Genomic DNA, 121,896 nt, shown 5'->3' with positions numbered 1-121,896 from the left:
GAAGTACAACCTTTGTCATAAAAGTGGACTGAGCTCGTAAAAAATAATTTATTCAACTTATGAACTAATGGTCCTAGGTCTTGTCAAAATAGTCCCCTCGGGTATCTGTACACAGCTGCCACCGTTTCTGGAGGTCATGGAAGCAAGCAGAGAAAGATTCATCTGGATTGCTTCTCAGCACGTCTGTCACAAAACCGTTTGGATTGCTACAATATCTTCATGACTCTTTCCTTTCAGTGGCGTTTTCTCACAGGAAAACAAAACAAAAAAAAAAAATCACATGGTGACAGGTCGGGTGAATATGGGGGATGTGGTAGAACAGAGATACGATGTTTGTCCAGATATTCCTTGACTCAGAGCGGTATGGGGCCTTGCATTGTCGTGCAATAAGAACCACTGCCCAGATGCCCACAAATCAGGATGCCGCCGCAGAATTGCTTGATGCAAATGTTTCAGGACACAATATAAACGTTTTAGTTTATCGTTTGTCCTTAAGGCAGATATTCATGGTGCACCAAACCTTTAGCATTAAAAAATGCGATCAACATTGTCTTTGGATCGTCTAGCACTGAATCTCTGCCCTCCCGAAACCTTTTGTGCCATTCAAAGACAAAGACATGGCTTCTCGATAATACCTTGTCACCAAATGCTTGCTATATCATATTCCATGTTTCACTAGGGGTTTCCCAGCTTAATGCAGAACTTAACGTTAACACTGCTCGGAATCCACGTCCATCACATCACTCGTGTAACTTCCAACTAAATGCACCAACAAGCCGAACAGTGGGTTGCTAAGCACAGCCCTGCCACCTAGTGTGTTTACATAGAAACACTTGCAAGGCCATGTCTATTCAGAACACATATCAGGTGACTGAATAACACCCATTTATTGTGTTTGAATATCGCAGGTAAATAAAATGCAATGAAGACTAATCTTCAAGTAACACTTATTAAAAAAAACAAGATTCTTGAAGCTTTCCAATGAGGTATATTTAATTATTTTTTTCCTCCCACGGAGTACAATTTTACAAGCACACACACCTTGGGTTGAATATTTTTCATGTGCATAATACTTTCAATTGTTGCAATTTGCAGAGTATAGGGATTCGTATTGGCTCAGCCCTAAGTAAATCTTTTTTGCTTTGATATTTTCTAGAGTAAGTCCAACACAAGGTGGAGCATAGGCCACAGAAATATTCCTCACAGGCTGTCTCAAATAAAATAATACAGAAACCACTTTCTCATTCATTGAAAGCTCCACTGGATTTGGTAACAAGAAATATTCAAGAAAAAAACATTAAATTTGTTAACATCGCTTCTTTATTCGACAATCACAACAATGTAACACAGTAACAAAACTTTCATATAAAGTTATTTATGGCATAGATTTGTTAACACAGTAATTAATGAATTACAAAACTACTCCCACTAACAGGCAATAATATAATTTTATTCGGACAAATGTTATTACATACAACTATGGTAAAAAAAAAAATCCTTTTCTTTTCTCTGCTAGTAAAATTACAAATGTCTTAACATCAGCATACACTCCGAGAAATTCACACTAGATATTTCTATTTGTAAATGCTTTCACGCAATAGTGTTGCATATCAGGTACTTTCCCCTCAACTCTTAAATACAGACATCCTGCCACAAAACTATGGGCAGATATTGGAATCAGTTTTTGCCAATTTAGTATTTTCTTTAAGCAATCTTGCTGTTTTAAATATACATTCAAATTTCAATAGTATTTCTGATGCTGTACCACACTGACAAACTTTCACAGCATTTCGAGAACATAAGTAAAGCTTTCTTTAGTAAGGTTTTGTTCGTTAAGGGCTATTTTTTGATGCTATGATTACATGACAGGAATTTTAATATTTTGATATCTCTGACATGACTTTTCTCAAGTCAACTTATGAATATTTTAAAATAAAACTATTAGATTGATATGGAATAGTTCCAAATGAACTATATGTATTAAATTTATAAATATTCTCGAGCCTGCCTGGTAAATGTAATCAGCTTGTAATCAAGGGGTGCAAGTTTCAATTCACTGGTGGTTCACATAGCACTTTAAATTGTGGATTGTCTCAGTCTAGCTGGGCAGGACTTAAAATAATAAGCATATATTTTATATGGTTGGTAAGCCCATCTACAAAATCTTAGAACTTTGTAATCTTTATACCTATTAACGGCACCAGGAAAAATGAGTGGGAATGCCTGGGGATAGAGGCAGTCGCATCTAATATACTTCATAAATACCACACAACCATGACCAATTAAATCTGCCCACAGTAAATCTGAAGTTAATACTGAAGTACTACTTACTCTACCTAGGCACTATGCAACACCATGCACACACACATACACACACTACTAAAACACATACATATGAAAAAGGAATTCATCACTTCCAATATACTAAAAAGGCATTAAGAATCAACAGTTCCAATCTTTTCCATTCTACGAGAATGTTTCTTCAACCATTTCACAACACGTAAGTCGTGAACACACAATAATGCAATGCTACTCATACATAATACATAACCTTTTTTATCTAAGATTAAAAACATGTTGAGCTCCCTCCACACACACAACTGTTAAATATACAGTGAAACCTCAATTTAACATTTTTTACGAGACCAAGGTGAAAAAAAATAACATCTAGGAAAATTTTATAAAATTTGGGACAATGTGTAAAATCAGGGTTCCACTGTAATAAACTAATCCTTACAAATTTGTTCATTTTGGACTTTGTGATGCACTAAAATCAAATTACCAATTTTTATTTATCAAATCTTTCATTTATAGTATTTGAAGTTAATTAGGAGAGAAAAAAAGTAACACAGAGACCTTACGGTGGAAAGTAGGGTAAGGTACGAACTAAGCAGACCACAGATGTTACCAAAAGGATGTGTAATGAATTAGGAGTATGCTGGTATTCATCAACATATTCATATTAGCAGATTGCTTTTTATGAATTTGATATGGTATGATTCACGTATCCTTGTTTTGTAATTTAAATTCCTAAATGCTCAATTCATTCTTCCACAAAAAAATAATTGTGAATCGAGAGGTTATTTTCGTACCACCTCTGGCCATTGTCAATTTGCAACTTGGAAGGGAGTTATAACTCTCGAAGCCTCAAATCAACAAAAAAATTATTGTCATCATCTTAACCCACCACCTATGCTCATGCTCTACACAGTTTGTAGGGTCACTAGCTGGACTGGAGCAATCTGATGGAGATGTTCCAAAAATAATCTGACTATACCCAATAGATAGAGGAAAATAAAAAAAGCAAAATTTCAGTACAAAAACTGAGTCAATTTCGGGTTCAATAAATAAAATAAAATTTCGGTGTTATAGCAGTGAAAAATCGGATCAAAAGTGGTATATAAAATGACATTTTGGTTCTAAATTGTGAATATAATCCTAAATTTGATTTAAAAAGTATACTTAGTACACAAAATTAACATTTATGTCTAACTAATAGCACATTTATGTAGTTACCAGAGTATTAAGTTTATTTCTGTGTAAAGGAGTCCATTTTTGCTTCTCCAATATTAACAGCAGAATTAGTCAATTTTCCGTGAATTGCATAACTCTCAGGATAATTCAGACCTCAGAAGGTGTCGCGTCGGTAAATAAACCCTAGATTTCGTGTTTTTGGACATTTGGTTTTTTTTTTGGTTTTTTTTTTGTCAAAAACTGAATATGTATGCCCCTACCAATGGAGTACTGCAACAAGGCTTTTTCGCTCGCTTGATTCACACGGGAGGAGACGCTAGATGGCATACAGAATTGAAAGGTTGGTCTTCTCAAACTCTCTTAAAACTATTAGTACAGGTATTGCCATCATTTATCTGTGGTAGTGGGACCTGAAATATGGATCATGAAGTAAAAGATGCAGTGAAATTGAAACTTAAGTAAACATAGTCATCATCATATGAAAATGCAGTTTTGCATATCTTACCAATACAGTAATATATTTAAATGATTATGGGCTGAAACTGCCTAGGCAGAGATTTTATGATTATTGTCACACTGAAATGATGTTCGATTGAATGCTATAACCGCATCTTAGTATTTCACAAAATTATCCTTTCTGGTAAGTGACCAATGATGGACACGTATTTGTTGCACTGTGATACGATGTTTGTAATTGCTTGGGCATGTGTATCCAAGGGTTCAAATTTAAGTTTCGGTCTGTAGATATTGCATACTTTCACATATATGTATATCATATTTTGGTCTTACGTAGTAATATTACCGTATTTACGCGTGTATAATGCGCGTGCGTGTATAATACGCACCCTCGTTTTTGATGGGGAAAAGAAACAAAAAAAAATATCTCGTATATAATGCGCAGTACAATTCAGATTCCAGAAATGACTTTCTTAGCGTCGGACTAACATTTACGTATTTCATTTAAAATTAATCAGTAGATCATAAAACGATCTTTTCCTTGCTTTCGTACGCATCAAGCGGGAGGGTGAAACGTGCGTCGCTGCCGATTGTTTGTGAATGGGTTCGTGAGGCATGGAACTCAATCTCCCTTGAAATGATGATCAAAAATTTTAAGGTAACGGGAATATCGAACAAGATAGATGGAAGTGAGGACATTTCAGACTGCTTGTATTAGTAAGTGAGAGTGAATGACGAAATTAAGTGTAAACGTTAATTATTTATTTACGTGAGTCAAGCCGCAACAGCGCAGTAAATATACAGTAATTATTTCTATTTGGTAAGTGTTGACGTAATTATTTTACCTTCATATTTGTTACAGTCAACTCTCGATACAACGACCTTTCATAGTTCCCAGGAAAAAGGTAGTTATTTCGAAGGGGTTGTTATTGGTATTTGCACCAAAAACGATTATTAGGAGATAATCGGGCAGAATGAATGTTGGATTTAATACGGGTTACGGGTCTACTAGAGCATTGTCTGTTACAAGATGAACTGGTAAGATACGATCTCTCGGAAGATCTCACCTTTCTAGGCACAAAAAAAAAGGAGCTGTAAATTTCGTTTTGGTTCGGCTGTGTAAAATACGTCGTAAAAATGTCACGTTTTCCTTCCTTCGACCAACTTCTAATTCACCCCCTCCCCCATTCCAGGGAGCAGTCCTTCCCCTTCCTCGACTTGCTTTGTAAGCCAGCCTGAAAAAGGAAACGGGCAACTTGCGATCTATTTGCACCCAATGCGTATTCTAAGACACATTGAACAGTGTCGCACTCGATAATCATTTTGGTTTGGAATTAGATTTCACTAAAGTGAAACTGTATATTTAGTCCCGATTAGCCCAAAAGGATAAAATGAACTCAAAACAAGCTTTATGAAACCTGCGCATTTTCAGATATCAAAATGGGAGATCTTTATTTACTCTCACGTTAATCGACGATAATCGGGTGTCAGCTTATACATTGAACATTTTTTAAAAAATCGTTCGCAGCTTACACATTGAGGTTCTGAAGATCGAATTTCGCTATCGTCAAATGAAAACAGCTTTGCGAGATACAAAACAATGACTTGCCTTCGCGCTGGATGAATCATTGCTGTTATCCACAAGCGACAACTTCGCAGATGCTAGACAAAACACTGGCGCCAGTTGCAGCGTAAAAATAAGGCGACCGGCTGGAAGTTCGAGCAACAGGTGGTCAGGGAAAATCCTCCGTATTTCAAAGATAACGCAACTGTCGAAGGCTGAACTTTTATCAGCTGTGTGAAGAAGAAAGAATAAACACTTTCTTCACGTTTTACCTTGCAACAGACAATAATACGGGCAATATTTCAATACAATAGCATTAAAAAAAGAAAAAAATAGGACCTGAATTCTGCAATTATTACATTGCCGTGCAGACCAGTGGCGGAGAAAGCTGGGTAGGGGGGCATTTTTTTTATACTTGTTCTATGGTTTTTGTTCGTTTTCAAGAATGCATCCAGAACTGGTTGACCATTTTAGAAGTCAAAGGAAAGAAAGAGCGGTCCACTTCCACCCTTGCCTGTAATCAGCCTGTGTGCACACACGAGCAAGAAGACAATCGGCATTGCTTCCCCCCCCCCCCCTAAACGTTTGCTGAGAAGAAAAGAGGGAGAAGTCACTCTGCCAACGGAACACTTTTGGCAAATATTAGGACATCGGCACAGTCATGAAAATTTAGAAAGTGGTAAACGGGAGTTATGATGCAAGTAAGATCGAAGTGAACTTTTGCAGAAACCTGGATGAAAATGCATTAAGAGTGTTGACGATCTTTAGTTCGCCTATGTGGCTTTGATTATCTATAACAGTTTCACTTCTTTATGAAGTGTTACAGGGAACAAAGAATACGTTTTGAATGAAAGAGATTACCGGAAGTTATACGCTACAAAGTCGATTTAAAATAACATCCAAGCATATTCGATCTCTTCTCATGTATCCAAGAGCAAACGAAATCACAATGGCAAAACAAACCTGGCATGTTGGGTAGCAGCCGTCGGCTGCGGGTAATATTAGTACGCTTGGGGGAGGGGAGGGCAGAGGTCAAGTGCTATTGGATATAACTGAAGCGTGGTCTGGTGTCTGGTGAAGGGAATGAGTGCAAAAAACCTATTTTTCGCCCGATCTCTGTTCATGACCGTGTCTAAGGCGAAAACAATTTTTGTGGAAGTATTTCTCCCGCGAAAAATACGCTTGATACGTCTCCCGTGTGACGGGAGGCGCGTGCTTGAATGCCGCCAGAACGGGTGCTGCTTTTCTCGATGTCGCAAAACTTTCCATTACTAAGTGACAACTCATGGAAAACGGCCATTTCGCATTAAAAAGTTAAGTTATTTTTTAAAATTATTATTGCTAAAGAAAGGCAATCTGTAGATATATACATGTTATACGCAGTGACAGTGAAAAAAAATGCGAGATTTCATTTTGGCTGTCCGAATTATTCCGTGCATAATACGCACCACAGTTTTGAAGGGCAAAAATTTTGGAAAAAAGTGCGCATTATACACGCGTAAATACGGTATTATTTAGAATTGTAATTGCATCAAGTTGATTTGATTTGTTGTTTTAAGTCCACTTTCATGCACAGTAAGGCTAATCGGGACTAGACCTAGTTTAAAGTGGGATCCGAACCACTTGTGCCTCCACTGGGTATCGAACCTGGGACCCCTTGATTACAAGGCGCCATCTGGGAGGCTCTTGCATCAAGTTGTTTCCTTCCATGTATGGCTTTTATGTTCACAGTGCTGCTTTTTAAGCTCTGAAATATGAGACGTTTCCAATCATTCCACGAGTCCAGGCTTGAGGGTGGGAGACTCGAACAAGTTTGAGCGAGCGAAAGTGGTCCGATGCAGTACTCTAATACCCGAGTATGTATATTAATTAAGGAGGTGAATGAACTCCGCTGAGAATTACTTCCACACACCCCTTAGTCCAAGCAATTTTCAACTGTTTGGACCCTTAAAGGAGTTCCTCGGAGGTCAGCATTTTAGCAGTGAAGCAAGCAGTCCAATCATAGCTCTGAGAAACTGAGAAATATTTCTACACTGCTGGTATCCAAGTACCAGTGAAATGCTGGAATAAGTGTAGTTGTGTAGAGGGGAATTACATCGAGAAATAAGTCATTTTTAGTCGTTCAAATGTGTTGCGTTATTCTGGAAAAAATCATGAGTCCCAGTGTGACTTGAACACCCCTTTACCAAAATTGGTAACCCATTCAGTGCATCACAAATCCCCTAACACAATAAGAGACAGAGAAGTGGATATTGCTTGAAAACAAACCTAAACCAGTAATTACAACCTTTGCCAATGAAGTAGCATAACAAGTTGCACATACTGCTTGGGTGTCACCTGTATTTGTTTGACATGCATATTCAGAGAATGCTTTTTCCAGATAGAAGGAGAAAGTAGATACTCAGCATAATTGGTATTCCAATAAATTAACTGAAGTTAACCAGCATTAGATAAAAACAAAATGAGTGCAAAATGCAGGAAGTAGGCGAGAACTTCATCTTTCAAATTCTAGATTAAGAAAAAATAAAAATAAGATTTTTATGTGAGGTCACACAATGATTATAATGAACGAGGTGTGTAAAACTTAACAACAAAATACAACTATTCATCCAACGACACCCATACTACTCAGGTTTGTGGAAAAGTGTCACTTGTCACATGGGTGTGAAACCTCATGGAACTAAATGGCTGAACTAGAATGCTTTGATAAATATCAGGCCTCTCCCCTTTTTTTTCAAGTATGTGAATAATTTCATCGAGTACAATAAACTAATTCAATCACTCGTTGATATTGGTTTAGAATATTCATAATTTCTTTCCACATTGCGGATCCTGAAGTGCATTCATTGTGCGCATTTATGAATTTCCATCCTGGACACCACCTTCGAAGGAAGAAAGATATAACAACTTCTCAGAGATAGGCAAGAGAAAAAACAAGCAGTAAACACAGACAAGTTGGGTATTTCAGTGGTCAGAGAAATGTTATGTAAATTACATTCTATTACACATAGTTGTACATTTCGCGAAAGTAATTTGTTAGATCATACTGGCCAATTCTTATATACAATATAATGTTCGCGCCTTTTCAAAATTAGAAAAATAAAAAAGATACTTACAAGTGGATTTTGATCCAAAATTTAGTCATTCCTGCCCTATTTTCAGGTTCTTCCTCAGCTGGGTTAAAAGGCAAAATGTTTAAAAAGCTTGGAGATTGGCAGCAAACTGAATTGAATTGTTGTTTTAAGTCCACTTTGTGCACAGAATGGTTAATTGGGACTGGACCTACAGTTTAAAGTGGGATCCGAACCACTATGTGCCTCCATGGCAAACTGAAGAATGCTCTATCAAAGAGTCTTCAGTTTTCTGCCCATCCCGAATCTTCCAATTTTAATCTTTTTAAATGTTTACCTTATAACCCATTCGTCAATTCTATTTTAACACTTAGAACCCCTGGTGAAACCTACGATGATCCGAACTCCAAGCTGAAATGTAATTTCATAACAAAAAGCACAAGTTAGAAAATTTTTGTTTTCCTTATTTACCTTATATACAATAAGGATATAGACGTGACTAAAACAACCTTACAGGATTAAATGCCCATATTTATGAAACAGTGCATGTTTCATTAAGAAATATTTAACTAAACACAAGTATGATGATGCATATAAAAAAATATCACAAATAAGAATACAATCAACTTACTGATAACAAAATAATATAAAGTGTTAAAATGACTTCATTTTGTTTAAACTGAAAGACACATTAGTAACAGTACAGATATTTACAGTGTTATCCCCCACAAAATACTATTTTCTTTAAAGAACATTGGATTATATGCAAACATTTGGCACCTTCCATAGTGAAGTATTACTTAAAAGTGCCTGATCTAACTTCACATCTTTTTTGAGCAGTTCAACCAGGTATAGTGGCATGAATAGTCAAAACAACAAGCATTATGCAATTCTTACTATGCCCAAGTACTCCTTGAAATCCCTTCAGAAAATCAGGCTTATAATAGGTCCACTGATATGTAATCTTTCACAAATAGTGCAGATGATCGAGAATAAATAAATATTTACTTGCATTTAATTTCAGCTTTTTCAAGTACAAGGAATGCTGTTTTTGTCATCTAAATGGTTAGCACTCTGGCCATTTATGCGAGTGGTACTGGGGTTCGATCCCCGGTGTGACTCCCAGAGATTTCAGTGGTGATCCAGCATCATGAGGACAACTGGGGAGCTACTTGAAGTCTTGCACCATGGCTGTACAGTTCAAGGCATTAAGCGTTGGGCTCCAACTGCGGGACGTGCTGTTTCGAGTCTCGTGGGATGGGGGGGTGTGGATAACAACTATTCTCCTGAGATTTTGGCCAGTGTATCAGAGCCGTGCCACCCACCATCACAAGGGGGATTGCAGAGCTACGAATGAGTACCATAACTTGGGTCATGCAAACCTGCAGTAATGACCACACGTCGCCCTCCTGTAACTGCTTAGACGATCGCCTACATCTGCTGAGCCATGTGGGAGTGGGGCCGGTCGGTAGGTAGACCTTTGCCCTTATGGGCTGTTGCATCACAAAGAAAAAACAATGGAAGAGAAGTCGTGTGTTTCAGTCTTGAAAGTCAGAAAACAGGTACACTTGCCAAATGTTGGTGACAGTTGCAAGGGGAACTTAGAGGGAAGGCAGGTTTCATGACAATGCTGTTTGTTCTGCTCCAAAATGATGTTATAAAAACCGAAAGTGGAAGTATTCGTTAAAAAATAGTAAGGCCCCACACAATCTCGACCCTGGCCATTATTTGGAGGTAATGTGATCAAACCATGCTCCAGCCACCTTTACCTACTAGGGTTACCACCAGGTGCTCATTTATTCCAGGCCAGGTGAAGCCCAGAGATGCTTTAGGCAGGATCAAAACCAGAAAAATTCTGATCCCACCCCAGGAAACGAACCTAGGTCTCCCACATGGCAGTCAGACACCCCACTCACTAGACCACCACAGCTCAAGCAAAAGCATTACACTATAGCAAATTATAAAGGGCTGAAGTGTCCATACCTTCAATAATCTGTTTTACTTATCAGTGGCATTTTAGGTTGAATGCAGTAATATTATCACAGATGTGTACAAATTGTTCATAATAAGCTTATTTGGGTGCAAGAAATAAAATAATTAAGTAGATATTAATAAAGAAAAGATTGTTGTTTTGACATTTCATTACATTCAGTAACTTGTAATAATAATATCTGGCCAACTGCAAATTCTTTTTTAAGCTTTACAATAAATAGGAATCCCTTGTCAGATTGGCACAAAAAAGGACACACTTTCTCAGTTAGCAACTGTCATCATTTACTCCTCATTAATAATCTAAAAACACACTTGAAAGAACAACTCACTGCGTATCGATAAGAAAAATCCAAAGCTGCAAAAGGATCGTAACAAAATCAATTCATCCTCTGTCGCTAAATATTAACATGTACTTACATAATTCATTTCACCTATACCAGTAAAAGAAATCAAAAACTTTTACTCTGATTAATATACAACATAAATAAATATTTTACAAATCAATGGTGAATACATTCATCCCTCTCTCCGAACTTGTATATCAATGTTCCACAACAATAGCATTTCGAAGTTTGCTTCTAACGGCCTGTCATACGGCAGGAAGTCTTGATGCTGACGGGTCGTATAAATTACGTTGTGAATGGCTTGATCGTTGAAGTTCTTTACGGAAATATTCTATTGTTGTTCGTAGACCTTCTTGCAATGGAACCTGTAACGAAAACAAATACCAGATTTAACGTCAATCGCTGTTTTGTCTACATGGTTACTTGCATGCAAAATACAGGGTGCAGCAACTGTACCTGCTGGTTCTTAATTACAAATAAAAACAACTCTTTCATGCAACGAAGTCAATTTAATACATGTTGTTTGTACTACATCTCAAAGCATTTTAGGAAAATAGCATGAGTGTCAGTTTCATGCAATTTCTTGACAAGGACAGATCATTTTTTGTGTCAGTTTCATGCAATTTCTTGACAAGGACTGTTCACTTTTTGAACAGCGGCAACAGAATCTGGCAGTTTTTAAATCAACACTGAACAGAAATTGCGCAAAGTAACAACATTCAGTTGTTAAACTCTCAGGTTACTATTCTTTAGGTCCTTTTCAATGACTACAGATTGTTTCATTTTTCGCAGAAGCGCAAAATGTGAAATAACATGCTATAATGTACATTTTTCAGGTTTTTGAAAAATGTGAGGTTCAAATTACTATAATATTCTAACAGGTGTTCTCGGGTTACCAACCAAGTTAAATTGGAGTTAGCTTCCAACGCTCTCATCATCAGGGAATATAGAAATGAAGACCAGTGTTGGGTTAAATATATGACAATTATGATGCGGAATTTGGATTCTGTCTTCTTATTGGATCGCTCTGGATCCTGTTGTTCTTATTGGTTGTTTTTACAGAGGAGCAAATTCCAGGCGGGACCGAGCTGGAGTCCCACGTCCCTGTTGAGATTGGTGCTTTCCAGTGGCTATGGCTTCTTTTACTAGTCGGTCCCGGTACCCGGTACATTTGGCTATTGTTTTTATGTCAGAAAATAAAACCCTGTCCCCCTTTGTGATGCTGTGTTCTGCAAGCCCTGACTTTTCAGGTTGGAATAATCTGATGTGTGAGAAGCTGCCCCCCCACTCCCTAGTTTAACTCCGGCCCTCTGTATTACTACCCTTGTAAAATCCTTTACAATCTCTCCTTCCACCTCACCCTGGGTGCCAAGTGAGCAGATTATATTAGCGCTGGAACTACGAAAGGGGGATTTCACATAACATTTATATTTTTTAGTCACTGGTTCGTTACTCGTGTACAGAAAGTGAATAAACATTTGGTTTAAAATAGACAGTACTGAAGTTCTTGGAGTTAATTCGTTAAATCAGAACAGTTGTAATAGGATTATATGGGTTTATTATACGTTGCTATTATTTACATATTTACATAATCAAACCAATTTCCTTAATTCAAGCAAAGGCGTACCTATGGCCTAACCATCGGTACTTTCATCGACACAGAGTTAGCCTAACTATCTCTATGGCCTACCCTTGACTTAATTGATATTCTGACCAGTCTTGCATTTCCTTATGCAGCATACTTAATCAGCCCGCTAGGCATTTGCTAATTGGGAAACTTGGGGATTTCAAACAGGGGTTGGCTTTACCAAATGGTACATATATTTTCCATCATCAGTCTAGCCACCGTAAGTGTACTAAACTCTCAAAGAGGGTTCTTTGGCCAAGTATTACATTCAGCTCTCAATCATTCAGTCTAGCCACCCTGAGTGGACAAGACTCGAGGAAAAGTTCGTAGTTGTTTCGAAGGTGGTAAAAAACTGTTTTTTTCTAAAGCCCAACTGGTCTTTTTTATAGTCTGTGGAAGTGAACCCAGTAGCACTGGAATTTTCCACTGCAAGGGTCTTTTGAAAGACAGCTCCCCAACTGGGAAGCTAAAAAACAGGGGAATCTAATATCCAGCAAAAATCAATCCATTTAAGCACATACACTTACTTGCAATAATAACATAAAAGTACACACATGGAAACCTATTAATTAACCCTATACCTTGTAGTTGGCCAGCAATTAATGAACATATTATTACCAAAACCAGCAATGGTCAATTCGACCATTACAGATGTTGCGCTGATGTTCATTGCATCGTTGTTCAATGGTGTGTTCTGTTAGGCCTATGTATGTTGTCCCACATTCGCGAGGAATACAGTATACTCCTGGAATCCGTAGCTCCAGGTTACCCTTGACTGAGCGGAGAAGAGCCTTGGTCTTGAGTGGTGGTCTATGGATGGTCTTTACTCCGTGTCTTGCAAGAATTCTACTTAATTTCCCATTTCCCAGAGGTGTATCCAATAAAAGGTAAAACTGTTGTAGTTGGACGTTCTCCTGTGTTGCTGCTAGCAGGGGGGCTGTGGGGTGAAGGGACCACATCCCCATGTTCGGGTGGTGAAGAATCGGCCCTTCTAAGGACCACACTGTTATCCAGGGTTGGTTTCCGCTGAGATGTCACTGCCTTGTTGATTGCCCTGTTGATGTCTCTGATGTTGTATCCATTCTGTTGTAGCGTGGTTCTAAGATGATTGAGTTCTGAATGTAGGTTATCTTCGTACGAAATGGTTACTGCTCTGTGGGCTAGTGTGTTGAGAACCGCAAGATGTTGAGCCTTGTGGTGGAAACTATTCCACCCTGAAAAGTCAGGGCTTGCAGAACACAGCATCATAAAGGGACACAGGGTTTTATTTTCCGACATAAAAATAATAGCCAAATGTACCAGGTAATGGGACCGACGAGTAAAAGAAGCCATAGCCATATCACGGTAAAGCACCAATCTCAACAGGGACGTGGGACTCCAGCTCAGTCACGTCTGGAATTCACTCCTCCGTAAAAACAAAGCTGCAGCCAATAAGAACAACAGGATCCAGAGAGAGCCAATAAGAAGACAGAATCCAAATTCCGCAACATAATTGTCATATACTTAACCCCACACTGGTCTTTATTTCTATATTCCCTGATGATGAGAGCAATGTATGCGCTTGAAACATTGGAAGCTAACTCCAATTTAACCTGGCTGGTAACCCGAGAACACCTGTTCGAATCACGTCGCCAGGAAAGCTACAATTCCTATAATATTCTGATGGGAAATGAACTCTTAAACAAGAAATGTACAGTTTATTTACCGACACAAACACTTTCCAAAGACTGAATTAATCCATGAGTTATGCATAGAGGCATGCAAATTTCGTTTTTGACGAAAATACGAAATAACATGCTCTAATGTTCATTTTTCATGTTTCTGAAAGGTGTGAGGCACATTTTTCTACTCTGTTTTGTCACGACATAATGCGAAATGAACTGCAAAATGAGAAATTTACTCTTAAACAGGATAAACTTAATACTCTGGTAACTACATAAATGTGCTATTAGAAGGGTTCAGTTTATTTTGTTTGAGACATTCGAAAGTACTGTTGTGCATATTTTTGGTTTTACTGGGGATACTTCTGAATTTTTCTGACATATTCTAGTTATCACCATGCACAAAACAATCAAAGTTTGTTAAGGTCCACTTTATGCACAGTTAGGTTAATTGTGACTGAACTTGTGTTAAAGAAGGCTCTTAATTGGACATTCAACAAAAAACAGTGATGCAGGGACATGGAACTTTACGTACAAAATATGATAAGTAGTTGCTACAGGGAATGAGGAGCGTTACTTCAATTGGAGTTGATAATGGAATAGCCCTTATTTATCAACATTATGTATCGTTTTAATGCTGTACTAGAAAAACACTTTAAATGATTAGGCTCTGAGAAATCAGAAACATTATTCGATACTACAACTGTTTCTAAAATATCATTAGGTATGCATTTTGTTATTAACAGTAGCAACTTCAACATCACATAAACTGTATGACATTTCATTGCAGATAAATTATTATAAATTTAACCTACTGTTGGGCAAAATACTCTGCCATAAAACAATAATTATGCATTCACTAAAGTATTTTAAGCAAGTAGCAATTGTGGTAGTGGAACACACACAATACAAGAACTTGCAATAGAAATTCTATTATCACTAATTTTAGCAAACTTTTTTCATAATTACCCTTGGTGTCCAATTTAAATACATTTTTGCTCTTGTAATATCAGGTTTCCGTCGTTGAGGATCATCTTCCATTGCTGCCACTTGTTCTATTTTACTTCCACCCCCAACCAAATCTTTTATTATCACAGCAAATTCTGAGAAGAAAAAGAAAATCTTTGTTAATTAGCACTTAAAAAAGAAAGGCCAAAACAAGTTGATGAACTATTGCAACTCCACTGAGGACTTAAGTTTAGGGCAGAATTGATTAATGGGGGGGAGGGGGGTCCGGGCATATCTGTAAATGCAGGGTTGCTATGCGTCTGGAAAACAAGGAAATGTCAGGGAAAATCAGGGAAATTTGCAGATCCTCTGGAATTTACGTGCATTTTGGAGTCTGCAAGAGAAAAAGTTGCAAAATGAACAAGCAGTTCACTTCCACTTCTGGATTCGGTTCTTGTGATTCCACTCCCAAAAAAGATTCAGTTTAGAAACTTGTTTGTTTCGTTCTTATGATTCTCAGACTTGTGCAAAATTATGGTTGCTTCGAATTTCTGTTATAAATTTTCACTTTAATAATACTAGATATTAGAAAGAATATCAAAGTAAAACTTGCAGTCCAGGTATCTGATTGGTAACTAAAGTACATTGACAATCATAATTATCGAAAAGGTTGGTGAAGATGAGGTTATCATCTATTATTTTATAGATCTTAGTCTTCTTGGCATTTCCTATAGAATTCCTATATGCAACAAAAATTTCTCCAGATGCTGTGTACTTATAAATGTAAGCAAAAAGGCAGCATTTTCTACGACACTAAATCTGCTTGAAAATGAAAAATTGTGTATAGTTTATGAATTTTTTTCTGTTGTTTTTATCTTGTGGAGATCTGTTATGTTGAAATAATGTACCTCTGTTACCTTAGCTGGAAGGCAACCCAATACATTTGATGCCGTTTGTAATTTTACATTTTACTCTTTGAATTTTCACGTGTTCTTGTATGTGTAGAATGAAATTTGTTAAAAAAAGTTGTGAAAGTGAATATTCATAATAAGTAACAGATTATATACTTAATTGAAAAACATCAGGTTCAAAAGCAAAAATGATGATGATAAACATGTCTGGAAAAATTTCATTTTTGGACTGGAAAACCTGGAAATGTCAGGGAATTTCATAACCATAAAATCGTAGCAACCTTTAAATGGCATGTGACTGACTTCCACTATTCTTTCATATTTTTAGTGTTGCTTAGAATAAAATATGTGAGAAGAAGCAAATTTCCAGTATATAAAACTGAACAAAGCTTGCATATCACAGCTGGAGATGAGGTTTGAATTACCTGAATACAAACCCAGCAGGTTTCAAATCCTAGAACTGATATTTGAATCTTGATATAATGGATCTCATATTAGGATCTTCACTATACAAATACTTACGGATGGGATAGATTAATAGGTACTCTTATCGGTATTGGCTGATATAGGCATATCGGTGTATCAGTAAAATTACCGATTATTTTACAGATCCAATATATCTATAAATATCACATAGTTTAATGCAAAATTCTACCATTTTGTTATAATTTATATGGATAATCTCCATGCCCCACTTTTCAAAAAAGTAGCTAACTTCTTTTGTACTGGCCTCTCCAATGGCGCAGTGCTAGCGTCGTTGCCTTGTAATCAAGGGGTCCCGGGTTCGATACCCGGTGGAGGCACATAGTGGTTTGGATCGCACTTTAAACTGTACGTCCAGTCCCGTTTAGCTTTACTGTGCATAAAGTGGACTTAAAACACCAAATCAATCAATTCTTTTGTACTGCAGTCACCTGAAAACAAACATTTATTAAGTTAAGGAGGTCAAAGAACTATTCAAGTCTTCAAGGATCATTTGGAATTTTATATCAGATAAATTTTATATTGGTACTTTATCAGTATCTGACAAAATTTCATATCGGCCAAATACTGAATCCAATATCAAATTCTGAAAAGTTGATAGCACTGGAAAGCAGCAACTGATAATCAAAATGGCAATTTTTAATAAATAGTTTTCTTTCTTTTTTACCCACACAGATCGTTGTATTATTTTATATGTGATCGTAAAGGAGGTGGTAATATGGAAAATTGTGAACAACTTTTAAATGCTGTATTTTTATTACACTGTCATGAAGGATGGGGGAGCATGGGGAACTTTGAGAATCTCTCCTGATTGACTGACTGATTTAGTTAATTTTGCTTCCCTCTCCTGCCACTTTCGGCTATGGAGATGAGACGGAAGCGATGAAGAAGCTCTCACAAAGAACACCCATTATCAGGCTGGGATTCAAACCTGAGACCTCTTGCATTGTAGCATGCTGTGCTAACCACTCTGCCAACAAGGATCTCTCTTACATGCACAAATAACTGTACCAGTGTAAGTCTGTGAGGATATTCATAACATACATAAACGGAAAGTTTTTATTGTATTTATTTGTGTCATGCTAAAAATAACATATTTTTCTTAAATAACCATAAATATCATCACATCACTATTTAGACCCCAAAAATCAAAGAAAAATATACTATATTATGCAAGATCTGAAGCACATGTCTGCTACTTTACATCTGATTTTATCTTATTATTAATAAAGTTCATATCAGTACTTTATCATGAGACATTGTCTTACTTTGTCATCCACAGAATTTACTAGCCAAAAATAGATGCAAAGAAATTATGATAATGCAAATACCTTCAATAGTATGTTCTGTGGGGTTCCCCAAGTTTATCGGAAGAGAGTAGTTGGAAGCCATTAGTGAAATCAACCCATCCACCAAATCTGAAACATACTGAAATGACCGAGTCTGCCTCCCGTGACCATAAACCTGAGGAAGAAAGATTGAAACCAGAACATTAGATGAATGTTTATAATGATGAAAAAATTAAAATCTAAACAAGCTAATTAAAACATACAGGATACTGAATCGACAGCGTTAAAAAGTTCCAGACACTTCTTGTGGTTATCTCCAAATTCTCAGTACTTTAGTTCTTAAGAGCCTTTAGTTATGTTTATTAAGCTCTCTTGTAATACGTAACTGTTACAAGTTATTTCAATTCACAGATCATTGTTAAAGTAGCATATTACCTAGTCTCGCCATAAATCCTATTACAACGTAAATAATGAAGAACTGAGCAGTGGTTAAAGATATCTTAATGTAACTTTACATGGTACTTATATGGAGTATTGGCCACACTTAGCACCAATCAGTTTTCAAAATGGCCACCATTGGCACACACACACACAGGCTCGAAGTTGTCCAGGCCATTCATCTATTGCAGCACGCATGATGTCCACTGGAAAATCTGCCACTGCTGCTACCAAGGAACGCTTCAAACTGGCAATTGTGGGGTGCCTCTTCTTGCAGACAATGTCCTTAAACACTGACCACAATTTGTAGTCTAATGGGTTGAGGTTGGGGCTGCTAGACGTCCAGTCTGCAGATGAAATGAAATCAGGCACGTGATGCTTGAGCCACTGTTGTGTTGATCGTGCCTTGTGGGCTGCAGCAGAATTTTGCCGGAAACTCCACTGTTGGTTTGCAAACAATGTGGTGCATAAATCTTTGACAATGGGCTCCTGGACTATGTTTGCATATGTCACTGCATTTCACAAAAGTGCAGCTGGTGGCACCAGAATAACTCACCCCCACCAAACTATCACTGAGGAGGGATGATGGCCCCCTCTGAATTCTGGGAACTTGTTGACGGGCCTCCTGCGAGCTAGTGGCATACACCCGATCATTTTGGTGGTTGAAGCTCTCTTCAATCGTGAGGATTTTCTCACTGGTGAAAAGAATCCTCCGATGTTCATTCTGGGCGTAACACTGCAGGGGAGGTTACCAGATTTTACCACCCTCTGGTGTTTCAGCTGTGCGTTAAGGTAATGTCCAGTAGATTGGTGATATGCTTTACGTCCAAGGGCCTCATGAAGTAGACTGGACATCAATCTTTTCGATATGTTCATTTCAAGAGCCTGCTTCCGAACTGGATTTCGGCGAACACGTGCTGCCACTGCCTTCTGCACTGCTGGGGTCTACACCGTGTGAGAACGACCTTGTCCCGGGCGATCCTTAAAAAGACCCGGTTTCAGTGAAGGGCTGGATGGTTCGGTGGACAAACATTCGACAGATTTTCAACTTTTTTAAGGTCTGGAAAATTTCACTGGCTGATTTCCCAACCTTGTGTAATGCTATCACAGTGACACGGTTTTTATAATCTCCCCATTCCATGCTGACAGCTGCACGTATGTGCTTGCTCTTTCACAGCCACACTCACAATGACTCAGGATGGAAGCCAGCAAATAGGTGGCACTCTATTGTTTACACTTGTTGGATGGTATACGTCAGATATTTGTAACAGTATATATGGCAAGACTGGGCATAATTTAGGTTATTATGTGGCAAATATCTATACTGCGAACATGAAAATGCAAACTTCAAGGTCAACCATCTCCCCCACTCACCTCTTCAGCTCTTGCCAGATGGTGTCACATTTGTTGAGACACGAACAGGTGCAGTTCTTTGATGTCAGTGATTTGGTAAAGTGAGCAGTTACTATTACCATCAGTGACACTAATAATGCTGATCACAATGAAAATATCTCTTGTATGCCACAACAACTAGGGAAATGATTCAGCAGACGCAACATCAATAGGCAAAGTAAGAGTATTATTCACGTGTGGTCAGCTTTCTTTCAAAGATTAGCTGTAACTCCAGTAATGGCAAATACTGTTAAATTCAAACAAGTTCAAAAGTTGGCTGGAGATGCATGTGGCGTGGACAGAACAACTATTCAAAGCAATGAAAGGGCCATAGGTAACGAGGAAGCAAATGGAACCCACAAATGGAACCCACATTTGCTGCTGTTCTTCTCAAAGTGATGAAACTTGTAAGAAAACACACACACAGGGCAAGTGTCTCAAGAGTTGAAATTTATTTACTGATGCTGGTTGATACTTTTTCGGTATTTTGGTCTTCATGGGGTCTGCAAAAATTCCACGTGGCACTTTCATGGAGTCTATACGGCCTATGTTTTAAGAAGCGATACCAGGCGGTGCCCCGCAGAGTGTGTCCTTGGCGACCAGCCTATGGCAGGAGTCCAACTTTGTACAGTTATGTAACGGCAGTGCGCAAGTTAAATGCCGTGTCCTGTGTTCCTCTTGCGCGCAAGATGTTTTCATAAAACTCGCCGCCAATTTAAGGTCCATCATAAGATGGGGCACGACATTTTGAACTTGACTGTCCAAGTCCCATGAATTTCCGTCGCCTACAGCCGGAGTTATTGTTTCTTAAAGAAACACGGGAAACAACACGCACACATACAATAAGCCTTTCATTTTTCGTTGCCAACCGTGCTGACGCCTCTGAGTTGTTGTGTCTTGGAAAAGACATGAGTGTTAAATTCGGTTGAATATACACAATGACCCATTGTCGCGAGCATGGCAAGTCCGAGTCAGTTTGGGTTCAGAGTTTTCGTAGCGAGGGCGGTGTAAAATTAATTTACTTGTACGCCACGAAGAACAGTTGTGAGAGGATTCAATACAGCCCTTATTGATTGATTTATTTTACTTCGCTTTTCTGCCACTTTTGGCTAATCGCGAAGATGAAGATGGGTGGTGTGATGAAACTGATGAAGGGAAACTTACAAACACCCATGCCCGGGTAAGGATTCGAACCTGGTAACCCTGGCATCATAGCATGCTGTGCTGTACAGCCCTTATGTTCGACTGTTGTGCAATAGTGTGTGTTCCGTGATACGTTCACAAGACAGATATCTTATTTTTAAAGTGTATTCTTACTTCAAGGAATAGACATCGGAAGAAGTCCATGCTGAAACAGCGTTTTCTCAGAGTCAAGAAGTTACGGCTAAAGTGTATGGTGTAGTGTGCATATGGTGTCGCATATTATAAAACAGGATAAAATATGTACCACAGAAATCGGTGAACCCTTATTCAAATCCTGGGAAACAAGCTACAAAACAGAAATGCGAGCGATGATGATGACTTTGCAGTCCCTCTACCATAAATACCTTCAAACTTCTTTCAGGTACGAGTTTCTCTTATATACTGCAGTGACAAGATATTATAACCCTGTGTAGAAATATTCACTATATTATTTCACTGTACTCAAATATAATGTTCATGCATTATATATAAAAAAGCTGAATATTGGATATAACGAATTCTGTATTTGCCTTCCGCTAGCAGTTGGTTTGGCAACAATGCAACAGCACTGGCTTCGTTCCTGAACTCATGTTTCTTCTAAAAGCATACGCTGTATAATTATCTTGAAAACCATGCAAAATCTGAAGTTTATTTTTATTTTGAGATTACATAACATGTATTTTAATACTCGGATCTAATTCCTGAATATTTTAGAGCAAAACTCTTGCTAAACTGATGCATATATTTGGAGTGGAATACTTATGCACTAATATCAATCAATACTTTGAACAGCTCTTAATTATTAGAATTGTCAAGCATTGGTATCCGTAAGTGTTTCGGTATTGAAAGTGGAATCGGCTCAGCTCTAACTTTTTCTTATATGTCTGATAAAAAGTTTATGCATATAGTGAAAACATTGTTCAAATTTCACTGCAGTATGTGAGAATATCTGTGCCCTTTGAAAATATGTGAACTACAGGCTTCCCCATGGCTTGAACATTCGACACTCGCACCAGTGCTTCCAGGCTTGAACTACAGGCACACTTCAATGCTAAAGGTTCTTGGTTCTTTTTAATTTGCTTCAATTTACTTCGCTTCTTGTGCCACTTTTGGCTAATTTGCAAAGATGGGGATGAGTGATGATATGATGAAAGGACACTCACAAACATCAATCCCTAGACCAGGATTCAAACCCGGGACACCTGGCATCATAGCACAATGTGCTAACCACTCTGCCATAGGGGCCGGCTTTATATTCTGGGAAAGGCAAGGGTGTTTTGTTGTGTTTATTCCTTCATTGCTTCATAAATTCAACTCTCACTCTTATCTCTGTATACCAGCAAAAATTAATATTGCTTGTATTTTCATGTTTAAAATTTTAAGTGTGTTGATTAGGCATGTGAATGTGCTTCATATCCCACTTTACTGTACGTCCAATCCCGATTAGCCTATCTATGCATAAAGTGGACTTAAAACCCAACTCAAACAAACAAATCCCAGGTACCACAAGTAAAAAAAATACCACGTATAAGGAACCAAAACTAGTTTTACAGGTGAATTTGTAATCTTCGTAAGTGCCATTTATTTGTTTCATTCAATAAAAAAAGGTAAAAATCTTACAACATGGATTGTTAACATCACAAAAAATGTACAAGGAACATAGTGTCATGTCCACAACTTTTAAAAGGTACACATGTAGACAATAGTCATTGTACAGTTTTACAAGGTACTCACAGTTAATGTTTCGTTCTGTAAAGCTTGCAGGATGAAGTTAGAAACTACACGGCCATCATTGATGTGCATCCTTGGTCCATACGTGTTAAAGATCCTTGCTACTCTCACTTTAACATTCTCTTGCTTCGCGTATGCATAGCTTAATGTTTCAGCCACCCTCTTTCCTTCATCGTAGCATGCACGGGGACCTAAAAATGGTAGAAGGAAAGGATATTACAAAATATTATAATTGTTCGACGAGTTAGAAAAACATTTGATATATTTCCACAGGATATGTAAATTAGTTGGAAACTGTCTCCTTTATTCTAAGGTGAAGGTAGGTTCCCGCACATCTTTGATCTCAGACATAGTGGATGTGATGCGATCAGCATCATGCTCAACTGCACTCCACTGAATAGAAGCTGTGTGGGTCCCAGAGCTATCTTATGCAAGGACACTTGTTATAAAAGTTCCTGTCTGAGATCACCCATTGCAAGTATGAGTCTTGAATACCTGCATGGAAGTGGCATTATCTACTTGTAATCAAGGGGGTGGAAGCACATAGTGGTTCAGATCCCATTTGAGACTGTAGGTCCAGTCCCAATTAGCATATCTGTGGATAAAGTGGAATTAGAAAAAACCTCAATCCCTATTGACTCGGCTACTGCAACTCATCCTTTGAGAGCATTGTTTAGTAAATTTCACCTAATCACCATTCATTATATTATTGGAACAATTGGCAAATGTAAATATAAAAAATAATATCTAACAATTGAGATAATGCAGCATTAAATAACCAAACAAATCAAGCAATTCTTCTATTACTCACCTATGGGATTAACATGGCCCCAGTAGGTCTCTGGCTGTGGATGTACCTCAGGATCGCCGTACACTTCCGACGTACTTGCTATCAGAACTTTGGCACCAACTCTTTTGGCGAGACCTAGGAAGAAAGAATCAAGTAATCTAGTCTGTTCACATCATCTTCAAAAACAGTAAGGTTTAGCAAATACTATTTTCATTGTCACGTTGTAATCAAGAGGTTCTAAGTTCAATATCTGGTGGAGGCACATTGCATGGTGATTCGGATCCTACTTCAAACTGTAGGTCTCATACCGATTAGCCAATCTGGGTATAATGTGGACTTAAACTATTTGTAAACTATGTTAAAATGCTTTTGAGTTTTTGCTGATGCCAATACGTTTTGAATTTTTTGGTGCGTTAGCACTTAAGGGCTATTTTGCACCCGTCACATTATACGGGGTCTTGCCCCTTACCATAACTAAAACAGCATAATTGCAGTGTCGTGTTACTAAAATTTTCTAACTTTCGTTAAAAGCTGAGACTGTAAAGGGGCACTCAGCACACACGAGGACAAAAAAACAGGACAACACACACAAAATTATACTGGCCATAGTGCCAGAGCCTCCAGGGTTGATGCCAATACGTGTAAAATGTTCAGAATATTGACATATTTTAATTTACAAGGGGGGGTTTTCAATTATTTTTTTGGGGCGGGGGGAAGGGGGAGATTTTACACTTCAATATCAAATGTTGTTATTAATTGGTTATTTTCACATGCCATGTGCCATTTGGCACTTTAGGCACAGGCGAATTCTCCCTAAGGTGTACAAGGTATGAGAACACATTTATTGTAGTAGAAACCTTATTTCTCAAAGCACTCCTTTTCTCCAGTCATGAACTTGTCCCAATCTCAAACTAGTGACAGGTAACCATTTGTATAGAAAGATCTGCAAGTATGCTGGAGCTAGGATTGGACAACCTGCTTCACTTTGTCACAACCACTGAAATTCTAGCTTCCCATGAGCTTCTTCTAGTTCCTGCTCCCCTGGCACGTAGCTTTCTGTGCTACCACTCTGCCATGGAGGCTGCTACCAATTTTTTACCTAATGGTCCTTTAGGTTTGTCTTATATTAAAATTGATTACATTTTTCAACCATGGACATCCAGAGGGGCACCTACAATTATAAAGGGTTGGACACGAAAAACCAGCCTGCCCCATCTCACTTGGTCTGAAACTAAACTTTCTCCTTAATTAATGTCCTTGAAAAATATGAGGTGCAGCTACTGAGGGAAGGGAAGATGGGCGGAATGGCAGAATGTAGAAGAATTAATAGTTTGAGACCAAATGAGAAAGAATTTCTGATAAGAATATATTGCATGCCCCTCCTTGGAAACATTCCTGTGTCTATAGAGGCACAAACAAGTACATTATATGTGAACATACTCAATGGTAATTTTATAGTAGAGTTGCCTCAGTAGCCAAGAACACAGACTGGGGGGGCAAGGACAGTTTACTTTCTCTTCGTAGACAAGACTTGCATTAAGATGCTATAATGGAGGGACAAAACTGGCAAAAAGTAGGGGGCAACTGCCACCTTCCCCAAACACAACCAATCACTGTCACGGCAAGCACATTAGATGGTTGACTTTTGATCCCACCACTGAAGTTTCCAGGTTCGATTCTTTTGTGAGTGTCCCTTCGTCAATTTCATCATATCATCACTCATCCTCATTCTTGCAATTAGCCAAAAGTGATTTGAACAGGTGTTCTTGGGTTATCAGCCAGGTTAAGTTGATACCATCCACTGTTTGAGCACATACATTGCTCTCATCATCACCAAAACTGGCATATAATCAAAGTAAAATAAAACAAATCAATGAACAACCATCCTCATCATTGCAGTTAGACGAAAAGTACTGACGTTAAACAACAAAAATATAAATACTTCACAATGCATTAATTACAGGTGTTCCCTTCATGTAAGTACATACTAACCCAGCATATTAATTGTTCCTACTGTGTTTGTTTTTATAGTTTTCACAGGATTGTACATGTAATGTGGTGGACTTGCTGGGCTTGCCAGGTGATATATCTCATCAACTTCAATGAACAATGGGTTTACGATATCATGATGAATTAGTTCGAAGTTTTCATGACCAATCCAATGCTCCACGTTCCTCTTTCTTCCCGTGAAGAAGTTGTCTGCCACGATTACTTCATGCCCTTGCATCATCAGTTTATCCACCAGGTGGGAACCAACGAAGCCAGCTCCTCCAGTTATCTGTAAGATTAAATAATTATGTACTGTGGAACATTTCTTAGGGAACAAATACAAGAAAACAAAAGAATTCTGAATATGGGAACGTAAAATAAAGGTAAAAGGTAAAGTGCTTCCCTGTGCTTAGCACCACGCCATGAAGGTGTATACGAGTGTGGGGTTAACGCCCCACACTTTCTTGATCCGATCGTGAGTGTGGGTGATGTGATCAGCATCACACCCCTGACTGCCAGGTACCCATGTCATTCTACGATGGGTGGGCGCCGGGGTCGTTTCCAAAGTTAGAAAAGTTCCCGGATTTGAACCGGCCGGGGATCGAACCCGGGACCTTTAGCATGGTAGTCAGACGTGTTACCGACTGAGCCACCGCAGCCACCATGGGAACGTAAAATAGGGGTTCCATTGTATGGATACACAGCGATGAGAAAGCTACAATTTAAAATTAACCAAGTTAAGTGGATTTAACACAAGAACTCAAACACGTAAACCAGAGAAGCAGAAAGAAAACACACAATAACCAAAATACAATCAAGTGTAATACAAAGTGTAAGTGTGTATATTCCCCTGTGCTTTCCACCATACCATGAAGGCATATATGTGGTGTGGAGTTAGGGCCCCACACTTTCTTGATCATGGCCAAAGGTGGGGGTGATGTGATCAGCACCATGCCCCCAGTTTCCTCCAGGTAAGCCCACTTTACATGACGTTGGGCGGAGCTGCTTGAACAGGTTGAATAAATCCCGGTTCTCCCCCATCGAGGATCAAACCCAGGTCTCTCGCATGGTAGTCGGATGCCCTAACGACTGAGCTACCACAGCTACTCTTGACCATAGAAATGTAAATAAAATTGCCAGTTAATAAATATCATTCTGCATCTAAAAGATCACAGATGCGATGCGATTTTATGATCATGTTTGCAGCTCTGTGGTTTCTTAATGTGGTGATCTAATGTATAGTCAAATTTTTCTGGATCAAATTTTGAAACAAGGAGACTAATTTTGAACACTGAAATCTCGATGGGTACAAAATAATCTCCATGATTACACATTCCTAATAATCTGCAAACATTTACTTATAAACTAAATTACTTATATGTCTTACCAAAACTCGTTTTCTATCCTTGTACGTAAGAAACTTAACATCTGCAAACTTCTTTGGTATTCTAGATTCCAACTCTAATACTTTTGCTTCAAGTTCTGTTATCCTATTCCTGGCTTCTTCCAAGCTCAGAATCTCTTGATGGGGAAGATGATTACCGGGGATGTCGTTGGTCTCAACAGGGTGGGGTTTGAAATTAATTTCTTGTGGAGCTCTGTACAGCCTAGCATCATGGTCGTAAATTTCTTCAGTATTTGCCCAATTTCTGTAGTAGCACACAACTGAAATTAAAATCGAATCACTGTAGTTGCAATTAAATACAGAACTAAGGTTGATACCCACAGCAAGAAAAAAAAAATATTGATCTTTACTTCAAAGTGGCTCACACTTTTAGATTTCTAAATTCCCCTTAAATTTTCATTTTCCCAGAATAATCTTTGGTCATGACTAGGGTCCGGGACTGTATGTCCTATAAAACTGTAAAATATGAATGTAATTATGTCATAATTTTTTTAAAAAAAATTCAGAAAAATGCAGAAATAATCCCAGTAAAGTCAAAGATCTGCACAACAGTAATTTTGAATTTCTCGGTATAATTGCACTGGAAAGGTACCCTTCACCCTCTAGAGTGAAATATTTTGCATGGTATATGAAGATTTTGTTGTTTACGAACGTTTTCAGTTGATTGTAGCTCGAGGAAGTGTTACTGTGAAGTAAAGTAGGTCTGTTCCTGAACGACCCCACTTCATTACTGAATGAAACACAAAAATAATTAAAATATAAAATTCGTCATGTTCGAGGCCACTTGTCAACCCAAGATTTTCACTTCTGTTGCTATATCCGAAGTTTTTTTTACAATAATAATTATTAACAAACCCAAGTATGTTCGTCATCATTTATTACTACCACAAACATGTAGAAGAGTAGAAGTTCATGTGTAACGGTACGAAACCCAGTATTAGAACGGAATTACAAACGAAAACAAAACAGTCTCTCTTCGAGGGAAAAGTTGCACAATCCTTTTTCTGGAGCTACCATTCACTATGTTACTCTTGCCAGTGTCTAAATTTGAGGCATAATTGCTTGGATAAATAATTAGAAGATACCAGATACATGAAAAGCGATAATAATTATCTACATAAATATTTGTGGACAGTTCAAAGAATTGTACGAATTGCTGAGAAAAATTTGCATCTTGTAATCACATTAAAAGTAATAGCATTCACAACATTTAACAAGAAAAAATATACCATGTTGCCTACCTATTACAAAACCGAAACATAACACCAAAATAGATCTGCGAATTTTTCTAGCAGAGAAAAACATTGTAAACTTTCTTCAACCCATACTCGGATTGATGAAACGCATCCTGTACTTTATATGTTTATCTTCTTCTTTTTCTTCTATTCGGTAAACATGTCAGGTCATAGAATAGTGACTGCAGTCAGCAATATATACTAGTTGAAACTTCAATACTCGATTTATTTTTATGCTGGGTTACATGTAATGTAATGTATGTGTTCTCTAATCTCTTTTATCTAATATACATTGTTCATATAAATAGCAATGAAAAGTAGGGAGTGAGGGATTCCGACCATGGATATATTATACAACCATTCACGATGGACGTTACTGAAACAAAAACAAATGAGTAACGTGCAGCGCTACATCCACAACGTTTATATTTTGTGTACATGTACTATGTTTATATATTTTCACTCTCTGTATGCCCTTTTTGTAAAATATATAATAATCGTAAAATGGAACATTTGAAATAAACAAATATTTATGTATAATTAAACAATTTTCAAGTTACATTAGTGTTTTAAAGCACCAGCCAATCAGAAGGAGTCCATTTACTTTTTGGAGGGAATCGAATCAGTTGACTTTTTTAATGTGAATTGTGTGAAGTAAACTTCCCTTTCTGGAGATGTGATTGTAATTATTTTCATAAGAGTAGAGACACTATTTTACACGAATGACGTCTTCACGTCATGCGAAGAGGGTAGTGGATTTCTGGTTTATGAAGGTAAGATTCAGTATTGCAAATATAAATGTAAATAAATTTGTTCTTGGGTTAGGTCGTCTTAAGATCATAATTACAATTTTATATTTTTCCCGTCAGTGTGTGTGGTACTAATTTACTATTCATCGGACAGATTTCTTCTTTTATTGTTTTGATTTTCCGAGGATGCTAAATGACAGCAGTGTCGTTTACCCTAAACTACCATGGTGGAGTCTTCTGGAACCCCACACATCAGTAGTTACCAAATATCTTCAAAAGGCGGCTTACGTTCTTTTACTGGTGTGTAAGTAGTATAGCCACTTCCACGTATTACGAACTTGACTGCATTTTGCAGACTAACGAGGCTCTGGCGTCTGGACGTACGGCCAGTATAATCCTCTACGGCTCTATGTTTTGTCCTTATGTGTGCTGAGTGCCCCTTCACAACCTCAGCTGGGTCGGGTACCCTATTCTACACCCTCGAATTTCGAAATTATTTTTTTTTCATTATGAACATTATTTGATCCTATTTGTGAATATAAAAAAATTGGAGCGCGGAAAGAAGTATTTACGACTGTACAGCCGTTTAAAGTTGAAATTTTGTCGTTTGAAATGGTTCGCAATTATTTCCAATTTCTAGATCGTGATACTAACACGACACCAAATTTTAACTATCGATCTCAACCTAACTGAACTAACCTATCCACGCGCCAATGGTTCGTGGGGCTAGCGCCAATGGTTCGTGGGGCTAGCGCCAATGGTTCGTGGGGCTAGCGTCAATGGTTCGTGGGGCTAGCGCCAATGGTTCGTGGGGCTAGCGCCAATGGTTCGTGGGGCTAGCGCCAATGGTTCGTGAGGCTAGCGCCGATGGTTCGTGGGCCTAGCGCCAATGGTTCGTGGGCCTAGCGTCAATGGTTCGTGGGGCTAGCGCCAATGGTTCGTGGGCCTAGCGCCAATGGTTCGTGGGGCTAGGTTCCCTGTAAGTCAATTACAATGTCCCGTATGTCTCGTCGAACAAAATCCTCTATGTCCTTCATCCGTTGAACGTGTGTCAATCTCATATTTAGTCCTTTTGTCTTAATTCAATGTCACACAAATCAATTCCAATGTCTAAAGTGGCACAAAACAGTTGCAATGTCTCAAATATCCAATCCGCCAATAAATTACATAAATAATATATTGAAATCGCAAATTATCCCATTGCACAAGTCATTCATAACAAGAAAAAATTGCAAATTATCCCATTGCACAAGTCAAAGATAAGAAGAAAAAGAAAATGTTCAGACGTGCGCCTGTGACATGAATCCAAGATGCGCCATGATCAAATCCCTGCAAAACCGTTTCGACGTTACATAAGGAATCTAAATATTGAAAAACGTAAGTTTCCTAGCACGTAGATCTAAAAAAAAATACTTTCCGCGCTATTTAGAAACATCGTTTCTTATGAAGAACTAATTTTCGTAACGAGAATATTTGAAATGTGCGAAAAATCGAGGGTGTAGAAAAGGGTACCCGAGCCCCTCAGCTTTTAACCCAGGTAACAATGTTTTATTCCTCCATTACAGTTTTGTTATATTAGTTATATGGTACGGGGCTCGTCTCCGTACCATGTGACTGGTGCAAGAGAGTCTAAGAGCTGACGCATTGTATGTGTTTTTAACCAAAGGACACTTATGTCCTCTGGTACAGAGGTTGTCAGTTGCTCCTTTGGCATTTTGTTCTAATTCTTGAAACTCTCATTGGCTAAAACAAAGACAAAACATATGGTGATGGACAATTTGTTTGGTAATACAGTAAATTTCTCATATGGGACAGACGGCTGAAATTTGCTAGTTCATTTAATTTGAATATTCGTACTTACGTATTCTGCATTGAGAAATATTGCTGAAGGTGGCATGTCGCTTATTTCACAGAAATAAGCTCTATTTGCGACATATCGAGTAAGTTTTCTTCGTTTCTTTATGCCTTCGGTAACACACAAAATGGCGGTCACAGTTTCACTACCGTACTCAGCATGCAGTGTTTCCACCCCACTGCACCCAAAAATTCCTATGTACCCCCACGAACCATTTCCGGTAAGGTTAGGTTAGGTAGGATCACGTATAGGTTACAATAGTTAAAAATTGGTTTCGAAAAAAAATATTCGTAGCCCCACACACCATTCTTGCATAACCCCACAAACCATTTGTCAAAACGTACCTTATTAGTTACAAAAACACATGTTTGGAAACACTGACCGGGATTATGTTATCACACACAGGCTACATCCACCTGGAAGTAAATGGATGCAAGAGCTTTCGTTCATCGGTCACACATTTATATCAAAAATAGATGATTTACCGGCAAAATTTAATGAACGATGCGAGAAAACACTTCCCTGAACTTCCACAAGTATAAAGAAACTGCATTCGGTAAGTAATTTCTCCTGTAAATTTGAAGAAATCCATCTGTCCAATACGAGAAATTTACCAGTAATACTTATACCTCTCACTGTGTCTGGTGTCATTAAAGACCCCACCATAGTATTTGCATAACCCTGTTTTGTTTGCGTGTGTGTGTGGCACTTTTCCATCCTCTTCACATCGTGCTATGACTTATTTCTAGGGACTTGAAATTTTCGTTTTATTTTTCCCTAAATTCCGGGTTACTTTTTACTGCAATTTGGTGTTATTTTTCACTGTTTAATCAAATTTCGGTGTTATGAATTGTAAATCTGTGTTATTTTTATATTAGTTTTTACGGTTTCTTCTATGCATGAGATTTTCACATTGCTTTAGTTATGGAAAATTAAGGCAAATTTTAGATTTAATGGCAATAATAAATAAATCAAAGGCTTACCTTTGTGAGAAACTACAAAATTTCTTGCATTTGGGAAACTATTTCATCTCATCGACCTCTAAATGTGAAATGTTTAATGAAGGATATCACCCAAATCTTTGAACACAATCATATTTCTAAAACTTTCACTCACACAGAATAAAATTTTCAATAATTATTATCTTAATCTTTTGAGACCCAAGGCCTTTCACATGTAAGCCTCTGTCCCGAGCCGATTTTGAGCAAAATGCAGAGTTTCAATTAACTTAGTGTTGATCGGAGACTAATTGCCCTAGAGAGATGAGTGATATACCGTTGTACGCGGAATGAACCAGAGATTCAGACTATATGAAATTTATGCAAATTCGGCGTATATGTGGCGGGGGGGAGGGGGCTAACTCTCAAAATTCCAAAATTTCGGGGAAAAAAATTTGGTTCCCCCACCCTCCCCCCAAGAAAAAAGTACATGACAGTGTCGACATGCACACGGAAATGATCGCTGACATGTAAGGAACACAAAAATATTTGCATTATTATCATATGACCAATGTAACTTGAGTTGTACCCCCAAAAGGAATGATTCAAGCTTCAAAATGCAGTGGTACCTTGAAATCACTATAGCTCAGAAACTAAATGCCTAGAGATATGAAAGATATACCGTTGTACGCAGAATGAATCACATATTTAGTCGATATATAATTTATGCACATTCGGCGTATATATGGAGGGGGAAAGGGGGGAAATCTAAAATATTTTTTTTTAAAAATGGGGTTTCGACCCCCCGCCCCCCCCCCCCCCCGAAAAAAAGGATATGAAAAGTTCAAAATGCACATAGAAATTGTCGCTGGCATGTAAGAAACAGAAAAATATTTGCATCATTGTCGTATGACCAATGTAACTTGAGTTGTACCCCGAAAAGGAATGGCCACTGATTCAAGCTTCAAAATGCAGCGGTACCTTGAAATGACTATAGCTCAGAAACTAAATGCCCTAGAGATATGAAAGATATACCGTTGTATGCAGAATGAATCACAGATTCAGACGATATATAATTTATGCACATTCGGGGTACATATGGAGGTGAAAAGGGGGAAATCCCTTCAAAAATACTTTTCTTAAAAAAAATGGCTCCCCCTGAAAAAAATGTCAAAATGCACAAAATGCAAAATTTATGCAAATTTGGCGTATATATGGAGGGGGAAGGGAGAAAACCCCCAAAAATTATTTTAAAAAATTGTCACCACCCAAAAAATGTCCTCACACTTGGGCACAAAACGACACATACGCACAACATTCACGGACGAAAAGCTAGAACACAGTGAAAAATGAGCACTGATTCTTGCAGCTACTTGAAATTCTATTTTTAGACAATGCAGGGTAACCCCTGTCGCAACGTGTGGACACTTGTGTTAAAAAAAACAAAGGTTTCCTTCAGCATGCTTTGAAATTCCATTCTCACAACGCAGATTCAGCACCCGGTCTTTCCCCTCCCCCTCATGGAAAACTTTCATTTTGACATCGGATACTGATAAACAAGCTTCCTTCAAAAGTACTTCACAGGCGGAGTGAAAAAGCATTGCTTTAGAACAACAAAGCTTGTCGGCAAAAATTTGACCTTGAAAAGAGACACAAAAGAGAAGGCCCTTTTCCCGCCTTCCCCCCTCCATTTTCATGAAGACAAAAAAAAGAAAAAAACATTTCTGTTAAATACATCTGTTAGAAACAATATTAAAAAAAATCGAAATTCTAGCCAAAAATAGAAAAGTTATAACGTAAAAACTACGACCTTGACACAGCATCTCGATCAAGATGCTTGGGACAGTGAGGGTTACATTTGGGTATCTCGTTCGAGACGCTTGGGCGGCAAAATGTTAAATGCACTTTTAAGTTTACTATAATATTGATCATTTTCCACACACAGATGATTCGTAGTAAATGTTCACAGTATTCACTCACCATACTTCCTATATATATATATATATATATATATATATATATATATATATATATATATATATATATATATATATATATATATATATATATTTTGTGGAACGATTCAAGGGAGACTGTAAAAGAGGTAAAATCTCTATCCAGACATCAGTGCTCGGTCAAGTGACAATTTACAAGGAAACATTCCACAAATAGCGGAAACACATGACGTCAGGAGACACGGCATTCGATACTACCGGGTTCAAACCCATCTTTGGGTGGCAAATACAGAAGTGTTGACTATGCAGCTTAAAATAGCTAGGCACTAGAATTCGGTAGTTAGTCGCACCTCAGAATTCAGTAGAAGCTCAAAGAGAATACCAGATACCAGGCAAAGACTTATTCACTCTATCAGGTGTCAAGCCCGGTTCGGGAAACCGAACGGTAGCTAGCGCCAAGGCAATCTCTAACACACATGCAAGTTGGCCATCTTCGGTACCACGGCTTGTAAGTCGCAGCTGTAGGTCAGACCGTCGCTCGTATAGCTTTTTTGAGGGCTACCACCTCTCCAAGACCAGCTTGTGCTTCGTCGCCTGACATCTACACTCAACCACTTGGCTGATAGGTAAGATGTACATTGTCAACATCCCTTGAAAACATTCCACTCTCTGCCAGAAGCCTGTCAGCTAGAGAGTATGTGGACCATAAAATGTAACCTAGCTCTACCATCTGACCCCTAAAGCGTTCACAGTTACGATCCCCGTAGTTTAAGTAAACCAGTGGACGCATCAATATATAAAAGCTTCTAAATAGAAATATAGCAGTTTTTTTTCATTCACTGTAATAGAATTATTGCTGTAACAAATGCTTCCACGTTCGAAGTGTGATGTAAACCTTGTCTTCTTCCTTCTTTTAAACTTCTCAAAGCCTTCGAGGACAGAAAGTTGCCAGTTTGTTACACTCACATTACTTTTGTTCTCGGGGCTCCCCGACAGCGCAGTGGTAGTGTCGGCACCTTGTAATCAAGTGGTCCCGGGATCGATATCCGGTGGAGGCACCACAGTGGTTTGGATTAAACAAACTGTAGGTCCATTACCAATTAGCCTTTATGTGCATAAAGTGAACGTGAAAGAGCCTCTCACTTCCATTGCGCTTAATCAAGGAATCCTTTCGTTCCCACGTTATTTTGATTGATTGATTTGCTTTATTTTTACTTCGCTTGTTCTGCCACTTTTGGCTAATTTGCTAAGATGAGGATGAGTGATGATATGATGAAATTGATAAATGGACACTCACACACATCCATTTCCAGGCCAGGATTCGAACACGGAACCCCTGGCATCGTAGTGCAATATGCTAACCACTCCACCACAGGGGCCGGCCCATGTTATTTTGAAATTCAGTGATTACAAAATAATTTAGTTCTATCTGAAGCATGTAGTATTTTAGAAGCAAACTAATGTGTTCACTTCTGGCTTTGGGATGCTGCGAAGTACACCACAGAAGGAAACTGAAATGGAAGACACTGCACAAACCATGCAGCTTCAGTGATTCTGACTGACTGAAATTTTCATAAGAATGCCAAGGAAATCCCTCTCAAACCTCAAAGTACCATTTTGTGTACACACATACACCTGCACCCCTATGCCCCTCCCCACACAACAGGTGTTTCTCCCTGAATTTTTTTCCGTTCCTGCGAAACTTCCCTTATGAGAAGATCCCCGCAGCGAATTCTATTTCAGGACGAGGTCATAGCACTGTAAATCATTTCTGCGCCAAACTGCAAATACATGAACCATGACAAACTGTTTTGAATATACAAGGGGGTGCTGAGAAGTTCGTAGCCCAACCCAGAAGGACTACATGTGGAATGATGAAATTTTACAGTTATTCTACATACTCCCCCCGAAGTTCAATACACTTCCTTGCACGGTGCTCCAATTTTTGCAGACCAGTGAAAAAATTCTGAAGGCTGTTCCACACACCACTGTTCTGTAGCACTAATCACATCCTTAGCAGATCCGAAATGGCATCCTTTCAAGTGTTGTTTGAGTTTGGGGAATAGGAAATAGTCTGATGGAGCTAGATCTGGGGAATAAGGTGGATGATCTAGACGTTGAAACCCTAGATCATGCAATGTCAGTTGTGTTTGCAGTGCTCGATGGACAGGGGCATTGTCCTGCAGGAACAGAATTCCTTTTTTCATTTTTCAGCAGCGTTGCACTTTCAGTTTATCTTTCAATTTTGTGAGTAATGCAGAGTAATACTCTGCATTAAATGTCTGAGCCTTGGGCAGGTAGTCTATGAGTACGACTTTGGGGACAGTTACTGTTTTTGCTCTTCCTGCACGTGGAGCATCAGCTGTTGAAAAATCGCTGCGTTTAAACTGTGCCATCCACTTCTTCACCACTGCATATGATGGCGGAGAGTCCCGCTGTGTTCCACTGATTTCCTCATGAATTTGCTTTGGCGACTTTCCTTGGTGAAACAAAAATTTGATGACAGCTCTGATCATGTTGTTAGTGAAATTCGCTGTCTGGGCACACATGATCACTTCAGGGGCCTGAAAAGTACAATAACAATTCCATTATTAATATGAAAATTTTGCATGTGTACATACCAAGATATGTTCTTTAAAACTGTAAGGTTTCATCATTCCACGTGCACTCCTGGGTTGGGCTACGAACTTTTCAGCACCCCCTCGTAACTTTCACTAGCTAGACTAGACAAATCTCGTAGTAGCACTTCTCGTAGTCCTTTTTGAACAGAAGAAGTGTTAAGCTCAGTTTATAGTGCATATTTCGCGGCATTTTTCGCGTTAAAGTGCAAATTCGGTGTTATTCTGAAAAATGGCATAATTTGCGTTATTTTGCGATTCTGAAACTCCAAAAACTTGCCTCCTTAACCTACCCAAATACATTTTAAACACTTTATTTTGCTTTCCTCAACTTTTTGGTGTTATCGTTAAAACTAAAACTTTATGTCCCTACTTATTTTCGTAATTTTGCAGGGTTCCTACACACCTGGAAAGCATGGAAATCTTGGAAAATTTGAAGAGAGAAAAATTAAAATCTCAAGGAAAATCATATACTTGATCAACAAGTCCCAATAAAGTACATATGAAGGACTAGAATATGCTCTTGCATATTCAGTAACTCACTTGAGATATATGTTTATTTTTGCATTAGGAATTAATTGATTGTTGAATATATTCTGTTGGGTTATTGACCAGGTCAATTCTGCAAATTGTTCCAAAATTAATTTGGTCAATAGCCCAAGAGAATTTATTCATCATTTGTCGCCTGGACAGCTTCAAGAATTACTTTTAATTGATATTGTGTTCATATGTAAATTTGTTTGCGAAAAGTTTGAAAGTATTTGTTCTAATATAATGTGTTTGAAATTGTATTTTATGCACTATACAGTTTGAAAAATGTTAGCTACCTCAAAATTAATTATACTTTTTTCATATATCATATTATTTTCTAAGAGTAATAAGCAGAACGTATTGATTATTAAAACCAAAAATTATGGGAGGCTAATAAAAGTCTCTAAATTAGTGTTTTTATTTTCGATTTGCCACTGGTGCAATATTCATTATATTTAATTACAAAACTGAGTAGGTTCAGTATCCAGCAAGGTGGTAATTTTTAATCATATCCAATAGCGTTCTTTGTCACAATTCTCTTTCGTTTACATTTTGGCACTCCAGCAGATTTACATTATTTTATGTAAACTATTTTCAATTCATGAATTCATTCGATAATTAAATGAACACTGCATATTAACTATCTTTGTTTGATACATTTGAACATGATTTTTTGCATAGTGCTTTGTTTGGAATATGATTTCAGTAATCTTGGATATTTTAAGTAGGCCTATGTCAAAACAATCCATGACACCAGGAGAAATTATATTAGTTGCTTAATTAGTGTTTAAGCACCAGTATCCTATAAATTCATAATAAAATATTCATAAGCAATGATTTTTTTAAAACTTGGATAATGGGGTCTTGGGCATTTACCCAAGTTGCCATGGCTCTGCATACTATGGACGTAGTATAATTTCAGTTGCAATATGTGTATAAAATGGAATTTCCATATTTCAGTAACACGAGTCTATGCACAAGCCACCATGAAACGTGCAGCCCCCAGAAGCAGTAAGGAGAAAGATGACAAAGGGGACAGGATGGAGCAAGACAAGGATGTGAATGCAGACTTGGATGTATCAGAGATAAGGGAAGAGGAGGACGAAGAAGAAGATGAGGAAGGAGCAATCCGAATAGGGGACATTTACATTGCTCCTCCCCCGGCCCCAGCTTGCACCTTTGAGAGCAGAGGGTCTCGTCTCATCATCACTCATATTGAGAATGAAAACTTCAAGAGTTATGCTGGGAAGCAAACCCTGGGTCCGTTTCACAAGGTGAGTGAAGTTAGACAGATACTATTTTACAGGGTGATTGAGCTGATTTGCTGTGATTTCAATCTTCATTAAAAGATTGCTACGAACTTACACAAGGTATCATTGGCAAGAGGAAAGTTCAAAGTTTTATTAATAGTTTGCGGCACCACTTTGTCAATATTCCAAGTCCTGCAATCATTGTTAGAGACAGGAAAGCAGAAATGATTTGACTTTGCGGATGAATTCTTGGATCTTGTGGAAGACAATGATTCTGTGTTGGAAAATTTATGGGTAAGTGACGAGGCTTATTTTCATCTCACCAGGGAAGTGAATAAACAAAACATTCAATTTTGGGCTACTGGGAACCCACATGAGTTTCAAGAGTCGTCACACTACTCTGAGAAAATTCTTGTCTGGTGTACAGTTTTGAGACTTGGTGTCCTTTTTCTTTTTTTTCCTCCGAGGAGTACATCATGTCTGGTAATTACCTGGAAATGCTTAAACCTTATTCATCTCAGAACTGCGATGCAAACGTATTCCAATACAAAGACAGTGGCCAGGCCACACACCATAGCCGAAGTTCTTGAATTCCTGAACAAGCATTTCTGTCATCGTGTCATGTCCTGAAATGTTCAACCGTGGCATACTGTGGCCTCCCACAAGTCCAGACTTAAATGCATGTGATTTTTACTTGTGGGGATACCTGAAACAAGAAGTTTTTAAATCTGGTCTAAGAACTATCCATGGACTGCAAGATGAAGTCAGGAGGATTAACACAACCAATTCGAAGGTAACGTGCTTTCAACAACATGTGTGTTTGCCTTCGTCATGGTGCCAAACTGCATGGTGGTCATATTGTGAACATACTAAAATAAACTTTGAACCTTTCTCTTTCCAACGGTACCTTGTGTAAGTTTGTATCTGTTGTAGTACTTTTTTTAAATAAAGATTGAAATCAGGACAAATCAGCTGAAACACCTTTTAGTTTTATTAGCCACTTAGGTTAAATCCGTACTACAAGGGGTTGCTGATAGGTCTTTAGCTTTATCTAAAAGAAACTAGATTTAGCAAGTGATAGGTTTTTGGTCAACATATGCTTCAAAACTAACATGCTTGTGTGACCTTTCTCGGAACTTTGAAGACCTTCTAGAATTATGTATTTGGTTTCTCTTGAATCTCCACATTTACAACCTGGATGGCTGCGGTAGTGGTGCCAAAGCAAGTCTCGTTCAGGTGTTTTTTTTTTTAAATTTGGCATGAAGTAGTAATCTGAGAGGGTTAAATCTACAGAATATTGTGGATGCTCCAGCACTTTGAACCCCAGGGCAGCCAATTTCCACATTGTGACAGTCGCCAAGTGTAATTATGCAATATCCTGGAAGAGGATGACTCATCTGGACAACTTTCCCCAGCATGTTGATGCGAATTTCTGCTTCAGCTGAACACCATCCTTGTCTCACAGGTCAACCACAAGAACCTTGGCAGCTGACTTCTGGACCCTGCACTTCTTTGTGCATGGCGAACCAATGTGCCTTCACGCGAGGCTATTCTTATGTTGGGGGGTCATTCAAATAGATCCAATTTCTCATCAACCTTTACCAACTGGGCCATGAAACGATCACCGCCCCACTGAGATCGTTAAAGAACCACTTTGGAAGTGATGATCTGAGCATGCTTTTGGTCTCCATTGAGATGTTTCGGGATCCACTTCACGGAAAGCTTATTCATGACAAGGTAGCCATGAATAATTATGCCAAAGTTTTCATGGGAGATGATCGGGGTCTCAGCTATCATCTTAGCAGAAACTCTCCTATTCTCTGATATCATTTCATGCACTGCATCCACATTCTTGCACAACCATGGATGCAGGTTTTCCAGACATCATCTGTTCTGAAATGGCCTGTCCTAAATTGGGCAATCTAGGTTTTCACAGTGTAGCAAGATTTATTGTGTCATATCCTCAAGAATTTGACTTGCAAGAAGAAATACTTGAACACTGCCCTGTTGTCATTTCCACTGAGATTAGCTGAATTGAGGGGTCTAGTGAGAGAGGGAGCTATGCCACTTTGACAAGAAATGGAAGTAAATTGAGTTTTGTAAAGCATTCCGTTGAGTCATAATTTGTATAACAAAGGGTATTTTTTTTTCTGAACATATTGTTAGGTAAATTATTCAAAAGGAAAAATATGAATTTTAATATAATATAAATACCATTTATTATGAACATGTATGGTATATTGTTGTAGCATACCCATGTGGAAAAATCAATCTAGCACATCAAATACTTTGAACAAGGCTTAAATACTTTTGCCTCAGTGTAAATCATGTTCACAGGGTTACATATGATCTACATAAAGACAACTTCATATGTCTTCTGGAGGATCTTCACTGTCCATTGTTTCTGTGGATTTTAATTTTTGGTAAACACCATGAAGAACTGGAGGAATATAAGGCATTATTGCCATGAGATCTTTTAACTTCAAGGCTGATATTAAATCTAGCACAGGTTACTGCAACACAACCTCTGCCACTCCTATTGCAGACACCATCAGTAAGTGGCATAGCTCCTTCTCTCACTCAAAATGCTGATGAGGACGTATTCAAGAACTCAGAAAATCTGCTGCAGTACAAGCGGGAGCTGTGCCACATGGTTGTAGTTCACATGATAGATGACAGATGTTAGAAGGAGAAGACTGAAAATGGCAAAAAATAAAATTTTCAAGATTTGTGGCATAGCTCCCTCTCTCACTAGACCCCTCAATTGCTGCCATGACCAGTTCACACTTAAAAAATGCAAAGATATAATTATGTAAGAAGGCTTATGTTTTGTCACAAGGAACTAGAAGGACCAAGGTTCATTACAACCTATGCTTTGTTCATATCAAAACAGAAGAAGGCACAAAGGCTTGGAAGAGTTATCAGCACCCCCTCGTAATAACCCATGATAGACACACCTGTAATAATTTTCTACCTCTGGCTTTGTATCACAAAGCATTTTGTTTTTTACTGCTATCCTTCCACTGCTTTATCTTTTTAACTAATGTGTTAAACAAGGGCTTGGAATGTAATCACCTATACCAACAGATACTTTCATGGTGTTGCATTGTGTCTGCAAAAGTGCCTCATGACGCTTTAATGTTGTCTAAATATCCTGGAAATTATGGAAAATGCATAATTTTTGCAACATTGTAGGAAGAAATTAATTTTTTGATTAAATCATTATCTGTAGAAATATATTTATGGTGAATAAAAGATCAAGATTTCGTTACAAAAACTGGGCATATTTTAGGATTAAGAGCGGTATATAAAATGTAATTTCGGTCTTAAAGTAGTGTATAAAAACCTAAATTTGATTTAAAAACTATACTTATTACACAAAATTAATATTTCCCTTCTAATAATACATTTATGTAGTTATCAGAGTATTAAAGTTTATTCCTGTGTAAAGTGCTATGCTACGATGCCAGGGGTCCCAGGTTCAAATCCCAGCCTGGGCATGGATGTTTGCAAGTGTCCATTCATTAATTTCATCATATCATCACTATCCCCATGTTCGCAAATTTGCCAAAAGTGGCACAAGAAGCAAAGTAAAATAAAGCAAATCAATCAATCAATTTTCCGTGATTTGCATAACTCACAGAATAGTTCAGACCTCGGACGGTGTCGTGTCAGTAAATAAACCCTAAAATTTGTGTTTATTTCCCATTTTTCAGTTCATTTTGCATCATTTCGTGACAGAATAGTAGCAAAATATATCTCATGCTTTTGGAAAACATGAAAAATTAACATTGCGATGTGTTATTTCACATTTCATGTTTTCGTCAAAAACGAAATATGCATGCCCCTAAATATCTGATGTTACATTATTAATACTTTAAAGCAAAAGCCAGGTAGTTTGTGCAGTATTTATATATTTAGAAAAGATTATAAATACTTCGAACTATTTTGAATTCTTACAATTTACAAATATTGGTGAAAATCAGTGAGTATCATCACTGGTATTGGTTCAGCCCTATTTCCAACTTCATGGAAAACCTGTTGAAGGAAGGCTTAGGAAGCTGGACCGAAACATTTTGTACTAAAATATGCATTTTGTTGTTTTTCAGAGCTTTACATCTATCGTAGGACCTAATGGAAGTGGCAAGAGCAATGTGATAGACTCCATGCTCTTCGTGTTTGGCTACAGAGCTCAAAAGATCCGTTCCAAAAAGATTGCTGTTCTGTTGCATAATTCAGAAAAGCATCTGAACATCACTAGTTGCACAGTTTCAGTTTATTTCCAGTTGATTATTGATAAGGTAAGGTTGGAGTGTTTTCATAAGATGTATGATGATAAAGTAAAATTAAAATATGCAGTAATTAATCTGGGACAAAGGAAATCATTTTAGAACATATTAAGAAAGGAGTACTTCACCTGAAACAGTGAAGTTTAATGCATGTTCTAATGAAGAATTAGACAGAAGCCATTACAAGTATAAATGCATTTTGGGTTGAACTTGGTATATAAAATGGTGTGTCAGTATGAATAAACTATCAAATTTGATTTTGAAACTTTACCCTTTTGATACAAAGTGAACTTTTTCATTCTAATACTTCTAACTGGAATCATTACCAATGTAAAATATACAGGTTGATTAAAAAAGAAGTGTACACTTTTTGAAAAGCAATATTTCCTCTTGTATTGAACAAAATACATAATGAAAGGTTAACTGTGGAAGTTCTGTTTGTTTTTTTTTACTCATAGGTTTTCTGGGTTTGTGTACCTCTGGCCACATGGCAATACAAGCTTATACTCCAATTTGTCTAATATGTACCTAGTAACACATCCTTATCAGTGTTTGCCACAAAACCCAGATTCGGTGTTTGAGTTTGTCGTGCCCTTGGGATGTGGGGGTTGATACACTGTGTTCTTGACAAACCCAAAGAAGAATATATAACAGGGAGTTAATTCCAGTGATTATGGTGGCCATCGTAGAGAGTTCAGTGTCCATATTATCAAGAACATCGTGATGAAAGTGTAGTGGTGTACTATCGTGTTGATAAATTAAAGCGTCACTGTCTGCTTGCATTTGAGGCATGAGCCAAATCTGGAGCATGTCCAGTGACCCTATGATTCCAAGAAAAAGAAGTGTCCATAAACATGTCATTTGACATAGCAAATAGCAGATGTGTTCAACGAACTGTCGAAGATTGTTTTTCCCCAGATCCACACATTGTGACAGTTCACTTTACTGTTCACGTGAAAAGTGTACATGCAAAATAATCTAACAGTTATTTTTAGTGGTTTTTATTGATTTTACCTGCGACGTTTTGTTCTGTTTCCCAGAACTTTCTCAAACTACACTAAGATATACATACAAAAACACATTACATGGCTATTCACTCTACACTTCTCCCAACTTTTACAGAAGTGTAGAATGTGAGGTTGTGTTTTTGTATGTATATGTTAGTGTAGCTTGAGAAAGTTCTAGGAAACTAGAATGAAACGTCACAGATAAAATCAATAAAAAACACTAAAAATAACTGTGTTAAATTATTTTGCATGTACAAAAAGTGGTTATGCGAACCTTCAAGTAGAACATTGATATTCATGAAAAGTGTTCTCATCATTAGTTAAGCAGAAAATTTTTCATTTTCCATTAGATTAAGCATGCCCATGCAAGACTGTTTCTGCACAGTTTTGTCACTTTCTGCGTTGAATTATAACAACTATAACTTGTATGGCTTAACATGAAGCATTTTCTCATCAACACTCTCCACACTCTGGGTTATGGAATACCAAGCTGGGCACTAATTTGTGTTAATTTCTGGTGTTTGCATTCCCCATGTTCAACAGACGTTGATGGCCTTCCACTGGTCTATCCTTTAAAAAATCATCCAGAATCTCTTCAACCGATCGAAGATTGATTACCTATTAGACGGTGGTTTGTGAAATTGACCCTGAAATTTGTGATGCTGTTTTTGGGAATTACATAACATGCAAAGCTTTTTAATCTGGAAAGTAGCCATTTTGCAAAAACTGGCCTCCTGGTGTTACAACAATCGAACAACAGACTGAAAGAAAGAAAGGAAAAACTGTATAAATGTTTCTATCATGCACTCATACTCACACAAGTTAATTATGATGTGTGAAGCAACAATTAGAAAGTGTCAGTTTCTTTTTGAATCACCCTGTACATGGATTATACATTTTCTTTCTTTCTTAAAGAAGCCTATTTTTCAATCCACATTTTGCCACTGAGTTTAGTAATGTTCCAAAAAAACTTTGCATAACCTATAGGATAATTCAAACTCCTGAAAGGATTGTGTAGCCAATATAAACTATAAATTTTGTTTTTTAATACTGTTTTTTCACAAAATGTGTGTAAATACAATATCCCACCTTTGAAAATTACCTAAAATTAACAGTTCATTGGTAATTTCACATTTTATGTTTCTTGCAACAACAAAATATGCATGTCTCTGATAACATTGTAAGTTTGGAACAGTGTTGTTTCATATATACTACATTATAATAAAATCAGATTAATAATTAACATTCATCATTTCACATGACTGTGGTGAATTCCATTTCAGTTAACCAATCTTTAATGTACTAATAGATGTTCATTGAAACAGACTTTGCAGTTTTCAACATTAATTTTGTGTTCAAATATAAATATGTGGAAGTTGCAGCGATGTGTTAATGTGATACACTTCTTCTAGCCTGATGATGAGTTTGAGGTAGTTCCCGGCTCGAAGTTTGTCATCTCCCGAACAGCATTTAAGGACAACACGTCATTTTACCAACTTAATGGTCGCCGCGTTCAGTTCAAACAGATTGCTCGTCTGTTGCGCAGCCATGGGGTTGATCTCGATCACAATCGGTTCCTGATTCTTCAGGTGAGATTTTTCTATCTGTAATATAACTAGTACAGTGTAATGCATAATTAATACTTGGCAAATTGTCCATGACTATTTTCATTCATTTTCCTCTTGCTTCCTATGTGTTTTTTAACAAATACATTTTTAATTAGCAAATAAAGTTTTAATTTTATGTTTACTGTGTTTATATTGTCCTGCTATCTGGCAGGTAATATGAACATTGTTCAGGGTTGCTACACATCTGGAAAACCTGGTAAACAGGGAAATGTCAGGGAATTTTGCAGATCATCTGGAATTTACGTGCATTTTGGAGTCTTCAAGAGAAAAAGTTGGAAAATGAACAAGCAGTTCACGTCCACTTTTGGATTCGGTTCTTCTGATTCCACTCCCAAAAAAAGATTCAGTTTAGAGACTTGTTTCTTTCATTCTTATGATTCTCAGTCTTGTGCAAAATTATGGTTCCTTCTAATTTCTGTAATAAATTTTCACTTTTATAATACTAGATATTTGGGGGGCGTTGCCCCCACACCCCCTATACACCTTCATGGCGTGCTGCTAAGCACAGGGGAGCACTTTACCTTTTTTTTACCTTTATTAGAAAGAATATCAAAGTAAAACTTGCAATCCAGTATCTAATTGATAATATGATCATAATTATCGGAAAGGTTGGTGAAGATGAGGTTATCGTCTATTATTTTATAGATGAAAGTTTTGTCGGCATATCCTATAGAATTGCTATATGCAACAAAAATTTATCCAGATGCTGTGTACTCTCAGTGATAAATCATAAGCAACAAAATCTAAAAGTTCTAAAATTTGATACAGGAAAGTTTGCTGATGAAAGAATTAAGAAAGATTACCAAATTAAACTGTCAAATAGATTTGATGTTTTGCAGGATTTAAATGATGATGAAAATATAAATGAAACAGACGTAAATAAGAATTGGGAGCACATACGTAATGCAATAGAATCAGCAGCTAAAGAAAGTATAGGATACCATAAACCGAGAAAAAGTAAGCCGTGGTTTGATAATGAATGTCATAATCTAATAGAAATAAGAAATCAGGCTAGGCTTAGGTGGTTAAATAACTCTGATGATACAAATCTAAGCAATTATAATAGAATAAAGCGAGAAGTTAACTGCACGTTTAGAAGTAAAAAAAGAGATTACTTGAAAAGCAAAATTAACGAAATTGAAACAAACAGCAAAAATAAAAGTATCAGAGATTTATATAAAGGTGTAAATTAATTTAGAAAGGGGTGGCAACCTAAAGTAAACTTGATAAAAGATAAATATGGTGATTTTCTAGCTGACCCAAGGGATATTCTAAATAGATGGAAGAACTACTTTAATGACCTTTTAAATGTCCATGTAGGAGATAAATCTGAAGTAAATGAAGTCCACACAGCAGAACCTTTAGTTCCAGAACCTAACTTGACTGAAGTTAAAGATGCTATTAAAAGGCTAAAGAATAACAAAGCACCTGGCATTGATTTAATACCAGCTGAGTTAATTAAATATGGTGGAAATTCATTAATATGTCAAATCCATAAATTAATTTGTTTAATATGGAATAAAGAAGAAATCCCTCAACAGTGGAAAGAATCCATAATTGTTCCTGTGTTTAAAAAAGGTGATAAAATGAACTGCAATAATTACCGTGGAATTTCTCTACTCTCAACAACATATAAAATATTATCTAACATTCTTTTAACAAGACTAACCCCATATGCTAATGAAATTATAGGTGATTATCAATGTGGATTTAAACGTAACAGATCAACTACAGATCAAATTTTTCACATCAGACAGACACTTGAAAAAAAGTGGGAATATAATCAAAATGTCCATCAGCTATTCATTGATTTCAAAAAAGCATATGATTCGGTCAAAAGAGATAAATTATATAATATATTAGTAGAGTTTGGAATACCTAAGAAGCTTGTTAGTATGATAAAAATATGCACCAGTGAAACAGAAAGTAAAATTCGTGTGGGTATTAATATGTCTGACAAATTTACAATTCATGATGGGTTAAAACAAGGAGATGCATTATCTCCATTGCTCTTTAATTTTGCCTTAGAATATGCTGTTAGGAAGGTAAAAGAAACTAAAGAAGGACTAAAATTAAATGGTATGACTCAGTTGTTAGTAGGCTTAATTCAGGAAATGCATGTTACTTCTCTCTTCATAAACTTTTGTCTTCTCGTTTAATATCTAAGAAACTAAAAGTTAAAATATACAAAACAGTAATTTTGCCTGTAGTATTATATGGATGTGAAACTTGGTCCCTTACATTGAAAGAGGAACATAAATTGAGAGTATTTGAAAATAAGATCCTTAGGAAAATCTTTGGACGTAAAAGGGATGAGGAGACAGGTGAGTGGAGAAGGTTACATAATTTAGAACTACATAATTTGTATTCATGTCCATATATTATTAGAATAATTAAATGAAGAAGACTTAGGTGGGCAGGCCATGTGGCACGAATGGGAGAGGAAAGAGGAGTTTACAGGATTCTTGTTGGGAAACCTGATGGTAAGAGACCTGTAGGAAGGCCAAGACGAAGATGGAGGGACAACGTTGAGATGGACCTAAGGGAAATCGGTAGGGATGGAAAAGAGTATATAAAACTTGCTCAAGATAGGGAAAGATGGAAGGCCTGTGTTGCTGCAGCCATGAACCTTCGGGTTTAAGAAGTCTAGGGAGTTAGTTAGTTATGCTGTGTACTTATAAATGTAAGCAAAAAAGCATCATTTTCTACGAAACTCTAAATTCGGCAGAAAATGAAAGATTGTGTATGGTTTATGAACTTTTTCTGTTGTTTTTATATTGTGGAGATCGTTTATGGTGAAATAATGTACCTCTGTTACCTTAGCCTGAAGGCTAGATGCATGTGATTGTAGCACCCAATACATTTGATGCCGATTGTAATTTTACATTTTACTCTTCGAATTTTCATGTGTTCTTGTGTGTGTGTAGAATGAAATTTGCTAAAATAAAGTTGTGAAAGTGAATATTCATAATAATTAATGGATTATATATTTAATTGAAAAACTCGGTTCAAAATCAAAAATCATGATGATAAATGTCTGAAACATTTCATTTTTGCACTGGAAAACCTGGAAATGTCAGGGAATTTCATAATCACAAAATCGTAGCAACCCTGTTGTATGTTCAATGAGCATGTTTCACATTATATATGAACAGCAAAATTTCTCCAATAATAATGAGCAAAGCTCTCATGGAAAGTTATTTTTTGAAAGTAACAGCACAGCAATTCTGTTTCTTTAAAAAAAAATAACTAGGTTACTTCTACAGATCCTCTATTCTAGGTAAGGTAAAACTCATGTAGCATGTTTCATGCATAAATCACAATAGAGCTGTTCTTTTTTTTTTTCTTTTTTTTTTTCATTGATGGCCATACAAATTTAGCATTAATTTTAATTAAAGTAAATTTAACCTTGTGTATTTGTAAATATAAAAAAAATATCGAGGTAATAAAATTGAAAGTAAACCCTTACAATAACTTACTGAAAAGTTACATGAAAATTGTGGCTCAACTCAAGTTTCAACTAGGAAGGGTCAAAAATATATGCAATCCAAATTCCGGATAAGTTAAAAATCTGGATTCAGAAATTTTACTATCTGCATTTCGCAGGGAAACGGGATGTTCATCCATACATTCAATACAATGCAAAATGTGAGTCTTCATAGCAATAAAATTTGCTGGATGTCTGAAATCTGGTACAACTTGGTAACGAGGCCTCTTGCTGATATGCCTCACTCCATTTGTTTGCCAGACATCAGACGATGAATGCGTAACCAAAGCCTAGCATCCTGAATAGGCCTTGGAGTATGATCGTCGAATGAGGAAGATAAAAGTTAAAATAGAAGCACATTAAGAACTTCCTTTGTGAATTCTACCTGACAATGTGGAAAAATAATTATAAAACTCTCCTTCTGAAATCCAGATGCTGCTGTTTTACTGTCCAGATTTAAAAGAATTCAGATTTCGTAGTCTGAACCTTTGTCTTTTGCATTCTGTGCCTTGCCCTTCTACCAAACTACTAAGCCAACCTGCTGCCACTCTCCCGACCCTGGTGGAAGCACATAGTGGTTTGGATTCTACTTAAAACTGTAGGTCCAGTCATGATTAGTCTTAAAGCATGAACTGTACTTAAAACTCAAACCAAGCCGACCTCTGGCTTACCTGCAATTTCAACAAGTTACGTTGTGTGTAAGTTTTACGATGTACATCAAGGTTGAAGAACTGAAAGAAAATATCAGATGTGAAATTGCTGCTATTGACATCATTAAGTGGCAGTGACACTTCCAGCATCTTCTATAAGACATTCCTATTTGTCATGGATTGATGTATGTTTTGCATTAATATTATTTAAAAATGTTACTTTTGCAATCATGAAGGGGTTTAAAAAATAGTGTTCAGTCCTAAATGAATCATCCTGTGTTTTCTCATTTTATGACTAAACCTTTGTATTACTCATTTCTTCTTTCAGGGAAGGATAATTAAAAGGTTTACCCACTACAAGGAAACATTACACTCTTAAATAGCGCCAATATAAATTTATTGAAATTAAACAATGCCAAAAAAATTGTTCATTTCTTTTGTGTACAGCATCAAAATACTGAACAAATTCAGATAGAAATAATCATTTGTTTTGCATTTATAGGGAGAAGTGGAACAGATAGCATTAATGAAACCCAAAGGGCAAACTGAACATGATACAGGAATGTTGGAGTTTTTAGAAGATATCATAGGAACAGTAAGATACAAGGTTTGTACTGTTACATTGTTGTCATTCCCTACAATAATGGAGGTTCTGTATATAGTGTTAACCAGGGATTTGGATTTTTATGTCCTCAGCAGACATCTTTGGCAGGGTGGTTAGCACAGTGCTACAATATTAGGGGTCCTGCTTTCAAATCCCAACCTTGGCAAGTGTGTTCTTTGTCAGTGTACCTTCATCAGTTGTCACTCATCCCCCTTTTCGCAATTAGCCAAAAGTGACAGAAAAGCAAATTGAAATAAACCAAATCAAGCAATCAATTCTCATAAATATACTATAACTAAAATATCTAGTGAATAAATTGTGTTTTCTTCATGGGGTGTAAGATTAATAACAAGAAATAGAAGTGTAAAATTTTAATGTATGGAGAACTTTTAATTTTTCCCGAAAATCGTTCCATATCAGTGTGTGTACCAGTCAAGAAAGTCAAGAAAAAGTAGAGAAATCAACAAGCAGTTCAAGAAGTCAGCAAAAAGTCAAGAAATTATACTTGTGGTCAAGAATTTTTGCTATCACAATGACTGATTGATTTTGTTTATTTTGCTTCACTTTTCTGCTTATTTTGGCCGATTGCGAAGATGAGGATAAATGGTGGTAAGATAAGATGGATGAAGGAACAATCACAAATATATAGGGACAACAACATGAACCCCACATAAGATTATACTGGCTGTGAGTCCAGGATGCATTAATAGATAAAGCAAGTCTGATTCTCTTGTTAAATACAGCTTCAGTTTTCATCTGAACTGGCCTTTTGGTAGGTTTTTCAACAAATGAATATTTATTTTTTAATTGCTAATTTCCAACTTCACCTAAGTAGGTGTCGAATGAAAGTTAAATAAACCGGAAAAAGGTCAAGAAATAGTCGAGAATTTTAGAGTTGTTATTTTGGAATACACACTGATTTAGAACTATTTATTTTTCATGAATATCAGTTGCATATGCTGGGATAACTTCTTAATAGTTCTCTTTATAAGCCCTAAGCCCTGATTTCCAATGTTCTGTGACTGCTCTGAGCAGTGTCAGATATAAATGATAGCCTATTGTCAGCCATGTACGACTACATAGCAGAGCTGCTTTTTACTTTGACTGATACAAGAAAAGCAAACTTAATTCATTTCGGAAATATCTAAGTGCAGATGAAAATTCTTTTATAGATTTAAATATTGAAAATATGCAAAATATGACCAAAAAATGGTTAGCATATGCTCACATGACACGTTACCTAACAATGCACCTCAATTTGAATCATAACTTGAATTTCAATGTTTCAGGAACATATGAATCATAAAAATCCTAGCCTTACCTATTACTTTTATGCACAAAAACACAGCTGTCTTGCTTGGAAAGTAACTTAGCAACATGTACATATATAACAATTTCATGTGTATATTACTCATTACACTCTGTATATTGGGAAAGTGAGGGTTTTGAAAGTGCTCATAGTTGCTAAATTCCATTCTAAAAGAAATCCATAAAAGAAGGCAACATTTCTAAATGTGAATAACTAAAATATCACACATCCAATAATTCTTACCCTAATTATTACTTCTCCATAATTCCAGGAGCCTATCGCAATACTAACCCAGAGAGTGGAGGAGCTAACAGAGGAACGCTCGGAGAAGCTCAACCGAGTGAAAATAGTTGAGAAAGAGAAGGAAGAATTGGCGGGACCCATGAACGAAGCTGTTGGTTACCTGAAGCTGGAGAACGAGATAGCAGAGGCTAAGAATGGCCTGCTTCAGAAATACATGTAAGTTCCAGAGTTCTTACTCATTATACATATATGTTTTACTGTATTTTGAATATGTTTTCTATTTTTAATCATTTAACTTGTAGTGTTGAAAACACAAATCAAAAGTGAACGTAATTTGTTATAAATCAATTGATGTGAGGCTACGCAAAGTAGATATATGTAGATCAGCCACTTTCAACCTGAGATAGGCTCTTAGGTACTGCCATCTAGTGAGCTGCATGATTCACATTTGTATTACTTGTTTATGTGATAAGACAAGTATTGTCCTCTAGTGGGCGCACGATGTAACATGTAACAACCAAAGTGTGAGTAACAGCGGCCCAGATAGCACACTTCTAAGGAAATTAACATGAAAATGAATGAAGTATTATTTCTTGTACACAAATGTAAATGTTGGCAACATTTGTACCTTGTTGGATAGCTGAAGACTCAAGTAAGTAATTTAAGTAATTTTCATGCTTCGTGTCATACCATTTTTGTTATTAATGCGTTGTTAAATAAACTAAAAGTGCATTTTTTATCACCACTTGTAAGTTTAGACCCACCCGTTACTTACATGTGATTGTTATTTGGGACAAACTTTTTTTCAACGAGCCACTTATTTCTTAGCTATCAGAAAATGTTGAAATTAGTGCCATACAATTAGCTGTTTTTTGTCAATTCGTATTTTTTATGTGGAAAATTATAATTTTAAAAGAGAACAATAAAATTCGATTATCTCGAAAACTACTACTTTTCGGACAGGGTATCATATGGTCAAATTTATTGCAAATTGCCTGTACTTTAACCCCTTTCAGGGAATACGTCTAATTACAGGTCATCCTGTATTTCAGGAATTTCCTCGGAGAGTTGTGAAATTGAGAAACTGCCTTTTTTCTCGCGCAGTTTCTTCAATTTGTGGACGAGTTCATCAGTCACAATTGAAGGTCTTCTTTGACCTCTCTCATGCACATCTGAATGCCCAGCCTTAAATTTCCTACACCAGTCTCACACAGCACTATCACTCTTAATGCCATTGTCATAAACACAGCATAATCGATGATGAATTTTGGCTGCGTTGACTCCTGCTTGAATGAATCGATTCACACCACTCCCTTACAACTGGCAGGAGCAGTAACACGAACATTAACACGAACATCCATGTTCGTCAGTTCCTACTGATGCAATGTTGAAGCAAATGGACTGTGGTTGTGTGTGGAGTGTGATTACACATTACTGCTGCTACTGCGCATGCACTATGTCGCTGCGGTTATGTATTACTGTTTATGAGCTAATTGGAAGTTTATTTCTGAATAGCCCTCGTATTTTACCAATCCAATATATCTATGAGTATCATATAATTTAGAGCAAAATTCTGTCATTTTGTTATAATTGTTATGGATAATCAGGGTGGCTACTCACTGGGAATTCCGGGAATTATGCATGAATTATTGCCTCCAGGAATTATGCGTGAATTCTACTTGAATTTTTCTCAGTAGACGTGAAAAATTACAACTTTTTTAATCCAAATCCTATTCACACTTTATGCAAATAAAAATTATTTTCGTAAAATTTTCTTGCTCGCTTAGCTCGCATTTCCTGCTTGTTTAGTCTTATCAAGTTTATAACCATAGCTAGGGGGCGGTGGGTCGGCCCTGGGTGCCAAACTATCTAAATGGAAAAAAAATGTAGTAAAATTGATTGATTGATTGATTGATTCAGTGCACTTTATGCACAGAAAGGTTAATCGGGACTGGACATACAGTTTAAAGTGTGATCCAAACTACTGTGCCATGTGTTGAAAAATAATTGAAATTGTTTGTTCGAACACAAATGCTTTAATATATAATATAATAATAACGTAATTTAAAATACCGATAATGCAATAATTTTAAAAATGAACCCTTTCTTTGACAAACTTCTGTATATGCCACTGGTCTATATAAGAATATTTTCGATCTTGACATCTTCGATTCGACCCCCTCCCCCTAGGAAAATTTCTGGCGACGCCCATGGCCAGCAGTGAATGCATTAATTTTCTTCTGGAAGACTTTATGCTTTGGATAGAACTATATTATTTTGTAATCACTGAATTTCAAAATAACATGGGATGGGAGCGGAAGGATTCCTTGATTCTTCAGTGGAAGTAAAAGGCTTTTTCACATCCACTTTATGCACATAATGGCTAATCGGGACTGGACCTAAAGTTTGTTGAATCCAAACCACTGTGTTAAAGCAATAATTCCATTAGAGTGAATGGAAAAAAACTGCTATCTTTCTATTTAGAAGGTTTTTTTTTTATATAGGAAGTGTGGTGAGTGAATACTGTGAACATTTACTATGTACCTTCTGTGCGTGGAAAATCTTCAATGTTATTGTTAACTGAAAAGTGAATTTAAGAAAACAATTTTTGAAAATTTTATTCTGTAAGAGTGAAAGGTTTGAAATATGATTGTGTTCAAAGATTTGGGTTTTATCCTTCAATAAACATTTCATATTTAGTGGCCGATGAGATGAAATAGTTTTCCAAATGCAAGAAATTTGGCAATTTCTCACAAAGATAAGCCTTCTATTTATTTATTTTTGTCATTAAAACTAAAATTTGCCTTAATTTTTCATAACTAAAGCAATGTGAAAATCTTATGCATAGAAGAAACCGTAAAAACGCATGTAAAAATAACACAGATTTTCAATTAATAACACCGAAATTTGATTTAAACCGCAAAAAATAACACCAAATTGCAGTAAAAAATAACCTCGAAATTTAGGGAAAAATTTAACGAAAACTTCACGTCCCTACATATCACTCATCCCCATCTTCGCAAATTAGCCAAATGTCGCACAAGAAGTGAAGTAAAATGAAACAAATCAATAATAATAATAGTGTTATTATTAATACTATTATTATTAGTATTAGTACGTTTATCCTGGCACTTTCTCCACGCTCGCTCAGACAAAAAATCGTGGTTGCGCCTCTGATTGTAAATAGAAACTCAGCACCTTAAATTAAATATTTCAATTCCATTTAATTGAATTATAATTTTTGGATGTTGGAATCACATAGACCCTTTATATTATTAAGATATTTGTGTGTGGATGTTGAGAGGCGGTAATACATAAGGTTGAAATAGAGAAAACATCTGCTTGAATTTTTGGAAAGTTCGCCTTGAAAACCGGGAATTATACATGAATTTTATCATGACCCTAGAGTAGCCACCCTGATAATCTTCATGCCCATTTTTTTAAAAAAAATTGAATATGCAACTTCTTTTGCACTGCAGTCACCTTGAAACACATTTATAAAGGATGTCAATGAACCATTCAGGTTCTTCATGGACTATTTGTAATTTTATATTGGAACGGTAGAATATCGGTACTTTATCGTTATCGGTTCATCCCTATTATGAATTATAGATAACCACTAACATTATTTTTTTAAAATACTATTATTTTTGTACCCATTATTTGATAAGGACTGAAGAGATAACAGAATTTTCACCCATAAAGTATTGGTGAAAAATTTACAGATACAAATAATGGATATTCTTCCGATCGGATATAAAATTGCAAATGTGCTATGAAGAACATAAATAGTTCATTCACCTCCTTAATTAATGTATATAATGAGGTAATGCAAATTGCTGTTGAAAAAGAGACACTGTGTGTTTTGGCATTTACTTTACAAAACTGTGATATGTATGTGAATTATTTATATTTATAAAAATAAGAACTTAATGACAGAATTGTGCACCAAGTTACAAGCTATTTATAGATACATTGGAAGGGCCAAATTAGCTGTAATTATACTGATTAATAGATACACTGATATGTCTCTATTTGCCAATACCAATAGTGTGTGTGGAAGCATCGTTCCTTTGTAATCAAGGTTCCCGGTGGAGGCACATAGTTGTTCGGATCCCACTTTAAACTATAGGTCCAGTGCCGTTTAGCCTTACTGTGCATAAAGTGGACTTAAAACACCAAATCAATCAATCGATCAGTTTCCTGAAGTGTCTGATAAAACATTGCACCGAATTGTAACGGACAATCTGGGTTATCGCAAACTGTGTGCGAGGTGGGTGCCAAAAATATTGACAAACACTTACAAAGATGAAAGAATGAAATCAGCACTTGTTTTCTCACATAGTAACTGGAGACGAAACCTGGATATCGTACGTCACTGGTGAGTCGAAGCAGCAATCACAAACCGAAGATATTCAAGCAATCACCATCACATCGCAAAATCATGGACCAAAAAGGTGTAATCCTCGTGGAATTTCTGGAACGCGGATGAACCATCACAGCAGACGCGTATTGCTAAACACTGTCTAATCTGCAACATGCCATCCAAAACCAGCGAAGAGGAATGTTAGGGTCTGGAATTCTGCTTATTCATGACAATGGCCGCCCACACACAGCTGACCGTACTGTTGCAACAATTCAAAAATTCCAATGGGAATGTTTTAATCACCCACCATACAGTCCCGATCTTGCCCCAAGTAATTACTTTCTGTTCTTGCACCTCAAAATGGGGCTTGCTTCGCAACGTTTTGATGATAGTGATGTTCTCAAGATATAAGTTCTCGACTGGCTGAGATCCCATGTGGCAGATTTCTACACAGAGTGTCATTGTAAACTTGTTCCATGGTACCAAAAATGCTTGGAGCGTCATGGTGACTATGTAGAAAAATAGCTATGGTATGCACTTGTATAGCATCAAAATAAAAATTTTCTTGCTTGATTTTATTCTCTGTAATAACCAATCGGCCCTTTTATTGACATGCCCCTCGTATTTTTTATGCTGTTGTAAGGAGAGATATGACATTTGCATTTATTTATTTATAATGTCTCTTCCACATGTTTAAAATATTATTTGAATTGGCCAAAAATTCACTATTTTTAGTGTATTATACAGGGTGGCCATAAACACTTGAATCAATGGAAGAATTGAGGAGCAACACATTTCCATAACACAAAATGTGCTCACATATCTGCCAGAAGTCTTAACACATTTTGTAAATTTGCAAAGATGTTTCCTTGAATTCTCTTCAGAATGTGAAAACACAGAGCAAATGTTGCAGTGGTTATCCTTTCCCAGAGGTGATCAGATCCCATGTTAGATCATCAGCATATACCTATACCTGCAATTTTAAAATTCCCCATAGAGCAAAGTCCATGGGGTTTTGAGTGCTGTGCCCATTCCACAGAGGCCATTCTCTCAATGCCACAGGGGAAACATGTCATCCAGCCAGTGATGTATACCATCAATTCCACATTTTATGACCATCCTGTAGTTTACGAATAGACTAACCAGTCCCATCCATAGTGTAAATAAAATTGGCATTATCATCAATAAACATTCACATAATTATATCCGTATTTATAATCTAGGTGCTTCCTGTTACTGTTCTGGTTTAAGCACTATATTTTTATCATTTCAGTCAACAAGTGAATGCTGAGATGGAGACTAAAGAAGAAGAAAAGAAGGCGATAGATGATGGAATGCGCGATCTTAAAGATAAACTAGAACAGTTTAGACTTGCGAGAGATGAAAAAGAGAAGGTGCTTAGAAGTTTTGCAAAGTAAGTTTTCTTGTTTAAATTGATTGAAGATAATGTGTATGTGCGATGAGCAGAACCACATTAAGACAGCCTTTTCAAACACGTGCTTTTCAAACTTGCCGCAAAGTACCAAACAATCATACCCTGAGAGTTAATTGTCAAAGAGATATGTATTTAGTTTTGTTTTCTTTCTCAAACACCCCTTAAACATCAAATAAAATGTGAAGTATATGTACTGAGCCAAAAAAACACAAGCAACTTTATGCATCACAAATTGATTTAAAGTTTTACTAAATTTTATCAGCTACGTTTAGTTTGAGCTTAATGATAATGATATTAATATATATATATAGTTTAATATATTTAGTATTTTGTGTATATTTCTAAACAAAATACGTACTTGCTATATTTGTCTGTAAAAACATGTGCAGAAATTTAGTGTGTTCGCAGTTCAATTTGTATTTTTGTTTTGATTGAGCCATGTTCACCTTTCAGTACATATATTTTGTTCTTGTGCTTTTCCTTTGAAAATGTTCTTTAGTATGTAAGTGCCTAATATACATTAAATTATTACAAGATTAATGTACTTTCACGAAAAGTCATTCTGAGATGTACTATTATTTTTGTACATGAATCTATAAATTATTTTTTTAATCTGAAAGGATTTAAATCATTGATTTGTCCTCCCCAGTGGTGTAGTAGTAGCATTGCCACCTTGTAATCAAGCAGTCCTGGGTTTGATGCCCAATGGAGGCACATAGTGCTTCGGATCCAACTTTAAGCTGTAGTTCCAGTCCCGATTAGTAGAGTTTTTGACGAAAACACGCAATGTGAAATAACACATTGTAATGTTAATTTTTCATGTTTCTGAAAAGGTGTGAGGTGCAATTTACCACCCTATTTTGTCACGAAATAATTCGAAATGAACTGCAAAATGCGAAATAGGCTCTTAAAACACATAATTTAGAGTTTATTTACAGACACGACACTTTCTGATGTCAGAATTATCCTGAGAGTTATGCAATTCACGGAAAATTGATTAATTCTGCTGTAAATATTTGAGAAGCAAAAATGGACCCCTTTATACAGGAATAAACTTATTATTCTGCCAATTGCATAAATGTACTATTAGAAGGGATATATTTATTTTGTGTAATAAGTGCAGTTTTTAAATCAAATTTGGAATTACATTCAAATTTTTAAAACCAAAATGTCATTTTATATACCTCTATAACAGCAAAATTTTATTTTATTTACCGCTTTTGAACCCAACATTGACTTGTTTTTGTACCAAAATTTTACTTTTTTTATTTACCAAAAATATGTGTTTCAACCGATTAGCATATCTGTGCATAAAGTGAACTTAAAACAAAAATTCAACAACAACAAAATAAATCATTGTTTTAGAAAACATCACACGATTTACATTGACCTGATTTAAATCAAGCAACTTTGCCGTGTTGCTGAGCGAGAAGTTCCCCAATTTGCAATTGATTACGATACGAGTTTGAATCCATTTCAAGTACTCAATCCCATGTGCAAGTTCTGAATGCCTAAAAGCTCTGAAAACACGTTCTTAGTTCTTCTGGAAGTTCTGTATCCGCTCTCCGTGTATTAAATTGATTGGAGATTTGCATGTTTTTTTTTTCCTTTCTTTATTAGGGAACTTGAAGAACTTAACAAGAAAAAGGATGAAGTGAATGAATATTTTAAGAACCTAGACAATCAAGATGTTAAACTTAAGGAAACACAAGCATTCACCAACAATAAAAGGAAGAAAAATATCCAGGCATTGAAAGCTGAAAAAGAGAAGGTGAGTGATTTAGTCTGTAAGCTGTGCCTGTTGATCAAAGTGAACATTCTTTATTGATCTGTAACTTTGTAAAAACAAATTTAAAGCCTGGAAGTCTCGGAAATATATTGTTCATGGTGTGTTTGAGTGTTTTTTAAAAAAACAAAAACAGGATAAGATATCCAAAAACACAGTTTCCTTTTCCTTCAACCACATTCTTGCATTGTATTTTTGGTAGTTAATATTCAGCATTATTGAATAAAGGCTATTGGTGTGAATAACATGCGAAATTGCAGACTTGACACTTATTTATTCCTATGTCAGTGCATTGTAGAGTGGTCTGGAAATTAGTTAAAAAGTACCTGGGAAAACAAATTACTGCAAGAACATGAATTAAAGTATTGATTTTGGTTAATATCCATAAAATTTAGACTGCAAAACGAGCATGCAACAATTTGTGATACCCCCAAGGTAATGGCTCATATTTGAGGCGTGTGTGACTTACTCATGTTATGAATATTAAAAGTATAATATAAAAATATATATACTATGAAATACTTACGTTTCGTGAGTATCGGTTTCAAGAAGCAACAACGTTTTGGGATCCTACTGTTCTCTTCTCAGGTTTTCGTCTATGCCAGAATGATCATTACATAGCAGCGTCAATTAAGGCAAGGATTGAGGTGGCAGGTAAAACAGGTTAAAAAGGATAAAAAGTTGACATAATATCAGGTGACCCCAAACACGTAAAACCTTCATACTCTAATCCTAATTTTAAAAACCACAAATCTAAAAGTCCGTAAAAGACCCTTTTACACAAGAAACACGTTAAAAACCCTTTACACTACCTTATTTGAGGCGTGTGCAACTTACTCACGTAGGCAGTGTAAAGGGTTTTTTTTTTTAACAGTAGGATCCCGAAGCGATGTTTTTTCGCAAAACAGATACTCATGAAACGTAAGTATTTCATAGTATATATATTTTTATATTATACTTGTAATACCTAAAATATCGAGTGGTATCAGCCAATACAGATATCAGTGCAGCCCAGTATTTATATTTTTTTGTGTAAAAAAGGGAGTGGCAAAATATGTTTTATTGGAATAAAATTTACTATTCCATAGTCACTATATTCATAATTTATAATTCTTTTTTGAGTTAGAATGGTTAAAATAGAGTTTAAAATCAATCTGCCGCTAAAATTCTGTCACCAGTCATGTCTTTTAATCATTTTTAATAGAGATGGGAAATATTAATTGGTAATCTATTGATATTGGTTTATCTTAAAATTACAGATAATATTACTGATCTGGGGTGTAAGTGGTGGCCCTTCCATGTAGTACACCCAATTTTCAATCTCACTTCCACATAGTACACCCTGGACTGCATTTTGCAGACTATCGAGGCTCTGGCATCTAGACCTACGGCCAGTATAATCCTCTGTAGGCCTGTGTTTGTGTTGTCCACTGTTTTGTCCTGTGTACTGAGTGCCTCTTCACAGACTCAGGTTTCAACCCAAGTAAGAATATTCTAGTCCTTCCGACATAAATATATTATAATTTAGTGGCCTCCCCGATGGCACAGAGGTAGTGTCGCCGTCTTGTAATCAAGGGGTCCTGGGTTCATTACCTGGTGTAGGCACATAGTGGTTCGGATCCCACTTTAAACTGTAGGTCCAGTACTGATTAAAATATATATGTGCATAAAGTGGACTTAAAAATACCAAATGAAATCAGTCTTATAATTTAGTACAATATTCTGCTATTTTGTTATAATTTTTATGGTTATAAAAATACTACTTCCTTTTCCTGCAATTTTAAAAAAGTAAACATCTAAATTTGCGCTTCTTTTGCACTGCAGTCATCTGGTAACATACATATAGTAAGATCTATGAACCTTTTAAGTTCTTGAAGTACCATTTGGAATTTTATATCGGATCTGTACTTGATCGGTATTGACCAAAATCCTAATTTTTAAATACATTTCCTTAATTTGTTTTCTGTCATGTTGTTGACACACTGCCTGAACTATCCCCTTTTTTTTCATCAGCAGTACATGTGATGACTGTTACGTAAGTAAGCTGTGTGTGTTTCTTCTTGCAGCTAGAAGAATTAAAGAAAATCCCTGAGAAGAACTCGTCCGAGATCGATGAGCTGACAGCACTGGAGAGCCGCTTAGCTCAAGATAGAACGAAGGAGGAGGCAGCATTGACTAAAGTCATGTCCAGCCTGCAGACAGAGACACAAGAGCTTCAGGACAGCAAAATACAGCTGGAGACAAAATTGATCTCTTTAAGGAAGACAGAGGATGAAGCAAATTCTGCTGTAAGTTTGCCAGCGGAATACTTTGTGACGTAAGATTGTTTCCAATAATTTAATTTAATAATGTAAGTTTTCAGGCTGTTCGAAACTTCAAGCAAGTTAATACACTTTGGACGTACAATGGGCATATCCTGTTGTACAACTACTGTGTAATAAGGCAGGTGACGGGCATAGCCTTCTCTTCGCTATCCTCTCGTATTGTGAATGAACAACAGGCTATAAATAGAGTATCTGCATCTCTTGTGAACCTGTGTTGTAACCACCTCTTTCAATTTTCAACTGCTAGATGTCAAATTTTACTTTTATTTGTGTTGAATTATGTTGCACTCTTTCTTATACTCTTGAGAATAGCATTTTGTAGGTTTGGTGTGTAAAAAGGTAAAGTGCTCCCCTGTGCATAGCACCACGCCATGAAGGCGTATAGGGGGTGTGGGGGTAACACCCGACACTTTCTTGATCCCGGTCGTGAGTGGGGGTGATGTGATCAGCATCACGCCCCTGACCATCTTTACCCCCCAGGGTTTCCCCCAGGTAGCCATGTTATTCGACGCTGGGTGGGCACCGGGGCCGCTTCCATCCTTAGAAAAGTTCCCGGATTTGAACCGGCCGGGGATCGAACCCGGGACCTTGAGCATGGTAGTCAGACGCGTTACCGACTGAGCCACCGGTTTGGTGTGTATTACTTGCAATTCCAGAATATAAAAGGACGTTAAAAACTGTACTTACGTATGCAAGTATATTGTTCCTATTTTTCTTTCTTTAATGGTAAAAAGCCTGGAAGATTGCACCCAATATCGGTTTTCTCATCACTCCGGAAGTTATCCAAGCTGCTCGAGAAGAACGAGAATTTACGTTGGATTTGTGACGCGATAAGAAAATAAAGGGGAGAGGAAAATGTTCGTGGAGGAGTGACCTTCATGTAGATTAGGAAGCACAGTTGAGTAGGAAAGGCCGAACCTGCAAGTTGTATATAGTGATACACACAGGTTTTTTAGTTTTTTAACGTTTTTAACATGAGAATAGGTTAATTGTGCAAGTTTATAGTGAACGACTAGCTTTTTATATATGTCTGGGGTGGGGATATAATATCTTAAATGTATCCACACCAACCCTTGTCCACAATCCTTTTATTTCGACGTGGTACTACCTAGTACCTAGTTTTTTCATACAAACGTGAAGAAGGAGATAGTTAATCTCCGAAACGTAGTTCTAAAGAAAGAAAAATAGGAACAACATACTTGCATACGTAAGTACAGTTTTTAACGTTAATTTTTAACATCCTTTTATATTGAGAATAGCAATGAACAATTGTGGAAATTCGTTATAAGGACTTCAAAGTTAGTGTCACGAGCCAGAAATAGAAATGCTGTGTAATCAGAAACGCCAGCAGTTTCCGGGTGACGTGAGGTCGCCGGAAGAGTCTTGATCGGAGAGCGAAGCATGAAGTGTGTTTCGAATGACAGTGTTACGAAGGTCCGTTTAAAAGGTTTGGACAAACCCACTGAGGACACCTTCAATCGCTCGATACAGTGCTATGTCGTGACAGCCGAAGAACTACGAAGGAAATCAGGTACAGTGGTGACACTTTGGGTTTATCATTATCAGTGTTAGATATGTTGCTTGCTCGTGCGTGATCGTCCTCCCTCACTTGTGCAGATTCTATTAAATATTGGTAAAGGTCAGTGAGCATAATTTATTCCATTCCCCATACACACATCCTCTCGCAGCCAAGCAGTATAAGCTGGCGAACGGCCTAAACATAACGTTAGTGATGATTTTGATTCCAAAGAAATTTTTTCATTATTTTTCATCAATTATTTCTGTATTGTGTATTGAAAATGTGTTTTCAGTATCTTTTATTACAGTGTTTAATTTTTCCTTTCAAAATATTGTTACAGATAAACATTCATAAATTCGAAAAAATATATATAAAATGTAACACTTTTCTACATCTGTGCAAAGAGGATGTCTTGTAGATTTCAGAAAAAAATGTTAAATAATAACAAACTTTTTCCATGATTTTCAGGAAAATAAAATCTCCATGTGGGAAGAAAAGGTATTTTCAGGCCAGTTCCCAAAGAGTTAAACTTATTCGTCAAAGACCGTTCAATAACAAATTATGTTTATTTTTTTATGGTACACTTTACATTCCTCTTTTTTTCATTTGCAGTATGGCATCGCAAAGTCTGAACTGGATATCTACCTGAGTAATGAGCAGAAGGAGAGGACCAAGTTGGATGAAATCCAGAGCAATCTCGACTCAACACAGAAGACGCTTGGTGAACGAAAAGAGTGAGTGTTCAAGTTCATTCCAGAACCATTGTGCAAGGGGACCCGGGTTCGATACCCGGAGGAGGCACAAGTGGTTCGGATCCCACTTTAAACTAGGTCCAGTCCCGATTAGCCATTCTGTGCATAAAGTGGACTTAAAAGAACAAATGAATCAGTCAGAACCATAGTTTGCTAGTTTCATCTAATGTTATTTGTATTCACTCCGCAGGTAACATTTGTATCTGTTTAAGGTGTTTTTACATGGTTTAACATTCAGGAGAAGGAAACGCCAGATAATGCTAGGTTCCAAAAGTTAAAACTCTCAGTTTTACAAATTATTCTTCAATCTCTTAAATCATATCTGTTAATCTGTTATCTGTAAATCATTACTTTCCATCCCCTATTTAGCAGATGCAAACATACTATTGTTTCTTCTCATTGGGGTTTTCTCTGCATATAAGAATCTGATAGTCTTGGGCACACAGTTACAGCCTATTAAAGAAAAATCTGATTGCTAAAATTATCAGGAATTTTATATTTTAGGATAAGACTCATCAAATAATACGGTAAATGTTACTATTAAAATTGTTTTTATTCATACGGCAATATTTCATTCTGGTTTTCCAGAACCACAACCTTGCATATCTAATCAATTTATGCTAATAAAATATGAAACGTTGCCTTGTCAATTAAAACCATTTAGCGGTAATAATAATAGTTACTTGATAGTAACATTTAGAGTATTATTTTGTTATCCAACAGAGGTTCTGTGAAACCATTTAGAACATTAATATATATGAATGAGCAGATTATATATATATTTTTTTTGGGTAAAATTACAAATAATTGTGTAGGATTATATTTACCATTTGAACACTGAAATGCCATTTTATATACAACTTTTGATCCAGAAATGTGCTCAGTTTTTGCACTGAAATCTTGATCTTTTATTTACCATAAATATGTGGCTCTATTCATTAGGAATGGTGTCTCAGTATTCAGTTTATTTTTCTAAAGGTAAAATCTTTCAGGTTCTTTGCAGAACAATTTGCTGATACCTGTAAGGTACTGATTAGTCTGTTTGTCATCTGTATATATTTTATTTTAAATCACCTTTACAGGCAAGTGGCGGCTTTGAAGAAAAGGATCCCGGAATTGGAGAAGACTCTTCAAAAGGCTCACCTAGAGCATCAGAAGGTTACAGAAGAGGAGGCCCAGGTGTCATCGAGATTGAGGTCCCACAGGATGCAATACGAGGAGACCAAATCTGCGATGCAAGCTACGAGGAGTCGGGGGAGAGTTCTGGATTCACTCATGGCAGAGAAGAGATCTGGGAGAATTCCTGGCATTTTTGGTCGCCTGGTGAGTCTTCAATAGTTAAAGAGAATTGTTAAGAGAATATCAACTTTTTTTAACCTGATGAAGAGCCCAGGTGAGATTGAAAATTGGGATATTATTTGAAGTTTCTTCTCTAGACATTAGTCATTTTTTAATGTATGATATTAACAATACATAACATGAAGTTCCTGTAACTTGTAAAGGTAAAAATCAAGAAGCAGCACAGTGTGGAAAGTTATTCAGGATATAAGTTGTGAGAATATCACCATATTTTTCAATAAGTGAGCAACAGTGGCAATTTTCTCTTGACTCTGCATACAGAATTTAACCACAATTTTGGCTTCGGGACAGGAGTTAATGGTGAATGTAGTACCAAATTGACCATAAATGCAGCCTTGGAGTCAAATGAAAGTTGAGTGTGGGGATCTGTAGAGGCACAAAGTTTTAACCTTCTCAGTGCCGAAGTCTTTTTAGTATGTCCTTACCTTTTTAATGTGATGTGTATGTCTTCTGCAGGTCCCTTTGCAACCTACACACTTAAAAATTTCTCAAGGGGCTTTTTACATCCCCTTTTTAACTCTCAGGTAAGGCCTCCCCGATGGCGCAGTGCTACGTCACCTTGTAAGCAAGGGGTCCCGGGTTCGATTCCCGGTGGAGGCACATAGTGGTTCGGATCCCACTTTAAACTCTAGGTCAGTGGACTTAAAACAACAATTCAATCAATCAATCATTCAATTAACTATCAGATAAGGATTTTAGATTAGGGGATTCCCAATACACAATGAAGGGTGCAAAATGGTCATATGTGCCAATGCACCCAGAACATTTTTAATTCCCATGGAATTTGAAAATATATGACAACTCACCAAGTGTGGACTAAATTTGTCAACAGGATACTTGACTTGTTTACATCACATTATACCTGGACCACGCTAAGAACGGCTTCCATTCACATCACAGAACAGTTACTTTGACAAAATCTTGTTTCCCTGCTGGCTGCTTTGTGATGGAGGGGTTTTAAGGTTGCCACTTGTTGCCCAAATAGGGGGTCAGTGGTAGGCTTAATTGGCTGTTTGACTGCAAGTTTCTTCATAGGTAAATGCGGCAACAGAGGGTCACTGCCATAAAGGTGATCCCTGCGCTGCCTGCTGTCATGGCCTTCGTCTAAAGTTTGATTGATTGGTTTATTTTACTTCCCTTTTCTGCTACTTTTGGCAAATTGCGAAGATGAGAATGAGTGATGATATGATGAAATTGATGAAGGGACACTCATTCTCAATCCGGGGATTCGAACCCAGGACCTCTAGTGTTGTAGCATGCTGCACTAACCACTCTTCTATGTAGGGTTTCTGCATCACGTTAAAGTGGCACATAGAAACGTAATTATAAATTCTTCAAGGACCTGCAGGATAAAGAATGTACGTATAATGTAGAAAATAATGCTAACCTTAATTTCCACTGACTTGAGAGAGGTTAAATGTAGGCCTGAGCCGAAACCAAATATCAATGTATCGGTATGAGTTGATACCAGTGGTATGGGTGGCCCCAAAAAAAAAGTAACCGAACAAATGTACAACGGTTCTACATTTCGGTTCCTTTTTTTTAGCCACCCTGTATCATTATTGATATCAAAAAATATCAAATGGAATTTAAATTCCATGTGACATTTCCAAATTTCCAGGAAATTTTGTAAAATGCATAATTTTATTTATATATTCAACAACATTGTTGGCAGAAATCGGAAATCTCTGATTAAATAGTTACCTAATGTGAATTTATGAATACAGGGTGGCCCAAAAAAGGTAACCGAAATGTAATACAACGGTTCTACATTTTGGTTACCTTTTTTTTGGGCCACCTTGTATTTTAAAGAAAAACTGGTAGATTGATATCATGTTACAGTGGTTAGAATAGAACATTTACAAATATTCTTGACCACTTTGAATTGTTACAATTTTCAAGCATTGATATCTGTAGAAATCCATAAGAGTATCATCGGTAGTAGTTTCTGCATCTGTTCAAAGTTGTATCGGACTTTGTTCCAACCCTAGGTATATTAATAATTGTAAAAATCTGAGAACATGTAATTGGATTCCATTTTTATCTGGTAGTTCTTCACCGTCAGAATTTATGTTATTCTCCAGGGTGATTTGGGTGCCATTGAAGAAAAATATGATGTTGCTGTCTCTACTGCTTGCGGCTCTCTGGATAACATAGTAGTCGACACGGTTTCAACTGGTCAAAAGTGCATAGAGTTTCTCAAGAAAAACAGCGTAGGAATTGCCACATTTATAGCCCTAGAAAAGCAAGAGAGGTGGAGGCAGAATTGCAATACAAGGATTAACACGTAAGCATACAAATTCCTTTTATTTTTATGGTTATTATTAAAACTTTGTTTGATTTTTCTTCTGTATGATCTTATTGCTTACACTGTCGAACCTTTCTTTTATACCCTGTCACAGCTAACTGTAGAGCAGGGCCGCGCATATCGGCAGAGGAGGAGGAGGAAAATTGAGTGGTGGAAGTGCAGCGTTGCCAACTGTACGGTCCTGACCGTACATGTATGGACGTGCAGCCCAGACCTTAGTCCGTACGATAAATGCACGGCTTGTCAAAATTTGCTCTTGCAGTTTTATCCCTAATGTTTCCCTAAGAAATTCTTAAACCAATCGTACAGACATGGAGACAAAAATATGGTCCGTTTGCCATGTGCGCTCGGTATTATCCTTTTCAAAAGTTTGCAACGCTTACAGATTTTCTCGAGAAAATAGGGTAACTCCCTTTGCCCATTACACAATCCCGTTTATCTCACTGTTCATTGATGGAGCCGTCTCATCACTACTTGCGCAGAGACTTGTTCTCGTTAGCCTGGTCTACAGTAAGCTGGTATGGAGTTTAATTTACAACTGTTCCAAGCACTTAAACATTTTTTTGATTTAACATTTTGGGGGAACACACACACTCCCTTCATCAAACATTTATTTGTAATTATCAATAATTTTCGATTTGAATTGTTTCAATAGTTCGATACTGTTTGTACTTGTGAGTGTACTTTATTTTGAGTTTTGTATTCTTTGTAGCGGTTATATCAAGTTACTTTACTGCATCTGAATTTTTTACTGAATGCTGAAAATTGATTATAGTTTTGCTTTCTTCCAGGCCAGAAGAAGTTCCAAGGTTATTTGATTTAATTAGGGTGCAGGATGAGCGTATCCGGCCAGCATTTTATTTCGCTCTGAGAGATACCCTCGTAGCCAACGACTTGGACCAAGCAACCCGGATTGGTTACGGAAGAGTCAGACATCGTGTTGTAACTCTGCGTGGTGAATTGATTGAACCATCAGGTAAAGTTTCACAATTTTAAATATTTTAAATTACACAGGACAGAGTTGGTAGAAGCCTTATTTGCATTGGAAAATACACTTTATTGATTATTTAGTATTATAATATTTCTCGTTACGGACAGCTCTCAATTCTAGAACCTTTGTTATTGGAAATTTGACCAATTGTGATCCACCTCCAACTCCCATATGCACAAATAGCATGAAAATTGAAATTGTACTTTGGCTATTTTTGAGGGGCCCTTGTGGCAAAAATGCACATTAAATAATTGATTTTAACCGGTAGACCTTTAGTGCTTCAAATGAAACCCCATGGGTGCAGATATGCCCAAAGATGACATCAAAATTTTGAAAAATAACAGCAGGAACATGAAAAAGTGCATTAATAATCCTAATGTAGCAGCTGCATTCTTCATAAATGAAACTACTATTTTAATGGCGAACTACTCCTGATTACAATGCAATTTCTCAAGTGCAGTTACAACCACTGATTAGTCTTAATTTTTTTTTAAAAAAACTGGACCTCGCGTCGAGTTAACATCGCACAGTGGCAAGTAACACATGGCCAGTACTGTACGCAGGATTTCACATGGTTTACCCTGCCTCTCTGATACAGTACAGTAAATTTATTTGGACATAGCAAACTTAAATGTCATACCACCTTTAATGCGCATAGGCCAGAACAGTTCATGATGTTGCAACAGTGTGCATGGAGAAACCCAGGGGTGTGCCCAGTCAAGTACTATGGGATGGTACTACCAGTGCCCTGGTATCCAGTTGTAAGTAGTGCAGCACCCACAAAGAGAATCACAATGCAGCAGCCAAAATAAGTGCAACAATTTTTTTTTGGACAAATTTCCTTCAAATTTTTTATATTTTTTTCCTCCAAAATTTTCAACTGTTCCTGGGAAAGAGTAATTACTTCAAAATGTATGCTATTCCCGTAGTTGTAGATAAGATTTGGCTGTATTATGTTAATGTTAGTATCATCAGACCCAATAAAGTTGTTGAATCAGATACAATGTGGTGATTTTTACTTTTGGCTGGCTTGACCAGAGATTGCATCTTACATTCAATTTTATGTATTTTTTTTCCAGACACTCCAGCTAATATAAGGTTCCCACTGAGCTGGGAATCCTGCAAAAGTTATGGAAATGAACTTGGGGATGAAGAGATCGGGGAATTATTATTATTATTATTTGCTAGGATTGGAAACTGGAATCAATCAAATTCTCCAAATTGAGTTCATTTTTTTTTAGTAGGGATCAGCCGGCATGAAATTTTGCCAATACTGATAACCGATATTCCACCAATTGGATGAAAAATTTCCAAATGGTCCTACGTTTTCCTAACTGTGCCGATGTCATAATATTTGCCAAAAAAAGTGTGCCGTTGGCTGAGTCACTTCTCCCTCTTTTTCTGTCAACAAACGTGAAAGGGAGGGGGGTGGCAATGTCGATCGTTTCAGCCACGATTTTCTTGCTCGTGTGTGCACATGGGCTGATTACAGGAGAGGGTGGAAGTGGATCCCTCCTCCTCCTTTTTAACGTCTAAAATGGAGCAACCAGTTCTTACATTCTTGAAAACAATCAAAAACCATAGGACAAATAAAAAAAGTGAGAACAATCTCCCATTTTGATAAATGAAAATGTGCAGGTTTCATAAAGCTTGTTTTGAATTCATTTTATGCTGATGGGCTAATCGGGACTAAATATACAGTTTAAAGTGCGTGTTTCCTTTTCCAGGCTGGATTACAATGCAAGTTAAGGAAGAGTTTTGACTGCTTCCTGGAATAGGGGAGGGGATGAATATGAAGTTGGCTGAAGCAAAGAAAACATGACTTTCGTCACTTTTTTTACGATGTCTTTTACACAGCCAAATCAAAACAAAATTTATGGCTTTTTTTTGTGCCTAGAAAGGTAGTATTGTGTCTCCTGAGAGATCTTATCTTACCAGTTAATCTTGTAACAGACAATGCTCTTGTAGACCCGTATAAAATCCAACATTCATTCTGCCCAATTATCTCCCGATTTTTGCTGGCGCCGGTGTGACTGGTGTCAAGATTCTTCAAGTTTTGTTTGCAATAAACGAGAGATTGTTTTCCTATTCCATAGGTGTCAGTGCAAATGTTTTCATGTTCTATTTTCCTTCTCACAACACGCATCCTGTGATAACAGGTTGTATAAATACACAGGATAAATGCTGTTACCGTCTCCTAGGAATCTTCGTGTCCATTTGAGCTTCGTTTAAGCTCAAAACTGGTGCAAATTCCAATAACAACCCTTTTTCCGGGAACTGTGAAAAGTCGTTGTATCGAGAGTTGACTGTATATAGTAGGGATGGTACCAATAATCAGTACTCTATCGGTATCAGCTGATATAGGCATATATTTTACCGATCTGATATATATCAATAAATATCTGATAAGTTAGTGCAAAATTCTGCCATTTTGTTGTATTTTTTGTGGATAATCTCCATGCTCTACTTTCTAAAAAAGTAAATGTCTAAATATGCAACTTCTTTTGCAGGGCAGTCACCTTGAAACAATTTATTAAGGAGGTCAATGAACCTTTCAGGTTCTTCAAGGACCATTTCTAATTTTATATCGGATTGATAGAAGATTGGTTATCGGTATCGGTGAAAATTTCATATCGGCCCATCCCTAGTATACAAATATATCGGATCGGTAATTTTACCGATACATCAATATGCCTATATTGGCTGATACCAATTAATCTGTCCCATTCCTATTTTTTAGAAGCATTTAATGTAAAAATGTTGTTTTTTTTTTGTTATTTATTTTCAATAAACTTTATTCATTTTATTGAGATGCAAAGTTGAAAGTATGACTTTATTAGTATTTTAAATGATTGTAAAGTGATTTGGAATATTATTTAACAGTACCTGAATAATCTAGAAAAATCTGGGACTGAGTCTGGCTCAAGTGAAAATGTTGACTTGAACCCAGCTTTCTGGCATAACGTACCGTACTCTAGCAACTGAATTCAAAGCTAATAGTATGTTTCTTTCATGATTATACAATTACCACACAGTTAAATAGTGAAAGTGAAAAATAGGGGTACAATCAAGGCTGGACCATCATTTAGCAATGACATGGCAATCCAGGTTTGAATCCTGGTCAAGCCAGCATTTCTGCATTAGATCTCTACATAATGTGAAGTATTCAATCTAATTTTTAAGTCCTGTTCTTTTTGTATATTGACATTCATTGATGTGTTAATGTAATTTCTTTTACACAAAAGGTACCATGAGTGGTGGAGGCAAGCAAGTGAGCAGAGGACGAATGGGTCGCTCAGTTGTGACAACCACTGTTCCTCCTCAGAACGTGGAGAGAATGGAGCAGGAACTGCAGGAACTGAGCCAGAGGTCCCAAGAGTTGAGGGAGCGCCAGTCACAGCTTGAAGAGGAGATCAGGCAGGTCACGAGAGACCTGAAAGACCATACAAATAGCCTGGAGAAGTTCAGCCTCGATATTAAGGTATTTATTAATTTGTCTGAGCATCAAATCGAACATTTACGAGAGATATTGTTCATAAAGTCTGGAACCTGTGGGATTTTTTTTCTTGTTACAGATTCATTATCTAGCTTAAGGCAGGCATACACAAGCGTAAAAAACACATCAAAGTCATTAAATTTTGTATGCAATGTAGAAATCCGACAGTATTTGGGGAGCTACGGATGTTACACACCGTAATTTTCATACGCACCCCTGTAATTTTCCTACTGCCCAAAAGTGAAGGAGGTCTTAACTTTTCTGCATATACAAGTGCATAAAGGGCAACCTGGGGTAACATACTTGCGTAAATACGCAGTGGATTTACGTCACATATTTGCAATTTAGTATTTGGGCTGCTTTACAGGTATAAAAACAGCTGTTTTGGCAAGGAAATTAATGTCTAATGTATGCATTGAAAATCAGAAATCTGGATCATCTGCACAAACATATTACTACAGCCTGCACATCTTTGGACCCAGAAATGTTGCGCCGAATCCAGAGAAACATGGTCAAATGTCTCCAGCTGTGTATGGAAAATGATGGTGGACATGTCGAACATGTTTTGTAGAGATATATTTTGTTAAATCAAGGGTTCGTGCATTTTTGGCATTGGTTCCAGACTTTATGAATACCCTGTAGATGCGACATTCACTGCATTACAGACTAAGGTTGATCTGAAGGAGCTTTTTTTTTGACCATAGTGCATACTGTATTTCAGGCCTGGAGGTGGTGCTCTTGACTGATGGGTCTTGAGACAGAGGTATAGCAATTATGATTACAAAGTGGATGGATGTACAGTGGAACCCAAATTTTACATTTTCCTCGCATCATACAGTCAATCTTGATGCTCCCAACAGAGCAAAATGTTATAAAATATTCCTCGATTTTCCCACATTTGAAGATTTTTTCAGCTTGATTCTCTGAAAACCATCAAATCAAGGTTTCACTATATCCATGTGGTTTAGTGATGGTATCCACTTATAATCCCAATATGCAGCTGAGATGAGGCAAGGTCAAGAATTCTAAGGATGGCAATGGGCTACTTAGCTAGGTGAGTCCCTCAAGGCTCAGTTACCAGATTGAACCTTGGCTCTCAGTTAGAACAGCTGTGCCGATCCCATTGACTGGCCAGAGATATAGTTCTGAAAAGTGACCTTGGCTTGAATCCCATGGCTCTAAGGGAGTTTGCACACTGAAATGTCAAATCAGAAGTGTTGAGTGATACATGTTCTCGAAAAGAAATACCTTCCCCCCAACCCCTCCCCTCACAAATTAGAGAGGTCCATTTTGCTTGTTACTTTAATCAGAAAGCTCCCTAAGATAGATTTCACTCAGAAATCACTAGTGGCAGGTGACAAGAACAGACTGTATGAAGTAAGTGTTGAATATGAAATACTGTCATAAGTACATGAATCCAAAAGAACATATTGATTCTTTTTTTTTTTTTTTTACTACAAACTAGAAATTCAAAACGTGACAAAGATGACTGCTGATTGGTGCCTCTTGATAAAATGGCCCAGTCTCAGACACAAAACTACATGTGCACCTTGTATTACTCCAATATGAAAGGCTGCATATATTTCTGAAGGTTTGTTTTCAAGTAACAAATGTTACATATTGCTTGTTACGTCAGTCTGAAAGCTTCCTTGATGGGCCTGCAGTTCCTTGGATGATGGCAATCTCACTATTGGTTGGGAGTTCAGCAGTGTCTAATTTGGAAAGCTTTTTCATGCCAGTATTATCAGATATCCACAGCCTGATGAGTAAAGAAATTATTTTTCAATGTAGAACCGTGGTCATGTAAACCTAAATAGTAATAATAATAAGAAGGAAGTAATTTCTTCTTTTGGTTCATGGTTGTTTCAAGCAATATGTTTTTGATGTAATTGTTTTGGGAGAACAAATGTTCCTTTACCAGACATTTATTTGTACTTCTTTTGTTGTTTAATCAAACTACAAATAAATATCTGATGAAGGTAGTGTGTATTCTCCCGAAACATTACATGAAAAAATGTGTTTAAAGTGCTCGTAACAACCGTAAACTACAAGAAAAATAATTCTACAATGCAAGCATTACGTACATACAAGAAGAAATGGGAAAAAAAGATTGCATAACTTTAAATTAATTGTGTTTGTTACTTCAAAATCAGGATAGTGACTTGTTAATTTTTCGTGCAGTCCCTGGGAGAACAAGAACCTGTGCTGAGGGCTCAGCTGAAAGAGCAACAGCAGAAGGTGAAAGCTGCAGCCCCCAATCCCGCAGAGGTTAAAAGGCTTCAGACTACGGTCAACAAAACTGAAGCTGGTGAGTACGAGTCTATAAAGTAAGTGTAAGTTGTACTTAAGTTACATCATCCCATTGTACATTCATACAGGAGAAGAGGGTACATGTTTGGGATAGGACACAAGGAACCTTCCTTGGATCGTGGTTTCTGGTCTTCACATTAAACTAAGATATCTGCCTAGAATCAAGTGCTGTATGACTGTCATAACTGGCTTATCAGCAGGTTTGAACTCTTTAAATTATTTTTGTACTGATTGGATTACTAGGAAGCATTTCTTCTTTATTCCAAATGGTGTTCTCATTTTCATTTTTATTTGTATAACAGCAAGATATGAAGTTTATCTGCAGATGGAAAATTTACATTTTAAATTTGTTATTTGAACAAACTATATTACAGTTTCACATGCTGATAATTGTCGGTAATTAGAGAATATATTAAATACAGGATGTTTGGAAAATATTGTATATTTTTCAGGGCATTTATTCTTAGCCTGGTATTGTGGTATGAGCATGCTTTTTACAACAAAAGAAAGATTATGTCTGTAGGTTTTTGTAACATACTTTTCAAGTTTGCTTTACAAAGATTCAATATGGTCACCTTTTTGACATGACAGACAGTGAGTCAATAGTCCATTTCAGCAAATATGCAAATCAGTATGTCTCCAATGATCCGTTCTCTCAGCTCCACCAGACGGCCCCTGTGGTGGAGTGGTTAGCAGACCATGCTATGATGCCAGGGGTCCCGGGTTCGAATCCCGGCCTGTATGTTTGTGAGTGTCCATTCATCATATCATCTTTCATCTTCACAAATTAGCCAAAAGTGGCAGAAAAACTGAAGTAAAATAAAGCAAGTCAATCAATCTCAGCTCAACCAGATCTTGAGGCAACAACGGGACAAACACTCCCTTCCTTGAAGAAGCCCCACAAAAAGAAATTTCATGGTGTCATATCTGGGGACTTCAGGAACCATCTCAGCAATGCATAATCATTGAGACCAATACAACCTATCTACCATTGTGGAGATGTTCATTGAGGCGCCCTCTGAATGCTCGGTGGTAGTGGAGGGACACTCCAGCTTGCTAGAACACAAAATTCCGTGGGTCCTCTTCAAGTTGGGGCATCATCCAATTCTCAAGCATGTCCAGATATGCGAGTCCAGTAATGGGTTTTCTCACAAAAATAAGGTCCAAAAAGCTTTGTTCTGAATATGTCACCAAAGACATATATATCTTCTAACTACACCAGTGTGTATTGGATATTAAGTCCACTTTAGACAAAAGCATTTCCTTAAACCTTTTTGCTAGCATAAATGCTTCCAAAAATATTATAGCAGACAGTACTTTACACAGAAGCATTTCACGTAACATTCTGGTTATTGTTTGCGATTGCAATGTGAACCATGCAGAGTGCATTAGATAATATATGCAGCACGAAAGGCTTTTCATTTAATAATACATCTAGAGAGGAAGAGATGGAATTTAAAAGAGGAAATTATTGTTTATTTGATGAGATATCATGTAAACAAATTGAAACTACATATATTTTTTTGTATTAAATCTCACTTAATCTCACATTGAGATATTTCTGTCCATGAGCCAGTGTTCAATTGAAACAGCTAATTTATTCATTTATATTTGTATTGCATTAGTATGTATTTGAGCAGCACCATTGATTTGTACTTAACATCTTTTTAAGGGAAATGTTATTCCTTTTGGTTGAATGGTTTATTATCAGCTTTTAAAAATATGAAGTGATACATTATTTGCATCTCATTCAGCTTCCATTACTTGTGTGCTCGTGACCTAGAACTCGCTTCTGATTGGTTAGGACTGATTCTATCCTTCAGAAATGCTATAATATTTCTCACTTTACACAGTAGCTCAGTTGTTTGGGCATCTGACTACCATGGGAGAGACCCGGGTTCGATCCCAAGTGGGGGAGAACCAGGATTTTTTCCACCTGTTCAAGCAGCTCCGTCTCCCACCCAGTGTTGTATGAAGTGGGCACTTGGAGGAAACAGGGGGGGGGGTAAAGGCAGCCAGGGGTGTGGTGCTGATCACATCACCCCCAACTTCAGTCGTTATCAAGAAAGTGTGAGACCCTAACTCCACACGCCCTATACACTTTCATGGTGTGGTGCAAAGCACAGGGTATCACTTTACTTTTTTTTCTTCTTCACGGTAGCATTTTGGTCATGGCATAAATGTTAAGGAAAATGCTCTTACCTAATTCGGGCCTTATTCTTTCTCCGACAGAGTTCCAGAAGGCATCAGCAGCAGCGCAAAAGATAAATGTGGAGGTCGAAAAGGTGACAAGTCAGATTAATGAAATCACAGGAGGCCGCATGAAAGCTGCGCAGAAGAAGCTGGATGAAGTCACCAAGAAAATAGACAAAGTCAGCAAGGAAATAACACGTCTGAAAGTGGCAATCAAAACAGCTGAAAGGTAAGTTTGCTTGAATTTCTTGAACAAGTTGGCTCATCTGTGTGGATGTGTAATTCAAATTGCCCAAATGGTTTTTTCTCCAAATTGAATGCTATATTCGAAAATTGTGTAATTTGCTGATGTGCTATTTTTATTAAGGGTGAGCCAATACTTAGAGGTACATATTTGTGGAGAACAAAAAAGCAAAATTTTGGTACAGAAACAAAGTGGTGATGTGAGCGATGAACATGTTGAGCGCTTCCATCAAGATATTTCATTCATGGAGGTTCAATACTAAGGAATATGGATCATGGTTATATTAAGTGATTATTACTGTTTGGTGAATAGAAATGCTCCAGGAACATCATAGACAGGCCAGCAAGAGATCTCATGAACATGACTGAATTTGCATCAAAAGATTTGAAATTTATCTTACAAAATACTAGGGATGGGTCGATATGAAATTTTGGCCGATACCGATAAAGTACTGATATAAAATTTACCGATACCGATAACCGATATTCTACTGATCCGATATAAAATTAGAAATGGCCCTTGAAGAACCTGAAAGATTCACTGACCTCTTTAATAAATGTGTGTTTCAAGGTGACTGCAGTGCAAGATAAATTGCATATTTAGACATTTACTATTTTAGAAAGTAGGGCATGGATATTATCCATAAAAATTACAACAAAATGGCAGAATTTTGCACTAAATTATCAGATAATAATCGATATATCGGATCGGTAAAATAATCGGTAATTTTACCGATAAACCGATATGCCTATATCGGCCGATACCGATAGAGTACCGATTAATCGGTCCCATCCCTACAAAATACTAACCTACCTATCTTTTCCCTACAATAAATTTCAAATCTTTTGTTTCATCTGGACAGTGATTGAATAACATAGCCAGATGTCTGGCACACCTGTTACTACCCTCTGACATGACCAATGTTGCCAGTACACTTTGTAATTTAAAAAGAAAACATGCTTTTTTGTGAATGCTCCATAATTAACCTCATAAAACATCTTTAATGCATAAAGTGCGTAAAAATATATGATTCATTTATCAGTTCGATGAATACCCACAGAGAGACAATTGATACACTTTGTAAATTATTGCAAGCAACTACTGCTCATCTGTCTTTTGTCCATATTTGTCTTTACTTTGTACAAAACCTATTTTGCACCTTAGTAACGTTTTCCACACACTGAATGTTCATGTAGAGCATGATTTTCTTCTTTAATGTTCAAAACGTATCCATATAGACAAGTTATTACTCAGTGTAAGTTTCATTTCTCTTTCGCTTTTTGTACAAAAGTTACGTATGTTCAAAGTATCAGTGACTTTTTGCACACCCTGTATTTTGTAAATAGAAATGAAAGTGCTATTATCTCAAAAACAAGAGGTAATCAATTAATTTAAACATCATTTTTGTTTTCAGCAATCCCAAAACACAAAGATATCATATTTTCCTCACCATAACAATCATTCAGAATTTTTTGACTGGAGTAATAACAAAATCCATCTCTCCCCACAATGTTGTAGCAAAAATTTGCCAGTTAAACATCTTTTACTGGATAATTAGACTCCACAAAGTGTTTCATTGCAAAACAAGTTTGGAATATTATTGCTTGGCAATAGGTGATAAGCACGATGGCATATGTCGGTGAAAAGACAAGAACGTCCACCAGACATACTTGTTGAATTCCAAGGCTGTGTCTATCACCTATTGTCTAATATAACAATATACCAAACTTTTTGTGAGGAGTGTATATTGCCAGTTATTGGTGATTAACTTCAGACTGATATTTTGCAAACTGTTTTGGCTCACCCCTAGTTATGCTTCCTAATTTTTTAATGTTATTTTCTTATTCTTAAACTTGTGTTATTTTTTTAACCTTGTCTTCTTTTTATTTCCAATGGTGCACATTTCTTGTACTTTGATATAATAAAATCATACATGCATTTATTTTGTGAATTGGCAATGTTTCTATACACACATATGCCAAGGCCATTATTGTGTTATTTTTGGCTAAAATTTGTATTATTCTAAGGAACAGACAGATTACTTTATTCTTTGTTTGACACACAAACATGTCAATTTATTGGTAAAATAGCAAAGAATTTTACAGGTCCGCTGTTTCTCTAGACTGTCTGTAATCAGTGGTTGCATAATCCTGCCATTTTGTTTTTTCTATGAACATAAACGCAAAATTTGTATACTGTTTTTTTTTTTTTTTTTTTTTTTAATATATTTCCAATGTGCAGTCAGTCACTCATATTTCATGACATATTTTGCAATTTTATATCGCTACTGTATTGGTATGAACACTGTTTTTTTTCCTGGTGGTACACAATGGTATGCCCTATCAGCACCTTTTTACAGGTAATTATTTGTGAACATACCACAATGGTTTTGAGTATTTGTTATGATGAACACAAGATCAAACTAACTTGAATAGTACCGGAACCTTTCTTCCCAGAAAAGAAGCTCTGGGTATAAGTAAAAAACTGTGTATATATTAGGGATGGACAGATATTACATTCTTGTTGATTCCAGTAAAGTATCGACAATAGCAATAACCAGGAAACAGATTTACAGTATACGTGCAAAAAAGAAAATGTGTTAGATATGTAAACATATATTTTTTTTAATTTTAATCAAAATTTGGAATTAAGTATGGACTTATAATTGTAAAAAAAATGTCAATTTTCATTAAACAAGTGGCTCACCTAGCTAAAAAATATGCATTAGGCTTGCATGACATCAATTGTAATGCAATATTCAAATACAAGATGTGCTTTTTATGTTACCAAAACAATGGATTACCAAACTTTCTTTCAAGTGATGAAACTTGAAACTCCTACTGTTGTCCCTACAGATTTATGTTGACTGAAACTGTGTTCAATATCGCATGACGTAATGGGAGTGTATTTAAAATATCAATGGATTTCACTATGAAAGCTTAAGAGATCTAAAATAAACAGAGTACAAAACAAACAGAATATAGATGAATAGAAAACCTTTGATATTTGATGCAAGAAAGGAAAATGGAGAAATAGCATGAATATGAAAAATGTTGGAAAATATGGAAATTATATGTAAAAATAACTCAAATATGTACTAAAAGGTAATACAGTAGACTCCTTTTAATGCGAACTACAAGGGGACACAAGAAAACTTTGAATTATCCAAAATTCGAATTAACAGAAACATTACTTCATTAAAGATGCTTTCAAGGACATCCACCAATAAACTTCTGTACAAATTGCCTAGTAATTCTCATTATCCAAGTTTGAATTTTACTGTGTACGTAAAAATCATCATCACCATCCTTCACCGTTTCCTGCCTCTGGCTGGGTCGGCATAGAAGTCAAGCCTCTCCATTTTTTCCTGGTCTTCCACCACTCCTCTCTTTCCACAGTATTCCAATCTTGTCCTCTTCTCCTAACACACACTGCTATCTGCTCTTTCCACCGACATCGTGGTCTCTCCCTTGGCCTTATTCCCACTCCTTGTGCATGGTAAGCTCTTACTGGTAGTCCAAACCATCTCATCTGTGATTGGTCTATCCTGTCCTGAAGCTTCACCACCCCCACTGTCTGTTGGATCTCCTCATTCCTTATTCTATCCCTTCTAATCTTCCTCATTATGCTCCTTAAAAATTTCATCTCCACTGCCTGTTCCTTTCTTTTATCTCTCTCTGTCATTGCCCAAGTCTCTGCTTCGTACATTATTATTGGCACATAGTATGTGTTATATATTATATTCTTGCATTTTATAGGTACATCCCTGTTCCATATTAATCTTCAATATAATGCATTAATATAGTCGACCACTCATTTGTCCTCTTCTGTTTACCTCCTTATCTGTTCTTCCACTTCTCTCAATTATGCTTCCTAGATATTTGAAGCTCTCCACTACCCTCAACTCTTTCGTGTCCATCTTTATTCTTGGTTCATTTCTGGCTCTGGTACTTGTTATTATTAGCACCTCGCTCTTTTCTGCACTGAATTTCATTCCTTCTCTTCTGATTTTCTCATTCCAACTATCAAGCTGTCTCTGTACTACTTCTTCCCTGTTTCCCCATATTACTAAGTCATCAGCGAACAACAGGACCTTCATCTATTCCTCTCCTATCTTCTTCCCCACCTCTTCATTAATTGCATCCATTATAATTATGAAGAGCACTCCGTTCTTCCCACTGGTGTCTTCACACAGCTCTGGTTGGCCTCGTATGTACTCTGCACTCTATCTTTTCCTCGACTACTTTCTCTCTATGAATTCATGTTACAGGACTTAAATGCTGTAAGATATTAATATATACATGAATTGTTCTTACGTATCCATGTACGATACATTAGCACATTTCATGTGTATATTAATGGAAGTTGTAATTTGCATACTACAATTCACAAAGATAATACAAAATAATATCGATTTTAGCATGAAGATATGTATTTACATATAAATCTCTTTCTTGCTGATAATTATACTGGGTGGTTGCTTCGATAGAGGCCACAAACTTTTGTCTATAAAACTGCCATTTACTTAAAGTTTGTATTGAAAATTTGTATGCACATACCTTCAACAATGTAAAACAGGAACTGCTCATATCCGATGCTGAAAATGGTCCCCTTCCACATGCAACCACTCTTGTACACATCTCTCCAAATTCTGGGGTACACCTCTCTCCAAATTCTGGGATACTTTTCTTAAAGTGGCGTCGGTAAGCTGTGATTGTGTGGGGTTTATCTCTGTATACTTTTCCCTTCAATAAGCCCCAAAGAAAGAAGTCGGGTAGGGTGAGATCGAGAGATCTTGGAGGCCAAAGAGATTTTGAGATAATTCGGTCTCCAAAAAACTTTTAAGTTCTCTCATGCTGACATTGAAGTGTGACATGTTGCACCGTCTTGTTGGAAATATCCATCAGTTAGTTCATCATCTGTTAACTGATTGACAAACTCAGTGAATATTCCCAGGTTGACTTCCGTGTTAATCGTTTCTTCAAAAAAATAGGGCCTATAATTCACCTACGAGACACTCCACATCACACTCCAATTTTCTAAGAATGCAAAGACTGTTCATGTATTGCATGAGGATTTTCTTCTGCCTATATACACGTTTTTTGAGAGTTTATATAGCCACTCAGATGAAACCTTCCTTCATCCGTAAACCAAGTGAGGTCTAAAATCCCAGGATTCTGAGTAAGAAAATTTTGAAACCATAAACAAAACCGCACACATTTTTCATGGCCTGTTGGTTGCAATTCTTGAACACATGACACACTTTAAGCGTGTAGTTTTGATTTTTTTGCAGCTTTTTGACATGAAATATGGGAGATTAGTTTCTTAAGAAAGTCTTTGCAATGATTTTGATGGTGATACCAGTAATTGCTCCTTTACATCCTGTTTTGTCTCTTCAGACATGTTCCGGCCTCCTGAATGCTGTGTGACAAGACTTCCTGTTGTCTCTAACTTTCTTACCAATTTCTGGATACAACACTTTGAATGTACACGTCTCACACAAAATTCAGTCTGAAATGCCCTTTGACATGCTTTAAATGAACCAGTTTGCCAGTATTTACGAACGAGGAACACACACTCTTTGATTGTGTACATTGTAATCCCTATACATTCGAGCCAACACTACCGAGATGCATTGTTGTGGAACAAAACAAATTAAGGTCACTGGAAGAGTCCAAACCTATTGCAAGTGTTTAGATCCTGTTTTATATTGTTGAAGGTATGTGCATACAAAATTTCAAGACAAACTTCAAGTAAATGCAATTTTATAGACAAAAGTTTTGGGGCCTCTAGTGAGGGAATCACTCACTATATTATATATATTATAACAATCTTGCATGGAAGCATGAATGGTTAATAACCAGGTTGTCTGTAAATTTTTTGTTGGTAGTTTCTTGGTATTGGCAAAAAATTCCATATTGATCCATCCCTACCATTTTTCACTTGCAGGAATACCAAGAAGAGTGAAGAGAAGATAGCAAATCTTGAACAGGAGATTCACGAAACTGAAAACGAAATGAGGCAGATGCAGGAGGAAAAGTTGAAGATCGAGGTTAAGGCGAGAGACACGCTTAAGGAGGTGGAAACAATACATGTAAGTGGGGGAGATGTGGACTGAGAATTTGTTCTTGAAGTGACCATTTATTTCGGCAAATTAAAGTCCAGTTTAGGCATGTACTTAGTTTTTAGTTACTTGAACTTGTGCCACATTCCCAGGAGTTAAGGGAAGTGTAGTATAAGTTTAAAACATAAGTTGAGTGAACCCTTAACTACCATGGATATTGATAATTGCATAACTACTATGGAGGGCTCTGTCTGACTTGTGTTTTGATTTTGAACTAGCCATTTTACTATTTCCAGTTTCTGACACATTTCACATGACTTAACATGGTTATAGTCAGTGTGGTATTTGAGAAATTTCCAGTGGGGGAAAATTCTTCTGACTGTCTAGGGACAGCATAAGGTAATGACTTTATGGCATATAACATTCCCCCATGGATAAAATTTATCAAGCAGAGGGGGGGACACAAGTACCCAGAGGGGGGAAATCCCCCCATCCTCCCTACAAATATCACCCTGGTTATAGTAAAATATTGCAAAGCAGTTTTCAATTATTATTGTTTACTTAAAGAAACATGATGTAATTTATGCAAAGAGGAAGAGGGCCCGACCCTGTGGCCGAGTGGTTAGCACATCGCGCTGCGACGCCAAGGGTCCCGGGTTCGAATCCCAGTCGTGTATGGTTGTTTGTGAATGTCCATTCATCAATTTCATAATTTCATCACTCATCCCCATCTTCGCAAATTAGCCAAGAGGCACAAAACGCGAAGTAAAATAAACTAAATCAATCAATCAATCAAGCAAAGAGGAAGAAAATCAATCAAAAATTGTAACAATGGCTTCTTCATTTTTTGAAATTCCCAATTCTTAACATGTTTTCATTTTTATGTTGTCAGAAGAGAGGTAGTTCAAAGTTATATGTAATATTTTGCTGAAATTGAAAATGAGTTATGAGTAAGGACGTGAAGTTTTCGTTTTAACGATAACACCGAAAAGTTGAGGAAAGCAATATAAAGTGTTTAATATGTATTTGGGTAGGTTAAGGAGGCCAAGTTTTCGGTGTTTCGGAATCGGGAAATAACGTGAATTTTGCAATTTTTCAGAATAATACTGAATTTTCCACTTTAACGCAAAAAATGCTGCAAAATATACAATATAAACTGGTAATAACATTTCTTCTGTTGAAAAAGAACTACCTAAAATGCTATTAGAACTGTCATTTCTAGTCTAGCTTGTGAAAGTTTGATTCAAAAGAGATTGTCAGGACTGGCAGCGTTTAACCTGGTCCTGAAAAGGAATTCGCTGGGGATCTTCCCAGAAGGGAAGTTTCGTAGGAATGGGAAAATTTTTAGGGACAAGCATGTATGTGTGTGTACACAAAATGGTATTTTGAGGTTGCAGAGGGATTTTTTCGCATTGTTAGGGAAGATTGGGAGATATAATTCGATAAAAATTTCATATTTAGTAGCTGATGATTTGAAATAGCTTTCTTATTGGAAGAAATTTGGCCATTTCCCACAAACGTAAGTCATAAATTTATTATTTTGGTCATTAAAACTAAAATTTGTCTCAATTTTTCAGAACTAAAACAATGTGAAAATTTTAAGCATAGAAGGAACAGTAAAAATGCATGCAAAAATAACACCGGTTTTAAATTTTAATTTTAACTTCGAGCTTTTCCCTAAACAGTGAAAAATAACACCGAATTGCAGTAAAAAGTAACATCGAAATTTAGGGAAAAATAAAATGAAAACTTGATATCCCTAGTTATGAGCCATTTGAGGCACAACATAACAAAAAAACAAACGTAACTACTGTGGTATGTCTATCAGGCAGCTCACCGAAAATAAAATTCAGTAAGATTTGAAAAAACGAATGTAAGACCTCGTGACCTTGACAGGTTGTAGCCATCATCCCAACTGAAGTACGGAGAACGATCCCACTTGTAGTTGGAGAGGGGTGCGAGAAATAAAGTAAAAGATAAATTCAGGGTGGTCCATAGTAGTTAAGGGTTAAAAGAGATAAAAATTCGTCCAAGTTCATCTCAGACTGGTAAATTGCAACTGGCAAGTGGGACGCAGGTGACAGGGTGCTCTGAATTATCTTTTACCTTCCATTTTTAACTTCATTTAACCCAACTATTAATGTTCTTGCCTTAACTGCTAAGGAAGCCACATGATGATGCGAAAGCTCAAGTAACTAAAAAAGTAAGTACATGCATAAACTAGACTTTAGCTATTTATTTTTACTAGAACGGAGCCGATGTATTGGTTTGTCTGATACCGGTGGTATATACCTAGGTATGTATCAGAAAGTATCGGTTGGAATTTATTTACTGATACCAGCTAATACTTTTCCAGAATTTTAATCTTTCACGGTGTCTGCAAAAATGCCATGCAGTATTTTCACAGAATCTAACTATGCTGGAAATTATGCGAAATTCAGTTTCTTTTTATTTTGTTCTAGTTTTGCATAAGAAAACTGTATTTTTTGCTTATATAACATGTAATTTAATATTCTGATGAAATTCTTGTGTGTTATAAAGCAAAATTCTTGATAAATTGATGCAGATATAGTGCAACCTTGATTTGACGTTTTACAGGGGACAAAAATATGCAGGGAAAATAAAATTGAAAATTTTTGTAACATTTTGCTATGTTGGAACCATCAAGATCAAATGTATTATATGGGAAAATGTAAAATATGGGAACTTAGAATCAGAATTAATTTGTAATTGGAGTGGAATTCTGTACTTACAAATTAATTGTATTAATCAATGTATTTTGAACAACTCTTAATTATTAAAATTTTCAAGCATGATATTGGTATAATTTCAAAGTAGTAGTAGCAGCTCTACTTGAGCTTGAAATTCCCCTCCAAGTTCGATAATTCTCAATAAAAAGTCTCTTTTACCCTTTTGTTCGAAAACTTTTACTTGAATTTCCCTTCAGTCTTCAACAACTGTCTTAAATGCTTGTGCTGGTCCTGTTGGAATAATGCTTGTGTAGGTTGTGCAGTATCAAAGGATACTTATATACCAAGTCATCTATCACAAGCAAAACCTGCCATGGAGCGAAGATAATTAATTTTAAGTGTGAAAATAAAACTTATAGAACTTAAAAATTTCTATTCTAATGTAAACTACCTTAATTTCTTTTACATATTTACATCCTCAATTCCAGGATACCATTGCAGAGAAAGAGAACTCTATGATTTCTGTGAAAGAAGAATGCGGCAAGATATCAAAGGAAGAAAACAAATTGAAGAGTTCAAAGATAGAAGTTGACAAGCAAATCAATGATCTTGACAAAATCATTCAAGAGAACAAGTTCAAAGTATCTGCTATGAAGCGGAAGGTGAGCATAATGCGTAATCTTTCATTCATCCATGTTTCTATTTCATTGCTTTCGAAGACAGGATTTGATATGCATGTGAAGGGAACTCTTTGGTGAACCAGAGAATGTAATAGGATCTACAGAACTCATCAAATTGCAATTGAATTCTTATCAGTCTATCCCTTGTACTGTACTCATATTAGGGATGAACGAACCCACATGACATTTTTGCTGACATAAAATTTACTCACATCGATAACATATTTAGAGGCACATATTTTTCGTAAAAAGCAAAATTTATGTGCAAAAACAGTCTATTTCAGGTTCAAAAGCAGTAAATATAATAAAATTTCAGTGTTATAGGAGTGAAAAATTGTATCAAAAGCGGTGTATAAAATTAAATTTTGGTTTTACAATTGTGAATATAATCCTAAATTTGATTTAAAAACTGCACTTATTACACAAAATAGCACTTTATGTAGTTACTAGAGTATTACGTTTATTCCTGTATAAAGGAGTCCATTTTTGCTTCTCAAATATTTACAACAGAATTAATCAATTTTCTGTAAATTGCATAACTCCCAGGATAATTAAAACTTCAGAAAGGGTCGCATCAGTAAACGTTAAACTTCATGCTTAAGAGTCTATTTCGCATATTGCAATTCATTTTGCATCATTTCGTGACAAAACAGGGTAGGAAAATGCACTTCACCTCTTTCAGAAATATGAAAAATGAACATTACAGCTTGTTATTTCACATTTCGTGTTTTCGTCAAAAAAGAAATATGCATGCATGCCTCTACTGATATTCTACAGATCCGATGTAGGATTGCAAATGTTCCAAAACAACTTCAGTGGCCCATTTGCTAGGCAATGTTAATGAGTTTTTGTCTTAAGAGTAACATTGCATTTCATGTTTTCTTTACAAAATCAGAGCTTGTGAAATACAGATTTATATTAATTAAAGATTACAAAATGCCAGAATTTTGCACAAGTTAAAGGTTATTTATAGAATATCAGATCAGTTGAATTATTATCAGTAATTTTACCCATGTGCTTATATGCCTATATCAGCCAATAGCAATTCATTACTGATTAATAGAGCCCAGATTTCTAGGCACTAAAAACTGCCCAAATAGGCAGGCGAAAAGGCAATAACATGTGGAAAAGGAGAACAATAATGGGCACTAAATATGGAAAAGTGCTTGTAATAGCATTCACTTTCAATATTCGAAACAAAGAAAGGCCTCAAATTAAAATTTTCTTCTCCAAAACTTACTTCCATAATGTTAGTGGCTGGCATTTCATAATGCTTGCAGAAACTTGTATAATAATTGTATGATATTTGATTTAACAAGAGACAGAAATATTATGTATTAATTTTTAGAACAAAAAAATAAAAATTATATGTTCAACTTCAAACAAGACAATTTTTTTTTAAAGTCAATTTTATGCATGTGTAGGCTAATTGGGACAGTTTAAATTATAGGTGTCTCCTTCAGGTATTGGACCTGGGACCCTTTTATTACAAGGCACCAACATTGCCACTATGTCATTGGGAAGATGAAATTTGTATAGTGTATAACAGAAGTTGCTGTGCATTGCTGGGGCTTTCCAGCATTATGTGTGTGATATTTTACACATAAATTGCAAAGGTCTAGGCATGAAGTTGGATTAAAATATTAATAATGAACTGATTTCATAGAATTATGAAGTTTTTTGTCGTGCCTGCTAACAAATGAAAAAATGGGGTATGATGACATAGCCTGAACACAAGAAAAGCTTTTTACAAAAAAATGTATTACATGTGTGACACTTTAAAATGTACTAAAATTTGATTTCATTTGACTGCGAAACATATAGGTATGCATGCTAATAATTTTTGTTGGTGAGATATGTACATATTAAACATTTACATAATTAAAAACAATAATAATTTCCAGATTACAGTGGAACCTCGATTTTACGTTTTTCAGGGGACCAAGCTGAAAAAAACTTAAAATAAGGGAAAATATAAAATCGAGGAAAATTAACTAACATTTTACTATGTTGGGACCATCAAGAATGAATGCATAATGTGGAAAATGTAAAATCTGGGAACTTAAAATCGGAGTTCCATGGTAATTCATTTTTTTATTTATGTGGGGTTGGACCACTTTTCATGGAATGCCCCATTTGCAAAGGAAGAGTGATGCCCAGGTTGGGATACAGACCTGGAATCTTTGGTATCAATATTGTGAGTCAACAAACAGTCACCACAGAAGGGTTTGTTAAGTTGTAGTCATTGAAAGGTGAGGAAACATCTTCCAGTGCTCCCTAAATTTCCCTGTGGGTAAACTTAAATAAGAGCTCAAAAATACACTTTTCGCAGTTGAAACATTATTTTGTCCCTTTTTTTAAACATTTTAGACACTTATAGGCACTAATAACAGGGTGGCTACTCACCGGGAAATTCTTGAATTCCTCGAATTATACGTGAATTATTGGCTCTGGGAATTATGCGTTAATTCTGCTTGAATTTTTCTCTGTAGACGTGAAAAACTAACTTTTATTAATCAAAATTCCATTGAATTTATCCGTATACATATATTGATGATCTGAGGCAAGTTCTTCACAGTTTAGCTTTTATTTTTATCCAGGAAGGAAAAGAAAAAGAATGCATGGAAAATAAAACAGAATTCTCTCAATACGTTTCCTTTGCAGAACATTCTAAACAGACGTAAGATTATTGCAAGCTAAGATATCTTGAGGTTGATTAGGTAAATTGGAAATACTTATACAATTAACAATTTTTCATAGATTAATGTCCCGTAACATTTGTGACTTGTGTTTGTAGATTTATTTCTAGTCTGAGTATGAAAAATGGCAGATGTAAACTCCGCACCTTAAATTAATTTTATATATTTATTTATTGAAATTTCCAGTACAGCAGAAGCCATTTTAAACCAGAAAGAAACAACAATAAAACAATAGACTAAGATTAAAAACAAAAGAACGGATAACATAAAATAAACAAAAATAAAACAAGCCAAAAAAAAGTACCAAGGTAAAAAGATTAGTTTCACAAAAGCATGATAATAATATACCGTTCAATTGGAATGCATTAGAATGTTTGGATACATTAGAATCACACAGACCCTTTATATTGTCAATATATTTGTGCGCATGTGTGTGTGTGTGTGGTTCGTAATGCACAAGGTTCAAATAGAGAAAACATCTGCTTGTACCCTTGATTTTTTGGAAATTTCACCTTGAAAGCTGGGATTTATACTTGAATTTTATCGTGCCCCTAGAGTGGCCACCCTGAATAACCAAAATGAGCACACAGTCTTAAAGAGTCAATTATAGGCACTGTAGAATTTATGTATAATGATTGTATTATCCTGAAACAATATAAATCTGATCACGCAAACAGAACAGTGTTTAGTGCAAAGTCCAGGCTTCTGATTAATATGTCTCTCCCATAATTTATATAATAGATCATATTGACTAAGGCTGAGTCAATATTGATGCCAGTGTATGATTTGTATAATTATTATAGCAGTTATGCAAAATTCGGAATTAAAAATTGATTTTACACAACCTGAAAAATTGTGTTTGTGATTAAATTATAGTGATTTTAATATTCAGATGTAATTCTTTTAATATTTTAAAGCAAAACTATAACAAGTTGATGTATTCCAATAGGAGCTATCATTTGGCCAAATTATTAGTGCTTTCACCTTTTGCTTCAAGCAGTTCTCGGTTCGATCCCCAATGAGTACTATAAAATTGCAGTGTTGATCCAGCATTGTGAGGACAATTGGCAAGCTATTTGGAAACAATAGTAGTAGTAGTCTAGAAAGCCAGAAAACAGTGGTAATTGGAGCCCATATGCTGACTACGTGTTGCCCCATGATAAGCTGCTTGGCATGCTTTGGCCCTCAAATGGCTGTTGCGCCACGGAGTTCAGTTTTTAACTGCGATCGTTTGTGGGTGTGCACCGTGCTCACTTTCAATTTTAATTAAGTGTCATTTTAACAGGATTTAAAATATTGACCTGTGGTGGTGTTCTCTAGCTGACTATTAGCGTGTCACAAGTAACCTGATCAAACTTTGCAGAGGCCACTCATGACCAATTACATTACATTTTTTAAATTTAGATTTGCACATTATTTAGTCAATAACGCTGTTTCTAGTGAGTTTTCGTACCTATATGTTTTTGTCGTGTTAATAGAAAATACAGCCAGCCCTTCTGGCAGAGTGGTTAGCACATCACGCTATGACGCCAAGGGTCCCAGGTTCAAATCCCAGCCTGTGCATGGATATTTGTGAGTGTCCATTCATCAATTTCATCATATCATCACTCATCCCCATCGTCGCAAATTAGCCAAAAGGGGCACAAAAAGCGAAGTAAAATAAAACAAATCAAAATGAAAAAACACAAAAAGTGTCCAAGTGATTTTATATTATACGTATCAGATTTGTGGAGCACAGATGGAACTGGCCCAGAGTTCTTCAGGGCAGCTTTGAGGAACATGTGATTTTGATTAGCACTGAGAGCTGTCTACTTCGATGATATATTACTCTGTTTCAAAACAAATTAATATTTTGAAACAAAAGTGTAATAAAGAAGAAGGGAAATAATGAACAGAACACTAGAACCACAAAAAATAATTTTAAGAAGAATTAAAATATAGTGAAATTTGCCTGAAAATCAAACACCTCCTACCGACAACATGACTAAAGCGAGTGTGACCGATCATAGGTTAATCATTTCAGTAGAATACTTGTATCTAAGTATTAAACAATATTCTGAACAACTGTAGTTCTTTCACTGTTCAGACATTGGTATAGTAGACTCTTTTTAATTCGAACTTGAAGGAAATACGAAAAAAATCTAATTGACAAAAACATATGTCATTAAAGATGATTTCAAGAGGAATAAACTTCTCTTTGAATTAACAGAGTAATTTGAATTATCTAAGATCAGATTTAAAAGAGTACACTGTGTAAGTAGGAATCTCTAAGATCAGTAATATACCGGTATTGATTCAAAGTGGTATATGCTCTGCTATAATCTTGACAGAATTATACATTATTAATTTTTTAAATTTCTGTTTGTAGCTGAAGGGTTTGCAGATACAAGAAATCCCAGGAGAAGTATCTAAATCCCTCTCTGTTCTCACGGATGAGGAGTTGGAGAAAATCAACACAGGCCAATTGCAGGCCAGCATCACAAAGATGGAGGAGAGTCTGAAGCACCAGAAACCTAATCTTGCTGCTATCCAGGAGTACAAGAAAAAGGTGAGTGACAGGTTTGTGGACCATGTAAAGTTTCTATGGATCAGCGGGAAGGAAACAGTAAACATTTAACCACAGGAGCCGCTCAGTCACCTAAAACTGATTTCGCATTGCCACCCACAACGCGAACTTTTCAACCTACTGTTTCCGAGTAGATGTTCCCATCAACCAACCCACCCTTTTGGGAATGCTGGGAAAGATCCTACATATCAGTTTTGCAAGCAACCATAGCACTCGTACTCAGGCCTTCCTGATGGCGTAGTGTAACATTGTCGCCTTGTAATCGAGGGTTCCCGAGTTCGATACCCGTTGGAGGCACATTGAACAGTGATTCGGATCCCACTTTAAACTGTAGGTCCAGTCTGTGCATAAAGTGGACTTAAAACAATGATTCAAATTCATAGCCCTCATACTCGACTGAGTTGCTCAGTAACCATCCTAGCTTATACAGGGTGTCTACTAGTCAAGAAAAAGTAAAGCAATCAATAAGTAGATCAAGAAGTTAAGAATTTTTGCTATCACAGTGACTCATTGATTGATTAATTTATTTTACTTCACTTTTCTGTCGCTTTGGCTAATTGTGAAGATGAGGATGAATGGTGGTATGATAAGATGAATGAAGAGACAATCACAAATGTATAGGGACGACAATACAAACCCCACATAAGATTATACTGGCCGTGAGTCCAGACACCAAAACCTTGTTAGTCTGCCAAATGCAGTCCAGGATGCATTAATTGATAAAGCAAGTCTAATTCTCTTCTTAAATACAGCTTTCGTTTTCATCTTAACTGGCCTTCTGGCAGTGTTTTTTCATTAAATAAATATATATATTTTTTAGTTGCTAATTTCAAACTAGCTAAGGAGGGGTCGAATAAATAAAGGTTAAGAAAAATGATAAAAGAATTTTGGATTTGTTATTTTGGTAGACACCCCGTTATACCTTGCCTCAATCCCAGCTCCATATTTCCGACAATTTCCATCCCACCCAACCCACAATACAGCAAACAGTTAAAGACTGGTGGATGCACTTTTTCGCCTAACACCTGTTGATGTTTTCTCTCATGTGGCTACACTGAAGTATGAGGCCATCTTTTTTCTTAATTGCAAATGCAGGCAGACGAAGAAATATAGAAACTGCTTTTGTGTCATAGGTGTTTACTGTTTTCTTCCATTTTTATTTTACCATTCATACTCCTTTCCTTTCTTTTTTCATTGTGTGTGTGTTGGGGGAGATTATTTTATGATGCATTTCAAGCTTTTCACATACTGGGGAATGTCAGTTTAATAATAAAATTAGAAATTATAATGACAGTAATTTTAAACTTCTTCATTGTCATATTGGCATCAGTGAAGGGTATGCCTGTATAATATGATGTACCCTGTGTTAGTGAGTACCTTTAGTGGTTATATTTCGAACTTATGTAGGAAATTTTAATGCTTGAAGCTAAACAGGAGAATTGGTTCGTTTGTCATCTTAATCTATTTCATTAATCATCCTCATTGCCATGATTAATCCAAGGGAAAAGCAAAGCATTATACTGGGTGTCCCACTTAAAAGTGGTACTCCTAACATTCATTCTGGCGTTCACAAAGAAATGGGTGGAATCAGATTAATGTAGTTGCCTACACTGAAATATCGCATTACTTGAAGTCACACGTAATTGTTGAGTTGCGTTCGACAGTTTAAAAGTGATTGTTTGCGGAGATTGTTGTGCAAAAGTTTGCGGAGAAATGGTGCAGTTTGCAATTGAACACCGGATAGATATTGTTGAATTTTACATAAAGACAGGCTTCGGTATGAAGCCTCCCACAACCAATGCAATTCAAAAGATGTATAACAAATGGAGGACTACAGGATCCGTTAGTAATGTTTTGAAGAAGAAGCGTCCCACAGTGAAGACCCCGGTGGTAATGGACAGAATTCGCAGTAACATATTGAGAAGCCCCAAGAAATCGATACGAAGATTATCTCAACAAGTTGGTGTATCCCGCACAACATGCCATTGTGTACTAAAAGAGCTCCATTTCCGACCATTTTGTGTGACCATAGTGCATGAATTGAAAGAACCAGACAAAGCTAAACAAGTTACTTATTGCAACTGGATGTTATCTTCGATTGCTGATGGCTACTTGGATCCTATGCTCTTCTTCATGACAGATGAAGCTTGGTTTCATCTTTCTGGTTACATCAACTCACAGAATTGTAGATTTTGGTCACAGGATAACCCACACGTCGTGCATGAGGAACCTCTTCACCCAGAGAAGATAGGCGTTTGGTGTGCAGTGTCGGGAACATGCATTATCAGACCAATTTTCTTTGAAGAGACTATCAACAGCGAAATATATCTTCAGATATTTGAGTCGTTCTATGCACAGTTAACAGAAAATGAAAAAAGACACGGCGTCTTTCAACAAGATGGTGCCACTGCCCACACCTCCAACCAGAGTATGACCCGTATAAGTGAAGTGTTTCCCGAAAACAGGCTTGTCAGCAAAAACCTTTGGCCTCCGCGATCGCCGGACTTAACATCTTGTGATTTTTATTTATGGGGAGCTCTGAAAGGAAAAGTGTACGCTAATAACCCTCATACAATAGACCAACTGAAAGAGAACATCACAAACGAGACAAATAACATCTCCCCTGAAGAATTACGACGTGTTTCTCAGAACATTGTACTGCGAGCACAGCGATGCCTGGATGCTGGTGGATGGCACTTTCAGCATTTGTTATAAACCAGACAGTTTTACACAGTAAGTGTACCTAACCTAACATAAGATGTGAAAATGTAATTATATGATGACACATGTCTTGAAACTCTGCAGTATTTACATATGAAAAAACAATTCAACTAGTATGAAAAGCAGTCAGTGAGTCGTACCACTTTTAAGTGGGACACCCGATATAATAATAAAAATGGAAACATTTTTTATCATCTATCCAGATTAAATGTTCCACTTTGTTTGAATAGCGGTGTACGTAATAATAATATACTCTCATATCAGTGTTCACTAATCATTTCCATTTGCTTTGTTAAGGTTTTCACCCTCCAAAGAAGTGATGCAAGTTCAATCATCAGCAGGTGCACAGTGTAATGATTCAAATTCCACTTTAATTATCTGGATTCAATGAGAGCCAGTCACACAGACCCAAAACAAAAAAATGGATTTCAGGATCCAGTTGGGTACTCAGATCTGGAACTGAAAATTGGGACCCCCAGTTCTGAAACCAGGAAATGGGACCCAGATGTAAGGTTCTAGATCTGTCAATTCCTGCTTTAAACTGTAGGTCCAATCACAATTACCTCTGTTCATAAAGGTGAGCTCCCACGTAGCTAAATGCAGACAGTCCAAGGTTTGATCCTAGTGAGGGCTCTAAAATAACAGAATTTGACTCTAGTATTGACTGGGGAGCTAGTTGAAATCAGTAGTGGTTGACTCCAGTCTTGAAAGCCAGAAAACTGCAGTGATGGGATTGGACACCCTGACCAGGCATCACCATATAAAAATCTGCTTTGTAGTCCTTGGCTCTTGAAAGGCTTTAGTTTTAGTTTTTTTTATATTAGTTAAAAAAAGTGGACTTAAATTAACTTAGCTTGTTTATCTTGCGGTTACAGGAAGACATTTACCTTCAACGTGTTGCTGAGTTGGAAGCCATATCCAGTAAACGCAATGAACAGAGGCAGTTCCACGATGACCTGCGGAAGAAGAGATGCTCAGAGTTTCTGCAAGGGTTTGCCACAATCACCGCCAAACTCAAGGAGATGTACCAGATGATCACTCTAGGCGGAGATGCAGAACTTGAGCTTGTGGATTCATTAGATCCTTTCAGTGAAGGCATAGTTTTCAGGTGAGGTGTAAGAATTTTGGTAATATGAAAGTATTTGCAGATTGTTTAATCATGACTGTTTTTCTGCCATTTAGAATTCGTGCATTTTTTTTTTTTTTTTAATAAATGGTGAAAGGCTGTGATGGTACCACTTTGAACCAATGTTTCAACAACATTGTAACAACTTGTTACATTTATGAATTTATAAATGTTTATAGTCTTCATTGAATTGTAACTACGCCATGCTAATTTACCAGTTTCATTTTTAGATACTCATAATTTTTGTACATGAAATAATCAGAATAATATTATTTTATCACAAAATCCATTTTTCAAGCCGTACTGGCACAAAATTATTGAAAGCTGTGCATTTTGCATAATTTTCAAGGTATTTAGATTTAGCAAAATTGTGTTGGGTGTCATTTTACAGTTCTCAGTGAGGAATCAAACATATATTGCATGAACTCTTTTCATTTTGTTTTCATGTTCAAGAACCAAGTTAGCACCGTCATTTCTCATTAAGTATTATTCTTTTCAGTGTCCGTCCTCCAAAGAAATCATGGAAGAACATCTCCAACTTGTCAGGTGGAGAGAAAACCCTGTCGTCTTTGGCCCTCGTCTTCGCATTGCATTACTACAAGCCAACCCCTCTCTATGTTATGGATGAAATTGATGCTGCGTTGGATTTCAAGAATGTCTCCATCGTAGCCAATTACATAAAGGTAAGATGTGAAAAGTATTTATATGCTATCTTTTGTGATAGAGTGCTTATGATAATCATGATATGAAACCAGTGATCCTAAGGTTCAAATTCTGGATGAGATGTGGATGTTTGAGTGTGTTTGTACCTTCATCTTTTTCATCAATTCACCATTCATCCTCATTACTGCACTTTAAGTCTACAGAGGTAGGAAAGTAATGTAAAGTAACCAAAATATAAACACAAGAATACAGAACATTTATAGCTTGCTCTAGTATGTATTTTTAGGTACATGCTATTTGCAATTCACATGACTTAAAGTAGAAAGCTCTTCAGTTTTGTATTTATTCGTGTTAGGATATAAATGGGAGAGAGTAATTTTTTCCCACAAATTAAAAAAAGTTTACATAGATATCATTTCAGAATATACAAAATTGAACATGGATAAACATTCAAAGGAGTCTATATCTTAGTTCTTATTTTGGGAAATGAAATGGTAGTATAGATATAAAGAAGTGGGGTACTACCCACACAACTGTTTTTTATGACTTGTTCTATTAATTTTGGTAGCCACTGCTATCATCCTCATTGGAACTTGCTGCAATGTTGCTTGGCATGCTTCAATTGTTTTCGGTTTGCAACTAGATGCGCTGTTGTCTGCCCACCTGCAATCAGGTGACCTGCTCTTCCTTAATGTTAACTGCTTTTGTAAGGGGATCCATGTTTGGTGTGCTTGTCCACTGTGGATGGTTAATTCCTGTGCGAAGTGCATGATTTTTCTTTGATTTTTGGTGTGTATAAGGGTGTCTGCTGTGTATGGCATGTGCCTTTTTTTTATTTTCTTCAATTGTAACTGATATGCTTAGTGAGTCTGATGGTGAGTTGGACTTTTATTTGCGTCAGTTAGGTGCTGCTGGATTCTTTCATTGATCTATCTGATGGATCCACCAATGTACTGTGTCTTGCACTCACGTTCTGCATCATACACACCTTGGTTATCAAGAGTGGACCGGAAGTATCGCTTTTGTTTGTTGGATATTTTGACATTTGGTTTTGTGAGTTACTTTTATGTTATAGGGAAGAAGGGCTTTGGGTAGGCAGTTGGATGTGGTGCGATGGTAAAGGAAGGCAAACCACTTTTTCTTCTTTTTCTTGATGTTGGGAGTTGCCTGACCTGTATTTTTCTGCTTAACTACACCAAGTGGACAGTTGGGACTCAGTGTAACCATGTTTAGGGCTAGTTCTGTGATGGCGACTGTCTTCTACCTTAGCTCTTCTCTGGAGCAGTAGGAGAAGACTCTTCAATAAAAGTTCAGCCACACGTTATCCTTTGTTTGCACAGATAGTTGTAAAAGTGCATGAAAATGTTAGTTGCCTGCCTCTGGTTTTCTATACACTGTAGTTGCGAATTAGTTTCCACCTGACAGAAAGGTCTAGGAAGTTGATCTTGCCTTGCTTTTCTTGTTCTATGGAGTCTGAGGTATATGTTGTCAAGTTTTTCTGTCAAAATGTTTAGTTCTTCCTGGGTTTTGTAAAAGACTATTTTGTCATCACATCAGCATATCTTCCATATCTGTTGAATTGGAAGTTCTAGAGCCTGGAGTACGATATTTTCTGCCATGTTTTTTCCTGTCCTCCTCTTCTCATACTCTCCACTATCTGTTCTTGTGCTTCCCCGATGGTGTAAGTGGTAACGTTGTCACTTTGTGATTAAGAGGTCCCGGGTTTGATCCTCAGTGGAAGCTCATGGTGATTTGGATCCTATTTTAAACTGTAGGTCCAGTCCCAATTAGCCTATCTATGTATAAAGTGAACTTAAAACAAAACTCAACTCTACTATCTGTTCTTTCCATCAGCATTTTGGTGTTACATCTGGCCTCTTTCCAGAGACATCATGTGAAGAAAATCTAGATGTTCACAGCCAGCTTCAAATGTTCATAGTCATATCATTGCCTGAATTCATATTAACCTTTAGCCTACGGGTGGTCAATTTTGGAACCACATCATCTACAGGGTACATCACAGGGAAACTGACGGTTTTCAAATGGGGATCTGGAAGCAGGGAGAGGGGGTAGAGATGAAAGTAGGGTGGCATTGAACTTGCTCGGCCATACTATTTTCGGCACGGTTCGGATTGGCTCAGCTGGGCTCGGCATGGGGTGACAGCAGTACACGCAATGTCAGCTACACTCATAATAAGAATGGCATCTTCATGTTTGCGAAAATGGCGAGCATGTTCTTGGCAAAGGCTGAACATAGTGGATAATCTTCTTTGGGTAACTTCTGCAGGATCACATGGAAACGTTTCACAGGGTTCTTAGCTGCTACTGTGTGTCAAGGACCTAGTATTATTTGGTAGCTTTCCTGCTCACCTCCATGACCGAGTGGTTAGCACAGCCTGCTACAATGCCAGGGGTCTGGGGTTCGAATCCTGGCCTTGGAATGTGTGTTCTTTGAGAGTTTCCTTTCATCATATCATCTTCACGGTTAGCCAAAAGTGGCAGAAAAGTGAAGTGAAATACATAAACCAAATAATTCAATGAATTTGAAAGCTTTCCTAGTGGAATTTAGATTCTGAAGCAACTTAGAAGTGGAATTTAGATTCTGAAGCAACTTAGAAGTGGAATTTAGATTCTGAAGCAACCTAGAAGCACATGTGTGCAGTTGTGTACATGCCACATCCTTAAAGCAATGTGCTGCACTTCTTCTATCAATAATCATGAAAAATTGTCCTTAATAGGTGAATGAAAATGATATGTTTTATTGTCCAAACAAAAGCAAACATTCCTTAACATTTAGTGGACGGGTGGTGAAGGTGTCTTACCAGCACGTGTATTCCGCTCAGGATGGCTGTTATACCTGTTTAACAGCACCACATGGTTAGCAATTAATGTGCCATTTCTTCAAAACTACACATGATACTTTAGTTCTATCTTTTTTGTTCATTTATATACATATGAACGTATCACATACTCGAATCACAGAACATTGTTACTATTGTTAACAAGCAGAGTTAAAGAAAATGCTTTGTTTTCCTCTGAGTATTATGGAATTGATCTTACAACATCGGCTATAACTCTTCAAACACCTTTTTTCTTATATATATTTCACTTTATATCAGGGTGTCTACCAGTCAAGAAATTATGCTTGTGGTCAAGAATATATATATATATATATATATATATATATATATATATATATATATATATATATATATACTAATGATGAAGGAGACATTAAACACTTACCACACGAAGAGAAATTATTCAATATTTCGCAATCTAAGTCGCATTTTCAAGTCGAAGAAGAAAGATCAGCGTTACTAGGAGAAGAGGCACAGAATACTGACCGTAGCGTCTCTACGGTCAGTGTTGCCAGAAACAGTTGATAGATCACGAGAAGTACTTTCACCAGTGTTTACTATAAGGTGGGTGGGTAATTGGTGGGTAATTTTGGGGAGGAGAGGAAAGGGTTACTGGTTGGCTAGGTTGAGTCCGGGGGGTATAGTGGCGTGCATGCCTGTTATGTAGGCCCTTTCCCAGCGCCTGCGGAAAGATGTGTCAGAGCGGGGGGGGGGGGGGGGGGGTAAAAGATGGATGATGGCAACACGAAGCAGTTATTGAAGGTGGTGTTATGGCTGTTGGTGTGGATGGCAACAGTGAAATCGGAGTTTTGGGTGGAGGAACGGTGATTATTAATCCTTAGGTTCAAGGGGGTGGAGGTTTCGCCTATGTAGAAGTTGCCGCAGATTTGACAGATGAGGGTGTAAATTAGGTTGGATGAGTGGCAGGTGCCCTTAGGGTGAAGGGTGAACTCACCTGCCGCTGTGGGGATTGGGAGGGTGGGGGAGGTGATGAGTATGGGGCAGGTCTTGCATCCCAGATTGCATATCCTCAGATAATGGTCTTTTGTCATGCTTCTGTTGAAATTTGGACCCTCCAGCATCCATAGGGCTGATGCTAGAAGCAAAATTCCAGAAATTGTTTCTATAAGCTGGCAACACTGCCACTCTTATACCAGGTGGTTATAATTAAAGTGACGGTGTTCAGAGTGGTACAGCACGGGCTGTAATGAGAGTAGCAGTCTGAAACTTCGTAGATATGCTAATGAAGAAATGCGCTCGAGAATTATGAAAAAAAAAAAAAAAAATAGTTCCAATTCTCGCCACCAGGGTAAAAAATGGCGCTGTAAGCAGTCGAAACTTGGTATAGTTACAGGATAAACACTATAAATCGCAGAAAACAATACTCTTTGTAATAAAATATCGCTACAATTTCACTATTCGAATTACATGAACGTTACTAAAGGAAAAAGCAACAAGCGTCGCCAACAACAACCAGGGAGCTCACACAATGGTTAGGCAATGTCACCGACTTTGACGTCAGAGTTACGGAAAATTCCACGTTTTGACTGCTTACAGCGCCATTTTTTACCCTGGAGGCGAGAATTGGAACTATTATTTTTTTTGCATAATTCGTGAGCGCATTGCTTCATTAGCATATCTACGAAGTTTCAGACTGCTACTCTCATTACAGCCCGTGCTGTACCACTCTGAACACCGTCACTTTAATTATAACCACCTGGTACATTGTTATTATATTTTTACCCAAGAAGTATCAGCCTATTTTCAACAAAACTTTGCATGTTTGCAGTAATGTAACACTGCTACATATTACGTTTTTCATTAGCTTTGGTCTATTATGCTGGGCACCCAGGCATGCCGAATACTTTCATTAAAATTTTGATTTCTTCCATTAATTGATTGAGTTGGTGTTTTAAGTTCACTTTATGTATGCACAGTAAGGCTAATCAGGACTGGACCTACAGTTTATAGTGGGATCTGAACCACACCGAGTATAGAACTCGGGACAGGACACCTTGATTACAAGGCAACGACGCTCCACTGAGCCATCAGGAAGGCTTTTCTTCAATTAACTTTTATTATTATGAGGTATAATGTATCAATTTCACCTTTGATAAAAGCCATATATATATTGAAAAGTTTCGTTCTGGAGAGGCTAGACATGTGTGCAAGTCTCCGTACACTAAAGATTAATTGCCCTAATGGTATTTTCAGTGCTTTCAGTAATGTTTATATGTTTCCTGTCTTTCAGGAGAGAACAAAGAATGCTCAGTTCATAATCATCTCCTTACGGTCTAATATGTTTGAAGTAGCCGATCGTCTCGTGGGCATCTACAAGACTTACAACTGCACAAAGTCTGTGACGATAAACCCAAAACTGTATAATACAGCACAGACAGACCAGAGCCAGAAGCAACCAACAGAAGGTCCCAGGAATGAAAAGTCTCCACATAAATCCCAACCTTCAGTTCAAAGCCAGATTGCACCTGGAGAACAGTGAGCATGTGTATCAGTTGAATAAACTGAAAAAGTTTGTGAGGAACGGCATTGTCGAAAGACATCGTTCTGTGCCAGTTGTGTAGTTTCAGCAATGATCTGTCGTAAAGTGTCAAACAGTGCATTTCATAAGTCGACTTTCCACATCGTTCAGTTGCATGTACAAAGAATACTATTTTCTACGCAAGTGAATGGCATTTTCAATTTTTTAAGCTATCTTAGGAACATAGTAGGAGATTATGATAGTTAAACTGCTAACAATGTTGTTCCTGTAACAATCGTAATTTATATATGCAGCGAATAGTCTCAATCTATGCTCAAGAGACAAATTGTATTTTTTAAGTAATAAATAGATTTGTATAGAAAACAAAGACTTTACTATTGATTTGAATTTTGAATTTGAATTTAAAATTTTGGGTGCGTCAGCACTTAGGCTATTTTGCACCCATTACTTTGTACGGGCTACAGCCCCTTACCTGAACTAAAATGTAATTAATAACATAACTGTAGTGTCGGGTCGTAACTAAAATATTAAAATATTCTGACTTCGGTTAAAAGCTAAGGTGCACTCAGTACACATAAGGATAAAACCCAGGACAACACACAGAATTATACTGGCCATAGGGGCAGTCACCAGAGCCTCATTCGTCTGCAAAATGTAGTCCAGGGTGTACTATGTGGAAGTGAGGTTGACAATTGGGTGAACTACGTGGAAGGTCACCCCACTTTGCAGGACAAATGTAGAGTAACTTGATTATTATCACATTCTTCTTAGATATTTCAAAAGGTACATCAAAGCATTAGTGTTCATTCTTACAAGAACCACCTGTGGAGCAGATATGTATTATCCATGTAGGTACTTCTATCAGGTGGTATCACTTTATAATGTGGATTGAATGTTGTTGTTTTTTTAACTGACAAAAAAATGAAGTTCTATATACTACGTCCCAGGAGTCTGTGGAGCAAACAAACGAAAACAAGTCCTCTGTGAAAGTAGTGACTCGAGAGGGCTCAACCAATGGATGCGTGAGAGAGAGGAAGGGATTGCATGGAGGGAACCAACAATCTGACTGCAGCTAGCAGCCTTTTGTAGCAGCATGCACTGCTTTTCTCTGCCCACTTGCTTCCTCCCCTTCTTGACTGTTATGTACGGCATTGTTCCTCAGACTCCTGGGATAGTAGATTATAGAAGTAAGTCTGTTCATAAGTGTTGTAAATTAATTGATAGTGTAAGGGTCAGTCAACAAAGAATAGAATTATTTTTTTACACACCAAAGACATTAGTCCAGTTGGACATAGTCCATTTCGAAGTAGTCTCTGTTGTATTGAATGCACTTGGTCCAAAGGGTCTACATGTTGGAACACATCCTTTGACATGTCCTTCACAACAGTGTCTGCCTTCAACACAGCTTATCTCTTAATTTCAATTCGCACAGCATGCTACGATGCCAGGGGTCCCGGGTTTGAATCCCAACCTCAGCATGGGTGTTCTTTGTGAGCGTCCCTTCATCAATTTCATCATAGCATCACTCATCCTCGTCTTCGCGATTAGCCAAAAGTGGTAGAAACGCCAAGTAAAATAAACCAAATCAATCAATTAATTTCAATTTGAGGCAAGGGAACAGAGAAAAGGTCCCACAGAGCAAGGTCAGACCTATATGGAGGGTGAGGCACACACATGATAATTTTCGTGGCCAAATATTGGGATACAATTTCTGCTCATGTGTAAGGAACCTTGTCATGAGAGATATGCGAAATGTCTGCCAGGTTGTCAACAGTTACCAAGCAATCTTTTGAACAATGAAAGCAGCTACGTTGATCATTACTTGCTTCATGTCCATGGCTGGCACACCCAGATCTCTTACCTTTTCATCCATTCGCAGCCTCTCTCAAACTCTTTGGTCCAGCAAAATGCTGTTGGTTGTGACAGAACATCATGCCCGTAAGCCTGCTGCAACAATTGGTAAACTTCCGTTGCAGATTTTTTCAGATTGACACAAACTTGCAAGGCTGCATACTGCTTCTCCCATACAGACTGCAGCCTAGAGATGAATATTATTCAGTGTTGCCAGATGCTAGAAGAACTACATTCAATGCTGTAATTTCTATTTCTTTCAAATTTTCCACAGCTGTTACGAATGATATCCTTATCCCCTCACACTAATTACCTCTATCAGACAGAAGCCTTGCATTGACTCAAGAACTAATTGTCGTTAAATGTCCTCTTATTCTTATAATAATTTTATTAATAATATTATTTTCAAATTATACTGCAAGCAATGCCATAATGCTCCTGTCAGAATGGAATTTAAACATTATGCCTCCCAATAATTAGTATTAATAAAGAAGAAGAAAATTTAAATTAAAATTGAAATCATGTAACGTGACCCTGTGGTTCTCACAATAGTCTGAAGTGAATTAGAAATTATAGTACAGTGTTACCTCGATTTTACGTTTTTTAGGGGGCCAAGCTGAAAAACCTTAGAATGCAGGAAAATATAAAATCGAGGCAAATTTTATAACATTCTTCTGTGTTTGGACCACTGGAACTGAATGTATAATGTGTGAAAATGTAAAATCTGGGAACGTAAAATAGAGGTTCCATTGTAGTTAGCACTTGTATATTTCTACAACCACGCAATGTTTCACTTAAAACAGACTGATACTTCTTGGGTACACGACACACGTCTTTTACGCCAATTACAGACCATGTCAAAAAGGCATGTGTACCCAAATCATTCTTGATGCCTAAGCAACTACCCAATATGCTCAGAAATCACGACTAACCCGAACTAACCTAAGGTAGTCAAGGAAGTACAAAGTTTTAACAGTAAATTGTTCATTTATTTCGGCGAACCTACCAACGAAGCTTGGCTCCCGATCCAAACACATGTACAACAACTTTGAATTAATTATAATATTAAATTCATTGCTTGACTTCCGGCGTCAACATAATTCTTCAGACCAAAACTAACAACAATGTATAACTAGCGGTCAACACGACCGTAAAATTTACATGCAACCTTAGCTTCTTTTAATTCTCATTATTTACAATCAATCCCACCTTCATCTAATGCATTTACATCAGGAACATTACGTGGGGTAAAGTTAAGAAAGTATGCCCTTTTTGTTTTACAAGTTGGCAAAAAACGTAACTAGCCTTATGTATGTACGTATATGTTTAGTTGATACTCTGAATCATCCCTTTTAAATGTCAACTTGGACCCTTAACCTTTTTTAACTCATATAGTCGCGATTGACTGGAAATGACGACTATATGCTGCAGGGCTGGTAACCTCTTCCCAATTGGTTACAATGTTGACTCGTAGATTCACTTCGCTAGCATACCAAAACTGCATCCTCGTTAACTAGCACCAAATGCTCCTCTATTGTGCAGGGAAACTGGAACCTGTATCGCGAACTGTTCATTTTGACGACACTTCAGAGACGAGGAACAACTCTTGGCAATTCACTTTCAGACTGCCACTCCCTTGCAGTCTAATTAATGCAAAAAGTCGAACGTTCCAAAAATGCCCCTATCGAACAATAACTAAGGCTCCATTCCAATCTCGTTACTTCGTAAAGTTCTCAACTGACTGCATCTCGTCGCTAATAACGTCCATATGCCATATCTTGCACGACACAGAATTCAAGTCTAATTTGTATGCTTGCCAAACATTTCCCCCTTGATGAACTCGAGTGTAGGAAGCGCTGACTAGTGTGTGTTGCACGTATACGTGTCGGCCGGTCAGTGATTTCACTTTCTCTCAGAGGAGGAAAGATCAACTGAGGGGGCACAGCAATGCCCTCTATCGGTGACTTCTTGTTTCTTATTACGTCATAAACAAATAAAGGACACAGAGCGTACCAGCTCGCAGAAGCTGAGGCAGAGCAGTTACGTGTTTTGTATTGCATAATATTCAGATACACGTAATTGCGATCTCGCAAGAGAAAACTCGTCACACCATTCTTAAACCAACTGATTAAATATAACATACGGATAGTTGCCCTACAGGAAACAAGGTGGACAGATAATGATATATGGGAAACAAAGACACACGTTATATACAGTAGTGGCAAAAAGAAAGGAAATAGAGAAGCAGGGGTGGCCTTCATAGTAGAGAGAAGAATGAAAGAGAACACAATTAATTTTAAGCCTATAGATGAGACAATATGTAAAATAAGAATGAGAACTAAATTCTTTAATGTAACCATCATAAATGTCTATGCACCTACAGAAGAAAAATAACAATTATTAAAAGATGACTTCTATGATAAACTAGAAAAGACAATAGACAGTGTGCCATCCAGCGATGCGAAGATAATAATGGGGCACCTGAACGCACAGATAGGTAAAGAGGAAATCTATAAAGAAACACAGCTTACATGGACATTACAACGATAATGGTCATAGACTCATTGACCTGGCAATTAGTAAAAATATGATAATAGCATCCACAATGTTCCCCAGAAAACAAATACATAAATATACATGGAGATCACCTGATGGAAGAACCAACAATCAAATAGACCATGTTTTGATAGATCGAAGGAGAGCAACAAGCATTATAAATATACGATCATACAGAGGGGCCAGTTGCGGAACAGACCATTACCTAGTCAAAGTAGTCTTCAGAGGATGAATAACAAAATCACAAAGAAACAAAACAGAAACAAATCAGAAGTACGATATTAAGAAACTAACAGAAAAGATGCATAGTGAGAGGTTTCAGAAAGAATTAGCGCACAAACTAGAACAAGTAGGCACAACCAACAAGCAAGTAACAAAAGAAGCAGAAGTGGAAGAAATATCGAATAAGATAAAATGAAATATTGATGAAACAGCAAAGGGAAGGAATGGTTTGATGAAGAATGCAAAAGGGCCATCTAAGAAAGAGATACAGTATATCAGTCATATCTAGACAGACCAACGAGAGCAGAGAAACAAAAACTGGAGGAGCTAGGAAACAGAGTGTATAACATATGTCGTAAGAAGAAAAGATAACATGTAACAGACAAAATAAATAAAATCAATCAAGAGTTTAAACAAAGAAATACATACATGGCATACAAGGAAATAAAGAACATAAGGGAAGGATTTAAACCCAGAACAAACATCTGCAAAGACAAAGAGGGAAAACTATTGGGGAATGAAAGGCAAATATTAAATAGATGGGCTGAATACTTTGAACAGTTACTGAATAACACAGAACCCCAAAATGAGGACCAAGAAATGAGACCAAGGAGGGAGGAAGAATCAGATGAACCAGAAGAGCCACCCACACTAGCAGAAATTCGAAAAGCTATTCAGAACCTAAGAAATAACAAAGCACCAGGGAAAGACAGGATACCAGCAGAAATATGGAAATATGGAGGGAAAAAGCTGTTAGAATCCCTTCACTTACTCCTGTGCAAAGTCTGGAGCCTAGAACATATGCCTGATGATTGGAAAGAGAGTATAATTTGCCCCATATTCAAGAAAGGGGATAAACAAATGTGTGAAAATTACAGAGGAATATCGTTGCTGTGTGTGGCATACAAAATATTGACAAGCATACTTAGGGAAAGACTACAACAATATGCAGAAGAAACATTAGGATAGTACCAAGCCGGCTTCAGAACAGGCAGGTCTACAATAGATCAAATACACACAGTCAGACAGATACTGGAGAAGTGTTGGGAAGGGAGCATAGAAATAACACAAGTCTTTGTCGATTTTAAACAAGCGTATAACTCCATTGATAGAACTAAAATTGGAAACATATTGAGTACATTCAGAATACCCACAAAATTAATTTGATTGTTAGAAATGACGATGCAGAACACCAAAGCACGTGTGAAGATACAAGCAAATATGGAAGAGAGCTTTTCAGTTAAACAAGGTATCAAACAAGGAGATGGCTTGGCACCACTCCTGTTAAATCTGTCTCTGGAATATGTGATAAAGAAACTAATGATAGTTACCAGAAGAACATTAGAATATAAGTCAACCCAAATAGTTGGGTACGCAGATGACATCAATATCATAGGAAGATCAATAACATCAATTAAAAAAGTAGTGGAAACGCTAGACGAGATAGAGAAGGAAATTGGATTACAAATTAACACAAATAAAACACAAATCTTAGGCCAATCAAAGAAAGCAAAGTCAAAGGAAAATCACATGAAAATTGGAGAACATGAATTGGAAGTGGTATCCAGTTTTCTTTATCTAGGAGTATACATCACAGACAAAAATGATGAGATAATAGAAGTAAGAAATAAATTACAAAGAGCCAATAAAGAATACTTCTCATTACTACCATTGATTAAATAGAGCCAAAGTCACGTTGTATAAAACCCTAATTCACAGCATAATTATATATGGGAGTGAAACATGGACATTTAATCAAAGTGCAGCTGAAATGGTGAACTTGTTTGAACGGAAAATATTGAGGAAAATATTTGGGCCAATAAAATTGCAAGATATTTGGAGAATAAGAACCAATCAGGAATTACTTGAACTTTACAAAGATGTACCCATCTCAGCTTATATAAGAGCTAAAAGGTTAGAGTGGGCAGGACATGTAATCAGGATGGATGATAGCCAAATCCCCAAGAAGGTGTTGCAAGGAAGTTTTGGAGGGAAAAGATCAGTGGGGAGACCCAGAAACAGATGGGAAGAAGCGGTTGGAGCAGATTCAGTACAACTGCTTAGAACTAGGGACTGGAAGAGAGCAGCCTTGGATAGGATGGGATGGAAGAGGAAGATTGGGGAGGCCATGGGCCGAATATGGACCGGAGCGCCATAGAAGAAGAAGAAGAAGAAGAAATATCATCAGACAATTCAAACTCATCATTGCTTTCACAGAGTTTCTTGATGTTTTCCATTACATTAAATTTTAAATATGGTGGCTTACTCCACTTGTGAAAAAGAAACCTCCATAGTGGGTCTATGTTACTATTTTCATTATTTAATTTAATCCAGTGTTCTTCTGCAATGAATGAAGCTTCCCAGATATTCAAATCTATGTTTCCCATCACTCTTTTTAAAATCCTTCTCTTTTTAATCAAATGCTTCTCTTCAATGATGTGAGCTGACAAACCTGTCCAAATCGTGGTCATGCTGTCTTATTGCTGTGTTTTTATGCTTGTAATAACCGTAGAGTACAAGAGAAATAATTCTACAGTGCAAGCAATGCGTACATACAGAAAAATTACTATAAGTATAGGTGTGTGAATGTGAGTGAGTGAATCCGTTGAATCTTGGGTACACACCCACAGACAAGGAACTGAATTCCCACCCCCATACAAGTCCAAAAGAGGAGTGATTGCTACTATCATTTAAACAATTCTCCCAAACATTATTACTTTTAATTCCCTGCGTAACCTAATTGCTTTTTTTTTTTTTAAATAAACTGGATCAACCAAAATCACAAAAGATTACACACTAAATATTTGGCCTTATAAAGCCTCCTCCCTACCTCCAAGAAAGAATCCAGTTTAGTTTGCAACACTGCGTTGTTGAAGTAAAAGATAATATTTCCAATTTCCTCTTTCAGTTATTTATCAGGGAAACTTATGTCACCCTCCAGAAGCTACTTACAACAACAATAACAAAATACGAAGGCAGGGTATTTGGGGTAAAGCTAATTTCTTGTCCATTATGGCTGCACGTGGGGGATAACTGGCTAACTATTGTACGTCCCAGGGGTTCCCATCCCCCCAAATCATATCATTCGCGCCCTTAAACCATATATTAATCCCGCAAAGTATTTAATTACGATAGCGTGTCTACCGAAAGTAACTTTTTTCTTAGCTTTACTGAACACTATAGTTGAACTGCACCTCCTCCCTAAACAGGGGGTGCTCATCACTCAAGCCCGCCCCTAAAATCGCTCATCATAATCGAGAATATCGGTTGTCTTGTATTGCAGCTATAGTACAGAACTTCCCATTCACCTCATTAAAGCGCAAACACGCATCCTAGCAACAAATGATTGCGAACAGGTAAAAATTTATACATCCATTTCTTTTCAGGCTTTCAAGAATATTAATTTAATGGGGGAGTCAATACTTTTTAAGTTCCCGAGATGTTTAGAATTTCCCAGCTTCTCCTTTGGCACTTTCGGGGTCGAAAATGTGTGGATACCATATCGCTACATACAGCTCCAAAATTTATTGTTCAAACTCTCTCTACTACAGAAATAGATTTACAATCTAAGATTTAACACCTTATCAGGAGCTTCCTATCTCCCCCTTCAAATATAATACTCAATCCTACCACCAAAATTTCCATGCCAATTTTAGACTTAATGTTGATATTGAAGAGTGGATATTGCCTCCTCGAGAAAATTAATGCTCAGTGTCCACGCCAGAATTTCCGCAACAGTCTAAGACAATAGTAATACACAAGAATTGGATAACCCCTCTCCCCTTCAATTTAATACTCAATCCCCCTCTAACTAAAATACCCGCAATAATAGAGTTGGATATGCCCCCCCCCCAAAGATTAATTCACATCCCCCTCTCAGAACCCACGTGTCAATTAAGGCCTAATATGTAAGAGTTGGTTACTTCTCCCCCCTTTCAATAACACCCTTAAACACTTTTATTTCTTCATCTAATGGATTAAATATTGTGCACTTTATTTGACCCAATAAGAGCTTCAAGAATTAAGAGAAGACTCAAAACAATCTGTGGACAACTTCTGCACCAGCATACATAAAAATCCATCGCTTAATAACTCATAGGATGTAAGATAAAAATTAATGAAAATATTCGTGGACAATTTGCACGGTAATACTCATGGATCCCACTGTACACCACAATCTTTGTTTATTTTTAGATTTGATTTAAATTTACAACGGCTGTGTAGAACTTCTTCCATTTTATTCGTTACTTTGATGAGACTGGCTTCATTTTCACTGCATCATCTGCAAAGAGGAGAACTAGAAACTGGTACAGGTAGATGTTGGTGGAAAGCCCCACAACGCCGTCAACGTCTCTACCATCTGTGGGGGCCTCTTTTGTTTACAGTTGGAGAGGGACGCAAGGCCGCTTGAACCTTACGGCCTTGCGCCGGAGAACCAACTACCTACCCTACGTACAAGCACAAGCACATAGAACAACCTTATCTACTCGACTCTAGCGTTTCTTGGGTCGCAAGGCCCGAAGCCACCCTATCTCTGCACACTTGCTGAGGAAGGCTACGACCCAAGAACACCTAAAAGTACCTAGCGTACCACACGCATTCGACAACTATATCCACTCGACTACAAAAGTGCACTGTAACTCAACATGTTATGAGTGGAATAATCAGTGTGCGAATTAACGGGGAGCGGGGGGTGGGGATACAGGGAATTTCCTCTTATAAAAGAAAATTATTCTTATCCCTGCCAGGGATGCTTTTATGCCCCTCAATGAAAGAGAGATTGAAACCATATAATACATTTCTTAACTATGGAACAATCACAGTGGCAAAGTCATTCGTGTCCATTAATGGTCCAGCCATCAAAGATTTCGTTACCGAAAAGTATGCAGCCTTGTGGATTAATTAAGGACACTATTCTGCAACTGATCCACTGACCGGGACAACATCAGACTGTTTTCGACATGTATTGAAGGGTTCACAAGAAACACGTAGATAAGTCAGATGGACGTTAAATTTGAACTTGGCAACAGAAAGTTGGCCAAGTTTTCGATGTTTCTAGTCGATTGGATTGTTTAAAACCTAGTTTGTGAACAGAGAGGTTAATCGGGACTGGACCTACAGTTTAAAGTGGGTACTGTTTCTAAATCACGTGTAAATATTATCATAAGATTTAATGACCTAGGTCAGAACCAATGTTAGAAAGTACTTTGAACTGCGAGGAATTGTTTAATTTACTGACTGGTAACATATTATGCAAAATTTGCATACCCAAAAAATGGAGGCACATTGCACATAAAGTGGACTTATAACATAAATTCAAATTATAGTACCCCAAAAAGAAACAGCTTCCAAAATGAAAATACAAATACGCCAAAGAGTGGGCATTCCCCCTCCCCCTCCCCAAAAAAGCAGAAAGCTTAATTCGCACAGTGAGAATTGTAATTTTACCTAGTTCTAAGGTCTTACAGGTACTCACGTAATCAGTAAAGGATAAGTATGTGAACGCAGTTACTAAGATACTGCTTTATTTGTCAACAATACCCAATTATTACTTCCGAATTGTTGTGCCCGGAAGATGTACAGTGGGATCCATGAGTATTACCGTGCAAATTGTCCATCAGCATGTTCGTGCACTTTATTTGACCCAATAAGAGCTTCCAGAATTAAAAGAAAACTCAAAACAAGCTGTTGACAACTTATGCACCAGCATACATAAAAATCCATCGCTTAAAAACACATAGGATGTAAAAGAAAAAATAATGAAAATAGTCATGGACAATTTGCCGAGCAATACTAGTGCATCCCACTGTACAGTCATACGAAATAAAAATGAGACATCCAGATCTTGAAATAATCAAGAGTAACTATTCAGGTACGTTGATAGATGCAAGAATATGTTGTTATGTTTTCAAAAATAACTTTAAAGGTTATATTTTTCATATTTTAAAAAAGTCGCACCCATAGCAACACAAACGCACACGCCTATACCTACCCTTCCAGCGACATCACGCTTCGCCACTGACCGCAATATACGAGTACCACAATATGTCCCGAGGAATGTGGCACCCTATCCTACATCTGGTACACATGATCTGCAGTGTTCATACATTCCACAGTACCACACCCTGGTCCCTTCCATTTGTATATTTCTGATTTTCGTGCCGGTCCCGCGTTCTCGCGAAAATAAAAGTTGCCATGTCGTATTTATCTACCTGACTTGCCCCAGCTTTACAAAACCATACATTTTAGGCCGAGTCTGCTGCAACGCACGTGTCAGCAGTAAGAATAAGCGTCAAATTTGCTCCTGCCACGTAATTCGTCTGCTAAAAGGATGTTACAAATCTTAAGAACAGATGAAGACGAGAAAAATGCAAGTTCGTGATTAGTGGGAATGAATGTACAGATAATTTAGAACTTTTTTCTTTAGAAAGCATTTAGCGATATTATTTTAATGCTAACAGAACCTAACCTAACTACGAGAGCATTTAGGTTTATTATTAGAAGAATGCTAAGGGACCTAATCATAAAACATTTTTGTGAAAGTAATCGCTACAACTTCACAGGATGTGTTACAGACATAATTGCATACATAGCATGATGAAATCACGATAAAACAAAGACCGAGTCTGCTGCCACGCGCATCTCTTTTGAGGTTCCAGCAGAAAAAGAACGTGGCAGCAGACACTGCATACATTTTATTGCCAGCTAACTGCATCATGTGAATCAATAGTTCTTTATAAAAGGAACAGACTAGCATGTCGCTTATTGGTAACAAATTGTAATGCGTATAACCTACTTAACCTAATCTATACTCTAATCAAATACAGGCAGTAGGCTACCTTTCAAATGCATTCAACTTGCTCAATCGGCCATTATCGTGGTACGTGTTACATGCTTAGCTTTCGGCCGGCAAGAAAAATCCGCTCTATGTATGCAGCAAGCACCTTCCTTTTCGACTGCCCATATCTTTATAGCAGCAAGGCCAGGACTGAATTTAGGTCTGTCTAGGAGTGCACGAATTTGAGGCGACAATATTAGCCGCCTGTGGCGCTGTCATCGTATTTTCAACCCTAAGCGAGAAAGAGGAACATGAGTGATGCAGTCTCTTGCTATATAATCCTGTCCCTGCGTTGCCTAAACGTGCGGCCATTCTTCAACACGTAGCCGTCAGCTTTATTTTCAGTGTTAAGTGTTTGTATCATCATGAAATGAAAAAGACTGTACACGGCGAAAGCAGATATGTAATATTTAACGCTGTTAAAGAATTTGACAAGATAGCAGAGGGAAGTTATAAATGTGACACACAGGCACAAGTGGAAGGAAAGCGGGAGGAGAAAGCAAATGACTGTTCACTTTAGTTCGCTAGTTTGCTGGGGTTCTTCTTACCTTGGTTGAGCCGTAAATATGAGCCGTGGACTTTTAACTTATTTTATTATCATTTAAAGTTATTTTCGTGAAGCGACAGTGAGTTGTTGTATGTGGAAATGATACAGTTAACGACAATTTCAGAGAACAAAGGTCTGACCTTGCTCATGGAACAGTGGTGGAGGCATCTGTTGTGGGTGGGTGACTGGATAGCTGTCAAAGATTTGAGTGCAACACGTATTTTTTATTTTAAAAAATTGATATTCACTTTGTTATTGCATGATCCAAACAAGGATTTATTAACCAAAAATAGAAAATGTAAATATTGGAGCAAAAATAAATTATACAACTTCAAATGTTTCGTTGAAAGTAAGTTGCATTTTAGGTTTCGTATTTCTTATTTAGTGTCGCATTTCTGTCACTTTTGGCTACTCGCGACGACGGGAATGAGCGATGAGTAGATGAAATTGATGAATAAGACTCGAAACGGTTCGATCGGAAGTCGAACACTTAAGATTGTTTTGATTGATTTGGCTTATTTTACTTCGCTTTTCTTCCACTTTTGGCTAATCAAGAAGATGAGGATGAGTGAAATTGATGAAGGAAAACTCACAAACACCCATGCCCAGGCCGGATTCGAACCCGGAACCCATTTAGGATTTATGCAATCACGTAACACAGACTCACAGTGGTCACAAAACATATGACTCATTTATAAATAATCAGGTAGACATCCGCTTCGTATAAAGAATTCTCAAAATAAAATATATTTGATTTGGCCGCGGTAGCTTAGTTCGTAGAGCATCTGACTACCAGCGGAAGATCCGAGTTCGGGCAGGTGATCTGGACCAGGAATTTTTCCAGTCATTTCACTGTTTCTGCGCGGATCTGAGGTCAACACAGCCATTTATAAATGGGTACCTACCTGGGGCAACCGTGGGGGCAAAGGCGGCCGGGCTTGATGCTGATCACATCATCCCAATTACGTCCGAGATCAAGATTATGTGAAGCTCTATACCTTCATCACTCGTTATGCCTTCATGGCACGTGTGCACACGCACAGGGGTACCTTTTCCTTTTACATTGATTTAGGGGGGAAAAAAATCAATATTGTACCAAAATCTCGAACAGAGGGCTGCATATCGGTCAGATTCGCTTACTAGGCCCGCCTGGCTGGTCGGGCGGGCGAGTAAAACTATATACCTGAGTTTTGACCCGTCAAGCATCGAAAGCCCACGGGTAACTGGAAGGCCTTGCAAGACGAAGCTCGCTTATCTTCAGCGAACGCTCATTCCGGTTTTGCTCCGTCTCCAGATACATGAGTCACGCAGTCACCGTTGCCAACTTTTAGATTCTAAACTGTTCTAGGAGCACTTAAAATGTTCATCACTTTTATGAATTTGAAATTGCAGACATTTATTCCTTGCTAGAAAACATTTGTATCACTCAAACCCAGTGCGGCGATTGGGTTCCAAAACTAAGAGGCCAAGGTGCAAAAGTGGGGGGGGGGGGGGGGCAAGGACAGTTTAATTTCCCTTGATACATGGTGCAAAACTTTCAAAAAGTCGGGGGGTGGGTCAACTGCACTTTCTCGGCCCCACCCCTAATTACCGCCACTGCTGACACCTGTAAATGAGTACGAACCAAGTTTCGCAAAAAGTGCCATCGTAAATATTTTGGAACTTTGTGTGACTGGTGGTTGTTCTACATTATACTTTTTTTTAGGGGGTGCTCCCCTATGGCGCAGTGGTATTGTCGTCGCCTTGTAATCAAGGGGTACCGGGTTCGATACCCGGTGGAAGCACATGGTGGTTCGGATCCCACTTTAAACTATAGTCCAGTCCCGATTAGCCTTATTGTGCATAAATTGACCAAATAAATAAATCAATCAATCAAACAGATTTTCTCTCTGGTGTAATTTTGCCAATTCAATATCCGAATTATCAAGATCCCCCCCTGAACACTAAGGCACGATGGTCCATAAAATGGAACATGAAATGAGAATTTGCATTGTAAAAGGTTTTTGAATATTGTCATCTCTTTCAACAAATCGTCGTTCGCTCATGTTGTTGTAACACCAGTTAGCCTGGTTTCCATGATATGAAAAACTCAATATGCTGACCAACGTAGAAATTTATTTTATTTTAAAACACAAACTAAACGTAACGTTTCAACCTTCTAGCAAGGTTTTCTTCAGACTCTGTACCCAGTACAAAAAAAAAATGTTGTTGCTAGTTATATAGTTCTACAGACCGCATTGATAGTAATACGATGCAATATATAATTAATGGTACTTGTATCTTCATACGAGTGCAAATAGCAGGCAATGCTACTTACACATTTAAACAAACGAACAACTTAAAAATGAAACCGAGAGGAGATTTACGATTTCAAGACCAGAAAGGTGACATAAAATGAACAAGACACACAAACCAATTTGAAGATCTTCGAAACAAATTTGGAAAATGTGTGGTAGTTGGTTTGACACTAATTTGAGAAGTTACAAAAATCTTTGGTACAGTGGCGTAGCAACATATCGCGAATCCCTGGGCGAGATTAGAATGCAAGGCTCCATCCGTTCTTTAAGTTTGAAATATCAATGTGAATCAATATACAGTCATCAAGGAAACGTCAGCAAATTATTATATTTATATAACAGCCTATAATAATAATTAATTTCTGACGAAAATTATATTTAATAGTACGCGACAGAGAAATTTGCACTTGGCATAGCTACAGTAACACGCTGCTATAATTTTCATTAACCAAGGCAGTAGTAATAGTACGTTTTTTAAGATGTTCTTTAGACAGTAAGACAACTGAAATATCCTTAAATAAGAACCTTTAAATATAACCTATATATTATTTAATGAGTCGTTCTTTGTTTCCTCATTTCAAAATTTGTAGGATCTAAATGTCACAAACCATGGCTTAAGTAGAAAATATCGAATGACGCACATAAAATGTCTGTGCTTGATAGAGCGGGGGAAGGGGGTGCGCTTGTTACAAACAGTATTTGTTTTTTTGTTTCTTTTTTTGTGATTGTGTATGAATTTGTATGCTTGGGTTTCTTCCATGGTTCTGTGTAGCTTATAAGAGCCAATGAGGTTTGAACTTTCAGCCCTCCCCCATGCGACGCGGGAGGAAGTATAAATATGGCCTGTGTCAGAGGACAGAGAGAGTGTGTTTTTGAACTGGATAGCAGAAGGGAGAGCGATCTTCGGGCTCCAGTGGCCTCCCTTGAGAAAAAGCATCCCGAGGCAGTTCTGCCGATGCTCAGCTTTCCACTTGGCAGTTCTGCCGTGGGGCTCACTTTAGAGGAATGTAAATAATGTAACTTAGAGAATTATTGGAAGAATCCGAGCCTTGTTTTGTTAAATTGTAAATAAATGTATAAAGCCCATTTCTGCGAGTTTTCAGCAATCACCCTGCAACATTAATTTCAGTAAGTTCTTGCCTGTGATTGATTCTTTGGTTCCGAGCGCTCTGGTGAGGAACGGGATGGGAACCCAGGACTAACGAGCCTATTTAGTTGTTTATTTGGGTTTTTCCTGCCAGAAGCGGCCCGGTAAGGGTGGAGTGTTGCGGAACAGAGAATTATTGGGGTCTCGTCCTTGGATTTTTTGTGTGAAAGGACACAGGCAAAGAAAGGAAAACGGTTGCTGTAAAAGGGTCGAAATGTTGACAAGGGCTCAGTCTACGTTGTCGTCCGCTGTAGGGGAAACGAGTTCGACGCGAACAATGGGTATTGAAAACAATGCTACCGTAACAAACAGGCCGAGGATTCTTCCAGACGACATTAGAGTACAGTTACCGACTTTTAATGGGGAAACAAAAGGGATGGAAGTTTATATCTTTTTGGATGAACTGGATGCATACAGGGATCTTTTGGGCATAAATGAAGAGGAATTATTGCTTTATCATCTTCCGTTAGCATTGAAAGGAGAGGCGAAGGAATTCTTTCATTTTGCAAGCCCGTTTGAAGGATATGTGCAATTCAGGGATTTGTTGCTCAAGAATTTTCATGGGTTGGATCACGAACGAGAATTAGAGCGATTCTTGGATTCTCGCTTTCAGCTAAAGAGCGAGTCATTGGCAGTCTATATTCGCAAGATAGATAGATGGTTCGAGAGGGCAAAATCCACCGCTACAGTCGAAGAGAAGGTTAATTTTATTCGGCGTAAATGTAACCCTGTGTATCGTGAGAGATTAAGATGTGAGAATTTCAACAGCATGAAAGATCTTCACGAGTATGCTTTGAAGCTACAGGGAGAGATGTTGTAAAACGCTACGTTTCGTCAGTATGAAACAGAACAGGAAATCATTAACTTTGCCTTCAGAGGCACCACACCTCCTCAGTCCGAGGGGCTGGTGGCCGTTAGAAGGGCGAGTAGCGCCGCGGGCGAGGATCTATTACATGTTCTCGACCCTGGGAAATATTCTAGGTTAGGGAAGGAACCCCCTGCTGTTTCGAGGGAGACGAAAGCGACTACTGACCACCCAAGAATGTCTGGCAAAGAACGCAAGTGTTACGTTTGTCAATCAACTGCACATCTGGCAAGTTTTCACAAAGCTGCAAGGAGAGATAATGTTTCAGAGTCAAGAGAACGTAATGGACAGGGCGTGACAGTGAGACGCGCCTGTAATTCGACAAAAGTAAAGATGTCAAATAGTAAAATTCAGGAACCTTTCGTTTTTGGAGAAATAAATGGAATTCAGATCCCTATGTATATGGATACCGGCGCTAATATATCCTGCATGAGTTTGTCTTTATTTCGGAAATTGGAAGGAAAGGGGGCGAAATTACGTCATAGCAAGCTGAATGTACAGTTAGCTGAGGGCAAAACAACCACTGTGGGACATGTCTTTTTTAATGTTACTTTCTATGGTCAACGGGTCCGAGAGAAATTCTTTGTTTTGGAGAATCCCCAGAATGACCTGATCGCCGGTAGAAGTTTTATGGCGAGGGCGAAGATTTTAATTGCACCCGCGTTGAACGGTTGGGCTTTTCTGAATGAAAGGGACGATATTATTCCTTTTGATACAATTAGGAAGAAAGAGAAGAAAACTAGTAACCTCCTGTCTTCCACTGTTATTCACATAGAAGAGAACCGCGACAAAGAAGTGTTGCAAATCCCCAGAACCGAAAAAGGCAGGAAAAAGAAAAGTTTATCGGCGAGGAAAGAAAAAGAAGATCATATTCCGATTAGCGACCTGAAGGATGTGAATGAGAAATTCAGTAAGTTCCAGGAAAAAAGGAAGAGAAAGAAGCCTACTTGCCTGGGAAGAGAGGACTCTGGTTCGAGTCCCGGTACTTCGGCTGCGCGGAAAACGGAACAAGAGAAAGTAACCTTAGTGGACATTAAGGAAGATGTAAGGGCACTAGCTAATTCGGATAATGATGGACGGAACAGCGAAGATGGAGAATTGTATTGCTCTGTTTTCTTCAAGCGTCTTTTGAGAGACAACCCTGACACCGCTTCTGTTGAACTCCTTGGTGATGTAACACCTGAGCCTCGTGGCGAAATCAACAATTTCACTCAATCAGCAATAGAACCTAATGCAAAGAAGTTGGAAGTAAACGAAATAACAACCGGCAATATAAACTTGGAAGATAAGCGATTATGGGCAAGAGAGCAACAGAAGGACCCATATTTGTCTTTGTTAATTGCGTGCCTTAAGGGAGAGGAAGTTCAATTGGATGAGAAATTGAACAGGAAAGTTTTCGAATTTCATCTGAGCACTTCTTACCTGAATGAAGATGGGATTCTCTACAGAAACATAGAAGAAGGGAAGGGGATGTTTCCCGTGTTTGGACAGCAGCAAAAGATTTGGACACCGGATTCCTTGAAACCGGAAGTGCTGCGAATATCCCATGACGAAGTTCACGCCGCACATCCAGGGGCAGCTAAGACACTGTTCAAGATTTTGGAACAGTTTACGTGGAAAAATGTTTACTCTGATGTTAGAGATTACTGCAGATCATGCCTCACCTGTTTGAGATACAATCCAGATTCTTGTAAAAAGATGGGATTCATGAGAAGTCGCAATCAGCCAAGCCCAGGAATGAAATTGTACGGAGATTTGTTTGGACCATTTCCGACCAGTTCTAAGGGGCGTTATCGCTACGTATTTCTCATTGAAGATTCTTTCACAAGACACATATTTTTGGCACCTTTGACGACAGTGACGGCTAGGACAATTTCCAACGCTTTATTGAAATATTGTCACCTTTACGGCTTTCCATCGATATTTACCAGTGATAATCGAGGTGTGTTTCGTAGCCGCCTGTTTCGCCAAGTACTGAAAACCATCAACTGCAAACCCGTGTACATTACTCCATACCGCCCACAAGCAGATCTTGCAGAAGCAGCAATTGAGACAGTAAAGAGAACGATAGCCAAGTTTTGCACAGAACACAGCAAGTGGTCAGAAAACTTGGATTCGATCGCATTAGCAGTGAACAACCAGGTGAAAAGATGCCCGAAGCGTGACGTACGGTTTCTGGTGGAAACGAAAGGCGCCGGGAAGAACGGTCAGCTGACCCAGAGACACCCCATGGAGTTTCGGGGGAAACAGCTGGGTAGACCATAACAAACCAGTCTTTTCTCCTTTGCCGATCCCTTACAAAATAGTTTCTTTAAAGGGACAGTTCTAATTGAAATCTCCATTAGTTAAAAAATTATTTTATTCGGAGGCATATTTACTCGCGAGTGTTTGCACTTTCTGTAGTAATTAAACAGAGAAGTGCCGCGAATTCACGTGCTGGACAGTACTCCTACCCTAGGAGTGGATGGGAAGAGGTTCGATCCCAGAACCTCACAAGAAGGAAGCAGCCTGGAAGAGGACGTCCTTGCCATGGATGTCAAACAGCCCACACCTGGAAATGGACTTCACGACGATGAATTAGGATGTCACCGGTTCCAGAGATCAAAGGATGCAGTGAGGAACATTCGGAGAGACTTATTCCGGAAAGTGTAAAGTGAAGTGAAGTGTAGTGGACGGTGTTAGTGTTTTTTTTTATTTCAGGCAAACCTCACCAGGACATTGGACTCACAGACTTACCTGGGTAAGCCCTTTTTTTTTCGGTGAGGGGAGTATAATACTGTTACAAACAGTATTTGTTTTTTTGTTTCTTTTTTTGTGATTGTGTATGAATTTGTATGCTTGGGTTTCTTCCATGGTTCTGTGTAGCTTATAAGAGCCAATGAGGTTTGAACTTTCAGCCCTCCCCCATGCGACGCGGGAGGAAGTATAAATATGGCCTGTGTCAGAGGACAGAGAGAGTGTGTTTTTGAACTGGATAGCAGAAGGGAGAGCGATCTTCGGGCTCCAGTGGCCTCCCTTGAGAAAAAGCATCCCGAGGCAGTTCTGCCGATGCTCAGCTTTCCACTTGGCAGTTCTGCCGTGGGGCTCACTTTAGAGGAATGTAAATAATGTAACTTAGAGAATTATTGGAAGAATCCGAGCCTTGTTTTGTTAAATTGTAAATAAATGTATAAAGCCCATTTCTGCGAGTTTTCAGCAATCACCCTGCAACATTAATTTCAGTAAGTTCTTGCCTGTGATTGATTCTTTGGTTCCGAGCGCTCTGGTGAGGAACGGGATGGGAACCCAGGACTAACGAGCCTATTTAGTTGTTTATTTGGGTTTTTCCTGCCAGAAGCGGCCCGGTAAGGGTGGAGTGTTGCGGAACACGCTAAACCACAATCCTGTCTAGGGGACCAAAGTATCTACCTTCAAGGTCTTCGACACAATCGGTTTCAACATCAACAAATCTTAAAACGATAGTCATTTGCACCATAAAGTGTGAAATCTTTGGTGTATTCAATTGATACAGCTAATTTGACTTTTCTAATTAGAAATTTTGCCTTTGTTGTACATTAATTGTACCAGTTTACTTTGAATTTTAGGGCTTAGATGATAATAATAATTGTGAATCTCATTTTGTTGTTACGTCTTAATGTTCTTGTAATATTAAATATTTGACGCAGTGGCGTAACCAAATCGTAAAGTACGCGTCCGCAAGAAACAAATTTGGGACCCTCAAGTGCAGTCAGATTCTTCCAGGAAATGTATGCAATTACTTAGAATGGCTGGTTGTGGCTACACTTACATTAATAATTATTCAAATCGATGCTCTACCTCTGAATTTTCACATATTACAACATATCTTTCTTTGACATTTATGTATTCAAATACTTACTAATCCCCTTCCCCGCCCCTCTTAACAGCTGGGTGGATAAAAATAATGTTTTTTTTATTATTTTTAATTTTTTTATTTAAATCGATCTTTTCTTTGGCATCGTACACATAGACATATTTTTAAATAGAAAGGCTTTTTCTGATAAACGGCCCTGTAAAATATTTGAACAGTTTGATTAAAGCAAATAACAAATTACATGTAAATATGCATTTCTCTGTTTCTGGAACTGAACATAATGAATGTTTGTTAAGTGTGTTAATGAAACTATTATAATTTCAGTAACGTTTCTTACAGTGCAAATATAAATTCTGGATGTACTTTATAATTTTAACTTAAAATAATATTTACAGTCTTTGTAGCCGAATTTTGAGGTTTTAATGATAGTTATTGAATTTTAAATCAAGGGAAATTTAGGTGTTTTTTCAGATGACATATTACATTTATTATCGTATGAGCTTCACCCTATCAGGACATATATTTTGTTTCCTTTATTTCCTTTCTTAGAGCATAATAAACACCATTAAATGAATACGAGATTAATATACTTTCACAAAAAGTGATTCTGATATCTACAAATTTCTTGTGTACATTATTCTGTAATTTTATTTAAAGTGATTTCAATAAGTGATTTTTAAAATAGAATTCCCAAATTTAAATTTTGATTTAAATCAAACCACCTTGCTTAACAGAAAGCTGGCTTCTGGGCAGCGAATGACACTTTTACATTAGATCTTGCCCTTTCTCGTTTCAAGAGTGAGATTACTGAGTCCGCTAAATTTGGGCTGAATCATACCATTCGACGCTACCTTCCAGAAGTTTTTCCTAAGTTTCAATTTTGAGAAAGATAGTTCTTTTTTCGTGGTTGTTACTTGAAGAGTAGGAAACAAACAGAAGGCGGTACAGGATACAGAGAACACTGGAAGCTAGTGTAGAGCTATCAAGGGGTAG

At 37.2% G+C, this 121,896-nt stretch overlaps 2 protein-coding genes across 2 annotated transcripts; one reads left to right on the top strand and one right to left on the bottom strand.

Moving 5' to 3' along the window:
* Positions 1-1,310: 1,310 nt before the first annotated feature.
* On the bottom strand, positions 1,311-28,127 carry Uxs (UDP-xylose synthase). The gene is made up of 8 exons (XM_083129712.1): positions 27,989-28,127; positions 26,730-27,007; positions 25,346-25,631; positions 23,375-23,488; positions 22,567-22,754; positions 17,863-17,995; positions 15,159-15,292; positions 1,311-11,266 (listed from the first exon to the last, which is right to left on the bottom strand). The coding sequence occupies exons 1-8, from the start codon at positions 28,050-28,052 to the stop codon at positions 11,147-11,149; spliced, it is 1,317 nt and encodes a 438-aa protein (XP_082985838.1). The 5' UTR covers positions 28,053-28,127; the 3' UTR covers positions 1,311-11,146.
* Positions 28,128-28,412: 285 nt separating this feature from the next.
* Positions 28,413-101,106, top strand: glu (structural maintenance of chromosomes 4-like protein gluon). Its single transcript, XM_083129711.1, has 22 exons — positions 28,413-28,755; positions 37,589-37,902; positions 41,988-42,179; positions 44,587-44,763; positions 49,442-49,546; positions 51,124-51,311; positions 56,735-56,875; positions 58,517-58,667; positions 60,749-60,970; positions 63,138-63,259; positions 64,360-64,600; positions 66,721-66,923; positions 67,736-67,920; positions 71,181-71,416; positions 73,613-73,739; positions 75,974-76,163; positions 82,128-82,272; positions 85,421-85,594; positions 90,680-90,859; positions 94,474-94,706; positions 95,224-95,407; positions 100,500-101,106. Exons 2-22 carry the CDS (start codon positions 37,615-37,617, stop codon positions 100,746-100,748), a joined length of 3,933 nt encoding a protein of 1,310 aa, XP_082985837.1. The 5' UTR covers positions 28,413-28,755; positions 37,589-37,614; the 3' UTR covers positions 100,749-101,106.
* The last annotated feature ends 20,790 nt before the right edge of the window (positions 101,107-121,896 follow it).

This window comes from Lepisma saccharinum, chromosome 10 (genome assembly GCF_977018435.1).
Source record: "Lepisma saccharinum chromosome 10, izLepSacc3.1, whole genome shotgun sequence".
Taxonomy (NCBI): domain Eukaryota; kingdom Metazoa; phylum Arthropoda; class Insecta; order Zygentoma; family Lepismatidae; genus Lepisma; species Lepisma saccharinum.
The sequence above is the reverse complement of the archived record's forward strand: the minus strand, read 5'-3'. Positions and strand labels throughout refer to the sequence as shown.

What these genes read in the sequence shown, in the direction of transcription:
- Uxs (XM_083129712.1), bottom strand. Translation starts at nt 28,052, where the DNA reads ATGTTTTTCTCTGCTAGAAAAATTCGCAGATCTATTTTGGTGTTATGT. An exon ending in AGGAACAATTAATATGCTGG is followed by an intron (nt 23,489 to 25,345) that starts GTTAGTATGTAC and finishes CTTTCTTCCTAG; the next exon opens with GTCTCGCCAAAAGAGTTGGT. An exon ending in ATTTAAATTGGACACCAAGG is followed by an intron (nt 11,267 to 15,158) that starts GTAATTATGAAA and finishes TTTTCGTTACAG; the next exon opens with GTTCCATTGCAAGAAGGTCT.
- glu (XM_083129711.1), top strand. Translation starts at nt 37,615, where the DNA reads ATGAAACGTGCAGCCCCCAGAAGCAGTAAGGAGAAAGATGACAAAGGG. An exon ending in TGAAAGCTGAAAAAGAGAAG is followed by an intron (nt 58,668 to 60,748) that starts GTGAGTGATTTA and finishes TTCTTCTTGCAG; the next exon opens with CTAGAAGAATTAAAGAAAAT. An exon ending in AGGAGGTGGAAACAATACAT is followed by an intron (nt 82,273 to 85,420) that starts GTAAGTGGGGGA and finishes CCTCAATTCCAG; the next exon opens with GATACCATTGCAGAGAAAGA.